Raw genomic sequence first — 144,179 nt, 5'->3', positions numbered from 1 at the left:
TAAAATTGAGCTGCAATCTTAAATGGATGCCATGGCAGCAAGGATGGATGAGGCAGAGCAGAGACTCAGCAATATGGAAGACAAACTTATGGAGAATAATAAAGCAGAAAATAAGAGGAAGACTAAGGCAAAAAAGTATGATTTAAGAATGAGAGAAATCAATGACTAATTAAAAAGGAACAACATCAGAATCATAGGGGTCCCAGAAGAGGAAGAGAGAGAAAAAGGGGTAGAAGTGTTCTGTGAGCAAATAGCAGAAAACTTTACTAGCCTGGGGAAAGACACAGACATCAAAATTCAGGAAGCACAGAGGACTTCCATTATATTCAACAAAAAATGACCATCAACAAGGCATATCATAGTTAATTTTAGAAAATACTCAGGTAAGGAAAGAATCATGAAAGCAACAAGGGAAAAAAAAGTCCTTAACCTACAAGGGAAGATAGATCAGGTTTGCAGCAGACCTATCCACAGAAACTTGGCAGGCCAGAAAGGAGTGGCAGGATATATTCAGTGTGATGATTCAGAAAAATATGCAGCCAAGAAATCTTTATCCAGCAAAACTGTCACTCAAAATAGAAGGAGAGATTAAAAATTTCCCAGACAAAAATTAAAGGAGTTTGTGACCACTGAACCAGCCCTGCTAGAAATTTAAAGGAGAACTCTCTGAGGGGAGAAAAGATTAAATAAATAAATAAATAAATAAGTAAGTAAATAAATAAATAAATATCAAAACAACAAAGACTAGAAAGGACCAGAGACAACCACCAGAATCTCGACCCTATAAGCAGCATAATGGCAATAAATTCATATCTTTCAGTACTCACTCTAAACATCAGTTCACTAAATGCTCCAATCAAAAGACATAGAGTAACAGAATGGATAGGAAAACAACATCCATCTGAAAGACTTAAATATAAGACAGGAAGCAATCAAAATCCTCGAGGAGAAAGCAGGCAAAAACCTTTGTGATCTTGGCGGCAGTAACTTCTTACTCAACATGTCTCCAGAGGCAAGGGAAACAAAAGCAAAAATGAACTACTGGGACCTCATCAAAATAAAAAGCTTCTGCACAGTGAAGGAAACAATCAGCAAAACTAAAAGACAACCGACAGAATGGGAGAAGATATTTGCAAATGACATATCAGATAAAGGGTTAGTATCCAAAATCTATCAAGAACTTATCAAACTCAACACCAAAAAACAAATAATTTAGTGAAGAAATGGGCAAAAGACATGAATAGACACTTCTCCAAAGAAGACATCCAGATGGCCAACTGAAACGTGAAAAAATGCTCAACATCACTCATCATCAGGGAAATACAAACCAAAACCACAATGAGATACCACCTTATACCTGTCAGAATGGTTAACATCAACAATTCAGGCAACAATAGATGTTAGCAAGGATGCAGAGAAAGAGGATCTCTTTTGCACTGCTGGTGGGAATGCAAGCTGATGCATCCACTCTGGAAAACAGTACAGAGGTTCCTCAAAAAACTAAAAATAGAACTACCCTATGACCCAGAAATTGCACTAGTAGGCATTTATCCCAGGGATACAGGTGTGCTGTTTCAAAGGGACACATGCACCCCCATGTTTACAGCAGCACTATCATCAATAGCCAAAGTATGGAAAGAGCCCACAAGTCCATCGATGGGTGAATGGATAAAGAAAATGTGGTATATATATACAATGGAGTATTACTCGGCAATCAAAGAGAATGAAATCCTTCCATTTGCAACTACGTGGATGAGACTGGAGGGTATTATGCTAAGTGAAATTAGTCAGAGAAAGACAAAAATCATATGACTTCACTCATATGAACATAAGGGAAGGGAAACAAAAATAATATAAAACCAGGAAAGGGGACAAAACATAAGAGACTCATAAATATGGAGAACAAACTGAGGGTTACAAGAGGGGTTGTGGGAGGGACGATGGGCTAAATGGGTAAGGGACATTAAGGAATCTACTCCTGAAATCATTGTTTCACTATATGCTAATTAATTTGGATGTAAATTAAAAAAAAATTAAAAATAAAATTAAAAAAAAGAAAAAAGAAAACTCTGATAATAGCTGGAGACTATCCTGTGGTCTGGAAAAAAAAAAACAAACAAGATCCATCTATATGCTGTTTACAAGAGACCCACTTTAGACCTAAAGACACCTTCAGATTGAAAGTAAGGGGATGGAAAACCTCTATCATGCTAATGGTTACCAAAAGAGTGCTGGACTAGCCATACTTATATCAGACAATCTAGACTTTACAATAAAGACTTTAACAAGAGATGAAGAAGGGTATTATATCATAATTAAGGGTCTATCCACCAAGAAGACCTAACAATTGTAAACATTTATGGTCCAAATGTGAAAGCACCCAAATATATAAATCCATTATTCACAAACATAAAGAAACTCATTGATAATAATACTATATTAGTAGGGGACTTCAACACCCCTTTTACAACAATGGGTAGATCATCTAATCAAAAAATCAACAAGGAAACAATGGCTTTGAATGACACTGGATCAGATGGACTTAACAGATACATTCAGAATATTTCATCCTAAAGCAGCAGAATATACATTATTCTCAAGTGCACATGGAACATTCTCCAGAGTAGACCACATACTGGGTCTACACAAATCAGCCCTCAATGAGTACAAAAAGACCGAGATCATACTATGCATATCTTCAGGCCACATTGCTATGAAACTCAAAATCAACCATGAGAAAAAATTTGGAAAGGTAACACACACTTGGAGACTAAAGAACATCCTACTAAAGAATGAATTGGCTAAGCAAGAAGTTAAAGAGGTAATTAAAAAGTACATGGGAGCCAATGAAAATGATAACACCACAACCCAAAACCTCTTGGATGCAGCAAAGGCGGTCATAAGGGGAAAGTATATAGCAATCCAGGCCTTCCTAAAGAGGGAAGAAAGTTCTCAGATACACAAACTAACTTTACAGTTTAAAGAGCTGGAAAAAGAACAGCAAATAAAACCACAAACCAGCAGAAGACAGGAAATAATAAAGCTTACAGTAGAACTAATGCTATCAAAGCAAAAACAAAAACAAAAACAAAAAACCAAAACAGTAGAACAGATCAATGAAACCAGAAGCTGGTTCTTTGAAAGTATTAACAAAATTGATAAACCCCTAGCTAGTTTGATCAAAAAGAAAAAGGAAAGGACCCAAATAAATAAAACAAAGAATGAAATAGGAGAGATCACAACCAACACAGCAGAAATAAAAACAATAAAAGAGAATATTATGACCAATTATATGCCAATATAATGGGCAACCTGGAAGAAATGGACAAATTCCTAGAAACATATATAGTACCAAAACTGAAACAGAAAGAAATAGAAAATCTGAACAGACCCTTAACCAGTAAAGAAATCGAATTGGTAATCAAAAATCTCTGACAAAACAAGATTCCAGGGTCTGGTGGCTTTCCAAGGAAATTCTACCAAACATTTAAGGAAGAGATAACCCTTATTCTCTTGAAGCATTTCCAAAAAATAGAAATGGAAGGAAAACTTCAAACTCTTTCTATGAAGCCAGCATTACCTTGATTCCAAAACCAGCTAAAGACCCACTAAAAAGAACTATAGACCAGTGCTCTCATGACCGTGGATGCAAAAATCCTCAACAAGCTATTAGCCAATGTATCCAACAATACATTAAAAAAATATTCACCATGACTAAGTGGGATTTATATCTGGGATAAAGGGCTGGTTCAATACACGGAACAATCAATGTGACTCATCACATCAATAAAAGAAAGAACAAGAACCACATGATCCTCCCAATAGATGCAGAGAAAGAATTTGACAAAATACAGCATCCTTTCTTGATAAAAACCCTCAAGAAAGTAGGGATAGAAGAATCATACAATGAAATCATAGAGCCATGTACAAAAGACCCAAAGTTAGTATCATCCACAATGGGGAAAAACTGAGAGCTTTCCCTCTAAGGTCAAGAACAAGACAGGGATGTCCACTCTCACCAATGTTATTCAACATAGCATTGGAAGTCTTAGCCTCAGCAATCAGACAACACAAAGAAATAAAAGACACCCTAATCGGCCAGGAGGAGGACAAACTTTCACTCTTCACAGATGACAAAGTACTCTATATGGAAAACCCTAAATATTCTGCCAAAAAACGCTAGAACTGATTCATGAATTCAGCAAAGTTGCAGGATATAAAATCAATGCACAGAAATCGTTTGTATTCCTATACATCAACAATGAAGCAACAGAAAGAGAAATCAAGGAATAGATCCCATTTACAGTTGCACCAAAAACCATAAAATACTAGGAATAAGTCTAACCAAAGAGGCAAAAAATCTACACTGAATATTATAGAAAGCTCATGAAAGAAATTGAGGAAGACACACACAAAGAAGGAAAAATATTCCATGCTCCTGGATAGGAAGAACAAATATTGTTAAAATGCCATTACTGCCCAAAGCAATCTACATATTCAATGCAATCCCTATCAAAATAACACCAGCATTCTTCACAGAGCCAGCACAAACAATCCTAATATTTGTATGGAACCACAAAAGACCCCAAATAGCCAAAGCAATCTTGAAAAAGGAAACCAAAGCAAGAGACATCACAATCCCAGACTTCAAGCTGTATTACAAAGCTGTAATAATCCAGACAGTATGGTACTTGTACAAAAACAGACACTCAGATCAATGGAACAAAATGGTGAACCCAGAAAAGGACCCACAAACGTATGGTCAACTAATTGTTGACAAGGCAGGAAAGACTATCCAATGGAATAAAGACAGTGTCTTCAGCAAGTGGTGCTGGGAAAACTGGACAGCGACAGGCAGATGAATGAACCTGGACCACGTTCTTACACCATAGACAAAAATAAACTCAAAATGGGTGAAAGGCCTAAATGTAAGACAAGAAGCCATCGAAATCCTCGAGGGGAAATCAGGCAAAAACCTCTTTGACCTTGGTTGCAGCGACTTCTTACTCAACACGTCTCCATGGGCAAGAGAAATGAAAACAAAAATGAACTATTTGGACCTCATCAAAATAAAAAGCTTCTGCACAGCAAAGGAAACAATCAGCAAAACTAAAAGACAACTGACAGAATGGGAGAAGATATTTGTAAATGACATGTCAGATAAAGGGTTAGTATCCAAAATATATAAAGAACCTATCAAACTGAACACCCCCAAAAAACAAATAATACAGTGAAGAAATGAGCAAAAGACATGAATAGACATTTCTCCAAAGAAGACATCCAGATGACCAACTGGGAAATACAAATCAAAACCACATCAGGGAGGGATGTGGTCCTCATCAGGGAAATACAAATCAAAACCACAATGAGATATCATCTCACACCTATCAAAATGGGTAACATTAACACTTCAGGCAATAAGAGATATTGGTGACGATGCGGAGAAAGAGGATCTCTTTTGAACTACTGGTGGGAATGCAAACTGGTGCAGCCACTCTGGAAAAGAATACGTTGGTTCTTCAAGAAATGAAAAATAGAACTACCCTATGACTCATAAATTGCACTACTAGGCATTTATCCATGGAATACAGGTATGCTGTTTCGAAGGCACACATACACCCCAATGTTTATAGAAGCACTATCAACAATAGCCAGTGTGGAAAGAGTCCAAATGTCCATCAATGGTTGAAAAGATTAAGAAGATATATATATATATATATCTTATATATATATATATATGATATATAAGATATATATATATAAGATATAAGATATATATATATGATATATATGATATATATAAGATACATATATATGATATATATGATATATATGAAGATATATATATATAAGATATATATATATATCTTCATATATATCATATATATCATATATACATATATATTACTCAGCAATCAAAAAGAATAAAATCTTTCCTTTTTCCTTTTGCAACTACATGGATTGAACTAGAGTGTATTATGCTAAGAGAAATTATTTAGTCAAAGGCAAATATCATATGACTTTACTCATATGAGGACTTTAAGACCCAGAACAAATGAACACAAGGGAAGGGAAACATAAATAATATAAAACATGGAGGGGGACAAAACATAAAAGACTCTTAAATATGGAGAACAAAGTGTTACTGGAGGGTGTTGGTAGGGGGAATGGGCTAAATGGGTAAGGGACTTTAAAGAATCTACTCCTGGAATCAGTTTTGCACTATATGCTAACTAACTTGTATGTAAATTAAAAAAAATGAATAAATGTTAAAAAAATTAAAAATAAAAAAATAAAAACACAATTTATAACTACCAGTGAACACAAGCTGTTTTTTTCTAATAAATACTCTAACATACACTGTTTCACACTGCTAACATATAGAGGGGACAAATATTAAAACTTTCTGTGTCTTATCAAAAATGTCTTGGAGGCTGTCTAGTAAATATATGTAGACACAGATTTTCTCTTCATTATAACAAAATGGAAATTTGAATATTGGAATGGTAGATGGTTTTATGTAGTTAGTCTCTAAATGTACCCTTTTCCTTTTGAAACAAAAGGAAATCTTTTTGCATCACAAATGCTTTTGCCTCAAGGTTGTCTCAAGGTTTAACACTGACTATGATTTCAGTTTGAGTACACACGATTTCCAATAGGATTTTAGTTAAGGCATATCATACTGTTAGTTCATGCAACTCCAATACTGTATATTGTTCCTTTTTCTTTTTAACATTTATTTATTTAATATACATATTCAGGTATAATTGGCATTAGTGTTATATTAGTTGCAAATATACAATATAGTGATATAACATTTCCATACAACACCCAGTGCTCATCGTGTGTTTTTTTTAATATGAAATTTATTGTCATATTGGTTTCCATACAACACCCAGTGCTCATCCCAACAGGTGCCCTCCTCAATGCCCATCATCTACTTTCCCCTCCCTACCACCCCTCCATCAACCCTCAGTTTATTATCAGTTTTTAAGAGTCTCTTATGGTTTGGCTCCTTCCCTCTCTAACTTTTTTTCCCCTTCCTTTTGCCCTTGCCTTTTGTTAAGTTTCTCAGTATCTACATAAGAGTAAAAACATATGGTATCTGTCTTTCTCTGTATAACTTATTTCACTTAGCATAACACTTTCCAGTTCCAACTACATTGCTACAAGAGGCCATATTTCATACTTTCTCATTGACAAGTAGTATTCCATTGTGTATATAAACCACGATTTCTTTATCCATTAATCAGTTGATGGACATTTAGGCTCTTTCCATAATTTGGCTACTGTTAAAAGTGCTGCTATAAACGTTGGGGTACAAGTGCCCTTATGGATCAGCACTCCTGTATCCCTTGGGTACATTCGTAACAATGCTATTGCTGGGTAATAGGGTAGATCTATTTTTAGTTTTTTGAGGAACCTCCACACTGTTTTCCAGAGTGGCTGTACCAGTTTGCATTCCCAACAGTGAAAGAGGGTTCCTGTTTCTCCACATCCTCTCCAGCATCTATAGTCTCCTGATTTGTTCATTTTATCCACTTTGACTAGTGTGAGGTGCAATCTCAGTGTGGTTTTGATTTCTATTTCCCTGATGATGAGTGATGTTGAGCATCTTTTCATGTGCCAGTTGGCCATCTGGATGTCTTCTTTAGAAAAGTGTCTATTCATGTTTTCTGCCCATTTCTTCACTGTATTATTTGTTTTTCAGGTGTGGAGTTTGCTGAGTTCTTCATAGATTTTGGATGCTAGCCCTTTGTCCGATATGTCATTTGCAAATATCTTTTCCCATTCCATCGGTTGTCTTTTAGTTTTGTTGATTGCTTCCTTTGCAGTGCAGAAGCTTTTTATCTTTATGAGGTCCCAATAGTTCATTTTTGCTTTTAATTCCCTTGCCTTTGAGGATGTGTCAAGTAAGAAATTGCTGCGGCTGAGGTCCGAGAGGTTTTTTCCTGCTTTCTCCTCTAGGGTTTTGATGGTTTCCTGTCTCACATTCAGGACCTTTATCCATTTTGAGTTTATTATTGTGAATGGTGTAAGAAAGTGGTGTAGTTTCATTCTTCTGCATGTTGCTGTCCAGTTCTCCCAGAACCATTTGTTAAAGAGACTGTCTTTTTTCCATTGGATATTCTTTCCTGCTTTGTCAAAGATTAGTTGGCCATACTTTTGTGCGTCCAATTCTGGAGTCTTTATAGTATTCCATTGGTTGATGTGTCTGTTTTTGTGTCAACACCATGCTGTCTTGATGATTAACAGCTTTGTAGTAGAGACTAAAGTCTGGGATTGTGATGCCTCCTGCTTTGGTCTTCTTCAAAATTACTTTGGCTATTCGGGGTCTTTTGTGGTTCCATATAAATTTTAGGATTTCTTGTTCTAGCTTCGAGAAGAGTGCTGGTGCAATTTTGATTGGGATTGCATTGAATGCGTAGATTGTTTTGGGTAGTATTGAATTCTCAACAGGATACTAGCAAATTGAATTCAACAGCATATAGAAAGAATAATGAACCATGATCAAGTCGGATTCATTCCTGGGCTGCAGGGCTGGCTCAATATTCGCAAATCAATCAATGTGATACATCACATTAATAAAAGATAAGAACCATATGATCCTGCCTTTTGATGCAGAAAAAGCATTTGACAAAATTCAACATCATTTCTTAATAAAAACGCTTGAGAAAGTCGGGATTGAAGGAACACACTTAAACATCATAAAAGCCACTTATGAAAGTCCACAGCTAATATCATCCTTAATGGGGAAAAACTGAGAATTTCCCCCCTGAAATCAGGAACACGACAGGGATGTCCACTCTCACTGCTGTTTTTAACTTAGTGTTGGAAGTTCTAGCATCAGCAATCAGACAACAAAAGGAAATCAAAGGCATCAAAATTTTGTAGATGAAATGATATTATACATGGAAAACCTGAGAGACTCCACCAAAAGTCTGCTAGAACTGATACATGAATTCAGCAAGTCGCAGGACGTAAGTTTGTTTTTAGTCCCCTTTATCTATTTCACTCATCTCCCCACCCATCTTTTCTCTAGTAACCATCACTTTGTTTTTTTGTATTTAAGAGTCTGTTTTTTTTTTTTTGGTTTGTCTCTTTTATCTTTGTTCATTGCTTTTGTTTCTTATTCCATATATGAATGAAATTGCATGGTATTTGTCTTTCTCTGACTGACTTATTTCATTTAGCTTCAAACTCTCTGACTCCATCCACATCATTGAAAATGGCAAGATTTCATTCTTTCTTATGGGTGAGTAATATTGCATTGTGTATATATATCACTTCTTTATCCAATTTTCCATTGATGTATGCTTGGGTTGCTTCCATGTCTTGGTTACTGTGATTAACAGTGCCATAAACATAGCGATACATATGTATTTTTTAAGTAAGTGTATATATGAATATATATATGTACATATATATGTATATATACATATACATATATATTTGTATATATATACATATACATATACATATATATTTGTGTGTGTGTATATATATATATATATATATGTATATATATATATATATACATATATATATATATATATTTCCACCCCCCGCCCCAGTCAGGTGGGATTTATGCCTGGGATACAAGGATTCGTTCAATATTCACAAGTTAATCAATGTTACATATCACATTAACAAACTAAAAAGATAAAAATCATATGATTATCTAAATAGATGGAGAAAAAACATTTGTCAACATACAACTTCCATTTATGAAAAAAAACTTCTCAGTAAATTGGTTATAGAGAAAATTTACCTCGACATAATAAAAGCCATGTGTGACAAGCCCATTTCTAATATCATACTGCAAAATGAAAACCTGAAATCATTTTTTCTAAATTTAGGAACAAGCCAAAGATGCCTATTATCACCATTGTTATTCAACATAGTATTTTTTGTCTTATTTTTTATTTATTTTTTCTCATATAATTTATTGTCAAATTGGCTTCTATACAACACCCACTGCTCATCCCAACAAGGGCCCTCCTCAATGTCGATCACCCACGTTCCCCTCTCCCCCACCCCCCACCAACCTTCAGTTTGTTCTCTGTATTTAAGAGTCTCTTTTGGTTTGACCCCCTCCCTCTCTGTTTGTTACTCTTTTCCCCCCCTTTCCTTCCCCCATGGTCTTCTGTTAAGTTTCTCAAGATCCACATATAATGAACATACAGAAGAATGAAACTAGACCACTTTCTTACACCATACACAAAAATAAACTCAAAATGGATGAAAGACCTGAATGTGAGATGGGAAACCATCAAAACCTTAGAGGAGAAAGCAGGCAACAACCTCTTTGACCTTAGCTGCAGCAATATCTTATTTGAGGAATGTTCATATTGTTTTCTACAGTGGCAGCACCAGTTTGCATTCCCACCAACTATGCATGAAAGTTCATTTTTCTCCACATTATAGCCAAAACTTGTTATTTATCATGTTTTTTATTTTGGCTATTCAACAGGTGTTATTTGGTATTTCACTGTAGCTTTGATTTGTATCTCCCTGATGATGAGTGATGTTTAGCATCTTTTCATGTATCCATTAGCCATCTGGATGTCTTCTGTGGAAAACGTCTATTCATGTCCTCTGTCCATTTTTTGACTAGATTTTTAGTGTTAACTTAAATTCTTAAGACTTTTTTATTATTTATTTTCTGAGAAAGAGAGAGTGCATGGAGAGAAGGGGCAGAGAGAGAGGGAGAATCTCAAGCAGGTTCTGCACTGTCAGTACAGAGCCTGTTGTGGGTCTCTAACTCACAAAACTGTGAGATCATGACCTGAGCCAAAATCAAGAGTTTGATGCTTAACTGACTGAGTCACCCTGGTACCACCAAATGTGTAAATTTTTTATATATTTTGGATTTTAGCCCCTTATCATATATGTCACTAGAAAATATCTTCTTCTGTAGGTTACCCTTTTGTTTTTTTTGATGGTTTCCTTTACTGTGCAGAAGCTTTTTATTTTTGTCTAGTCCTAATAGTTTAATTTTGCCTTTGTTTCTCTTGCCAGAGGAGACATATCTAGAAAAATGTTTCTATAGCTGGTGTCAGAGAAATTTTTGCCTATGTTTCCTTCTAAACTTTTTATGGTTTCATGTCTCATATTTAGGTCTTTAACCCATTTTGAATTCAATTTTGTGTATGGTATAAGAAAGTGATCCAGTTTCATTCTTTTGCATGTTACTGTCCAGTTTTCCCAGTACTATTTGTTGAAGAGACTGTCTTTTTTACATTGTATCTTCTTACTTCTGTTGTTGTAGAACAATTGACCATAAAAATGTGGACTTATTTCTGGACTGTCTATTCTATTCCATTGATCTATATGTCTATTTTTGTGCCTTTCCCATTTGTTTTGATCACTACAGATTTGTAGTATATCTTGAAATCTGGGGGTGTGATCTCTCCAGCTTTATTCTTTTTGGAAGATTGTTTTGGCTATTTGAGGTCTTTGGTGGTTCCACACAGTTTTGCTTTATTTGTTCTAATTATGGAGAAAATGCTTTGGTATTTTGAGAGGAATTTCCTTGATTCTGAACATTGCTTTGGGTAATATGGGCATTTTAACAATATTGGTTCTTTCAATTCATGAGCATAGAACATGTATCCATTTGTTTGTGTATCCTCAATTTCTTTCATCAGTGGTTTATAGTTTTCAGAGTATAGGTCTTTCAATTCTTTGGTTAAGTTTATTCTTAGACATTTTATTATTTTTCTGCAATTGTAAATAATATTGCTTTATTAACATCTATTTTTGATGCTTCATTGTTGGTGTATAGAAATGCAACAGATTTCTGTACAATGATTTTGTATCCAGAGACTTTATTGAAAATTTAGCACTTTTTTTGGTGGAGTCTTTAGGGTTTCTATATATAGTGTCTATCTATCTATCTATCTATCTATCTATCTATAGTATCATATGATCTGGAACTAGTGAAAGTTTTACTTCTTCCTTGCTTTTTAGGATGACTTCAATTTCTTTTTCTTATTTGATTGCTGTTGCTAGGACTTTCAGTAGTATGTTGAATAAAAGTAATGAGAGTGGCCATCTTTGCCTTGTCTTTTTCCTGGCCTTAGGGGAAAAGCTTTCATATTTTCACTATTAAGTATGATGCTAGCTGTGAGTTTTTCCTATATGTCCTTTAGTATGTGATGTATTTTTCCTCCAAACCCATTTTGCTGAGAGTTTTTATCATGAATGGATGTTGAATCTTGTCAAATGTTTTTTTCTGCATCTGTAATCCTGTGGGGGAAAAAGTGTAAAAGATATGATTGGAAATTTTTTGAGAGAAGATATCCAGATGACTAATAGACACATGAAAAGATGTTTAACATGACTCATCATCAAGGAAAGACAAATCCAAACGCCAATGAAATGCCACCTCACACTATCATAATGGCTAAAATTACAACTCAGGAAACAACAGATATTGGCAAAGATGCTGAGAAAGGGGAACACTTTTGCACAACTTGAGGGAATTCAAACTGATACAGCAATTCTGGAGAAGAGTACGGAGGTTTTCAAAAAAATAAAAATGTGTCATGAAGAGTAATAACAATATGTTATGAAGAAAAATATCCTAAAAACGCTAGAAAATATATCACAGGTAATATCAATTTCACAAATATCCATATATAACTTAGTCATGTACACAGTAAAAGCTGTAGTATTGTTTTCTTTTTTTAAATTTTATTTAAATCCAACATATATGGTAATAATGGCTTCAGGAATAGAATTTAGTGATTCTTCACTTACATCTAACACCAAGTGCTTATTCCAACAAGTGTCCTCCTTAATGTCCATCATCCATTTAGACCATCACCACACCCACCTCCCCTCCAGCAACCCTCGATTTGTTCTCTGTATTTAAGAGTCCTTTATGGTTGCCTTCCTTTCTGTTTTTATCTTATTTTTGCTTCCCCTTCCCTATGTTCATCTGTTTTGTTTCCTAAATTCAACATATGAGTGAAATCATAAGATATTTATTTTTTTCTGACTGATTTATTTCACTTAGCCTAATATACTCTAGTTCTAACCATCTTGTTGCAAAAGACAATATTTCATTCTTTTTGTTAACTGAGTAATATTCCATTGTGTATATATGCCACATCTTCTTTATCCATTTGTCAAAGGAAATTTTGGCCTTTTTAATAATTTGGCTACTGTTGATAGTGCTGGTACAAATATTGGGGTTCATGTGCCCCTTCAAATTAACATTTTTTACCCTTTGGATAAATACCTAGTAGTGCAATTGTTGGGTCATAGGGGAGCTCTATTTTTAATTTTTTGAAGAACCTCTGTACTGTTCTCCAGAGTTGCTGTATCAGTTTGAATTCCCTCAGGCTGTGCAAAAGCGTTCCCCTTTATCAGCATCTTCACCAACATGTGTTGTTTCATGAGATGTAAATTTTAGCCATTATGATAGTGTGAGGTGGTATCTCATTGGGGTTTGGAATTGTCTTTCCTGATGATAAGTAATGTTAAGCATCTTTTCTATTAGTCATCTGGATGTCGTCTGTCAAAAAGTTTCTGTTCATATCTTTTACCCTTTATCTTCACAGGATTTCTTGTTTTTTGGGTGTTGAGTTTGATAAGTTCTTTATAGATTTTGGATACTAACCCTAATCTGATGTGTCATTTGCAAATATCTTCTCCCATTCTTTTAGTGTCTGTTAGTTTTGTTGATTGTTTATTCACGGCAGAAGTTTTTTTTTTCTTGATGAGGTCCCAATAGTCCATTTTTGTTTTTGTTTCCCTTTGTCTCCAGTATGTCTCCAGAGACATATCTAGTAAGAAGTTTCTGTGGCCAGGGCAAATAGGTTGCTGCCTGCATTCTCATCTAGGATTTTGATGGTTTCCTGTCTTACATTTATATTTTTTTTTACCCATTTTGAGTTTATTTTTATGTGTGGTGTAAGAAAGTAGTTCAGATTTATTTTTCTGCTGTGGCTGTCTAGTTTTTCCAACACCATTTGCTAAGAGACTGTCTTTTTTTCCATAGGATACTCTTCCTTGCTTTGTCAAAGATTAGTTGGCCGTGTTTGTGGGTCCATTTCTGAGTTCTCTATTCTATTCTATTGAGGTATGTGTCTGTTTTTGTGCCAGTACCATACTGTCTTGATGACTATGGCTATGTAATACATCTTGAAGTCCAGAATTGTGATGCCTCCAGTTTGGTTGTCTTTTTCAACATTACTTAGTCTATTCAGGGTCCATACAAATTTTAGCATTGGTTGTTCTAGCTCTGTGAATAATGCTGGCATTATTTTGATAGGGATTACATTTAATATGTAGATTGCTTTGGGTAGTATTGACATTTTAACAATATTTGTTCTTCTGATCCATGAGCATGGAATGTTTTTCCATTTGTTTGTGTTTTCTTCAATTTCTTTCAAGCTTTCTATAGTTTTCAATGTAGATATTTTTACCTTTTTGGTTAGGCTTATTCTTTTTTTTTTTTTTTTTTTTTTTTTTTTTAATTTTTTTTTTTTTAATATATGAAATTTACTGTCAAATTGGTTTCCATACAACACCCAGTGCTCATCCCAAAAGGTGCCCTCCTCAATACCCATCACCCACCCTGCCCTCCCTCCCACCCCCCATCAACCCTCAGTTTGTTCTCAGTTTTTTTTTTTTTTTTTTTTTTTTTTTTAATATATGAAATTTACTGTCAAATTGGTTTCCATACAACACCCAGTGCTCATCCCAAAAGGTGCCCTCCTCAATACCCATCACCCACCCTGTCCTCCCTCCCACCCTGCCCTCCCTCCCACCCCCCATCAACCCTCAGTTTCTTCTCAGTTTTTTAACAGTCTCTAATGCTTTGGCTCTCTCCCACTCTAACCTCTTTTTTTTTTTTTTTTTCCTTCCCCTCCCCCATGGGTTTCTGTTATGTTTCTCAGGATCCACATAAGAGTGAAACCATATGGTATCTGTCTTTCTCTGTATGGCTTATTTCACTTAGCATCACACTCTCCAGTTCCATCCATGTTGCTACAAAAGGCCATATTTCATTTTTTCTCATTGCCACGTAGTATTCCATTGTGTATATAAACCACAATTTCTTTATCCATTCATCAGTTGATGGACATTTAGGCTCTTTCCATAATTTGGCTATTGTTGAGAGTGCCGCTATAAACATTGGGGTACAGGTGCCCCTATGCATCAGTACTCCTGTATCCCTTGGATAAATTCCTAGCAGTGCTATTGCTGGGTCATAGGGTAGGTCTATTTTTAATTTTCTGAGGAACCTCCACACTGCTTTCCAGAGCGGCTGCACCAATTTGCATTCCCACCAACAGTGCAAGAGGGTTCCTGTTTCTCCACATCCTCTCCAGCATCTATAGTCTCCTGATTTCTTCATTTTGGCCACTCTGACTGGCGTGAGGTGGTATCTGAGTGTGGTTTTGATTTGTATTTCCCTGATAAGGAGCGACGTTGAACATCTTTTCATGTGCCTGTTGGCCATCCGGATGTCTTCTTTAGAGAAGTGTCTATTCATGTTTTCTGCCCATTTCTTCACTGGGTTATTTGTTTTTCGGGTGTGGAGTTTGATGAGCTCTTTATAGATTTTGGATACTAGCCCTTTGTCCGATGTGTCATTTGCAAATATCTTTTCCCATTCCGTTGGTTGCCTTTTAGTTTTGTTGGTTGTTTCCTTTGCTGTGCAGAAGCTTTTTATCTTCATAAGGTCCCAGTAATTCACTTTTGCTTTTAATTCCCTTGCCTTTGGGGATGTGCCGAGTAAGAGATTGCTACGGCTGAGGTCAGAGAGGTCTTTTCCTGCTTTCTCCTCTAAGGTTTTGATGGTTTCCTGTCTCACATTCAGGTCCTTTATCCATTTTGAGTTTATTTTTGTGAATGGTGTGAGAAAGTGGTCTAGTTTCAACCTTCTGCATGTTGCTGTCCAGTTCTCCCAGCACCATTTGTTAAAGAGACTGTCTTTTTTCCATTGGATGTTCTTTCCTGCTTTGTCAAAGATGAGTTGGCCATACGTTTGTGGGTCTAGTTCTGGGGTTTCTATTCTATTCCATTGGTCTATGTGTCTGTTTTTATGCCAATACCATGCTGTCTTGATGATGACAGCTTTGTAGTAGAGGCTAAAGTCTGGGATTGTGATGCCTCCTGCTTTGGTCTTCTTCTTCAAAATTACTTTGGCTATTCGGGGCCTTTTGTGGTTCCATATGAATTTTAGGATTGCTTGTTCTAGTTTCGAGAAGAATGCTGGTGCAATTTTGATTGGGATTGCATTGAATGTGTAGATAGCTTTGGGTAGTATTGACATTTTGACAATATTTATTCTTCCAATCCATGAGCAGGGAATGTCTTTCCATTTCTTTATATCTTCTTCAATTACCTGCATAAGCTTTCTATAGTTTTCAGCATACAGATCTTTTACATCTTTGGTTAGATTTATTCCTAGGTATTTTATGCTTCTTGGTGCAATTGTGAATGGGATCAGTTTCTTCATTTGTCTTTCTGTTGCTTCATTGTTAGTGTATAAGAATGCAACTGATTTCTGCACATTGATTTTGTATCCTGCAACTTTGCTGAATTCATGTATTAGTTCTAGCAGACTTTTGGTGGAGTCTATCGGATTTTCCATGTATAATATCATGTCATCTGCAAAAAGCGAAAGCTTGACTTCATCTTTGCCAATTTTGATGCCTTTGATTTCCTTTTGTTGTCTGATTGCTGATGCTAGAACTTCCAGCACTATATTAAATAGCAGCGGTGACAGTGGGCATCCCTGTCGTGTTCCTGATCTCAGGGAAAAAGCTCTCAGTTTTTCCCCGTTGAGGATGATGTTAGCTGTGGGCTTTTCATAAATGGCCTTTATGATCTTTAAGTATGTTCCTTCTATCCCGACTTTCTCAAGGGTTTTTATTAAGAAAGGGTGCTGGATTTTGTCAAAGGCCTTTTCTGCATCGATTGACAGGATCATATGGTTCTTCTCTTTTTTTTTGTTAATGTGATGTATCACGTTGATCGATTTGCGAATGTTGAACCAGCCCTGCATCCCAGGAATGAATCCCACTTGATCATGGTGAATAATTCTTTTTATATGCTGTTGAATTCGATTTGCTAGTATCTTATTAAGAATTTTTGCATCCATATTCATCAGGGATATTGGCCTGTAGTTCTCTTTTTTTACTGGGTCTCTGTCTGGTTTAGGAATCAAAGTAATACTGGCTTCATAGAATGAGTCTGGAAGTTTTCCTTCCCTTTCTATTTCTTGGAATAGCTTGAGAAGGATAGGTATTATCTCTGCTTTAAATGTCTGGTAGAACTCCCCTGGGAAGCCATCTGGTCCTGGACTCTTATTTGTTGGGAGATTTTTGATAACCGATTCAATTTCTTCGCTGGTTATGGGTCTGTTCAAGCTTTCTATTTCCTCCTGATTGAGTTTTGGAAGAGTGTGGGTGTTTAGAAATTTGTCCATTTCTTCCAGGTTGTCCAATTTGCTGGCATATAATTTTTCATAGTATTCCCTGATAATTGTTTGTATCTCTGAGGGATTGGTTGTAATCCTTCCATTTTCATTCATGATTTTATCTATTTGGGTCATCTCCCTTTTCTTTTTGAGAAGCCTGGCTAGAGGTTTGTCAATTTTGTTTATTTTTTCAAAAAACCAACACTTGGTTTCGTTGATCTGCTCTACAGTTTTTTTAGATTCTATATTGTTTATTTCTGCCCTGATCTTTATTATTTCTCTTCTTCTGCTGGGTTTAGGCTGCCTTTGCTGTTCTGCTTCTATTTCCTTTAGGTGTGCTGTTAGATTTTGTATTTGGGATTTTTCTTGTTTCTTGAGATAGGCCTGGATTGCAATGTATTTTCCTCTCAGGACTGCCTTCGCTGCATCCCAAAGCGTTTGGATTGTTGTATTTTCATTTTCGTTTGTTTCCATATATGTTTTAATTTCTTCTCTAATTGCCTGGTTGACCCACTCATTCGTTAGTAGGGTGTTCTTTAACCTCCATGCTTTTGGAGGTTTTCCAGACTTTTTCCTGTGGTTGATTTCAAGCTTCATAGCATTGTGGTCTGAAAGTATGCATGGTATAATTTCAATTCTTGTAAACTTATGAAGGGCTGTTTTGTGACCCAGTATATGATCTATCTTGGAGAATGTTCCATGTGCACTCGAGAAGAAAGTATATTCTGTTGCTTTGGGATGCAGAGTTCTAAATATATCTGTCAAGTCCATCTGATCCAATGTATCATTCAGGGCCCTTGTTTCTTTATTGACTGTGTGTCTAGATGATCTATCCATTTCTGTAAGTGGGGTGTTAAAGTCCCCTGCAATGACCACATTCTTATCAATAAGGTTGCTTATGTTTATGAGTAATTGTTTTATATATCTGGGGGCTCGGGTATTTGGCACATAGACATTTATAATAGTTAGCTCTTCCTGGTGGATAGACCCTGTGATTATTCTATAATGCCCTTCTTCATCTCTTGTTACAGCCTTTAATTTAAAGTCTAGTTTGTCTGATATAAGTATGGCTACTCCAGCTTTCTTTTGGCTTCCAGGAGCATGATAAATAGTTCTCCATCCCCTCACTCTCAATCTAAAGGTGTCCTCAGATCTAAAATGAGTCTCTTGTAGACAGCAAATAGATGGGTCTTGTTTTTTTATCCATTCTGATACCCTATGTCTTTTAGTTGGCGCATTTAATCCATTTACATTCAGTGTTATTATAGAAAGATACGGGTTTAGAGTCATTGTGATGTCTGTATGTTTTATGCTTGTAGTGATGTCTCTGGTACTTTGTCTCACAGGATCCCCCTTAGGATCTCTTGTAGGGCTGGTTTAGTGGTGACAAATTCCTTCAGTTTTTGTTTGTTTGGGAAGACCTTTATCTCTCCTTCTATTCTAAATGACAGACTTGCTGGATAAAGGATTCTCGGCTGCATATTTTTCCTGTTTAGCACACTGTAGATATCGTGCCAAGCCTTTCTGGCCTGCCAAGTTTCAAAGGAGAGATCAGTCACGAGTCTTATAGGTCTCCCTTTATATGTGAGGGCACGTTTATCCCTTGCTGCTTTCAGAATTTTCTCTTTATCCTTGTATTTTGCCAGTTTCACTATGATATGTCGTGCAGAAGATCGATTCAAGTTACGTCTGAAGGGAGTTCTCTGTGCCTCTTGGATTTCAATGCCTTTTTCCTTCCCCAGTTCAGGGAAGTTCTCAGCTATAATTTGTTCAAGTACCCCTTCAGCACCCTTCCCTCTCTCTTCCTCCTCTGGGATACCAATTATGCGTATATTATTTTTTTTTAGTGTATCACTTAGTTCTCTAATTTTCCCCTCATACTCCTGGATTTTTTTATCTCTCTTTCTTTCAGCTTCCTCTTTCTCCATAACTTTATCTTCTAGTTCACCTATTCTCTCCTCTGCCTCTTCAAGCCGAGCCATCGTGGTTTCCATTTTGTTTTGCAATTCGTTTAAAGCGTTTTTCAACTCCTCGTGACTGTTCCTTAGTCCCTCGATCTTTGTGGCAAGAGATTCTCTGCTGTCCTGTATACTGTTTTCAAGCCCAGCGATTAATTTTATGACTATTATTCTAAATTCACTTTCTGTTATATTATTTAAATCCTTTTTGATCAGTTCATTAGCTGTTGTTATTTCCTGGAGATTCTTCTGAGGGGAATTCTTACGTTTGGTCATTTTGGAGAGTCCCTGGCGTGGTGAGGACCTGCAGGGCACTTCCCCTGTGCTGTGGTGTGTAACTGGAGTTAGTGGGCGGGGCCGCAGTCCGACCCGATGTCTGCCCCCAGCCCACTGCTGGGGCCACAGTCAGACTGGTGTGTGCCTTCTCTTCCCCTCTCCTAGGGGCGGGATTCACTGTGGGGTGGCGTGTCCCGTCTGGGCTACTCGCACACTGCCAGGCTTGTGTTGCTGGGGATCTGGCGTATTAGCTGGGGTGGGTAGGCAAGGTGCACGGGGGCTGGAGGGGCAGGCTTAGCTCGCTTCTCCTTAGGTGATCCACTTCAGGAGGAGCCCTGTGGCAGCGGGAGGGAGTCAGATCCGCTGCCGGAGGTTTGGCTCCGCAGAAGCACAGAGTTGGGTGTTTGCGCGGAGCGAGCAAGTTCCCTGGCAGGAACTGGTTCCCTTTGGGATTTTGGCTGGGGGATGGGCGGGGGAGATGGCGCTGGCGCCTTTGTTCCCCGCCAAGCTGAGCTCTGCCGTCCGGGGGCTCAGCAGCTCTCCCTCCCTTTGTCCTCCAGCCTTCCCGCTTTCCGAGCAGAGCTGTTAACTTCTGACCTCCCAGACGCTAAGTCGCGCTTGCTGTCGGAACACAGTCCGTCCGGCCCCTCTGCTTTTGCCAGCCAGACTCGGGGGCTCTGCTTGGCCGGCGAGCCGCCCCTCCGCCCCGGCTCCCTCCCGCCAGTCCGTGGAGCGCGCACCGCCTCGCCGCCCTTCCTACCCTCTTCCGTGGGCCTCTGGTCTGCGCTTGACTCCGGAGACTCCCTTCTGCTAATCCTCTGGCGGTTTTCTGTGTTCTTTAGGCAGGTGTAGGTGGAATCTAAGTGATCGGCAGGACGCGCTGTGAGCCCCGCGTCCTCCTACGCCGCCATCTTCCGGAACCCTAGGCTTATTCTTATATATGGTTTTTGGTGCAATTATAAATGAAATCAATTCCCTGATTTCTCTTTCTGCTGCTTCATTATTGGTGTATAGAAATGCAATCTATTTTAAGTTGATTTTATATCCTGCGTCTTTGCTGAATTCATGTATCAGTTCTAGCACTTTTTTTGTGGAGCCTTTTGGGTTTTCCAAGTAGAGTATCATGTCATCTATGAACAGTGAAAGTGTGACTTCTTCCTTGCCAATTTGGATGCCTTTATTTCTTTTTGTTGTCTGATTGATGAGACTAGGACTTACAATATTATATTCAACAACAGTGGTGAGAGTGGACATCCCTGTTGTGTTTATGAACGTAGGGGGAATGCTCTCAGTTTTTCCCCATTGAGGATGATATTAGCTGTGGGCCTTCTGTACATGGCCTTTATGATCTTGAGATATGTTCCTTCTATCCGGACATTCTTGAGGGTTTTTTATCAAGAAATGACGCTGTATTGTCAAATGTTTTCTATGCATCTATTGAGAGGATCATATTTTTTATATGTTTTTTAAAAATTAATTGGATGTGTCACATTCATTGATTTGTGGATATGGAACCAGCCCTGTATCCCAGAAATACATCCCACTGGGTCATGGTCAATAATTCTTTTAATGTATTGTTAGATTTGGCTGACTAGTATCTTGTTGAGAATTTTGCATCCATGTTCATCAGGGAAATTGGTCTGTAGTTCTCCTTTTAGTGTGGTCTCTGGTTTTGGAATCAAGGTAATATTGGCCTTGTAGAATGTGTTGGAAGTTTTCCTTACACTTCTTCTTCAATATATATATATATATATATATATATATATATATATATATATGATAAACTTTAAAACAATAGGTGTTAACTATACTTTAAATGTTTGACAGAATTCCCCTGGAAAGACATCCACCTTGGACTCTTGTTGGGAGATTTTTGATTATGGATACAATTTCTTTACTGGTTATGGATCTGTTCAAATTTTCTATTTCTTCCTGTTTCAGTTTTGGTAGTTTATATGTTTCTAGGAATTTGTCCATTTCTTCCAGATTGCCTAACTTGTTGGCATATGATTTCTCCTAAAATCTCTTATTATTGTTTATTTCTGTGGTGTCGGTTGTGATCTCTCCTCTTTCATTTGTTTTCTTTCTCACTTTTTTTTAAATTTTCTTTTTTCTTTTTTAAAATTTACATCCAAATTAGTTAGCATATAGTGAAACATGATTTCAGGAGTAGATTCCTTAATGCCCTTACCCATTTAGCCCATCCCCCCACCCACAACCCCTTCTGTAACCCTCAGTTTGTTCTCCATATTTATGAGTCTCTTCTGTTTTGTCCCTCTCCCTGTTTTTATATTATTTTTGTTTCCCTTCCCTTATGTTCATCTGTTTTGTCTCTTAAAGTCCTCGTATGAGTGAAGTCATATGATCTTTGTCTTTCTCTGACTAATTTCACTTAGCATAATACCCTCCAGTTTCATCCATGTAGTTGCAAATGGAATTATTTCATTCTTTTTGATTGCCGAGTAATACTCCATTGTGTATATATATATATATATATATATATATATATATATATACATATATATATATCCATATTTTATATGGATAAAGAAGATGTACACTACATCTTCTTTATCCATTCATCCATCAATGGACTTGTGGGCTCTTTCCATACTTTGGCTATTGATGATAGTGCTGCTATAAACATGGGAGTACATGTATCCCTTTGAGACAGCACACTTGTATCCCGTGGATAAATGCCTAGTAGTGCAATTGCTGCCTCATAAGGTAGTTCTATTTTTAGTTTTTTGAGAAACCTCCATACTGTTTTCCAGAGTGGATGCACCAGCTTCATTCCCACCAATGATGCAAAAAAGATCCTCTGTCTCTGCATCCTCGCCAACATCTATTGTTGCCTGAGTTGTTAATGTTAGCCATTCTGACAGGTGTAAGGTGGTATCTCATTGTGGTTTTGATTTGCATGTCCCTGATGATGAGTGATGTGGAGTATTTTTTCACGTTTCAGTTGGCCATCTGGATGTCTTCTTTGGAGAAGTGTCTATTCATGTCTTTTGCCCATTTCTTCACTGGATTATTTGTTTTTTGGTGTTGAGTTTGATAAATTCTTTATAGATTTTGGATACTAAGCCTTTATCTGATATGTCATTTGCAAATATCTTCTCCCATTCTGTCGGTTGCCTTTTAGTTTTGCTGATTGTTTCCTTCACTGTGCAGAAGCTTTTTATTTTGATGAGGTTCCAGTAGTTTCTCCTCTTTCATTTGTGATTTTATTTATTTGAGTCCTTTCCTTTTTCTTTTTGATCAATCTAGTTTTGGATTCATCAGTTTTGTTAGTTCTTTTTTTATATATGAAATTTATTGTCAAATTGGTTTCCATACAACACCCAGTGCTCATTCCAACAGGTGCCCTCCTCAATACCCATCACCCACCCTCCCCTCTCTCCTACCCCCTGTCAACCCTCAGTTTGTTCTCAGTTGTTAAGAATCTTTGTTAGTTATTTCAACTAAAGAACCAGCTCCTGGTTTCATTGATCTGTTTTTTTTTAATATTTGATTTCATTGATTTCTATTCTAATCTCTATAATTTCCATACTGCTTGGTTTGGGCTTTATTTGCTGTTATTTTTCCAACTGCTTTAGGTTTAAGTTCAGGTTATCTTTTTGAGACCTTTCTTCCTTCTTTAGGATGGCCTGTATTGTTATATATTTCCCTCTTATGACCACCTTTGCTGAATCCCAGAGGGTTAGGACTGTTGTTATTTCATTTTCATGGCTTCCATGTACTTTTTATATTCCCCTTTAATTTGCTGGTTAACCCGTTCATTAAATTTTTTTAATGTTTATTTAATTTTGAGAGAGAGAGGAGAGAGAACAAGTGGGGGAGGGGCAGAGAGAGATGAAGACAAAGAAGCTGAAGCAGGTTCCAGGTTCTGAATGTGGAGCTCGAACCCATGGACTGTGGGATCATAATCTTAGCCAAAGTCAGATGCTTAACTGACTAAGTTGCCCACATGCCCCATCCCATTCATCTTTTATTAGGATGTTCTTTCATCTCCAAGTATTCATGGTCTTTCCATATTTTTTTTTCTTTTGGCTGATTTCAAGTTTCATAGTGTTGTGGTCTGAAAATGTGCACAGTATGATATCGATCTTTATTTACTTGTTAAGGGCTTATTTATGACACAGTGTGGATCTATTCTGGAGAATCTTCCATGTGCACTTGAGAGAATGTGTATTCTGCTGCTTTTTAGGGTGATATGTTCTGAATATATCTATTAAGTCCATCCAGTCCAGTATGTTATTGAAAGTCATTGTTTCCTTGTTGATTCTGCTTACGTGATCTGTCCATTGTTGTAAGTGGGGTGTTGAAGTCCCCATACTATTATGGTATTATTTTCAATGAGTTTCTTTCTGTTTGTGATTTATTAAATTATATATTCAGGTGCTCCATATTAGAGGCATAAATTTTTATAATTGTTAGATATTCTTTGTGGATAGACCCCTTAATTATGATATAATTATATCATGCCCTTCTTCATCTCTTGTTACAGTCTTTATTTTAAAATCTAGTTTGTGTGATATAAGTATGGCTACTTCGGCTTTCTTTTGACTACCATTGGCATGATAGATGATTCTTCATCCCCTTACTTTCAATTTGCAGGTGTCTTTTGGTCTAAAATGAGTCTCTTGTAGGCAGCATATATATGGGTCTTATTGCTAATCCATTATGATACCTATGGCTTTTGATTGGAGCATTTAGTCCGTTTACATTTAGAGTGATTATTGAAAGATATGAATTTAGTGCCATTGTGTTGCCTGTGTAGTTAGTGTTTCTAGTGATGTTCTCTTATCTTTTCTGGTCTTTGTGGCTTTTGTACTTTTTTGTTTTGTTTTGTCTTTTCTCCACTGAAAAAGTCCCCTTTAAAATTTTTTTTTTTTTTTAATTTATTCATTTTTGAGAGACAGAGTGTAAGCTGGGGTGGGACAGAGACAGAGGGAAACACAGAAAAAAGATGAAGCAGGCTTCAAGCTCTGAGCTGTCAGCACAGAGCCCAATGTGGGGCTCAGACCCACAAACTGTGACCATGACCTGAGCCAAAGTTGGATGCCTAACCTACTGAGCCACCCAGGTGCCCCTCCTCTTCAAAATTTCTTGAAGCACAGGTTTACTGGTCACAAACTCCTTTAGGTTTTGTCTGTGAAACTCTTTTTCTCTACTATTTTGTATGACAACATTTCTGGATAAAGAATTATTGGCTGCATTTTTTTTTTCTGATTCAGCACATTGAATATATCCTGCCACTTCTTTATGGCCAGCCAAGTTTCTGTGGATAGATTTGCTATGAACCTGATCTGTCTTCCCTTGTAGTTTAAGGACTCCCCCCCACCCCGCCTTGCTGCTTTCATAATACTTTCCTTGTCTGTGTATTTTGTGTGTTTGACTATGATATGCCTTGGTGATGGTAGGTTTTTCTTGAATCCAATGGGAGTTCTCTGTGCTTATTGGATTTTGATGCCTGCATCGTTCCCCAGATTAGGAAAGTTTTCCAGTATAATTTGCTCACAGAAACCTGATCCTTTTTGTCTCCCTTCATCTTCTGACTCTCCTATCATTTGGATGTTATTCCTTTTTAGTGAGTCACTGAGTTTTCTAACTCTTGCACTGCGATCTTTTGCCTTTGTTTCCATCTTTTATTCTGCTCATTATTTACAATTTTATCTTCAATATTACTGATTCAGTGCTCTGCTTCACTTATCCTTGCTGTTATGGCATCCATTCAAAATTGTATCTCAGTTAAAGCATTTTTAGTTTTGGCATGATTAGATTTTAGTTATCTCTGGATCAGTGGATTCTCTGGTATCTTCTAGATACCAGAGTTTTTCAAACCCAGCTAGTATTCTTATAATCATGGTTTTAACTTCTAGTTCAGACATCTTACTTATATCTGTGTGGATTAAACTCTGACTGTCATTTCTTTTCTGTCCTTTCTTTTGGGATGGAGTCCATCATCTTGTCATTTTGGATGAAGAGAAAAAATTAAGAAAATAAAAATTAAAAATTAAAAAATGAAAAAAAATCTCAAAAAATAAAATAAAGGAAGAAAGACCCTAGGTTTGTTTTGGTCTGCCTTTTAAAAGAACTTGACTAAATAGTAAAAAAAAAAAATAGGAATGAAATAAAAAAAATAATTAAGAAAAATTTATAAAATAAATAATAAAATAAAGTAAAACAAAGACAAAATAGAATTAAAAATTTAAAAAAATAAAGACAAAAAGAATTTGCTCTTTTTGTATCCAAGAAAGGGAAATAAAAGAAAGAAAGAAAAAAGAAAAGAATTTAAGTGAAACCAGAAGCAAAGAAAACAAATAAATGAACCAGCAAACAGAATGCAACCCAAATTAAGTTACATCCATTTTCTCCTAGAAATGAAACTATAGTCTGTACACCAAGCAGGTGGACAAATTTGTGCTGGGGGATGTTCTTGAATGGTGCAGTTGGCGGGGCTTGGTGTACTGGATTCATTTTCCACTAAGTGGTGCTACTTAGCTTACTGGGGGGCATCTGTGTGTGTGTGCAAATGCGTGTGTGCACTAATGGTGTAAATGGCTTTACCCAGCTCCCTAGTCTCTGGCACAGAAACTTTGCACACTTACTTACCTGTGATCGAACACCCCTCCTTTGTCTCAGACCTCTGTCACTCCCTGCATTTACCTTGTCCATTTCCAGCCTGTCTGGCTACCAGGCGGCACCTCCCTCCCAGAGTTTTATCTCAGGTGGGGTTGTGTTTCAAAACCCCACACTTCAGAGACTCCCATGGCTTGGGCCCACACTGATTCTCTGGGAGAGGGTCTCACTGAGCAATGGCCAGATACTGGCTTGCCTCAGAAAACGTTCATGCCAGCCTGCAGCAGCAGAGTTCAGAGATTGTGGAAAATCCCAACACACAGCTGGTGCCAGGTTTCACTGCATTTTGGCACTTTGTCCCAATACCAGCAAACGTAGTTTCTCTCTAAGGTCCACTGGGACCTTGGCCTGTGGGAACGTCATATGGCCTCTACCAAATGCACTCCAAGGAGGGGAACTTCTTCTCTCCATGCGGCACCTGGAGCCCTCAGAACCCACTCCTTCCTGTGGGGATTTGCCCTGCTTCTTCACCAGATCACCACCAGGCACTTAGCTGTGAACTTTGAGACTCTGTTCACTACTGTTTATAGAATCCTGGTGGTATTGAAACCTTCTCCTTTCTTCCCATCAATGATTTTGGGGAACAGATTTCTTGTTCAGTCCCCTCAAGTGTTTTCACTCTTTCTCTCTCTCTCTCTCTTTCTCTCCAGCTATGTTTGGGGTAAGTGTTTTCCTTGCATGACCCTATGTGCTTCACTCTCCCCCTTTCTTTTTCTCTCTGTTCTCTCTCCATGAAAATGGCTTCCTACCCACCGTGGCTTTACTCTCCCCCAGTTCACTTCTCCACACCATGTACCTACTAGGTTCTCAAGTTATGCAGATTATTGTGTTACTCCTCAGATCAATTTCCTAGGTCAAATGGTTTGGTGTGATCTATCTGCATTTCAGGGATGAGGCAATCTCAGAGTCCTCATACTGCTCTGCCATCTTACCCTTCTCCATGCTCTGTGAATTTTATATACATATAGAGTTATGTAACTGCCATCAAGATAAGAATATAAAATAGTTTTATCACTATCCCCAAACTCTCTTGTTTTTATGCCTTCACTAACACAGTCTCCCCCAAACCTAAACTTTGGCAACCACTCACCTGTTTCCATCACCATATTTTTGTCTTTTTGAGTTCTGAGAACTGTACAAATAAAATAAAGTACTTTGGTTTATTTTAAGATTTGCTTTTTTAATAAGCAGAATGCCTTTGAGATTCATACAAATTGTTGTGTCAGTAGTACATTCTATGTTTTTGCTGAGTAGACTCGCATTGTTGGGGTGGCATCTGTTTGCTTAGCCATTCACTGGTTGAAGGATATTTGGGTTGTTTCCAGTGTTGGGTAATTAGAAACATAGGTTTTGAATACAAGTTTCCAAAGGAACATAGTATTTTATTTCCCTGGGTTAAATACTCAGGAAGGTAAGATCCAGCAATTGCACTACTAAGTATCTACCCAAAAGATACAATAATACTGATTTGAAGGGGCACATGCACCCTGATGTTTATAGTAGCACTATCAACAATAACAAAATTATAGAAAGAACACAAATGACCATTGACTGATTGAATGGGTAAAGAAGATGTAGTACACACACACGCGCACACACACACACACACATTATATATATGTGTACATAAGCATATATATATGTATATATATATATATATATATATGCTACATATTATATATATATGTGTATATATATGCTACATATTATATATATATATATATATATATATATATATATATATCTATATATGGAATAATACTCAGCAATCAAAATGAATGAAATCTTGCCATTTGTAACAATGTGGATGGAACTAGAATGTATTATGCCAAGTACAATAAGTCACTCAAGGAAAGCCAAATACCATATGATTTCACTCATGTGTGGAATTTAAGAAACAAAATAGAAGGGGATAAAAAAAAGAAAGGGAACAAACCCTAAGAGACTCTTAACAATAGACAATAAACTGAAAGTTGATGGAAAGAGGTGAGTGGGAGGATGGGCCAGATGGGTAATGGGCAATTAGGAGGGCAATTACTGTGATGAGCACTGGGTGATATATGTAAGGGATGAATCACTGAATTCTACTCCTGAAGCCAATATTACACTGTATGTTAACTAACTAGAATTTAAATAAAAACTTGAAAAATTAATAAATAAGAGTGGGAGTACAAGTTCAGAAGGTAAGTATATATTTATTTTAAAAAGTGCAAAACCACTTTACAGAAAGGTGCACCATTTTGCATTTTTACAATCAATGTATAAGATTTCCAGTTGCCAATTTGAACAGCAATTGCTAGTGTCACTATCTAATTTTAGTTATACTATAGTTGTGCAATGACATTTTATCACAACTTTAATTTTCCTCATGTCTAATTGATGAGGGATCATGGCAAGCTGAGGGCAAAGCACAAGCTATCTGCCACCCCCACTACCCAGGTGGGATATGTGTAACATCCCTCAGTCGCATCTGGCTGCCAAGAACAAAGGAGAGGGAAAAACAAATGGTTAACTGATAGAGATCACAGTCATGCAAGACATGAGTCTTCATCAGTTTATAAATGTCTTAGTAAATTATAAGAAAAAGGTCATCTTATCAATAGTCTAATCACCAGAAACCTATAATCTCAGTTTCTTGGAGCCCCAACATCAACCTCACTTCCATAGTGATGTGGGGGACAAAGGAAAGAAGGAAATGACAGGTAAAATTAAATTTCTTTATAATCTGCAGCCCAGTGACAAATACTTGAGACAAATACAAAGTATATATAACATTTCTCTGGGATGCCCCTAATGTAGTAATGTTAATGACTTACTAGAGTAAAAACAACCTTAGCCTGACAATAGCAAGGCTCCTGGCATCTTATGAGTCCTTTTTTGCATATGGAAGCCCTTCTGGTGGCCTCCATTTTGTCTTTAATTTTCATAACTCCACAGTATATAACCAGTCACTCCTCACAACTCTTTGCAGCTCTTCCTGCCCATGGGTCCTTTACCCATGCTTTAATAAAATCTCCATTTTGCTCCAAAAACATCTCAAGAATTCATTCTTCACTGTCAGTTCTGGACCCCCACCACTCCAAAAACCCCTCATAATGAGGTTGAACATCTCCCATGTGCTTTTTACCAATATATCCTTTCATTAAATTAATATCTTGTTTTGCTCATTTTAAGAATTGGGTTAATTGTTTTTTGCCTTTCTGAAAAGTTTTGAATGTTATTTAACAATTATGGGAGGAAGTCACTTGATGGATGTAAAATTTGCAAATATTTGATCCCAGCCTCTAACTTGGCCTTTTATCTTCCTAACAGTGTCTGAAAGCAGAAAATTTCATTGGGATTAAATCCAATGTGTCAATTTTTCTAATATATTTGACTTCTGGTGTCAAGTTAAAATTTTTTTGTTATCTAACTCCAGGCCAAAAATATTTTTCTCTATTGTTTTCTACTGAAAGTTTTATGATTTTTCATTTCACATTTGGATCTATAATCCATTTGAATTAATTTTGTAGAAGGTGTGGAGTTTAGTTAGACAACCATATTTTTTTGTGTATGGATGTCGACTTCCAATGATTTGTTCAAAATGTTGTATGAATTGCTTCCATTTATTTGCTAAAAATCAGTTGGCTACATTTCTGTGCATTAATTTCTGGGCTTCTGTTGATCTATGTGTTTACCCCCTAACTAATTTCATATTGTCTTGATCATTTCAGCTTGACAGTAAGTCTTAAGAGCAGGTTCCATGATTTCTTCAACTTCAATCTTACTTTGACAATGTGATCTAAATTTTCCTTTTATTTTCCATATAAATCAGAAATAACTGCCTGTATCACCAGAAATAGCACTAAGATTTTGATCGAAATTGCATTAAATAAATAGATCAAATTGAAGTGAATTGGCATTTTCACCATGTTGAATCATCTTATCCAGGAACTTGGCATGTTTCTATATGAATTTGTCTCTTTTTTTTTTGTTTCAGCTCCTTGATATTTAGCATCCAGATCCTTTTTTACCATATTCTAGACTCTGTGATAGAAAATTTTCTTTTGTGTTGTTTGGACATTTTCCCTTATTTGGTAACTTAAAAACTTTATTAATTCAATCTTTTTAAGCAAGAACAAATTAAGGTCTAAATAAAGGATTTAATATTCTGTAAAAGAATTTGTAAATGAGGAGAGCTGGAAAGAGAGGCCCTATCTGATTCTGAGGCATGATGAAATTTTGAAGTCCAAAAGAATGTGAGAACAGATATTGAAGGATGGGAGCTTTTCTTAGAAAACCTAAACTGTCCACAGTCAAAGAGATTGTAAGTGGTAGAGTCTAGAAATGAATCCAAATCTACCACACATACTGCATTGTTTTCTTGTGAAAGTAAAAAAATTAAGTTTGTTTACACTGCTTGCTAATTAGTATTTTATTTAGATACACAACTCTGTCTCTCCTATTTAGTGACCCTCTCATCAATTTCAATAACCTTCTTCAAGATCCAACTAAAAAATTACCTCTTCTCTCCATTGTTCTATTGAGATGATGATTGATGAGGTTTTGGGGTGATGATGGGCGTTCAGAACTGACAGCCAAGAAAGAATTCTTGAGGATGTATTTGGTACAACAAAGGTGATTTTACTAAAGCATGAGGATAGGACCCATGGGCTGAAAGAGCTGCACCTGGGGTTGTGAAGAGTGACTGATTATATACCTCCAGGTTGGGAGGGTGTTAGGGACAGCATAAATCTCTAAGGAATATTCGAAGCATGGTTTCCTTGAGGGTCCAGCTGTTGTTAGGAAGCTGTTGTCATTTATTACTTCTTAGTAAAACCTCAGTCATTGGACCCTTCAGAAGTTTATCAGGGTGCATATGCTTGCAATGTTATCACCAACATATACTTGGGAGTTAAAGATAAAGGAGGTTTGAAAAGGAATTTTTATGTGTTTAGGGAGATTACGTTGATCCTGGGGGTATTCGGGATAACGTTAAGCCATGATTCCCTGTTACCTCTAGAAAAGTGACATCATAGGGCAGCTGAGCCCCTAGAGGAAGGTCACTCTGCTTGTTTCAAGGATTGCCAATGGGCTGTAGGCAGTAAGGCAATTTAATTTTTCATTTGCCTTTGTTTCACACATCATCATGGCAATCACTTAAATTCCCTTACATCTTGATAAAGTGATATTATGGCTCCAGGAAATGGAGTCTATAGGTCTCTGGAGATCAAGCTATGGATAAGATTGCCTTTTTCTTATACTTTACTAAGTTATCCATAAACTGAAGGAGTCTCCTGTCCTGCAGGACTGTGATCTATATCAGTCAACCATTCGTTTTCTTTCCTTTCCTTTTTTCTTGGGCAGCCAGGAATGTCAGAGGAATTTCACACATATCCCACCTAGGGATGGGGGTGATGGTACTGTTAGCCTGTACTTTTCCCTCAGCTTGCCTTAAGTGCCCTCATCAATGATTACATTCTCTTTCTTTTTTCAGCAATATGAACCAAGTTTGTAAAACTTAACTTGTCAATTATGGCAATCTTCTTTTTAATTTATGCTAATGTAGTGATGCACATGAATATACAAGATAACAATTCTGCCCCATGAATTTTTGCATCTCAAGATTTTTTTTATTTTTTTAATGTTTATTTATTTTTGAGACAGAGAGAGACAAAGCATGAACGGGGGAGGGTCAGAGACAGAGGGAGACACAGAATCTGAAACAGGCTCCAGGCTCTGAGCTGTCAGCACAGAGCCCAAGGCAGGGCTCGAACTCACGGACTGTGAGATCATGACCTGAGCTGAAGTTGGACACTTAACCGACTGAGCCACCCAGGCGCCCCAACATCTCAAACTTTAAGCAAGGTGTTGAGCAGTGGGTCAGAAGTAAAACTTGTTCATATAAAGAGTTTGTGTTTTTAATATTTTCACCTTAAATGCAATGTACCATTTTTAAATACAGTAGAAATGTTAGTTTAGTCACTTTTGTGACTCCAGGTAAAGAAGTACTCAATTTGTCTTTTGCAATTTACCAATTAATGTTTAGGAGGACTTATTTCTTTTTTCTCTCATCTCTAAAGTTGAGTCATCTTAGTGATTGGTCTGAAGTAAAATTGTTTACATGATTTGCCTTCCTCTACATCCTCCACAAAAATCACTTGAGTTATCTCCCTTTAGGGTCTTATCTCTCTAGAGGATGGAAGAAGACATAAGAACTCAGGCATTTCAATCGCATAAACAACTTGAGCTCATTCAAAGAAATCTACAGGGGTTTAATTTTCTAACAAGTTGAAAAGCTTTAAAATTCCCTCCAGTTTAATGTGTGAAAGGAAAATTAGGATGGGTTTGGGGATTAGTGTTGGCTCCTCTTTGTAGGCAGCAAGGGGAGGGATTATTTTTTTCTGGGGTGGCAGAATTTCATCACCCCATTTCAGTGACTATGGAGTGCTCTTACCCCCTTGTAACTGAGCCTGTCTTAACCTGAATTATTACTTCCTCCTCTGGGTCAATATTTCAGATAGAGTTAATGTTCCTTGCTCTCTTCATTTCCATGTTGTATGTAAAAAGTTACATTAAATCTAATGCTAACATTGGTTTGGTCAAATAATTGAATCTTGCAATGAGTTTGACCATGTTCATCTTTGTTCCCTAGATATTTGCTTTTTTAACTAAAAAGAAGTTTCCCATTTAACATGTGATCAATTTTTCAGAAAACCTTCTTACCTGTTTTGCTCCCCAAATTACCCACCCATGCTTCCCCAAACACTCATATTTATTTAGAGAAGAACTAATGGGTACATCCTCTCAGGTTACACAAGATGGTGCTAGAAATGATCTGTATATGTGCTTATGCTACTAGCAATAAAGAGAATCTATTAATTTTATTTATACAGCAATATTCAAAGAACTATAATTTGTGCAACATACAAAGTATTTTAAAATCTTGTCTTAAGTGGTTTTGCAGTTTGATTTTCCCAAGAGAACTATAGATCATACTATTTTCTTGATCAGAGAGAGGGCTTCTATTTCTGTTGGCCATCTCCAAGTAGAGAATAATTTAATGTAAAGGTTTGGGTGTTTCTTTTCACCTGTTTTTCTTTGTATCTTTGGACCAGCATCATCTGTCTTCAACCATCTCCATTTTCCACTCATTATACCACCAGATTTCCCCTTCTAAAACCGGAATATAGGTATTGTTAACATGCAGACCTCTGAGTCCGGAGCAGGTTGTTGGTCTGTCATAGCAGGATGAGCAAGAGATCAGTTGATGGATTTTTGTAGCTTGTGAACTTAGCTGAACCTCTTCTTCAAAATCTTGGTGAGGACAAGGGCAAGATGTCGGCCATGGGCCCTGAGCATGCCCCATCCTTGAGAATTTTTTTCCTCTTGGAGAAATGCCCTTGCTGCCCTTTTTCTGCCACCTACACCTTTAACAGGAGAGGGTGAATTTGGGAAGGTGCTTCATCAACCCAGGGACAACCTCTTATCCCAGACCTATTCATCGTTTCTTCTGAGAACTTGATACAGGTTAGTAAACATGGAAAACAGTGCTGCAGTGAGAGGAAATGTTACCTAAAAAGACTTTCTGGCAGATGTATTTCATGTGAGATCATGGGCTCCCAAAACAATGTTCTAGAATACAGATGTTTTTGTATGTTTAGCATGAGTCTTATATTTTTGGGATTATTTTGCTATTTTTTCCTAACAAATATTCTGATTTTCATTGAAAGAAAACACTTGAGTGCCTTTAAATTCAAGTATTTTAAGGAATGCTCTGAACACTCTGTGATATAGTCATTAATATAAATATACATAACATATAACATTAATAATTATATATAACAAATATATATTATTAGTAATAATAATATATAAAATATATATGTATAAATTTTAAAAATCTGGAAAAGAAGAGCAAACAAGCATGTACATAAGTTCATTAATTATTATTTTCTGATTAAATTGTATTATGAAAGTTTTTTCTCTGCTTTCTAATTTTTTGGTAGCAAACATGTATTGGTCTTAAGATGAGTTGTTTTAGAGTAACTAGGTAACAAGCCTTTGTCTTCAGCCAAAAGTAGGAAAGAAAAAAATAAAAGTGTTGTCCCTTTATGTGTGGGGATTACAAATCAAAAGTTACATCTCATTACAAAGTGGTTTTTAAATTTAATTTAACTCTTTATTTCAAACTTTTTTTTCATATAAATATTCTTCTACAAAAAAAAAATCCCGTGTGTCCATGTTATAATTTCCAAACGTGCAATTCATGCTAACTACTTTAGTTCTTGGAAGATCTGCAGATATGCTATATTCATAATATACTCCCATAATATTTCTTAGGCCATCCCTTAAACTAGTTTGTCTACAATTTTCAAGCTGATTTTTTTTGAAAACTCTGGCTCTAACTGGTCTTTCTGTATGGCCTCACCTCAGACCATAACTTCTTCCTGAGTGTAGGGTCTACAACCCTTTTGATTGGACAGCAAGTGGACACTCCTCACACACAAGTAGACAACAGAACCATGGAATCCATGGGCTTGCATTAACAGACTCTCCACTTACATCGTATTCTAACTTCTTCAGCAACTTGTTAACCCCAAACAAGTTAATGGCAGGAAACTGCCCATATAGCTAGCATTTAATTATTGATATGAAAGACATACACCTTTTTCTGTTAATTTCTGAATCTTATTCAAGTCAAATATTTGATTGGCATCTATTAAATAATGTAAATATTTAGTCTACTCTTACTGAAGCAATGCAGGTTAAAAAGAAATCCAACACCCACTACCCCCAAATCTCCCAAACCTGCTGCAAAAATGACCCTGCACAATGATTCTTATTATTTCCTTTTATTGGCCTCTGGGCCTAGTGTTATGTTGAGCTGGAAGTGCAAAAGAACATCCTTCATTTTCTGCTTACTTTGTGAATGCCTTCACCATTGCACAATCAAATCTACTTTTGGTTTCTTGCCTGATGTTACCTTAATCACTGGGTGAAGAGATTGGACCAAATCATTAACCATTCAGAATCAAGTAAATTCAGGGCTCTTATTTCAAGTGTCCCCACGCTGTTACTTTCCTGACTACATATAGGTAATTTAAATAATTTTTAAATAGGTACTATGTTTCATTCCTATCTATACTTATAGTTCATAGTGCAGGGTCTAGCATAAAGTAAGTTTCCAATAACTTTTTTTCAGTTGAATTTATCATCATGAAAACATGTGAGTTGATCATATTAATTGAATCTATTGTTCCACAAGTTTTAAGGGGTAGTTTGTCAGTTACCAGAGAAATAGCCTCGAAGTCAGTGGATTCTGACAAAAGCACTTTCTTTTTTCCCCCCCAAGTTACTTTATTGCTGATTATGTCAATAAAAGCTTAGTTTTTTTCTCTTTCTCTTTCTTTCTTTCGCTTTGTCTTTCTTCTTTCTTCTTTCTTTTCTTTCTTTCTTTCTTTCTTTCTTTCTTCTTTCAAGCATATTTGACTTCTTTTTATTATTTTTTAAAATTTAAATCCAAATTAGTTAACATATAGTGTCACAATGATTTCAGGAGTAGAACCCAGTGATTCATTACTTAGATATAGCATCCAGTGCTTATCCCAATAAGTGCCCTCTGTAATGCCCATCACACATTTAGCCCATCTGCCCCACCCAACACCCTGCCAACAACCCTCAGTTTGTTCTGTGTATTTAAGAGTCTCTTTTGGTTTGTCTCCCTCTCTTTTTTTATCTTATTTTTTCTTCCCTTCCCCTATGTTCCTCTCTTTTGTTTAAGTTCCACATATGATTAATATCATATGATATTTGTCTTTCTTTGACTTATTTCACTTTGTATAATAGTCTCTAACTCCATCCATGTTGTTGCAAATGGCAAGATTTTATTTTTGTGTGTATTTTTTTTGTTTTTTTTTTAAATGTTTATCATTTTTAAAAATTTATTTTATTTTATTTTATTTTATTTTGTTTTATTTTATTTTTTTTAATTTATTTTTGACAAAGAGAGAGAGCATGAGCAGGGGAGGGGCAGAGAGAGAGAGAGAGAGAGAGAGAGAGAGAGAGAAATAGAGTCTGAAGCAGGCTCCAGGCTCTGAGTTGTCAGCAAAGAGCCTGATGCAGGGCCCAAACTTGTGAACCATGAGATGATGACATGAGCCAAAGTTGGACGCTCAACCAACTGAGCTACCCAGGTACCGCTTTATTTATTTTAATCTAAATCCAAGTGAGTTAACATACAGTGTAACAATAATTTCAGGAATAAGATTTAGTGATTCATCACTTACATATAACACCCAGTGCTCAACCTCAAAATGTCCACCTTAATGACCCTTACTCCTTTAGTTCTTCCCCCACCCAACACCCCACCAGCAACCCTCAGTTTGGTCTCTGTATTTAAGAGTCTCTTATGGTTTTGTCTCCCTCTCTGTTTTTATATTATTTTTGCTTTCCTTCCCTTATGTTCATCTGTTTTTTCTTAAATTACACATGTGACTGAAATCATATATTTGTCTTTCTCTGACTGACTTATTTCACTTAGCATAAAGCACTCTAGTTCTATCCATGTTGTTGCAAATGGCAAAATTTCATTCTTTTTGATCACCAAGTAATATTCCATTGTGTATATATACAACATCTTTTTTATCCGTTCATCAGTCAATGGATATCTGGGCTCTTTCCATACTTTGGCTATTTTCAATAGTGCTGCTATAAACATTGGGGAACATGTGTCCCTTCAAATCATCACTCCTGTATCTTTTGGATAAATACCTAGTAGTATAATCGCTGGGTCATGGGCAGTTCTATTTCCAATTTTTTGAGGAACCTCCATACTATTTTCCAGAGTGTCTCCACCAGTATGCAGTCACACCAATAGTGCAAAACCATTCCTCTTTCTCTGCATCCTCGCCAACATCTGTTGTTGCCTGAGTTGTTAATTTTAGACACTCTGACAGGTGTGAGATGGTGTCTCATTGTGGCTTTGATTTGTGTTTCCCTGGTGATAAGTGATGTTGAGCATCTTTTCATGTGTCTGTCATCTGGATGTCTTCTTTGGAAAAGTGTGTATTTGTGTCTTTTGCCCATTTCTTCACTACAGTATTTGTTTTTTGGGAGTTGAGTTTGATAAGGTGTGTATAGATTTTGGACACTAACCCTTTATCTAATATGTCATTTGCAAATATCTTCTCCCATTCTGTCGGTTGCCTTTTAGTTTTGCTGATTGTTTCCTTCACTGTGCAGAACCTTTTTCTCTTGAGGTCCCAATAGTTCATTTTTGCTTGTACTTCCTTTGCCTCTGGAGACATATCAGGTATTACGTTGCTGTGCCAAAGTCAAAGAGGTTGTTGCCTGGTTTCCCCTCTAGGATTTTGATGGCTTCCTGTCTTATGTTTAGGTATTTCATCCATTTTGAGTTCATTTTTTGTGTATGGTGTAAGAAAGTGGTTCTGGTTCATTCTTCTGCATGTTGCTCTCCAGTTGTCCTAACACCACTTGCTGAAGAAACTGCCTTTTTTCCATTGGATATTCTTTCCTACTTTGTCCAAGAGCAGTTGGCCACACATTTGTGGTTCCATTTCTGCATTCTCTATTCTGTTCCATTGATTTCTATTTCTGTTTTTGTTCCAATATCATACTGCCTTGATGATTATAGCTTTGTAATACAGCTTGGAGTCAGAAAATGTGATGCCTCCAGGTTTGGTTTTCTTTTTCAACATTACTTTGACTATTAGGGGTCTTTGTGATTCCATACATTTTTAGAATTGTTTGTTTTAGGTCTGTGAAGAATGCTGGCATTATTTTGATAGAGAATTCATTGAATATGTAGATTGCTTTGGGTTGTGTCGACATTTCAACAATATTTGTTTTTCAATCCATGAGCATGGAATGTTCTTCCATTTCTTTGTGTTTTCCTCAATTTTTTTTTTTCATCAGCTTTCTATAGTTTTCAGTGTATAGATCTTGCACCTCTTTGGTTAGGTTTTTTCCTAGGTATTTTATGGGTTTTGGTGCAATTGTAAATAGGATCGATTCCTTGATTTCCCTTTCTGCAGCTTCATTATTGGTGTATAGAAATGCAAATGATTTAGGAGCACCTGGGTGGCTCAGTCTGTTAAGCATCTGACTTCAACTCAGGTCATGATCTCATGGATTGTGAGGCTAGGACTTCTAATACTATGTTGAATAACAGTGGTGAGAGTCCACATCCTTGTCATGTTCCTGATCTTAGGGGGAACATATATGTCTTTCATATATGGCCATTATGATGGTGAGGTACTTTCTTTCTATCCCTATTTTCTTGATGATTTATCAAGAAAGGATGCTGCATTTTGTCAACTGCTTTTCCTGCATCTATTGAGAAGCTCATGTGGTTCTTATCCTTTCTTTTATTAATGTGATGTATCATATTGATTGATTTGCAGATATTGAACCAGCCCTGCATCCCAGGAATAATCCCACTTGATCATGGTGAATAACTCTTTTAAGGTATTGTTGGATTCAGTTTACAAGTATCTTGTTGAGAATTTTTGCATTCATGTTCATCAGGAAATTGGTCTGACAAAATAAGGTAAGAGAAAATTTAAATTGAAACAATTTATATAACAAAATAGAATAAAATTAAACAAAGAATAAAATAGAATAAGGATTTTAAAAATAATAAAAAGTAAAGTAGAAAATAATAAAATTAAATTTTTCTCTTTCTGTATCCAAGAAAGAGAAAGGAAAGAAAGAATAAAGAAAATGTAAGCAAAAACAGAAGCAAACAAAACAAATAAATGAACCAGCAAACAGAATGAAACACGAATGAAGTTACATCCAGTTTCCATGTAGAACTGAAACTATGAAGCACTCTAGAGTCCCTACACTAAGCAGGTGGAGTGACTTGTGCTGGCTGGTCTCCAGGGGGATGTGCTTGGAGGGTACAGTTGGGCATGGCTTGGTGTAATAGCTCCATTGTCCACTAGGTGGTGTTGCGTAGCTTACTGGGGTGTTTTAGTGTGGTGCATATGTGCCCTGTGCTTATGCATGTGCAGGAGATGTGGAAATGGCTTCATCCACCTTCCTAGTCTCTGGGGTAGGAACTTTGTGCTTTCAACAGTCCACAATCAAGCACCGCTCCTTTGTCTCAGGCCTCCTTCCACTCCCTGCCTCTACCTTGTCTGTGTCCAAGTCATCTGCCAGCCAGGTGGCAACTTCCTCCAGTTTTATCTCAGATATGGGTATGTTTCAAAACCTCACACTTCAGAGGTACACTGAAGCTTGTACCTGCACAGACTCTCTGCGGGGAGGATCTCACTGAGCAATGGCCGGGGTGTTGGCTTGCCACAGAAAACATTCATGCAATTGCACAGTGGCAGAAGTTCAGAGATTATGGCAAATCAGAATACACAGCTGGCACCAGGTTTCCCTGCACTCTTGGTGTCTTTGTCCTAATACCAACAAACGTGTGCTTTCTGTGGTCTGCTGGGACCTTTGCTGGTGGGGAGGCTGTTTGGCCTCTATCAAAAGCGCTTCAAACACGTGAACCAATTTTCCCTGTGTGACACACAGACCCCTCAGACCCTGCCATTCCTGAAGATTCACCCTGCTTCCTTGCCAGAGCACCACGAGGCACTGAGCTCTGGGCACTTCAGATTCTGTACCTCATTGTTTATAGAATCCTGGTGGTTTTGAAACCGTCTCCTTTCTCACCATCAATTGTTTTGGGGAACTGATTTCTTGTTCCCTCCCCAGTGAGTGTTTTCACTCTTTCTTTTTCTCTCCAGCAACTTTCAGGGCGGATTGCTTTTCTTACTCAATCCCAATGCACCACACTCTCCCCTTTTCTCCTTCTCTGTCCTGTCTCTGCAAAAACAATACCTTACCCTCTGTGACTTTTCCCTCCTTTAGTTCACCTCCTCACACACATAACTGTCAAATTCTGTGACTCAAATTATGCAGATTATTGCATTAAACCTCAGATCGATTTACTAGATATTCAAAATGGTTTGGTAGTGATATACCTATGTGTCACAGACCAGGCAACTCAGGGTCTCCATGCTGATCCACCATTTTAACTCTTCTTTCCAAAGAAGACTTTTTTTTTTAAAGATGTATCCACTTATCTCACTTAACCAGATTAGAAGATATAGAGGCAAAAGTTACAGCTTCCATCACTTTACAGACAAATATTTTTAGCCCCTCACCCTATAATTCCAGCAATGCACAAGCAAGTGTCCCAGTTAAATAGGTGGAACAAAACTATTTTCTTGGGAAAAAAATGTGGTGCCTCATTTTCTGTATGAGTAATAACACATGTTAGCCTCCCTAAACAAGTTTATCAAGCCAAGTGTGATGGAAAGAAATGAAAGCTCTAGAAACTTCATTCTGCTTGGATTCTCTGACCGGCCAAAGCTGGAGATGGTCTTGTTTTTCACTAACATGGTGTTTTACTTTCTGGCTGTCATGGGCAACTCAACTATCATCTTCCTGTCCCTGGTGGACCCTCGACTGCACAGGCCAATGTACTTCTTCCTCTGTAACCTGTCCCTCCTGGATCTCTGCTACACCTCTAGCAGCATTCCTCAGATGCTGGTCAACCTCTGGGGCCCACAAAAGACCATTACCTATATGGGCTGTGTCATACAACTCTTTGCGTTCCTGTCTGTGGGTGGCATTGAATGCATTCTTCTTTCTGTCATGGCCTATGACCGCTTTGTGGCTGTTTGCAAGCCTCTTCACTACATGACCATCATGCACCCACAGCTGTGCCTGCGACTGGCAGCCTGTGCCTGGCTCACTGGGATTGCCAATTCCATCCTCATGTCCCCACTGACAATGTCCTTGAAGCGGTGTGGTCACCATCACATCAACCACTTTGTGTGTGAGATGCCAGCCATCATCCGCATCTCCTGTGTGGACACTAGGCGTGTTGAAGGCCTGGTTTTCTTCTTGGCCATCCCCATTGTCCTGGTGCCCCTCGCCATGATATTGGTTTCCTATGGCTATATTATAGCCACAGTTTTGCGGATCCAGTCTGCAGCTGGGAGGCACAAGGCCTTCAACACCTGCTCTTCCCACATGATTGTAGTGTCTCTTTTCTATAGCACTATAATCTACATGTACATGCAGCCTGGGAATGTGGCAAGCCAGGACCAGGGCAAGTTCCTAACCCTCTTCTACTGTCTGGTGACTCCCACTCTGAATCCTTTCATCTACACACTGAGAAACAAAGATGTGAAGGGAGCCATGTGGAAGGTTCTTGGGAAAGACCACAGCCTGTTGGATGCAATAGGGCACTGATGCGGCAGGTATCACTCATCCTGAGATACTTATTGTCCATGAAAACTCTTTGTTCCAGGGCAATAACAATGCACAATGTCATATCAGATGCTAGAATGTGAACAGAGCAAGGTCTTCTCTCTTTCAGGGATCCTAAACTAAATAACTTGTATCTTTGCTTGCCGGTAGATGGAGAGAACCCTGTGTCCTTCCAAGTGACAGACTCAAAAGATAATGTGCTGGTGGAAAAAAAAATGCTACTTCCTCTTTGCTTAGTGGGGTTTATAGGGTGATAATTATTTCTTTGCAGATAACTTTAGACTATGATTCCAGAAAACTATAATGTGACTATTAAGTCAGATCTACTTATTTATTTAGTTATTTTAAATTTTGAATGTTTATTAATTTTTGAGAGAGAGAGAGCAGGGGAGGGGCATAGAGAGAGGGAGACACAGAATTTGAAGCAAGCTCCAGGCTCTGAGCTGTCAGCACAGAGCCTGATTTGAACCACAAGATCTTGACCTGAGCCGAAGTCAGACATTTAACCTACTGATCCCCCCAAGTGCTCTACTATTGATTCAGATCTAAGGAGAAGGAGCCTTCAGGCAGAAAAATGTGTGCATGTATGTGTGAGGGAGTGAATGGTATTTTGAGGTTCATTTGTTCCATTCCATATACTCTTTTGTTCCAAAAATTCTAGATCCCTGTGGAAAGTATACCATTACTAATTCAGGCTGTTGTCTGCCTCCTCCTTCCCCGTGCAAATAATTTATAACTGCTTCTCTAGGAACAGTATTTCTTTAAAATTCCAGGTCATATGCCACTTATTGGTCATTAAATCAATTTGACAAGCATTTAAGGCAACAGGCGTTTAACAGTGAGTTAAGTTAGCATAAAATGGAATAGAAAATTTCAGAGAGGATTGCACAAGGTAGGGTAAGTCAGTTGTGTGAGTGTCTATGTGTGTATGTGTATCAAATATTTTACCTACATGAATCATTGACACAAAAGTTTGAAAGTCACTGACTTGAAAAGTCTTTATTGAAACAAGTTTCAAAGAAGGCAGTACACCTGCAGTGGGAAAAAATTAGGGATACAATTATTTTATTTTATTTTTTAAAGATTTTATTTACATTCCAGTTAGTGAACATACAGTGTAATATTAATTTAAGATGTACAATGTAGTGATTCAATACTTTCATACAACACCCAGTGCTCATCTCAACAAGTCCAGTCCTTAATCCCCATTACACATTTAGCCCATCCCCCCACCCACCTCTCCTCTGGTGACCATCACGTTGTTCTCTATTGTCAAGAGTCTGTTTCTTGGATTGCCTCTCTCTCTTTTCTTTTAGGGATACAATTCTTAACAATTCAAGAGCAGAGGGTCATAGAAGGAAATAGTGTCATGTTAACATGTGGATGGGAACAGTGTGGAAAGTAACCAGGCCACAGCTGCTTAGTATGAGAACATTTGCCAGGATAAATGATGCTAATGATGATGATGATTATAATGATAATGATGATATTAAATTATGATGAATATGGAAGTATAGTTCATTCATTAACCCATGTATTTTCACCTTCTGACTGTTCTGAAGTAGAAACGATTCAAGATTTAATGGCAAGCCATGGTTTACTTTGCAATATTTTTTTCTTAGACTTTGTTGTACAAGGTGAAAATGAGAATCTTTAAGTTGTAAAAATTAATGAAATTAATAAACTTTCAACTATTTCTGGGAACTAATTAGTCTCTGTAATTCTGAACTTTATGTGTCTACTTGACTAGGCCATAATATCTGGGTATTTCAAACCCCAGTCAGGATTTTCTGTGAAGGTATTTTTAGATGAGATTAAAACTTAAATCAGTAGACTTTGAATAATCAATTGCTCTCCATTATGTGGAGAACTCTGCAATTAGTGGAAGGTCTTATGATAAAACAATCTGAGTTCCCCTTAGAAAGACTGAATTCTGCCTTCAGACCATGGTTGGGCTTTGGCTGCAACATCAACTCTTTCTTGGGTCTTCAGCTTGTCCTGCAGATTTTCAACTTGTGTCTCCCTCTGTCTAACTGTCTACCTCTCTATCTATATACCTGTCTACCAATGTGTGTCTGTATCATTATCTATTTATCTATCTATCATCTATCTATCTATCTATCATCTATCTATCTATCTATCTATCATCTTTCTATCTCTCATTTATCTATTATCTGTATCTGTGCATTCTATTGATTCTGTTTCTTTGGAGAACTCTGATATTTTAGAAATACTTTAAAAATAAGTATGTCTAGATTTAATTTTGCATAAGTTTTACTTATTTTTTTAAAATCCCAGCTTCTTTATGTTCATGCTCAGTTTTAATACTTCTTTTCTTATGTTCAACAACCATTTCCTTGAACAAGAGAAGCTTTGTTTTTATTTATTAATTTTTAAATGTTTATTTATTTTTGAGAGAGTGAGAGGGAGAGCATGAACAGGAAAGGGGCAGAAAAAAGGGGGACAGAGGATCCAAAGCAGACACTGCACTAACTGCAGTAAGCAAGACATGGGGCCCAAACTCATGAACTATGAGATCACAACCTGAGCCAAATTTGCACCCTCAACCGACTGAACAACAAGATGCCCCGTTATTTTTTATTTTCAGCCAACACTTCTTTACTGGATTAATAGAAATTAGAAAAACATGTGAATATTGCAGAGAATTAGGAGGGCAAGTTAGTTTAGGTGTGTACACTTTATTTTCCGATTTCTCTAAATAGAAGAAAGTTTGTTGTAATTTTTCTTCTTTTGTGTCTTTAGGAAATCTCTGAATCCTTTTTAATGTTTTTGCCTTTTGGTGGTTTTGATACATTTATACTTGAATGCACTAGGCATTGCAAGTTGTAAGTATAGGTCACGTGTCCTCTCTGGGTAGCTTCTGGTGCAATGTCACATGCATTTAGTGTGGGCCTGTATAAACAACAGTGTTAAAACAATGTTTTAGCCTATGTTGAAATAAGTCATTTAGAATTACCAATTTACTTTTTTCTTTTCTTTTCTTTTTTTCTTTTTTCCAGGAAATAATCCTATAGCTTCTTTCTATTTAGAGAATCCACCCAATTTTATATACGTACCGTATTAATTCTAACATGATTGGTAAAGGTCAATTAAGATAAGATTGTTAGCATGTTTCAACTGTTTATGAAAAACACAATTCATAACTACCAGTAAATGTAAACATGCTTTTCTTTTTCTTTTCTTTAGTTAAAAATTTTTTTAACATTTATTTATTGCTGAGAGACACAGAGACAGAGCATGAGCACAGGAGGGGCAGAGAAGGAAGGAGACACAGAATCTGAAGCAGGCTCCAGGCTCTGAGCTGTCAGCACAGAGCCTGACGTAGGACTGAAACTTATGAACTGCAAGATCATGACCTGAGCCTAAGTCAGATGCTTAAGTGACTGAGCCACACAGGTGCCCCCATAAACATTTTTTTTCTAATAAATACTTTAACATACACAATTTCACACTGCTAACATATAGAAGAGATAAATATTAAAAAGTCTTACCAAAAAGTACCTGGAAGGTTTTTAGTAAATATATGTAGACACAGATTTTTCTTCATTTTGACAAAATGCAGATTTGAATAATTGAATTGTTGGATAGTTTTATGTACTTAGTCTCTAAATGTACCCTTTTCTAAACAAAAGGAAATCTTTTTGCATCACAAATGCTGTTGTGTCAAGGTTTTTTCAAGGTTTAACATTGGATATGATTCCAGTTTGTATACATGGTTCCCAGTAGGATTTTTGTTGAGGAATATCCTATTGTTAGTCCATGCAACTTCATCACTGTATCTTGTCCCTTTTTATTTTTAAATTTATTTATTTAATATACACATTCATGTATAATTAGCATTAGTGTTATATTAGTTTCATACGTACAATATAGTGATACAACATTTCCATACAATACCCAGTGCTCATCATAAGTATGCTTTTAATCCCCTTTATCTATTTTCTCATCCCTCCTCCCACCTTTCCTCAGGCAACCACCACTTTGTTCTATGATTTTTATTTATTTGTTTGTCTCTTTTAACCTTGTTCATTACTTTTATTATTCCACATACAAGTGAAATTGCATGGTATTTTTTCTCGGACTGACTTATTTTATTTAGCTTTATACCCTCTAACTCCATCCATGTCGTTGAAAATGGCAAGATTTTATTCTTTCTTGTGGTTAATATTGCATTGTGTATATATACCACTTATTCTTTATCCAATTTTCAGTTGATGTGCACTTGGGTTGTTTCCATGTCTTGGCTATTAACATTGCAAAAACACAGGGGTGCACATGTTTTTTTGAATTAGTGTTTTTATTTTCTTTGGGCAAACACAAAGCATTGAAAATACTCAAATATATATAAATATAAATATAAATATATATATACATATATATATATATATATATATGTATATATATATACACACACACACACACACACACGCATACATACATACATACATACATATAAATTTTGAGGAATGTCCATACTGTTTTCTACAGTGGCAGCACTAGTTTGCATTCCCACTAGCAGTGCAAAAGAGATCTTCTTTCTCTGCATCCTCACCAACATCTGTTGCTGCCTGAGTTGTTAATATTAGCAATTCTGACAGGTGTGAGGTGGTATCTCATTGTGATTTTGATTTGTATTTCCCTGATGATGAGTGAAGTTGAGCATTTTTTCATGTGTCGGTTGGTCATCTGGATGTCTTCTTTGGAGAAGTATCTATTCATGTCTTTTGCCCATTTCTTCACTGGATTATGTGTTTTATGGGGGTGTTCAGTTTGATAGGTTCCTTATAGATTTTGGATACTAACCCTTTATCTGATATGTCGTTTGAAAATCTCTTCTCCCACTCTATCAGTTGTGTTTTAGTTTTGCTGATTGCTTCCTTCGCTGTGCAAAAGGTTTTTGTTTTGATGAGGTCCCAGTAGTTCATTTTTGCTTTTGTTTCCCTTGCTTCCAGAGATGTGTTGATTACTAATTCGACGTGTTAGTAGCACGTCGTGTTTTGTTTCCCTTGCCTCCAGAGACGTGTTGCTCGACGTGTTACTAATTCGATTTCCTTATTGGTTATGGGTCTGTTCAAATTTTCTATTTCTTTCTGTTTCAGTTTTGGTAGTGTATATGTTTCTAGGAATTTGTTTGTTACTTCCAGATTGCTCATTTTATTGGCATATAATTGCTCATATTATTCTCTTATTATTGTTTTTATCTTTGAAGTGTTGGTTGTGATCGATCCTCTTTCATTCTTGATTTTATTTACTTGGGTCCTTTCCTTTTTCTTTTTGATCAAACTGGCTAGTGGTTTATCAGTTTTGTTAATTCTTTCAAAGAACCAGCTTTTGGCTTCATTGATCTGTTCTACCATTTTGTTTTTGGTTTTGGTTTTGGTTTCAAAAGCATTAATTTCTGCCCTAATCTTTATTATTTCCTGTCTTCTGCTGGTTTTGGGTTTTATTTGCCATTCTTTTTCCAGCTCCTTAAGGCGTAAGGTTAGGTTCTGTATCTGAGATCTTTCTTCCTTCTTTAGGAAGGCCTGGATTGCTATATACGTCCCTCTTATGAGCGCCTTTGCTGTGTCCCAGAGGTTTTGGGTTGTGGTGTTATCATTTTCACTGACTTCAATATACTTTTTTTTTTTAAAGATGAAATTTATTGTCAAATTGGTTTCCATACAACACCCAGTGCTCATCCCAAAAGTGCCCTCCTCAATACCCACCACTCACCCTCCCCTCTCTCTCAGCCCCCAATCAACCATCAGTTTGTTCTCAGTTTTTAAGAATCTCTTATGCTTTGGCTCTCTCCCTCTCTAACCTCTTTTTTTTTCTTCCCCTCCTCCATGGACTTCTGTTAAGTATCTCAGGATCCACATAAGAGTGAAAACACATGGTATCTGTCTTTACGTGTATGACTTATTTCACTTAGCCTAACACTCTCCAGTTCCATCCACCTTGCTACAAAAGGCCATATTTCATTCTTTCTGATTGCCACGTAGTATTCCATTGTGTATATTAACCATAATTTCTTTATCCATTAGTCAGTTGATGGACATTTAGGCTCTTTCCATAATTTGGCTACCTTTGAAAGTGCTGCTATAAACATTGGGGTACGAGTGCCCCTCTGCATCAGCACTCCTGTATCCCTTGGGTAAATTCCTAGCAGTGCTATTGCTGGGTCATAGGGTAGATATATTTTTAATATATTTTTTGAGGAACCTCCACACTGTTTTCCAGAGTGGCTGCACCAATTTGCATTCCCAACAGTGCAAGAGGGTTCCCGTTTCTCCACATCCTCTCCAGCATCTATAGTCTCCTGATTTGTTCATTTTAGCCACTCTGACTGGCTTGAGGTAGTATCTCAGTGTGGTTTTGATTTGTATTTCCATGATGAGGAGTGATGTTGAGCATCTTTTCATGTGCCTGTTGGCCATCCGGATGTCTTCTTTAGAGAAGTATCCATGTTTTCTGCCAATTTCTTCACTGGATTATTTGGTTTTGGGGTGTGGAGTTTGGTGAGCTCTTTATAGATTTTGGATACTAGCCCTTTGTCCGATATGTCATTTGCAAATATCTCTTCCCATCCCTTTGGTTGCCTTTTAGTTTTGTTGATTGTTTCCTCTGCAATGCAGAAGTTTTTATCTTCATGAGGTCCCAATAGTTCCTTTTTGCTTTTAATTCCCTTTGGGGATGTGTCAAGTAAGAAATTGCTGCGGCTGAGATCAGAGAGGTTTTTTCCTGCTTTCTCCTCTAGGGTTTTGATACTTTTCTGTCTCACATTCAGGTCCTTCATCCATTTTGAGTTTATTTTTGTGAATGATGTAAGAAAGTGGTCTAGTGTCATTCTTCTGCATGTTGCTGTCCAGTTCTCCCAGCACCATTTGTTAAAGAGACTGTCTTTTTTCCATTGTGTATTTTTCCTTCTTTGTCAAAGATTAGTTGGCCATACTTGTGTGGGTCTAGTTCTGGGGTTTCTATTCTATACCATTGGTCTATGTGTCTGTTTTTGTGCCAATACCATGCTGTCTTGATGATGACAGCTTGGTAGTAGAAGCTAAAGTCTGGGATTGTGATGCCTCCTGCTTTGGTCTTCTTCTTCAAAAGTACTTTGGCTATTCGGGGCCTTTTGTGGTTCCATATGAATTTTAGGATTGCTTGTTCTAGTTTCGAGAAGAATGCTGGTGCAATTTTCATTGGGATTGCATTGAATGTGTAGATAGCTTTGGGTAGTATTGACATTTTCACAATATTTATTCTTCCAATGCATGAGCACGGAATGTTTTTCCATTTCTTTATATCTTCTTCAATTTCCTTCATAAGCTTTGTATAGTTTTCAGCATACAGATCTTTTACATCTTTGGTTAGGTTTATTCCTAGGTATTTTATGCTTCTTGGTGCAATTGTGAATGGGATCAGTTTCTTCATTTGTCTTTCTGTTGCTTCATTATTAGTGTATAAGAATGCAACTGATTTCTGTATATTGATTTCATATCCTGCAACTTTGCTGAATTCATGTATCAGTTCTAGCAGACTTTTGGTGGAGTCTATCGGATTTTCCATGTATAATATCATGTCATCTGCAAAAAGTGAAAGCTTAACTTCATCTTTGCCAATTTTGGTGCCTGATTGCTGATGCTAGAACTTCCAACACTATGTTAAACAACACTGGTGAGAGTGGACATACCTGTCATGTTTCTGATCTCAGGGAGAAACGTCTCAGTTTTTCCCCATGGAGGATGATATTAGATGTGGGCTTTTCATAAATGGCTTTATGATGTTTAAGTATGTTACTTGTATCCCATTGGAAGTTACTTCTATTCCATTGGAAAATGGAAAATCATTCCATTTGCTTGAGGGTTTTCATTAAGACAGGATGCTGAATTTTGTCAAATGCCTTTTCTGCATCGATTGACAGGATCATATGGTTCTCATCTTTTCTTTTATTAATGTGATATATCATATTGATTGATTTGTGAATGTTGAACCAGCTCTGCATCCCAGGAATGAATCCCACTTGATCTTGGTGAATAATTCTTTTTATATGCTGTTGAATTCAATTTGCTAGTATCTTATGGAGAATTTTTTGCATCCATATTCATCAGGGATATTGGCCTGTAGTTCTCTTTTATTGTTGGGTTTCTATCTGGTTTAGGAATCAAAGTAATGCTGGCCTCATAGAATGAGTCTGCAAGTTTTCCTTCCCTTTCTATGTTTTGGAACAGCTTGAGAATGATAGGTATTATTTCTGCTTTAAATGTTTGGTAGAATTCCCCAGGGAAGCCATCTGGTCCTGGAATCTTATTTATTGGGATATTCTTGATAACTGATTCAATTTCTTCGCTGGTTATGGGTCTGTTCATGTTTTCTATTTCTTCCTGTTTGACTTTAGGAAATGTGTGCGTGCTTAGGAATTGGTCCATTTCTTCCAGGTTGTCCAGTTTGTTGTCGTATAAGTTTTCATAGTATTCCATGATAATTGCTTGTATTTCTGAGGGATTGGTTGTGATCATTCCATTTTCATTCATGTTTTTATCTATTTGGGTCCTCTCCCTTTTCTTTTTGAGAAGCCTGGCTAGAGGTTTATCAATTTTGTTTATTTTTTCAAAAAACCAACTCTTGGTTTCGTTGATCTGCTTTACAGTTTTTTAAAAAATTCTATATTGTTTATTTCTGCTCTGATCTTTATTATTTCTCTTCTGCTGGGTTTGAGGTATCTTTGCTTTTCTGCTTGTATTTCCTTTAGGTGTGCTGTTAGATTTTGTATCTGGGATTTTTCTTGTTTATGGAGATAGGCCTGGATTGCAATGTATTTTCCTCTCAGGACTGCCTTCGCTGCATCCCAAAGCATTTAAATTGTTGTATTTTCATTTTCATTTGTTTACATAAATATTTAATTCCTTCTCTAATTGTCTGGTTGTCCCTTTCATTCTTTCATAGGGTGTCCTTTAACCCCCATGCTTTTGGAGGTTTTCCAGACTTTTTTCTGTGGTTGATTTCAAGCTTCATAGCATTGTGTTCTGAAAGTGTGCATGGTATGATCTCAATTCTTGTATACTTATGAAGGGCTTTTTTTGTGACCCAGTATGTGATCTATCCTGCAGAATTTTTCATGTGCACTGGAGAAGAAAGTGCATTCTGTTGCTTTGGCATGCAGAGTTCTAAATATATCTGTCAAGTCCATCTAATCCAATTTATCATTCATGGGCCTCGTTTCTTTATTGATCCTGTGTCTAGATGATCTATCCATTGTTGTAAGTGGAGTATTAAAGTCCCCTGCAATTACCACATTCTTATAAATAAGGTTGGTTTGTTTGTGATTAATTGTTTTATGTATTTTGGGGCTCCTGTATTCAGCGCATAGACATTTATAATTGTTCACTCTTCCTGATGGATAGAGCCTGTAATTACTATATAATCCCCTTCTTCACTTCTTGTTACAGCTTTTAATTTAAAGTCTAGTTTTTCTGATATAAGTATGTCTACTACTCCAGCTTTCTTTTGACTTCCAGTAGCATGATAGGTAGTTCTCTATCCCCTCACTTTGAATCTGAAGGTGTCCTCAGGTCTAAAATGAGTCTCTTATAGACAGCAAATAGATGGGTCTTGTTGTTGTTGTTGTTGTTGTTGTTGTTGTTGTTTTATCCATTCTGATAACTATGTCTTGTGGTTGGAGCATTTAGTGCATTTATATTTGGTGTTATTACAGAAAGATATGGGTTTAGAGTCCTTGTGATTTCTGTAGGTTTCATGCTTGTAGTGTTTTCTCTGGTACTTTGTGGTCCTTGCAACATTTCACTCACGGAATCCCCTTAGGATCTCTTGTAGGGCCGGTTTAGTGGTGATGAATTCCTTCAGTTTTTGTTTGTTTGAGAAGTCCTTTTTTCTCTTCTATTCTGGATGACAGACTTGGTAGATGAAGGATTCTTGGCTGCATATTTTTTCTGTTCATCACATTGAAGATTTCCTGCCATTCCTTTCTGGCCTGCCAAGTTTTAGAAGATAGGTCTGCCACAAGTCTTATGGGTCTCCTTTTATAACTTAGATCATGTTTATCCCTAGCTGCTTCAGAATTTTCTCTTTATCCTTGTATTTTGCCAGTTTCATTATGATATGTCATGCAGAAGATCAATTCAAGTTAAGTCTGAAGGGAGTTCTCTGTTCCTCTTGGATTTCACTGCCTTTTTACTTCCCCAGATCAGGGAAGTTCTCAGCTATGATTTGTTCAAGTACACTTTCAGCCCCTTTCTCTCTCTTCTTCTTCTTCTTCTGGAATTACTATGATAAGAATATCATTCCATTTGATTGTGTCACTTAGTTCTCTAATTCTTCCCTCATACTACTGGATTTTTTTATCTCTCTTTTTCTCAGCTTCCTCCTTTTCCATAATTTTACCTTCTAATTCACCTATTCTCTCCTCTACCTCTTCAATCCGAGCTGTGATGGCCTCCATTTTATTTTACACCTCATTTATAGCATTTTTAACTCCTCATGACTTTTTCTTTGTCTCTTGATCTCTGTAGCATTAGATTCTCTGCTGTCCTCTATGCTTTTTTCAAGCCCAGCGATTAATTTTATGACTATTTTTCTAAATTCTTGTTACATTATATTGCTTAAATCATTTTTGATAAATTCGTTAGCTGTCGCTACTTTCTGGAGTTTCTTTTGAAGATAATTCTTCCGTTTCATCATTTTGCATAGTGCCTGCAGTGGCACCAAACTGCAGGGAACTTTCCCAAACTGCAGTGGCGCCAAACTGCAAACTACTCCACTTTCTGGAGTAACTTGTCTTGGTGGGCTGGGCCATAGTCAGATCTGATGTCTGTCCCCAGCCCACCACTGGGACCACAGTCAGACTGGTGTTTACCTTATCGTCCCCTCTCCCAGGGGCAGGATTCACTGTGGAGTGGTGTGGCCCCTGTCCAGGCTACTTGCACACTGCCAGGCTTGTGGTGCTGTTTGATGTGATGTGGCATTTTAGCTGGGATGGATTTGCAAGGTGCACAGGTGCACGAGGGGCAAGCTCAGCTTGCTTTGCTGTGGGTGGTCCCTTGCAGGAGGGTCCCTGCATTATCAGGAGGGAGGCAGACCCATCCGAGGGATGGATCCACAGGTGTAAGCAAGTTCGTTGATGGGAACTTGTTCCCTTTGGAATTTTGGCTGTGGGATGAGAGAGGGAGATGGTCCTTGCTTTGTTCCCCCGCCGAGCTGAGCTCTGTCTTCTGGGTCTCAACAACTCTCTTTCCTGGTGTCCTTTCACCTTCCCTGCTCTCCAAGAGCAGACCTGTTGACTTATAACATTCCAGATGTTAAGTCCCCCTGGCTGTAAGAACTTAGGGAGTCTGATCCTTCCGCCTTTGTTAGCCAGACTTCGTGGACTGCCCCTCTTCCCCTCTGGCTCCCTCCCACCAGTCCGTGTAGCAGGCACTGCCTCTCACCCCTTCCTACCCTCTTCTGTGGGCCTCTTGTCTATGCTTGGCTCCAGAGAGTCCATTCCGCTGGGTGTTTTTCTGGGTTATTTAGTCAGATGTGGGTGGAATCTAAGCAATCAGCAGGAAGAGGTGAGCCCAGCATCCTTGTACACAGCCATCTTCCCCTCTGAATATTTAGTCCTTTATTAAAGTCTATTTTGTTTAGGAGAGAATGCAGTGTTGGGCATGCACAAGAAAAGAAAAAAAAAATAGTTCAGAGCATGGATTGGGGAGCTAGAGGTACTGAGATCAAGGTTTTTTTCTAACAGAATGTGGAGCTCAAACTAAGGTTTTAGAAATGTACAACTTTCTCTGGAGTGGAGCTGTGACAGGCGCTCCTGGGAAGAAGGAGGACACTGGACCTGGAGTGCATAGGATGATGTAGGCTTTTTCTGGGTCGCACTAAGAGAGAACTTTCCTCTTGGAGTACATTTAGAAGAAGGTATATTATCTCTCCAAGGACAAAAATCCCTACAGACACCACCAATAGGACTTTCATCAACAGGGGACAGAGGCATATACAGAGGGCAGATAACTTGGTTGCTGATTTTCATGGTGCTACACCATAGATTCCACACACTGCATAGGCTTGGGACTGTTTGTCCCCAGAGATAGCATGGAGAGGCTCTAATCCAGAGGAAGGGGGAGAGTCTGTGTAGTGCTGAGTCCTTTAAGGTTTTGTGTTTTTGTATCCCAGATTCATCCTAAAGATAAAAGGCAGGAGAGCTGTGGTGCAGGGAACATTGACACCTCTCACTATTCTGTGAGGGCTTCCTGAAAAACAGGGATGTGAGATCCCTTGTCTTGTGATCAGAGTGTGGGATGGCTCCATTTTTCCCAACAACAATAGGGTTGGACTTCAGAGAGCAACACCTTGAGCCCCATGGGAGACAGAACCCACTTACATCAAACCCCATCCCCAGTGACTGGCAATTGCTTATATACCAGGTCAAAACTGACTCTGAGCCAGTGCAGTGAGCCTTTATTCCAGAAGGCAAGAACAGGCAGCACCCTGCATGCACCAAGTGTATTGAAAATAGATTGCTTTAAAGCTTCACTTGAAGATCTAGTGGAAATAAGACCAGAATTTTTTTTTCCTTTTTAATCTTCTTTTTTTTTCCTTTGCTATCAGGTTTATAGTTTTTTGTTCTTTTTTTTTTCATTTTCTTTTTTCTCTTCTTGTTTTTGAATCAGGCTTCTTTTTCTCTCCTTTTTTTCCCCTTTCTTTTCTCTTCTTTTTCTTTCTCTCTGTTTGGAATAAAGCTTTTAGTGTTTGATTGTCTGTTTGTTTTTTCTCATTCATTTCCTTTCCTCTTTTTTAAAGCAGGTATACCCCCCCTTTTCTTCTTTTCTTTTCTTTTTTTTTTTTTTGAGGCTTATTTTTTTTTTTTAAATTTTTTTTTCAACGTTTTTTATTTATTTTTGGGACAGAGAGAGAGACAGAGCATGAACGGGGGAGGGGCAGAGAGAGAGGGAGACACAGAATCGGAAACAGGCTCCAGGCTCCGAGCCATCAGCCCAGAGCCTGACGCGGGGCTCGAACTCACGGACCGCGAGATCGTGACCTGGCTGAAGTCGGACGCTTAACCGACTGCGCCACCCAGGCGCCCCGAGGCTTATTTTAACAAAGAAATAAAAGCATATCTACTTCCAGGTCCAATTTCTCCTCACTGCAAGCCAGAAGGAGCTTAGCAAGGACTGAGCAGTGGGAAAGAGCAACTAAAAAACAACAGCACAGTGCACACAGCATACTCTAGAAGCACTTCATGAAGTGCCAGGTTCTGTACAGGGAATGACCTTTTTAAAGATAGTATTGCCCTCAGGTTCAGGATACAGAAATAGCTTTCAAATATGCAAAAGACAGAAACTTGGCCAAAATGACAAGATGGAAAAATTCTTCCCAAAAGAAATATCAAAAAGAAATCATAGCCAAGGACTTGCTCAAGACAAAAATAAACAATATTTCTAAACAGACATTTTGAACAGGAGTCATAAATCTACTAAGTAGTTTAGATAAAAGCATAGAAGGCACCAGAGAAACCATTGTTGCAGACATCAAAGATCTAAAAGCTATTCAGGTTGAAATAAAAACGACTATAATTGAGATGGAAAACTGACTGGATTTAGTCATAATAGGTTGAGGGAGAAGAGAAAATAGGTGATATAGAAGATAAAAGTATAGAAACAATGAATCTGAAAAGAAGAGGGAAAGAAAACTTAGATCACAAAGGCAGACTTATAGAACTCAGCAACTCATAAAGTGAAATAATATAAATGTCTTAAGAGTTCCAGAAGAAAAGTGGAAAAAGAAGGTAGGCAATTTGAGCAAATTGCAGCCAAGAGTTTCCTAATCTGGGGAAGGAAACAACCATTCAAGTCCAAGAGGCACAAAGAACTCCCAACAAAATCAATCAAATCATGTCAACATCACACATATTATAGTGAAACTTGCAAAATACAAAGATAAAGAGAGAATTCTGAAATCTGTTAGGAATAAAAGATCCTTAACCTACAAGGGTTAACACATAAGGTTAGCAGCAGACCTGTCCACTGAAACTTGGGAAACCATAAGGTAATGGCAGGACATATTCAACATACTGGATGTGAAAAATATGCAGCCATGTCATTCATAATAGAAGGACAGATAAAATGTTTCCCAGAGAAATAAAAAATAAAGGAGTTCGTGACCAACACACCATCCCCACAAGAAATTTTAAGGTCGTGACCAACAAACCATCCCCACTACTCTTGTAGTGGAGGGGGAATAAAAGACCAAAGTAACAAAGACTAGAAAGGAGCAGAGAACATCACCAGAAACACCAACTCTACAGGTAAATTTAGGCACTAAAGTCATATCTTTCAGTAGTCACTGTGAATGTAAATGGACTAAAGCTCCAAACAAAAGATGAAGGGTATCAGAATGGATAAGAAAAAAGACCCCATCATGTGATACCTGCAAGAGACTCATTTTAGACCTAACGACATCTCCAGATGCTAATCATCTATCTTGCTAATTGTCATCAAAAGAAAGCTGGGGTATCCATGCTTATACCAGACAAACTAGATTTTAAAACAAAGAGTATAACAAGAGATGGAGAAATGTATTATATCATAATTAAGGGGTCTACCCATCAAGAAGATCTAACAATTGTAAATATTTATATCCCTCAACTTGAAATAACCCAAATATATAAATCAATTAATCACAAACATAAACTCATTTATAATAGTACCATAGTAGTAGGGCACTGTAACACCCCACTTATAGCAATAGACAGATTACCTAAACAGAAAATCAACAAGGAAACAATAATTTTGAATGACACATCAGACACATGGACTTAACAGATATATTCAGAACATTTATGCCTAAAGCATCAGAATACACATTCTTCTCAAATGCACATGGAACGTTCTCCAGAATAGATCAAATAGTGGGTCACAAATCAGCCCTCAACAATTACAAAAAGATAAAAATCATACCATGCATGTTGTTGGATCACAACACTATGAAACTTGAAGTTAACCCCAAGAAAAAAATCTGCAAATCCCTCAATAACATACATGGAGGTTAAAGAGCATCCTACTAAATAATGAGGGGCTACCAGCATGGAAGCAAATGAAAACTGAAATCACCACAGTCCAGAACCTTTGGGAGGCAACAAAGGCAGTCCTATGAGGAAATTATATTGCAATTTAGGCCTATCTAGAGAAGCAAGAAAATTCACAAATACACAACCCAACCTTACATCAAAAGGAGCTAGAAAAGTAGCAGCAAATGAAACCACAACCCAGCTGAAGAAGGGAAATAATAAGATTAGAATAGAAATAAATGATAAATAAACCAGCAAACAAAAATTCTGGTAGAACATACCAACAAAACTAGGCGTTGCTTCTTTGAAAGAATGAACAAAATTGATAAAGTCCTAGTATTATCAAAAAGAAAAGGGAAAGGACCATGATAGATAAAATCACGAATGAAAGAGGAGAGATCACAGCCAAAAGTAGAAAAGCAAAGAAGTGTAAGAGAATACTATAAAAAAAATTATACATTCTGGAAAAAAACTGGGCAATCTGAGAGAAATGGACAAATTTTGAGAAACTCACAAACTACCAAAACTGAAACAGGAAGAAGTAGAAAATTTGCACAGACTCATAACCAGCAAGGACATTGAATCAGTCATCAAAAATCTCCCAACAAACAAGAGTTGTCAGATGGCTTCCCAGGGGAATTCTACCAGACATTTAAAGAAGAGTTAATACCTGTTCTTCTCAAACTCTTCCAAAAAATAGGAATAGAAGAAAAAGATTCAAAGCCCTTCTATGAAGCCATCATTACCTTGATTTCAAAACCAGAGACCTCACTAAAAAAGAGAATTACAGGCCAGTAATCCTAATGAACATGGATGCAAAATTCTCAGCAAGATACTAGCAGAGCGAATTCAGCAATACATCAAAAAATTATTCACCATGAGTAAGTGAGATTTACTCCTGGGCTGTAGGGTTGGTTCAATATTCACAAATCAGTCAACATGAGACACCACGTTAATAAAAGAAAGGATAAAAACTGTATGATTCTGTGAATAGATGCAGAAAGCATTTGACAAAATACAGCATCCATTCTTGATAAAACCCTCAAAGTAGTGGTGTAAGGAATGCATGTCAATATCATAAAGACCATATATGATAGACCCACAGATAATATCATCTTCAGTGGGGAGAAACTGAGAGATCATTCCCTATAGTAAGGAGAAAGACAAGGATGTCCACTTTTATCATTACTATTTAACATAGTACTAGAACTCCTAGTCTCAGTAATCAGAGAACCAAAAGAAATAAAGGGCATACAAATCTGCAAGAAAGAATTCAGACTTTTACTATTTGCAAATGACATGATAATCTATGTAGAAAACCTTAAATACTACACCAAAAATCGCTAGAACCAATACACGTATTCAACAAAGTTGCAGGATATAAAATCAACGCGCTGAAATCTGTTGCATTTCCATACACCAATAAAAAAGCAGCAATAAAAGAAAGCAAGGGAGAAAATATGGCATTGTAGGAGCATGCTGGGCTCACCACGTCCTGCTGGTCACTTACATTCCACCTACACCTTCCTAAATAACCCAAAAACGGCCAGAAGACTAGCAGAATGGAGTCTCCAGAGCCAAGCACAGATGAGAGGCACACGGAAGAGGGTAGGAAGGGCAGCGAGGCTGTGTGCACTACAGAGACTGGCGCGAGGGAGCCGGGGTGGAGGGGCGGCCCGCCGGCCAAGCAGAGACCCCAAGTCTGGCTGGCAAAAGCAGAGGGGCTGGGCGGAGTATGTTCAGACAGCGAGCGGGACTTAACATCTGGAAGGTTATAAGTTAACAGCTCTGCTGGGAGAGCGGGAAGGCTGGAGGACAACGGGAGGGAGAGTTGCTGAGCCCTGGGATGACAGAGCTCAGTTTGGCGGGGAACAAAGGCACTCACCAGCTCCATCTCCCTCGCCTATCCCCCAGCCAAAATCCCAAAGAGAACCAGTTCCTGCCAGGGAACTTGCTTGCACCACACAAACACTCAACACTGTGCTTCTGTGGATCCATCCCTCCGGCGGGTCTGAACCTCCAGCTGCCACAAGGCCTCTCCTGAAGCTGATCACCGAAGGAGAAGTGATTTAAGCCTGCTCCTCCCGCCCCCTTGCACCTTGCCTATCCACCCCAGCTAATACACCAGATCCCCAGCACCACAAGCCTGGCAGTGTGCAAGTAGCCCAGATGGGCCACACCACCCCACAGTGAATCCGGCCCCTAGGAGAGGGGAAGAGAAAGTACACACCAGTCTGACTGTGGCCCCAGCGGTGGGTTGGGGGCAAACATCAGGTCTGACTGCGGTCCCACCCACCAACGCAATTTATTCAAGACAGCACAGGGAAAGTGCTGTGCAAGTCCGCACCACTCCAGGGACTATTCAAAATAACCAAATGGAAGAAATCCTCTCAAAAGAATGTCCAGGAAATAACAACAGCTAATGAACTGATCAAAAATGATTTAAACAATATAACAGAAAGTGAATTTAGAATAATAGTCATAAAATTAATCACTGGGCTTGAAAACAGTATAGAGGACAGCAGAGAATCTATTGCTACAGAGATCGAGGGACTAAGGAACAGTCAGGAGGAGCTAAAAAATGCTATCAATGAGCTGCAAAATAACATGGAAACGACCATGGCTCAGATTGAAGAGGCAGAGGAGAGAATAGGTGAACTAGAAGATAAAATTATGGAAAAAGAGGAAGCTGAGAAAAAGAGAGATAAAAAAATCCAGGAGTATGAGGGGAAAATCAGAGAACTAAGTGATGCACTAAAGAGAAATAATCCATGCATAATTGGTATTCCAGAGCAGAAAGAGAGAGGGAAAGGTGCTGAAGGTGAAGAAATAATAGCTGAGAACTTCCCTGATCTGGGGACGGAAAAAGGCATTGAAATCCAAGAGGCACAGAGGACTCCCTTCAGACGTAAATTGAATCGATCTTCTGCACGACATATCATAGTGACACTGGCAAAATACAAGGATAAAGAGAAAATTCTGAAAGCAGCTAGAGATAAACATGCCTTAACATATAAAGGGAGACCGATAAGACACGTGACGGCTCTCTCTACTGAAACTTGGCAGGCCAGAAAGGAATGGCATGAGATCTTCAATGTGATGAACAGAAAAAATATGCAGTCGAGAATCCTTTATCCAGCAAGTCTGTCATTTGGAATAGAAGGAGAGATAAAGGTCTTCCCACACAAACAAAAACTGAAGGAATTCGTCACCACGAAACCAGCCCTACAAGAGATCCTAAGGGGGATCCTGTGAGACAAAGTACCAGAGACCTCGCTACAAGCATGAAACCTATGGACATCACAATGACTCTAAACCCTTATCTTTCTATGATAACACTGAATGTAAATGGACTCAATGCACCAACCAAGAGACATAGGGTATCAGAATGGATTAAAAAACAAGACCCATCTATTTGCTGTCTACATGAGACTCATTTTAGACCTGAGGACACCTTCAGATTGAGAGTGAGGGGATGGAGAACTATTTATTATGTCACTGGAAGTCAAAAGAAAGCTGGAGTAGCCATACTTATATCAAACTAGACTTTAAATTAAAAGCTGTAACAAGAGATGAAGAAGGGCGTTATAGAATAATTACAGGTCTGTCCATCAGGAAAAGCGAACAATTATAAATGTCTATGCACCGAATACAGAAGCCTCCAAATATATAAAACAATACTCACAAACATAAGCAACCTTATTGATAAGAATGTGGTAATTGCAGGGGACTTTAACACTCCACTTACAGAAATGGATAGATCACCTAGACACACGGTCAATAAAGAAACAAGGGTCCTGAATGATACATTGGATCAGATGGACTTGACAGATATATTTAGAACTCTGCTTCCCAAAGCAACAGAATATACTTTCTTCTCGAGTGCACATGGAACATTCTCCAAGATAGATTACATACTGGGTCACAAAACAGCCCTTCATAAATATGCAAGAATTGAAATCATACCATGCATACTTTCAGACCACAATGCTATGAAACTTGAAATCAACCACAGGAAAAAGTCTGGAAAACCTCCAAAAGCATGGAGGTTAAAGAACACCCTACTAACGAATGAGTGGGTCAACCAGGCAATTAGAGAAGAAATTAAAAAATATATGGAAACAAACGAAAATGAAACTACAACAATCCAAACGCTTTGGGATGCAACGAAGGCAGTCCTGAGAGGAAATACATTGCAATCCAGGCCTATCTCAAGAAACAAGAAAAATCCCAAATAAAAAATCTAACAGCACACCTAAAGGAAATAGAAGCAGAACGGCAAAGACAGCCTAAACCCAGCAGAAGAGGAGAAATAATAAAGATCAGAGCAGAAATAAACAATATGGAATATAAAAAAAAAACTTTAGAGCAGATCAACGAAACCAAGAGTTGGTTTTTTGAAAAAATAAACAAAATGGATAACCCTCTAGCCAGGCTTCTCAAAAAGAAAAGGGAGATGACCCAAATAGATAAAATCATGAATGAAAATGGAATTATTACAACCAATTCCTCAGAGATACAAGCAATTATCAGGGAATACTATGAAAAATTATATGCCAACAAACTGGACAACCTGGAAGAAATGGACAAATTCCTAAACACCGACACCCTTCCAAAACTCAATCAGGAGGAAATAGAAAGCTTGAACAGACCCATAACCATCGAAGAAATTGAATCAGTTATCAAAAATCTCCCAACAAATAAGGGTCCAGGACCAGATGTCTTCCCAGGGAAGTTCCACTAGACGTCTAAAGCAGAGATAATACCTATCCTTCTCAAGCTATTCCAAAAAATAGAAAGGGAAGGAAAACTTCCAGATTCATTCTGTGAAGCCAGTATTACTTGGATTCCTAAACCAGACAGAGACCCAGTAACAAAAGAGAACTACAGGCCAATATCCTTGATGAATATGGATGCAGAAGTTCTCAATAAGATACTAGCAAATCGAATTCAACAGTATATAAAAAAATTATTCACCATGATCAAGTGGGATTCATTCCTGAGATGCAGGACTGGTTCAACATTCGCAAATCAATCAACGTGATACATCACATTAATAAAAGAAAAGATAAGAACCATATGATCCTGTCAATCGATGCAGAAAAGGCATTTGACAAAATTCAGCACCCTTTCCTAATAAAAACCCTCAAGAAAGTCGGGATAGAAGGAACATACTTAAACATCATAAAGCCATTTATGAAAAGCCCACAGCTAACATCATCCTCAATGGGGTAAAACTGAGAGCTTTTTCCCTGAGATCAGGAACACGACAGGGATGTCCACTCTCACCGCTGTTGTTTAACATAGTGTTGGAAGTTCTAGCATCAGCAATCAGACAACAAGAGGAAATAAAAGGCATCAAAATTGGCAAAGATGAAGTCAAGCTTTCACTTTTTGCAGATGACATAATATTATACACGGAAAACCCGACAGACTCCACCAAAAGTCTGCTAGAACTGATACATGAATTCAGCAAAGTTGCAGGATACAAAATCAATGTACAGAAATCAGTTGCATTCATAGACACTAATAATGAAGCAACAGAAAGACAAATAAAGAAACTGATCCCATTCACAATTGCACCAAGAAGCATAAAATACCTAGGAATAAATCTAACCAAAGACGTAAAAGATCTGTATGCTGAAAACTATAGAAAGCTTATGAAAGAAATTGAAGAACATATTAAAGAAATGGAAAAATATTCCATGCTCATGGATTGGAAGAATAAATGTTGTCAAAATGTCAATACTATCCAAATATCTACACATTCAATGCAATCCCAATGAAAATTGCACCAGCATTCTTCTCGAAACTTGAACAAGAAATCCTAAAATTCATATGGAACCACAAAAGGCCCTGAATAGCCAAAGTAATTTGAAGAAGAAGACCAAAGCGGGAGGCATCACAATCCCAGACTTCAGCCTCTAGTACAAAGCTGTCATCATCAAGAAAGCATGGTATTGGGACAAAACAGACACATAGACCAATGGAATAGAATAGAAACCCCAGTACTAGACACACAAATGTATGGCCAAGTAATTTTGACAAAGCAGGAAAGAACATCCAATGGAAAAAAGAGAGTCTCTTTAACAAATGGTGCTGGGAGAACTGGACAGCAACATGCAGAAGGTTGAAACTAGACCACTTTCTCACACCATTCACAAAAATAAACTCAAAATGGATAAAGGGCCTGAGTGGGAGACAGGAAACCATCAAAACCCTAGAGGAGAAAGCAGGAAAAGACCTTTCTGACCTCAGCCATAGCAATTTCATACTTGACACATCCCCAAAGGCAAGGGAATTAAAAGCAAAAATGAACTACTGGGACCTTATGAAGATAAAAAGCTTATGCACAGCAAAGGAAACAACCAGCAAAACTAAAAGGCAACCAACGGAATGGGAAAAGATATTTGCAAATGACATATCGGACAAAGGGCTAGTATCCAAAATCTATAAAGAGCTCACCAAACTCCACACCCAAAAAACAAACAATCCAGTGAAGAAATGGGCAGAAAACATGAATAGACACTTCTCTAAAGAAGACATCCGGATGGCCAACAGACACATGAAAAGATGCTTAATGTCGCTCCTCATCAGGGAAATACAAATCAAAACCACACTCAGATATCACCTCACGCCAGTCAGAGTCCCCAAATGAACAAATCAGGAGACTGTAGATGCTGAAGAGGATGTGGAGAAATGGGAACCCTCTTGCACTGTTGGTGGGAATGCAAATTAGTGCAGCCACTCTGGAAAACAGTGTGGAGGTTCCTCAGAAAATTAAAAATATATCTACCCTAGGACCCAGCATTAGCACTGCTAGGAATTTACCCAAGGATTACAGGAGTACTGATGTATAGGGGCACTTGTACCCCAATGTTTATAGCAGCACTCTCAACAATAGCCAATTATGGAGAGCCTTCATGTCCATCAACTGATGAATGGATAAAGAAATTGTGGTTTATATACACAATGGAGTATTACATGGCAATGAGAAAGAACGAAATATGGCCCTTTGTAGCAACGTGGATGGAACTGGAGAGTGTGATGCTAAGTGAAATAAGCCATACAGAGAAAGACAGATACCATATGTTTTCACTCTTATGTGGATTCTGAGAAACTTAAGAGAAACCCATGGGGGAGGGGAAGGAAAAAAAAAAGAGGTTAGAGTGGGAGAGAGCCAAAGCATAAGAGACTCTTAAAAACTGAGAACAAACTGAGGGTTGATGGGGGGTGGGAGGGTGGGGAGGGTGGGTGATGGGTATTGAGGAGGGCACCTTTTGGGATGAGCACTGGGTGTTGTATGGAAACCAATTTGACAATAAATTTCATATATTGAAAAAAAAAAGAATTCAAGGACTCAATCCTTTTTGTAATTGCACCAGAAACAGTAAGATAACTAGGAATAAATCTAACTAAGAGGTAAAAGATCTGTACTCTGAAAACTGTAGAACACTTATGAAAGAAATTGAAGAGAACACAAAGAAATAGAAAAGCATTACATGGTCTTGGATTGGAAGATTGAATGTTGCTAAAATATCTATACTACCCAAATAATACACACATTTAATGTAATCCCTATCAAAATAACACCAGCATTTCTCACAGAGCTAGAACAAACAATCCTAAAATTTGTATAAAACTACAAAAGTCCCTGAATAACCAAAGCAGTCCTGAAAAACAAAAACAAAAACAAAAAACTAGAGGCATCATGATTCCGGATTTCAAGCTATATTACAAAACTGTAGTCATCAAGATAGTGTGGTACTGGCACAAAACAGATACATAGATCAATGAAACAGAATTGAAAACCCAAAACTTGACCCACAACTATATGATAAACTCAGCTTTGACAAAACAGGCAAGAATATTCAATGAGACAAGACAGTCTCTTCAACAAATAGTGTTGGGAAAACTGGATGGCATTATGCTGAAGAATGAAACTGGACCGCTTTCTTACACCATATATAAAAATAAATTAAAAAAATAATGGAAGATCTAAATGTAAGACAGGAAACTATCAAAATCCTAGAGGAGAACAAAGGCAGCAACCTAATTAATGTCAGTTGGTTTAAGTTCTTCCTAGACATGTTGCTGAAAGCAAGGGAAACAAAAGCAAACATGAACTATTTGGACTTCATCAAAATAAAAAGCATATACATATTGAAGGAAACCATCTACTAAATTAAAAATCAGCCTACAGAATGGGAGAAGACATTTGCAAATGACACATCAGATAAAGGGATCATATCAAAAATCTATAAAGAACTTATCAAACTCAAACCCCAAATCCAAATAATTCAGTTAAGAAATGGGCAGAAGACATGAACAAACACTTTTCCAAAGAAGACACCCAGATGGCAAACAGACACATGAAAAATTTGCTCAACATTACTCATCACCAAGTTAATACAAATAAAAACCACGATGAGATACCACCTAACACATTTTGGAATTGCTAAAATAAACAACACCAGAAACAACAGATGTTGAGAAGGATATGGAGAAACAGGGACACTTTGCACTATTGGTGGAAATGCAAACTGGTGCAGTCAATCTGGAGAATAGTATAGAGGTTCCTCAAGAAACTAAATATAGAAATACCCTACAATCCAGCAATTGCACCATAAGGTATTTACCCAAATGATACAAAATACAGATTCAATGGGGTTCATGCACACCAATGTTTATAGCAGCATTATGAACAATATTCAAAGTACGGAGAGAGCCGAAATGTCCCTTGACTGATGAATGGGTAAAGAAGATGTGGTATGTATGTATATGGTGAAGAGAACAGTGCTCAAAATGTGGGTTTTTAACTGAGAACACACAGTCAATAAAAAGCTAGGTTCCACAGCAAGTATGACCTCACCTCATGCCATTTTCCCAAATTCTGTACTCCATGACTATTTTCATTATGCACACAGTGGTCTTAGTTCTCAAAAAAAAGTGAATTCTCCTGAAATTAATTTATAATGTACCACAATACCAATCAAAGTGGCAATAAGATATTCTTGGGATCAGTAGGAAGGGAACTTGTGGCATTTAATCTGCTAAAGCAAACATTATAACAGCCGTGAAAATTCTAAACTGGAAGAAACAAATATTATCCATGCCTTTATCAACTAGATGATAAAATGTCCTATAAAGCCGCAGTTACTAAAAGTGGGTTACTCATACAGAAATTATTAAATATTACATGCACAGAATTTTTATTCTCCAAATAAATGTATATACATAGGACATTTAGTATATGGAAAGGTATAATTTCAGGACAATGGTTAAAATGTAACTAATGAAATGAATTGTTTGGGGACTATTGACTAAACATTTGGAAATATTAAATTTCATCCTTTCTTTCTTTCTGTCTCACATACCCAGTCATTGCAGATGGAATGGATTTAAAAGCTAAACATAGAATAGAAAATCATAAAACAACAAGGTAAACAAAATCTCTAAGTATAATTTCAAGAACCAAGCTATAAAATCATGTCCTTTCCCAAAGTCTGAAAACACAAGACGACATTCATTTTGAGTCTCTAGGGCCCTTAGTTACCTGGAACTCTAGGATGTGTCAGAAATACCTTCCCACCACTCTTTCCACACCAGACCTTTCCACATAAAGCTCTTCCTCTGCTAAACCCTTTGCTCTCCTTCCTCTTGTGATTTATTCTACACCCATGTTGTGTGTCTCACTCCCTTATTTCATCAGGGAGAGCTCATATGGCAGCTCCCAGATCTCCTGTTACCTCCTCTGAGTTCATCCCACTGGATCATTGGTCCTTTTCTTCACCTACATTTGCTATTGGCTTTCTTATTTGGTGACTGTGTAGATCTCTTATAAGCAGTGACATCATTTCTTTGGTCTTGCAGCTCCAGACAGGCCACATACATAAAATATGTTCAAATAATAATAATTCATTTAATTTAATGAAATAATGAACACAAGATGGCACCCATGCATAATTGACAGAGTTTAATACATAAAAATTAAAAGTTTTGTACTACAAAACAAAACAAAAATAGCAAAAGGATAAATACTTCACTGGGAAAAAATATTCACTGCTTATGTGGTGACATAGGGGAATAAATTCATACAACAAAAGTAAAAAGAAGAAGAAGAAGAAGAAGAAGAAGAAGAAGAAGAAGAAGAAAAAGAAAAAGAAAGAAAGAAAGAAAGAAAGAAAGAAAGAAAAAGAAAGGAAGGAAAGGAAGAAGAAAGAAAGAAAGAAAGGAGAGAACAGAAGAGAAAAGAAGTTAATGAAGAAATACAAATAGTCCTAAAACATTTTAGAAGGTGTTAAAACTCACTCTTGATTAGGGTGCCTGGGTGGCTCAGCCGCATAGGCGTCCAACTTCAGCTCAGGTCATGATTTCATGGTTTGTGGTTTGAGCCCTGCATTGGGTTCTGTGGTGGTAGTGCAGAGCCTGCTTCCGATTTTCTGTCTCTCTTTCTGTCTCTCTCTACCTCTCCCCCCACCCTGTCTCTCTTCCTCTCTATCAAAAATAAATAGACATTAAAAACCTCACTCTTTATCAAATGATAATAGTAAGACAGACAAGCAAAGACTGAAATGGTCTACAGAATCCAGTATTAGTAAAATTGTGAGATTACATGCCTTTCTTAAATTGGTAAAAGTATAAATTTATCGTTTCTGAAGGATAATTTAAAGATGTCCATAAAATATAAACATATGAACATCATTTGCTTCAGTATTCTAAGATCCATCATCTAGAACTAGTAGTCAAATTTTCAGGGATTTTGATACATATGGATTGAATGTAGTCTCATTTGTAATGGTGGAGATGGGAAAATGCCCTTGGTAATGATGTTTTCAGTATGCACGTGCACAACATATATTGATATGAAAATATATCTGTGATATTGTCAGTGACCAAAATTGCCAGGAAGCCCTGAGCCTGCTCTTCTCTGGTTAAGTTTCTCAACTTTTGGTTTCTTCTCTTGGAACGAGGAGCTTGCCATATTGAGTGTTCTCATAGTTTTTAACCTTCAAATTTTTGATACCATATGGCTTCTGACACTTCATCCATTGCTCTGTCCCAAGCTGGAAGAAAAATTGGTGTGTACTGAAATTTAGGAAATAGCCTTAGTCTGGATGCCCCCAAGGCAGAGGCTATGCCCAGTGCAATTGGGCTATGATCTCTAAGAACAGAGATGCAGGGCAAGGGCAAAGATGGATTTGGCCATGACCAAGCGTGACTAGTGCTCAGTCCTGTGGGGGCCAGAGAGCTGTATGAAATTGTGGTATTGTGATGTTGAAATGTATACATTAGTCTTGGTCTATGGTCCACGTTTCCTGGCATGTAATTCCCCAACCCCCTGTAATTTCCTCAGTGATTAGAGCAATAATCTTTCATTATAATATTGTTTTTTCCCCCTCGATTCCTGAAGTAGCTTTACAGAAATAAAGGTTAAATGGCTGTCATTTGTTATTTATTAAAAAAAAATCCTTTCAACCACACTTGAGCTCATGATAATGAAGTGACTTTTGGAAAATCTCTTGATAAACACCAGATCAAGGTTGTTTCCAGGGGATTCACTCATGTGATTAGAAAATTGGAACTTTCAGCCCTCACAACTTCCCCAACATCTGGGGTGGAGAGAGTGGGTAGAAGTTGAATCAATCACTAATGGTCAATAGTTTCATCAGTAAAGCCTAGGTAAAGAAGACTCCATAAGCACTCAAAAGTAAGGGGCTTGGGGAGCTTTTGGGTTGGTGAACAAGAACCATCCGTGTGCTGTTAGGGTGATGCACTCCAACTTCCATGTGTACAAAAACTGTGCTTGGGACCCTTCCAGACCTCCCCCCATGTATCACTTAATCTGGCTCTTTATTTGTATCCCTTAATATCCTTTGAAATATATCAGTAATCTATTAAGAAACTGTTCTGAGTTCTCTCAGCCACTCTAGTAAAGTAATCAAACCTTAGAAGGGAGATGTGGGAGCCTCTGATTTATAGCCGGTTGCTCAGAAGCACAGGTGACCAATTGAATTTGCATTTGGCCTCTAAAGTGAGGGTAGTCTTGTGGGACTGAGTCCTTCACCTGGGGGTCTGATGCTATCTCTAGGTAGATATTATACAAATTGAATTAAATTGTAACACCCAGCTGGTGTTAGAGAATTGGCTGGTGTGAGAAAAACACCCACACAAAATACATCTCCGATCAATTCCCTGAGGGATGAAGGGGAATCACATCTCAATCACCTCTTGTTCTTGTGGTCAGTGTATCTTCATTTCAAGGCTGTGCAAGCTTAACTTCAGCATGATCTTCACAGCAAACAGTATGGAAGGAGACCCAGACAGGAAGTGGGGTGATCCTGGACCTCTCGGCTTCTTTGAGAAGCTATCAAAGATTGTGCAAATGGTTGCAGCAAGAGCGGCAGGAGCGACAAGAGTTACGATGGAATCTAGAAGGTCTGATGTATTGGGCAGAAAAGGGGTTCAATACGCAAAAGTAGGCGGTTGGCTTTCCAATATAGCATGTAAACATCTTTTCTACTGTTACTGTGACTATAGGACATATACTCAAATAGGATAGGCATTCACTCTTCCTAAATAGGGAGACCTTTCCTCACTTCTCCTCAGGCAGGCTGCACTGCCTCAGAATAGCTCTGTTGGAGGCTTCCCCAAGTTCTACGGACATGGGGCCAGAAAGTGTGTGAAATATTTGGTGCTAATTTCAGTTATTTTGGACATCAATCTGAGGCGCAATCACACTTTGAGTATATCTTCTTGAATTCCAGACAGGATGTCTTAATTTCATGTTAAGCATTTAGGTAACATTTGGGATAGTAAATGACCCATCAGCCATGGCACTTAAGGAAAGTAGAGGAAAATATGAGTAATGTTTATTATTATCCTCTGTACAAGACAGGGCTTGAGAGAAGAGCAGAACAGAGCCCAGTGCTGTGCTTCATGGTTTTGGGATGACCTCTGTGCTCGGCTTTCTCTGAATAAATTGATGAGAATATGCACTGCTGTCCTAAGTTAGACCTAGACTTGAGGTCAGGAAGATACTGCATGTTTGGGGAAATGGGGAGACCAGAGAGTCCTCCTGCCCCTTCCTTGCTGTTATATTATGAATCTGTAAAACGTTATCTACTGAGCTTGATCACAACCACAAGCAGGCAAAGGAAAATAACTGCCTTTAAACTTTGGAGGATTTTCATTCATCTTTCCTTGTAGTCAGGGAAAGTTAATATTCAGATTAAAGTTTTTTTCTTCAGATACTGAAAATTTTTATATAATACTTTAAAAATTATTTTCCTTCATTTTTTCTTTTTCATTTTTTGGTACTAAATAAAATTTAAAAATGTTAATGCACTCCATTGCTCCCTTCGCGACTCATGGACTAACATTATCATGTGTCTCTGCCCTTTCTTGCTTCTCTTCCCCTACCTAAAAGCCCATAAAAGTTGTACAATATTTAGCCATTCACAAAGAAAGAAAAAGCATGTACCATTTTTACAGCTGTAACAACATCTTATACCAGCAGCAGAGTGAAAAGGACAGTCCCTGTGAATGTCCTAAAATATGATAGTAAAAGGAAGTTTTCCCAATGGTCAGACTAAAGGTAGTTCGACTAAATGGATAGAGAAAATGTGTGAAATGGACTCATTATGAATAACAAAAGACGTACCTCTCATCCAAATCACTCAAGAAATTCCAATGGTCCCAGAAGCTTTGTACCACCAGGCACAAAGACCAAATTCCTATATATTTCTTATTGTGTGGTTAGGGGTTATAGACAAAATGGTAAGCATGTCTATGGATAGATAGATCTAGAGTTAAATCTCAGCATAAAATCTTAGTAGTGTTGTAATTGCCTAACCTTTATGAAATTCATAATATTTAACTTGTGGATTTGTTACAAATATTAGGAAAAAATGTAAAACAGTTCACACAGATTAGTCATCTCCAAAGGCAATTACTAAAAGCAATTAAAAAAATAACAATGAATATATATAACTATAGAAGCAATTAACAATATGACAATTAGCATATATATTACATATATATAACAACATAAACAACTAACAAAACAATAGGATTATTAACAAAAAATTAAAACAGAAAATACTTTCTCTTAGCCTGAAAATGATGTATGAACACATTCATATCAGATTGTCACCTACCTTGAACTCAAGAAATATTGGAATAGAAGCTACATCCCAAATATCCTGTGTCCCCAATCAATTTTGTTATCTTTAATTTTTTTCTTACTTCTCACAAGTTACTCACATCTCTAATATGCCCCAATGATCCTGCAAAGCCACAGCAATTCTCTGATGCAATGTGCCTGAGAGCCTTCTTCACATCTTTGTTTCTGAGTGTGTAAATCAGGGGGTTCAGCATCGGGGTGACAACAGTATAGAAGAGGGCTATGAACTTACCCTGTTCATGAGAGTTACTCTTGGCTGGCTGGAGATACATAAAGATGATGCTCCCATAAAATAGAATCACAACTGCCACATGGGAAGAGCAGGTGTTGAAGGCCTTTCTCCGTCCTTCTGCTGACCTGATCTTCATTACAGCCCAGGCAATGTGGCCATATGAAACCAGGATGAGACCCAGAGGCAAGACAACAAAGATAAAGCTGGCCACATACATCTCCACCTCATTGAGGCTGGTATCCACACAAGCCAGTTGCATAATGAGGGGCATCTCACAGAAGAAGTGGTCAATGCGATTGTTTCCACACAGTGGCAGAAGCATAGTGAGTGTGGAGCCCACTATGCTTGTAGTCAGACCCCCAAGCCAGGAAGCAAAGGCCAAGCTGAGACAAAGCTGTGGATGCATGATGACAGTATAATGTAGTGGCCTACAAATGGCGACATAGCGATCATAGGACATGACTGCCAGGAGGACACATTCAGTGGCCCCCAGCCAGTGAGAGATGTAGAACTGGACCATACACCCTACAGAGCTTATGGTTTTCTGTGGTCCCCAGAGGTTGACCAGGAGTTGTGGGACAATGCTTGTGGTAAAGCTAATGTCCAGGAAGGAGAGATTGGCAAGGAAGAAATACATAGGAGTGTGGAGGTGCACATCTATGCAGGAAACCAGAATGATGATGCCATTGTCCAAGATAGACACCACATAAAACCCTAAGGCAATGATGAAGAGGATAGGTTCCAGTGAGGGTCGTGCAGAGAAGCCCAGGAGTACAAAGACTTCTGGAGAACTTGCATTGGCTATTCCCATCATCACATGCAACCAGAAGTAAGACTAAAAGACCACCTGCAGTGAGTGGGGGGCACAGGATATGAGGTATAAAATGATTCTGTCAGCTAGCAAACTTTAGGCATAATTTTATATCCATTGTTCTTGAAACCATCTACTCAACTGCTCTGTGGATGATGTTACATCATCTTCCTGAAGGCTAGTTTGGAAAGACATGAAAATATGCATAACCTAGGGGAAAATGGACATTGATACAAAAATCTTTACCCTGGTTATTTTATTGAAATATTGCTTACAGTAACAACATCTGGAGTCAACCTGTGTTTAGTGATCAGGTTTTTCTTGAGTACCAGATGGTATTTCATGTGATGAAACACCGCAGAGGCATTAAAATTGTTCCCTTGCCATTCCCTCTCTCAGTTAATGGCCAAATAAAATCCATCGTGACATTTCTTTTTCCTAAATCCCACAATTAACAAATTTTTGCTTTATCGTAAAATTCAGGTTCTCATCATTTCTTGTAGCCTTACTGCTACACCCCTGGACTATGCTGCCATCATTTATCACCTGAATTATTGATCTAGTATCTAAACTTGCCTCCCTGCTTTTCTCATTAGTTCCCTTCAGGGCATTCTGAACACAGAGGCCAGAAGATTATGTTAAGATACAATGTGATCATATGTCTCCACTGCTTAACACCCTCATTTTCTTTGAGTAAGGCTTGCAGTGTCTTTCTCCCAAGACATCCATCCACAGACTTGCTTTATCACCCTCTTCAGGTTGTTTTTCAAAAGTCATCTTCCATTGAGGTAAATGTCTTATATTTTTTTAAGTTTTTATTTAAATTCCAATCAGTTAACCTATAGTGTAATATTAGTTTCAAGTGTACAAGATAGTGATTCAGCCCTTCCATACAATGAAGCAAAGGTGTAATTTAATACTGAAAACCCTCCCAGCTCCCTTCTATTCCTTTATTGCTTTATTTTTATTTGTATTACTTATCACCATAGAACAAATATGCTATTCTAATTTATTATGTTTGTACTTGTCTAACTCAGCTAGAGTATAAATTCCATGGACTCATGACTCTGTTTATTTTGCTTCTGGGTCCCCAGTGCCTAGCTCAGTGTGTGGCTTATGAAAATCCCTTAATCAATAGTAATTGAATGAAAAATTGTGAAACAGGTCATTAGAATATGTTTATGGTCATGATGGAGGAAGTACCAGAATGATATAAAGGCATAATTAAGGAATCTTCAGTGTAATCTCACAGCAGTGTTTTCAGGAAAGAACTATTGACCCAGATTAGTCCCTCTTCTTACACAGGTGGAAGAGAATAAACCATGACTTAGCAGGGAGAATGTGGGAAGTCAGAAATCCACATAGAGAAAAATGGACAATTCCAGTCTGCTTCAGATGTCCATGAAAAGTTCTGAGGTCCTTCTTTAAAAAAAAGCATTAATATTTTTCTTCCTTGTCTGTTACAAGGAAGAATAAATTCATTATAACTACAATCCATCCAGGTGTGAAGAACAGAACAGCTATAAACTCAATTGTCATCTCTTTTAAAATCCCAAGGGGTTTTAAAACTCTAAACTCATCTCTAAAACTGGAGGTTAACCAAGGAAAATAAACTTAAACACATATGTTCATTCACATATTTAAAAAAATACATACACAGTTTCCATCATGAATATATAAAAATGGGGCTCAGAGAGCTTCAGCCATTTGCAAAAATGTATGAGCAGAAGCTGTACCAATGTGGAGGACACTCAGCCAACATTAGGAGACAATTATCTGATTGTTATATAGTAGATCAGTATAGAACTGATGCTCTGTAAAAGCATCTGGAAGATGGATTTGGACCCCCTTCAAACTGGGGAAACATTGAGAGTTGTGAGAACATAGATGGCTTCATAATATGGATATGAAAGAGAAGTGAATGAGGACAGATGTGTGCAACTGAACCATGATACAATAGAGTGATTACCCCTTACAGAAGTCATCTTGGGTGAGCATGGGGACATGCAAAAGTAAGGGGCAAAACAGAAAACTACATTGTTGCCTGTGGATATTAGCTTACCCTCTGTGGGGATGGGGAAAGCACATGGACTCACATATGAAGAAAATGTATGAACATCACCAGAGATGGTGGCCATAAGGTCAGTCACGACATAACAGTTCAGTAGAATTTTTGAGGAAGTAGAGACCTTTATGGTGACCTGATCTATTTCTAGAACTTTTCAATGATCTACCCAAAGTTCCATAGCTGCTCAGTGCTAGTACTGCAGCTACACCAGAGACTTTCAGATTCTTAGTACAAAAATAGCATTCCAAGTAGAGGAGAAGGTTTGTTCATTCACAGAGATTCACCAAAACTGTCACAATAAATAATAATTCTTGAAAATGTGATCCCTGCCCAAAGTCTTTGACATTATGACAAAGAAAGGTAGCATAGAGACAGTTATGAAAATGTTTTGAGTTCAAGTTTTGAGTCAATTATGCAGTCACAAACTCTACTCCTGGATGTAGATAACCTGCTAAAATACCAAAGACCTCAAGAAGAGCAAGTCAGATTATTGAAATAGATCAGTGTTCATCAATCTTAACTGGAATTGACAGAAACTCTGTGACACCGGTTCACCTTAAATACCATAAACAAACAAACAAACAAACAAACAAATAAACAAAGCCAAGAATGTCACTTACTGATGGTGATCTAACAGCAGCATCTCCCTGTATGTAGATTGGAAATGTTGTATAATGGGGAGTATTTTACTTCAAAGATGGATAAAGTCCATAAATTCAGTGGATGTGGCATTAAAAAGTAGGAAAATAGCCATGGGATTTGAGAAGCCCTAAAATATTGTAAATCTCCAACTCATTGATGGCAGACATGTTAGATTCTATTTAAATGCATGTCTAAAAACACATTCTTGAGTTTTAAAATCAGCATAGGTTGAAATTAGAAGCACTTTTTTTTTCCCTACGAAAACTGTTAGCAAAGAAATGAGTGTTTCCAGAATGGGATATACATGCCGACCCTCAAAGGACCAAGTGTGTCATAAAACCTGTATAATCATGAGACATTCATTTTATCCTCTGGAGCATTGAGGAGGGAGACAGAGGGTGATGTATATGTCAGGGGAGTGAAACTGGAAGGAAAGAAACTTTGGGGATTTTTTTTTCCCTACTGAATAATTACAATTTCATTGTAATCAAAATAATTGATTACTTTTATGAATAAAACATTATTTTGTTTTTATACTGCCAAACATTGTTTATAAGAACATAAGAATGAACTCTCTCTACACAAAGATTTATCATGCAGTGGAGGAGAGAGTCTGAATATTTTCTTATTACAGTAATTTTAGTACATGCTGCTATAGATTTTTTTTAATTTAATTGTATAATCATTTGTGTATACCACAGCAATGAGCTAACATCTTTTCTTTAAAAATGAGATTATTTTTTATTGTATTAAAATGCATACAACATATAAATTTACTGTCGTAACAATTTTTGAAATATACAAATCAGAGAAATTGAGTGCATTCACAAAATAGTGCAACTATCACCAACATATAGTTCCAGAACTTTTTTGTCACCCCAGATGTTACTGTTCATTTGCTTTCTCTCTCTAGGCTCTGGCAACCACTAAACTGATTTCTGTCTTTAAGAATCTGCCTATATTGAATATTCCACATAAATGAAATCAGGTATTTTATGGCTTTTTGTGTTTGGATTCTTTCACTTAGCATAATGTTTTCAAGGTTTATCCACATTGTAGCATATATCAGTATTTCATTTGTTCTGATAGCTGAATGAATATGATCATTGTGTGACTTCACCATATTATATTTACCTATTCATCTACTGATGAACATTGGATATATTTGTTGATGGATATTTTGGCTGTTTCTACTTTTGGCTATTGTGAATAGAGCTTTTGTGAACATTTCTCTGCAAATTTTGTTTGAATGTCTTTTTTCAGTTATTTCAGGTGTGCAGCTAGGAGTGGAACCCCTGGGTCATATGATCATTCTGTGTTTAACTTATTGGAGAACTGCCAAACTTTTTACAGTGACTGCACCATTTACATTCCTACAAGCACTGCACTGTATGTTCCAATTTCTCCACATTTTTGCAAATACTTTTTATTTTCCACTTAAACATTGTTTTTGTAATAATCCTGTGGGTGTGAAATCAGATTCCATTGTGTTTTTTATTTCCATACCCTAAAGATTGATGATATTGTGCATCTATTTATGTACTTTTGGTGACTTTATCTTTTTTAGAACAGTTTTATTCAGATCCTTTGTCCACTTTTAACTGCATTACTTGTGTCTTTTTGTTGTTAAGAGTTATTTATATATTGTGCTTATGTCAGATACATGATATGCACATATTTTCTTCTGTGTTGCCGCTTTTTTTCCCCACTCTTTTTGTAGTGTGTTTTGATAATTTTTTTTCCTTATGAAGTCCAATTGTCTATTTTTGCTTTTGCTTCTTATGTTTAGGGTGTCATATTTAGGAAACCATTGCCAAATCAAGTCATGAAGTGGTTCTTCTGTATTTTCTTCCAAGAATTTTATAATTTTAGCTCTTATAATTAGGTCATTTATCCTTATTTATTTACTTACTTACTTATTTATTATTCATGTTTAAATATGGCATACGATAGGGATTCAACTTCATTATTTAAACAGATATTTATCCAGTTGTTCCAGCACTATTTGTTGAAGGAACCGTTCTTTTCCCATTGAGTGGTCTTGGCACCATTATCTAAAATCAGTTGCCATAGATCTATGAGTTTATTTCTGTACCACTGGTCTACATGTATATAGTTATGTAAATACCACACTTTTGATTACTATAGCTCTGTAGTGAGTTTTGAAATTGGAAAATGTGAGGTCTCCAAATTTGTTATTTTTTTTCCAATGTTGTTTTGGCTATTCTGGGTCCTTTGTAATTCAATATGAATTTGATAATTGGCTTTTCTATTTTTGCAGCAATGACAAGAGAAAACATTGGTATTTTGATAGGCATTGCATTAAACCCATAGATCACTTTGGGAGATATTGCCATCTTAGTGATATTAGGTCTTTCCATTCATAGACATGGATGCCTTTCTATTTGTTTAGGTCTTCAATTCTTTTCATTAATAGTTTGTTGTTTTCAGTCTTAAATATCCTTAAATTTATTCCTAAGTATCTTTTTTCTCCCATGATGTTGTAGATAGAATTATTCTGTTAAGTTCCTTTTGGAATTGTTTATTGATAGTGTACAAAAATACAACTGCATTTTGTGTTTGATCAAGTATCTTGCAACTTTAATGAATTCCTTTATTAACTTTAATAATTTTGTGGATTCTTCAGCATTGTACACATTAAAAATCATGCCATTTGTGAGTAGAGATCATTTTACTTCTCAATTTTCATTTTGGAAGTCTTTTATCTCTCTTGTTTGCCTAAATACTGAGGCTAGAACTTCAACACAATGTTGAATAGAGATGATAAAGTGGACACCATTGACTTGTTCCTGAATTTAGGAGTAATCTTGGGTTTTCACAATTGAGTATGATGTTAGCTGTGGGTTTTTATTTTTACTTTACTTTACTTTATTTAAATATTTATTTATTTTTGAGAGAGAGAGAGGGTGAGCAGGAGAGGGGCAGATGGGGGGACAGAGGATCTGAAGCAGGCTCTGTGCTGACAGTAGCAAGCCTGATGTGGGGCTTGAACTCATGAACTGTGAGATCATGACCTGAGCTGACGTTCTATGCTCAACCAACTAAGCCACCCAGGTGCCCTATAGCTGTGAGTCTTTAAAAACATATTACCTTATTATGTTGAAGCAGTTTCCTTCTTACATTACATGAATTGATTTTTGTATGTTGAATCATCTTTGCATTCCTGTAATAAATCTGACTTGGCATATAGTGTTTTCAGTTGCTCTGCAAGATTTAATTTGCTATTTTCTTTGAAGATTTTTGTATCTATATTCATAAAGTACATTGTTCTGCAATTCTCCTGTCTTCAATGTCTTTAGCTGATAGCAATACACTTTTACATATATTATGGAATAATTTCACTGGATAGTATTTCTTATTTCTCTAGCACTGGTCCCCAACTGAACCATGATTAATTTACTCTTCAGTTTGTGTAAACATTTGGGTAAGCATAATTACTAAGAATTTGGCCTTTGAAATTTGTCAAGACTGGATTTGCACATTGCACTTCAACTAACCAGTTCTGGCTATTAGTCTAGCCTCTTAAATTACTTGCCTTCCATTTTTTGATATGTATATTAAAAGATTTGCAGAATATAATTCTAAATTTTTAAATTCTGTGAAGGTAAGGGCTATATTTACCCTAGTTACTATTACATTGTGCCTTATCCTAATATATGCTTTGATATGACAGCATCCAATACATATACATTATTATTATTATTATTATTAATCAATGAATGAATGATTCTGGGTCTATTCTGTTTAGAAGTATATAATGCTTTTGATATAACACAGGAATATAGTCATTGGAATATGCAATTGACATGATTTACTCCAATATGAGTCATTTTACATCCAAAATAAATTTATCTGATTTTTGAATTATCCCTGAATTATCCAGATTACTCCTAATTTAACTCTGTAAAGGGCTATTATGAATGCCACCTTAGAAATGGGGCCCCTGGGGCTTTGAATGGGCTTGCTAAAGGTCAAATGGCTATTAAAGGGTAGAGCAAGGACTGCACATAAGCTTGCACTTCTAAGTGATGTTTCTTTTATATTTCATGCACTTCCTTAGGGACCTAGTGTAATCCCTTCAAATACTAACTAAATCCTGAAGACTTTCCAAATTATATCTGTGACCAGCACTTCTACGCCAAACTTCAGATTTATGTAGCTAACTGCCTCTACTGAATCTTTGTTTGGGTGGTGTTATGGACTGAATTGTGTCCCCCCGCCCCCGATCTCCAGTGTAACTCCCATCTACAGTGAAAGAAATGCACTTTTAATTTTTCTTTCCTTGTGTTTGTGTTAGTGAGTTAATATGTGTGTGGCAAACTGTGATGGGAACATATGCATTAATTTGCTAATGTTGATAGAACAAAATATGAAAAAAATGAGTATTTAAAGCAACAGGAATTTATTTCTCACTGTTCTGGAGGATACGGTTCTATAAAGATCAAGGTTCCATCAGGGTTGGTTTCTCCTGAGACATCTCTCCTTGGCTTGTAGATGGTAACACCTTTTTGTGTCTTGACATGCTTTTTTTTTTCCTTCTATGTGTGCATTTCTGGTGTCTGCGTGTCCAAATCTCTTTATAACACCAGTCATTTTGGATTACTACCCACCCTATTGGCCTTATTTCAAGTTAATTACTGCTTTCAGGATTCTATATTCCAATATGCATTCTAAGGTACTGGAATCAAGCCTTCAAAATATGAATGGGAGGGGGACATAATTCAGTCCATAGCACTGTGATTTTTCAATTCTGAAAGTTCAGAACAATGGTCAATGCCTTAAGAGGAAAAAGTTCACTTTTTTTCTGTTTTATTGAGACATGATTGAAAAATGTATATATTTAAGGTGTGCATAGCAATATTTTTACATATGTATGCATTGCAAAATGATTCCCTTAATTAAGATAATTAACCTATCCATCACCACACATTTTTGCCTTTTTTCCCCCTTGTGTGTGGTGAGAACATAGACTTATTCTTTTAGCACATTCCTTTTTTTTTCTTTTCCGGAAAGAGAGAGAGAGTGAGAGTGGGAGTGGGAGAGAGGAACAGAGGAAGAGAGAGAGAATATTAAGCAGGTTCCACACTCAGGACAGTGCCCAACATGGGGCTTGTTCTCATGACTATGAGATCATGACCTGAGCTGAAATCAAGAGTCAGATGCTCAACTGACTGAGCTACCCAGGTGCCCATTTTAGCACATTGCAAGTATATAACAGGATTTTTAGCTACAATCACTGTGTTGTATATTACACCACCAGAACTTATGAATCCTATAGCTGAAAGCTTATACCCTCATGTTAGTTAGCTCTGACAAATTCTAAAACTCTCATTTAAGCAAGCAATACAGAAACAATGTCACAAAGGGCACCTCTCAGGCTAGCATGTGAGTTCTTACATCCCTTCCAGACAATTTGAGAAGACAAATTTTACTTAGGCAAAGACTCATGATACCTGTGTGCGTGGCTGTACACATTCACATACACATACACCCACAAATACACATCCTATTATTGTCCACCATCTTTGCTGAAACACAGGTTAGCATCTGAGTATCATTCAGTCTACTTACAGAAATAGAAAAGAAACTTTTCTAATACCACAGATACATTAGAGCAGCTTGCTGGTTTGGGAAAAACAAAAGCAGGATGCTATTTGACTTGGTTATTATTATTTTTTTTACTGTTGCTTTGCTTAACTGATCATGATCTATGGAATTAATTGAGATTTAAACTGTGGATGCTGAGGATTCCATACTGTTTTCCACAGTATCTGTATCAATTTAGAGTCCTACTAACAATGCACATAAGTTCCTTTTTTCCACATTCTCACTTATTTTTGTTATCTCTTATCTTTTTGAAAATAAAGATTCCAGCAGGTGTGAAGTGCTATCTTATTATGGTTTTTATTTGCAATTCCTAATGACGAATGGTGTTAAGCCCCCTTTTTATGTACCTGGTTTTCCATGTTCATTGTAACATTATTCACAGTAGCCAAAATATGGAAATAACCTGTGTCTATTGGAGGGTGAATAGATAAAGAAAATGTGGATATAGAAATATATAATGGAATATTATTCAGCCATAAAAATGAAATCCTGCCATTTGAAACAACATTGGTGAAACCGGAGGGTGTTATGCTAAGTGAAATAAGTCATACAGAGAGAAAAAATACTGTATAATGTCATCTACATGTGGAAATGAAAAAGGGAAGAGGAAAGAAAGAAAAAAAGAAAAAGAAAGAAAGAAAGAAAATGAGAGGTAAAGGAAGGAAGGAAGGAATTCAAACTCATAGAACCAGATAATAAAATGAAGGTTGTTAGGGGCTAGGGAGTGGGAAAAATGGGGAGATATTACTCAAAGTGTACAAACTTTTAGTTATTAGATTATTAAGTTCTGAGGATCTAATGAACAGCGTGGTGAATATTGTTTTATTGTTTTTGTTGTTGCTGTTGTTGTTTTTGGTTTCAGGAGTAGAATTCAGTGATTCATCATTTACATATAACACCCAGTGGTCATCACCACAAGTGCCCTCTTTAATGACCATCACGCATTTAGCTCATCTCCCATCTGCTTGTCCTCCAGCAACCCTCGGTTTGTTCTTTATAGTTAAAAGTCTCTTTTATGATTTATCTTGCTTTCTCCTTTTTCTTCTTTCTGCCATATTCATCTGTTTTCTTTCTTAAATTCCACATATAATTGAAATCATATAGTATTTGTCTTTCTCTAACTGACTTATTTTTCTTAGCATAATAAGTCTAGCACCATACAAGTCATTCATTGCAAATGGCAAGATTTCGTTCTTCCTAATGGCTGAGTAATATTTCTATTTGTGCGTGTATGTATATATATTATATATCTGTGTGTATATACAGCTTGAAGTCCAGAATCTTGATGCCTCCATCTTTGCTTTTCTTTTTCAAGTTTGCTTTGACTATTCAGGGTCTTTTGTGGTACCATAGGTCTGTCCTAGCTCTGTGAAAAATTCTATTGGTATTTTGTAGGGATTGCATTAAATGTGTAGATTGCTTTGGGTAGTATGAACTTAAAAAAATATATTTGTACATCCATTCAAGATATATTACAAAGCTGTAATCATGAAAAAAAATATGGTAGAGGCACAAAAACAGACACTCAGATCCGTGGAACAGAATAGAGAGCCCAGAAATGCACCCACAAATGTATGGCCAACTAATCTTTGACAAATCAGGAAAGAATATCTAATGGAATAAAGACAGTCTCTTCAGCAAATGGTGCTGGGAGAACTGAACAGCAACATGCAGAAAAATGAACCTAGACCCTTTTCTTATACCATACACAAAAATAAACTCAAAAATGGATGAAAGACCTAAATGTAAGACAGGAAGCCATCAAAATCCTAGAAGAGAAAGCAGGCAAAAACCTCTTTGACCTCAGCCCAGCATTCTTACTCAACACGTCTCTGGAGGCAAGGAAAACAAAAGCAAAACTGAGCTATTGGGACCTCATCAAAAAAAAAAAAAAAAGATTTTGCACAGTGAAGGAAATAATCAACAAAACTAAAAGGCAACCTATGGAATGGGAGAAGATATTTGCAAACGACATGTCAGATAAAGTGTTAGTATCCAAAATCTATAAAGAACTTATCAAACTCAACACCCAAGAAACAAATAATCCAGTGAAGAAATGGGCAAAAGACATGAATAGGCACTTCCAAAGAAGATATCCAGATGGCCAACATGAAAAAATGCTCAACATCACTCATCATCAGGGAAATACAAATTAAAACCACAATGAGATAACACTTACTCCAGTCAGAATGGCTAAAGTTAACAACTCAGGCAATGACAGATGTTGGCAAGGATGTGGAGAAAGAGGATTTCCTTTGCACTGCTGGTGGGAATGCAAACTGGGGGCAGCCACTCTGGAAAAACAGTATGGAGTTTCCAAAAAAAAAAAAAAACAAAAAACAAAAACCACCAACAACAATACAAAACTACCCTATGACCCAGCAATTGCACTACTAGGTATTTATCCAAGGGATACAGGTGTGCTGTTTCGAAGGGGCACATGTACCCCAATGTTTATAGCAGCGCTATCGACAATAGCCAAAGTATGGAAAGAGCCCAAATGTTCACTGATGGATGAATGGATAAAGAAGATGTGGTGTATATATACAATGGAGTATTACTCAGCAATAAAAAAGAATGAAATCATGCCATTTGCAACTACGTGGATGGAACTAGAGGGCATATGTTAAGCAAAATTAGTCAGAGAAAGACAAATATCATATGACTTCACTCATATGAGGACTTTAAGATACAAAACAGATGAACATAAAGGAAGGGAAGCAAAAATAATTTAAAAACAGGGAGAGGGTAAAACATAAAATACTTACATATGGAGAACAGAGGATTGATGGAAGGATTGTGGGAGGGGGGATGGTCTAAATGGGTAAGGGGCATTAAGGAATCTACTGAAATCATTGTTGCACTATATGCTAATGAACTTGTATGTAAATTACAAAAAACACCCTTATTTACTATGAATATGTAAATCATAATGTAATTACCTATAATTAAAAAAATAAAAGTATATAAAAAATGTTTGTACTTCCAGTCCATGAGCATGAAATGTTTTCCATTTCTTTATTTCTTTTAACTCAAATTTATTTTATAAGTGTTTTATAGATTTTAGAATACAGATCTTTTACTTCTCTGGTTAAGGTTTATTCCTAGGTATCTTACGGTTTTTGGTTGTGTGTGTGTTTCTTTGTGTTGAGAAATTCAACTGTGTCTTGTGCTCTTGACAGTAGTGACTTTATGAAGAGGAGGTCCTGTCATGCCCTGCAGTGCATTATCACCTGTTCACCAGAACCTGGCTCTTCAGGAGAGTGTCCTATCTGTGCTGCTTACACTCTGATGTTGTGTCTGAGTCACCTTTCTTTTGAGTGTGGTTTTCTGCACCGACTCTCTGCCTGTTGTGGGTCTTGCTAGCTCTTTGTTGTATTATAAAACCCTGCCAGATGAGTTCTAAGGAACCATGTCTGCCAGGGAACTTGGGAGTAGTGTGTGGTATTAGCAGAATTTGTGTTTAGCCACTAGTCTTATGTTGGATCCCCTGAAGCACTGTAGCAGCTGGGGGATTTCACGGGGGGCAGTGGGTGTGTGTGAGGCTGAGCACAGTGCGCCATGGCATGGCTGGGCATGGCTGGGCCTGGTTTGTGATGGTGGGTAGGCCCATTCGGAGATTTAACAAAATGTGACATGAGACCTGGATTTAGGCTACAAATGTCTGTGCAACCTGACTTCCCTCAGGTGGCTCTGTGTTTATGCTGGTGGGCAGGGGAGGAAAATGGCATCTGCCATCTCCCTACTTTTTAAATAAGTCCCCCAACATGCTCTGGAAACAGTATGAACAGATCTGTCTCTCATTAGTGCCCAGCATTGAGTAACCTGCCAGTTTTTATACTGCCTCTCTGCACAGGTTGCTGTATCTTAGATTTGTGACTCAGGTATCACTTGCTTTCCTGACTTGTCTAGTGCTGAGTCAGTTGACTTTTAATGTTCCAGGCTCCATGTCCCACTGGTTAAAAAAAAAAAAAAACTCATGAAATTCAGCCCCTTTGGATGCTAAAGACAAATATTGTGAAGATTAGTCTTCCTGATTGGGCTCCCTGGTGAAGGCCTATTTCTGTGCCCTCTCTGAAGGCAGAGCTCCTGCTCTCTCTCCTACAAGCAACCTCCCTTTGGCTATCTGACTTTCCTAACCTTTCAATAATTATTTTTTTAAGATTTTATTTTTTTAAAGTTTATTTATTTTGAGGGAGAGAGAGAGCACAAGGTGGGAAGGGCAGAGAGAGAGAGAAGAAAAGAGATTCCCAAGCAGGCTCTGCACTATGCAGAGCCCTACATGGGACTTGATCTCAGGAACCATGAGAATACTTACCAACTAACTCACCCAGGAGCCCCCCTTTCTTAATCTTTCAGATTCAATGTCTCTGTATTTAGTTGTGGAGTTTGTTCTGTCAGTCTTGGGATCCCTCTCTGGCTTATTAACTTGAATGTGGATGATATCTAGTTGAAAATATAGGATATGCTGAGGTCAGGGTCCTCCTACTCTGCCATCTTCCTGAGATCTCCCCCATCATGTTGTATACTTTAAATAAATACAGTTTTTTTTTAAAAAAGCAATTCTAACTAACTAAATTTTTTTAGAAAGTAAGAATGCTGATCTCTGGTCCAGGAAGATGGGGTATGGGGTATTCCACATCCTAAAGCCAGCTCTGTGTCATTCTTACTGAGAACCTTTTCACCAACATATATTCTAACAAAGCGCAGCTCATGAGCTGTGCACCATGAGCACCACAGACATGATATGCTTCAAGAATGCAGACCCTTTACTGTCAGGGATTCTGGATCCACTATCCAGAGTAAAAGTTTGAATCAGTAGCTTTTATAACTCTCTATGGGCTTGTTTCATTTCCAGGATAAGGCAGGGCTCAGCTCCCCATCTGGATGAGCTCCATTTTCTGTGGCTTATTATAATGTATCTAGGGACCCATAGAGAGGGCAATTTTGATAATAATCTATTCAATTAGGTATTTTCATATTGTTTCTTTTCTTTTTCTTTTTTTAATTGAAGTATAATTGACATACAATATCCAATCAATTTTAGCTATACATCATAGTTATTAGATATTTTTATGTTATGAAACAATCCCCACGAGTCCAGGTACCATCTGTCACCATACAAAGTTATTAAATTATTATTGACTTTATTCCCTATGATGTACTTTACATCCTTAAGATTTATTAGTTTTATAGCTGAAAATTTATACTTCTTAACCCCTTCACGTATTTTACCCATTCCCAACACCTCCCATCTCTGATAACCAACAGATATTTTTCCCTGTTTCTAGGAGTCTGTTTCTGTTTTGTTTGCTTATTTATTTTTCAGATTACACATATAACTTAAATCATATTTGTCTTTTTCTGACTTATTCCATTTAGCATAAAACCCTCAAGGTCCATCCAAGTTATATATATATATATATATATATATATATATATATGTGTGTGTGTGTGTGTGTATCACATCTTTACCCATTCATCTGTCAATGGGCACTTAGTTGCTTCCATATATTGGATATTATAAATAATAATGCAATGAACATATGAGTTCAAATAGGTGTTTTCACTTTATTTGGGTAAAAACCTAGAACTGGAATTGTTGGATCATATGGTAGTTCTGTTTTTAATTTTTTGAGAAACCTCTATACTACACCAATTTATACTTTTACCAACAGTGTGTGAATGTTCCCTTTTCTCCACATCCTCACCAATTCTTTTTATTTTTGTCTTATAATAATAGTCAAACTGACAGATGTGAGGTGATATCTCATTGTGGTTTTGATTTGGTTTTCCTGATACTAGTGATGTTGAGTATAGTCTCATGAGCCTGCTGGCCATTGGTATATCTGCTTAGAAGAATGTCTATTCAAGTCTGCTCATTTTTAAAAATTGGGTTTTTTGTTTTTTGACATTAAATTATGTAAGTTCTTAATATGTTTTGGATTTAGCCCCTTATCAAGTGTATGATTTGCAAATAGCTTCTCCCATCCAATAGGTTGCCTTTTCATTTTATTTAATGATTTTCTTCACTGTGCAAAAGCTTTTTATTTTAATGTAGTCCCAATGGTTTAATTTTGCTTTTGTTTCCCTTGCCTCAGGAGACATATCTAGAAAAATGTTGCATTTGCCTATTTCAAAGAAATTACTGCCTGTGCCTTCTCCTAGGATTTTTATAGTTTCAGGTATCACATTTAGATCTTTAATCCATTCTAAGTTTGTTTTTGTGTATGCTGTCAAAAAGTGATCCAGTTTTATTCTTTTTGCATGTAGCTGTTGTTTTCCTACCACCATTTGTTGAAAAGACTGTCTTTTATTCATCGTATATTCTTTCCTCCTTTGTCATAAATTAATTGACCATCTTTTATTCATCATATATTCTTTCCTCCTTTGTCATAAATTAATTGACCATATAATTGTAGGTTTATTTCTGGGCCCTCTATTCTTTCACATTGATTTTTGTGTCTAGTTTAAGTGGAATATTAGTCATACAGAGGAAGAGATTGTGCCATTTAAGACAACATGGATAGACCTAGTGGGTATTCTGCTAAGTGAAAAAAATCAAACTGATAAAGACAAATACCATATGATTTCACTCATATGTGGCATCTTAAAAACCCCAGTGAACAAAATATAAAATTAGAATCAGACCTACAAGTACAAAGAAAAAACTGATTGTTCCCAGGGGGAATAGAGTGGGGGGTGTTGGGTAAAATGGGCTAAGGGGAGTGGAAGGTACAGGCTTCCAGTTATGTAATGAAGAAGTCATGGGTATAAAAGGGACAGCATAAGGAATGTAGTAAATTATACTATAATAGTTTGTAATGGGGAAGATGGTAGCTACAGTTGTGGTGAGTATAGTGTAATGTACAAAATTGTTGAATCACTATGTTGTACACCTGAATGTAATTTAACTTTTCATGTCAACTATATCAATTAAAAATGGTTTTGAAGTGAAAAAAATCATAGTGATAGGATAGAGCTGGTAGCTAATTGACAATGCAGGTGGTAATCATTTTGTGCCATATGAATGTATCAAATCAACACATTATCTTATACGTCTTATACTTCTACAATATTATATGTCAAGTATATCTTAGTAAAAAATTAAAGGTGTTGGAATACTTAAATTTTTTAACGTATATTTAATATTGAAAGACAGAGAGAGACACAGCATAAGCATGGGAGGGGAAGAGAGAGGAGTAACACAGAATCCAAAGGAGGCTCCAGGCTCTGAGCTGTCATCACAGAGCCCTACGTGGGGCTGTAACTCACAAACCACGAGATCATGACCTGAGCCGAAGTCGGAGGCTTAACCAACTGAGCCACCCAGGCTCATACTTTAAAAAAAGAAAGAAATGGACATAATTTAAAAAAGAAAGAAAATAGGAGAAGGAAATGCCCATGCATATGTAATTTAACCATAAAACCTGATTAATTGTCCTCAGTATGATGTGTCTTTCTACCGGAAAAGAAAACGGAATGTTAAAATTTTATTTTGAGGAATATGTGAAAATATTTTTATTGACTTCCTCCTTCTCCTCCTCCTCCTCCTCTTCTTCTTGTTCTTCTTCTTCTCCTATTAATTATTGAGGACATAGCAGAATGACAAAAGAGCTTGTTCTAAGAACATTTTGAATAATAGAGATTTTTATACAAAATTAAGATTACTAAATTATATATAATTTTAACTTTATACTTACAACAAATCTAAAACCACCTGCTTTTCTATCAGTGATAAGTGTATAATAACATCAGTTTCTACAGCTTTACCTCTAATATTGTTAGAACATAAGCACTAGAAACCTTAAAATTTGCTAATTCCTAGTGTCAAAGAAAACAACAGAGTATCAGAGCACTAAAGGCAGCTGAGGTAGTCCAGACAAGAGACAATATGCCTGGGGAAAAGTGCACCATGAAATCTGCTGAGAGGAAAGTTCCCAGGAAGTTACAGGAAGAATGTTCATAACAGGTGTGCTAATGAAAGGTTAAATACTTGCATTCCGGACACATGCAGTAAGGCCACAAATCTGTGCAATTTGTCAAACCAAACTGAAACATTCATCATTCAGGCAAATGTTTTCAACTAGGTTCTGATCCTAAAAAGGATGGTGGATAGGACCTCCTCAAATCCTCCAACACTTTGACTTTTGTAGCCTTCAAATTTCTGGTCATTTTTGGGCAACAACACTGGAGGAAACACAACACTTCATTGTGACATATTCAGGCAAGTGGCATCATAATAGGGAATTTTTCTTCTACATTTGCAAATATTTTGTGACCACCAAGGTAGGTACATTCCCAACAAATTCCTGATGAGTACCAATTAGGCCGATTATATAATTCTTAAGCACAAAGCAATCATGATCATGATAGAGATCATCAGCCAAGAAATTATAAGGGAAGAAAACTTTAGATAAAACTTAGTAAAAGCTTCAGTAAAAACATGGTTCCTGGGGTCTTGTGAATTAAACTAACAACAGACAGATTAACTGAGACAAAGCTTACAAATTTATTAATTTTTAGTTTTACATTCATGGAGTTTCACAGCAAGGAAGTGAATTTCTAATGGAGCAATAAAATATGAGAGCTTATATACCACCTTATCAAGGTAAAGTAAAGGGACAAAAGCACACTTAAAAACTTAAAAATTTGTTAGAAGAATATAACTCATGTTAAGTATTTTTAACACACACACACAGCCCAAAAGGACATAAGGAAACTACTTTTGGAGGTGATATATACCCTTATAACTTTGATTGTGATGATGGTATTATCATGACTGTGTATATACAGCCAAATGCACCAGAGTGTAACTATATTCAATAACAACACTCGGAGGATTGGTGGCCTAGTGTCTAGCTACTCAAAGGAACTGCTGGAGTGGCATGACCAGCAGCTTGTTAGAATGGCAGAATGTTGAGCTGAGTTTGACAGAATCAGAATTTGCATTTAACAGAGTCCTCTGATGATTGGTAAGATGTGAAAGTCCGGGAAACAGGGTTTGGTGCATAAGTTCTCAAATATGAATTTGGTAAAGCATAACCCCAGCATGCAGTGTGTGACAGTCCTGCTTCAAATACAGTTTTCCCATGCTCTGATTGAAACAAAAAAGAGTAATACAATATTTAGAAATGATTGCAAAGCATTTGAAACCCTTGAGCTCTGCTGATGGGGAGCAGTAACAAACTTCCTCAGTCTTGGTGTCATCGTACAGTTGAAAAAAACACTTTGGGATAGATGAGCATGTAATTCTGAAGTTAGCAAATCAATTCCTTGTTGGATAAAAACTGAAGTTTTTATCTGTTCTGTTGGGTGAGAGACATTGTGAATAAGCTACCTCATTCCCCCAACAGCAACAACTCAGGGTCAGCAGTCAGCTAATCGCCTGTCTGGAAATTATCACTGAGGCCAGCTTGTACTCTGTGGCTCTGCTGGGTGGTGTAGGGGAGGAAGTGGGAGACCAGATGGTAGAGATGGGTCTGCCAGGCTCTTCTCTTTCCCCATTGCAACACTAGCCTTGGAACAACAGGAAGAAGCACATTTGCTTCTTTACCTAGCTTGAATAACATCAGTACTCTTCTATTTTCATACTTTTTCTTTCTTTTTTACATCTTATTTTTTTGAAGTATTAGACCTCTTAGGAAAAACATTTATGTTTGATTTAATTTTTACAACCCCAGGGACAAGCAAATTTCACTTTTTTTTACACATTCCCTACAAGAAGCTTTCTTTTTGTGTGTTTGGAAGAGGACAAAATATTGGTATTTTGGAGATCTCAGATTTCTGAAGAATAGTTAAGCCCCTACCCCTTCTGAGTCTCCAATCTGGAATTTCCTTGAAAGCAAAGTGAACACAGAACGTTAGGTTTAATCTCTGATGTTTCAGCTTGATATTTCTTTACACACAAGCACACATGCATGTCTTCCTTTCCCCCTCCCCTTCAGAGCAGTTCCTGCCTTCTCTACCATGCCCAGCCCTTAGCAGCTCATGGTTGTGACCACACAAGCCAGTGGTCAGATGCAACGTCCTGCTCATAACTGTGCCCATTGTTGCCGAAAGTGGAGTGAAACTCAGGAGCTGAAAAACAGGGTCACAGTGAGAGAATGGGGAATTCTCTACTGAGAGAACTCAAGTAAGTCTGGCTCTGGGCAAGGCTGTTTCTTGGAAGAAGAGGGAAAAGGAGACTGGGTGTATGCATTTTGAATGATGAGACAGTTTGCTTTAAGAGGTGTGTACCTGAAGACAGCATTCTTTAAGAACTCACAGTGACCTCTCGCTGCCTCAGTTTACTCCTTCTTTTGCCTTACTTTGGAAAGGTTGTAAGGTTACCATATTTAGAAAATAAAAACACAGGATGCCAATTCAAGTTTGAATTCAGATAAACGATTTTTTTTAGTGTATATATGCCTTATGTAATATTTGGAGCATTATTGCTTGGTCATACTTATACTAAACAAATTATTTGTTCTTTATCTGAAATTCAAATTTAACTGTGCATTTTGCATTTTATTCAGGAAACTTGGTCTGTAGTCACTTGAATCTTTCTGCATCTTTCTATTCTCATCTGGGTATGGGATTTATCTTCCCACTCTTCAACTTCATGGGGTCTCTCTGTATGAGAATAAACAGTCAGGTTCTTGAAAGTCATGGATACAAAATAATGTACACCAATCCTTTTGATCTAAGTAGTGCCTTTTTGTGGTGACTTTATCCTTCCTTATCTTCTTTGAGTGCTTTTGAAGTTGTAGAATATATATGGATAATAGGCATCGCTCTGCTTAATCTTAGAGGATTGTTTTTCAGCACCTCACTCTCCCATCCACTTACCCTAACTCCTTCCACACAATCTTATTATCTTGTGTTATATAGCATGAGTAGATCTTTAAAATTAAGATATAGGGACGCCTAGGTGGCTCAGTCGGTTGAGCGACCGACTTTGGCTCAGGTCATGATCTCACGGTTTGTGAGTTCAAGCCCTGCGTTGGGCTCTGTGCTGACAGCTCAGAGCCTGGAGCCTGCTTCTGATTCTGTGTCTCCTTCTCTCTCTCTGCCCCTCCCCCACTCATGCTCTGTCTCTCTCTGTCTCAGAAATAAAGAAACATTAAAAAAATTTAAAAAAGTAAAAATAAAATTAAGATATAATTTACATGTAACATTGTACACATTTAAAGTGCACCACTTGCTACTTTGATACATATATATGTTGTACTGTGTTACTGCCATAGTGTTAACAAACACCTCTATCACAACACATAAATTATCATTTCTTTTTTTTTTTGTGATTGGAACAATTAAGATCTAGTCCCTTAGCAAGTTTGAAATTTACGATATAATCTTATTGATTATAATCACTATACTATTAGTTACATCTCCAGGACATATTTATGTATTCATTGCAAGTTTGGGCCCTTAAATAATATCTCCCTAATTCCCCACCCCCGGCCCTGGTAACCACCATTCTACTCTTGGTTTCTACTAATTTAGCTTTTTAAAATTGCACATATACGGGATATTTGTCTTTCTCTGTCTGGCTTATTTCACTTAGCATAATGCCCTCAAGGTCATGCCTTATATTATATAATACATAACATATATTATCTATCTATCTATCTATCCATCCATCCATCATCTGTCACATCTTCTCTATATACTTGTCTATTGATAGTCACTTAGATTGTTTCAACATCCTGAGTAGTGTAAATCATTTTGCAATAAACATTGCAGTGCAGATATCTCTTTGATACCCTGTTTTCATTTCCTTTGGCTGTATATACAGAAGCGGGATTGTTGAATTATATGGTAGTTCAATTTTTAATTCAAAAATTGCTTTCCATAGTGGCTAGGTCAACTTACATTTCTACCAACAGTGTAAAAGGGTTCCGTTTTCTCTACATCCTTGCCAACACTTGATTTCTTCTTCTTGATGGTAGCTATTCTAACAGGTGTGAGGTGATATCTCATTGTGGTTTTGATTTGCATTCCCCCACTAATTAGTGACATGGAACATATTTTCATGGACCTATTGGCCATTTGTATGTCTTATTTGGAACAATGTCTATTTAGATCCTCTGCCCACTTTTTTTTGTTTATTTATTTTGAGGGAGAAATATTGGTTTTGAGAAAGTGGTTTTGATATGTGTTTCCCTAGTGATTAGTAATGTTGAGCACTATTTAATGTAACTTGGCCACTTGGTTGTGTTCTTTGACACAACTGCGTTAATCTGCCCATGGCAAAACTCTAATCACCTTACTCCTGTGTTTCAGTGGGCACATCCATTTCCCACTACCTAACATGTAAATTATATACCACTTGTTTTGCAATTTGAGGTCTTATATATTCTGTTTTACTAAGTCCCTCCTTCTTGTTCTCTTATCACTTTGGGCATTGCCTCCATCACTTGACTTAGCAACCAAACTCTAATCAACTTTTTTCTATTTACTAGGGAATCTCTCAAGGGTAATTGTTGCCTTGTCTATGTGTCTCTCTAGAACTTAGCACAAAGCAAGGATTTAAAGAAAGTATAATTAATTTTGTTAAATATACTTTTCTGCCCTTTCTACCATAAATATGTTTTATGGACCTTATATCCTTATCAATCTGACCACTGGTTACTCTTTTAATTTTAAGCTTGTGTGCACTGGCTATCAGAACTCTTAGTCAAAAGCACATTTTCAACCATCTTTCCTTATCAAAATATTCATTCTTCAATGCCCTGGCCAAATGCTACATCTTACTTATCTCTGCCAGAAATTATCCTTTCACTTTTTTGTGACTTGTAAATGGTTTATGTGCATTTATGACGCTAACCACATTCTACCTAGTGTCATGATTATACATATACAAGTCTTTTAGATTATGGATCCTCTGATTACAATGACAGTGTCTTTAAAACCTGAAAAATCCCTGAAACTTGTGCTTATGCTCTATGGAAAGTAGGCTTTCTATATTTTTTTTTTCTTTTGGCTGTTATGAAGAAGCATGTATAATTCTCATTCCAGAAAGATGATCTGCTTCAGAATACTGAGATTAAAAGGAGTTTTCCATTTTTAGTCGTGTCCCTTTTTGCATTGATTTTTAAATTTTATTTTTTAATGTTTATTTATTTTGAGAGAAAGAGTGGGGGAGGGAGATAAAGAGCAGTGGGGAGCAGAGAAAAAGGGAGAGAGTATTCCAAGCAGGCTCCATGCTGTCAGAACAGAGCCCAGTGTGGGGCTCAGTGTCACAAACCATGAGATCATGACCTGAACCAAAATCAAGAGTTGGAAACTTAATTGACTGAGCCATGAAGGCACTCTGATAATAACACCGTTTGAAACACGGGCACTTAACTCCACACCAGCTGTCTGGTCATAATGCAACTAAATTTGAAACTAAAGGGAAAATAATTCTAAAGAAGTTCTAAACTTGGGGAAGAAAACACTCATGCAGATATTTGGCTCTTAGAGAGTTTGTGACTGCATAGATAAAATAATCTGCAGTCAGTGATTACTTCCAGGAGTCAGAGGATAAATGTTCATTGAATGATGTTCCTTGTGAACTACATAATTCCTGTGAGTGATTCACTGAGACAAAATATACACTATATAGCACAAGAACCTGAAAACAAGTAGTTAAAAAACAGCTATCACTGATTAATCACCTACCATGTTCTTTCTAGCTTATATGAATTGTTTCATTTTATCTTCACTACTAAATCTAGGATCTGGCAATATTCATACCCCTACTTTGAATACGGGGATATGGAATCAAAGAAACCAAGGAATGTATCCAGTACTATAGGAAAAGCAAGAAGGGATTTCCAAGGTGAAATTTATTGGGAACTATCTATTCCCTTTTTATCTAATTGTATGACCTCCAAGCAATGATGCTAATGTGCTTTCCAAATCTCACCAATAATTTACTCAAATAATACAGGAACACTAATTCAAAGGGATACATGCACCCCTTTGTTTATAGCAACATTGTTTACAATAGCCAAGATATAGAGGCAACCCCAGTATCCATGGATTGATGAATGGATAAAGATGTGGTATGTACATACAATGGAATATTATTTAGCCACAAAAGAGAATGAAATCTTGCCATTTACAATGACATGGATGGAGCTAGAGAGTATTATGTTAAGCAAAATAAGTCAGAGAAAGACAAATACTATATGATTTCACTCATATATGGAATTTAAGAAACAAAACAAATGAGCCAATGGAAAAAAATAAGAGAGAGACAAATCAAGAAATGACCTCTTAATTATAGAGAGAAAAACTAATGGCTACCAGAGGGGAGGCAGGTGGGGGGATGGGTTACATCATTGTTGGGGATTAAGGAGTACACTTGTTTTGATGAGCACCAGGTAATATATGGAAGCATTGAATTAGTATATTGAAAATTTGAAATTAATATAATACTGTATATTAGGTAACTGAAATTAAAATAAAAACTTAAAAAAATCCAAATACTACTCATATATTCCACTTAAGTAATAGCTGTCTAAAGTTCCTTTGAACTGTTAGGGTTTTTTCCACTCTTGTTTATCCCTCTTGGAATTTATCTGTTGAAGAAATGATCTGGATTTTATTGGTTACATTTGTATGTTGTTGTTTCAAATATGTCTCTTATAAGTTGTAATTATAAACTGATGTTTATATCTAGCTTCTTGATCAAATCCAAGGTTGAAGTTGGCAGAGAGGGATACTCCATAGGCAGTTTGTAGACTTTCCTTAGGAGGTACATATTTTTTCCCTAACTTTACTAAGATATAATTGACAAAATTGTTTTGTAATGTAAAAAAAAATATTCTGGATAAATAAAAAAAATCACCAGTGAAAGGGGTGCTCTAGACAGAAATTACCTTATTTTACTTACTGGAATAAAATATCTCCCATTACCAATTAATCAATATGTCCAACCGTGCAACCCACATTTATTTGCCTGTTTATTTATTTCATGATCATAGTATATAAGGGTAATAATAACAACCACATCATACAGTAATTATAGAAAATAATGAGATAATCTTGTGAAATTCTTAAAGACTTAAAAAAATGTTTATTTTTGAGAGAGAGAGAGAGAGAGAGAGAGAGAGAGAGAGAGAGACTATGAACCAGGGAGGGGCAGACAGAGAGGGAGACAGAGCATCCCAAGCAGGCTCTGTGCTGTCAGAGCAGAGCCTGACTCAGGGCTTGAACTCACAAGTTCTGAGATCATGACCTGAGCCAAAATCAAGAGTTGGACGCTCAACCAACTGAGCCACCCAGGTGTCCCTTGCACTTTGTTTTTCTGAGATATCTATTTTAAGTCATCATGTTTATTATGTGATAGTTCATACTATTTGTTTTTATCTCTGTAGCACTTATTCTATTTACTTATTTATTTATTTGTTTATTTATTTAAAGTGCAAGAGAGCAAGCAGAGGAGGGGCAGAGAGAGAGGGGAAGAGAGAGAATCCCAAGCAGGTTCCATGTTGTCAGCACAGAATGTGGGGCCCAATCTCACGACCCTGTGATCATGACCTGAACTGAAAGCGAGTCGGATACTTAACTGACTGAGCCACTCAAGCAACTCTCTGAAATGTGTTTTCATGTTTGTTTAATTCCCCTTTTCTTTTTACTTAATCGACTTTGCCAGATTTTTGCTCATCCTGCCAATTTTATCCTTTTCTAATATTTAGTTCTCTACCACATTTCTTTCCATAACTTTCCTTATTTCTTCTTTCTTTTTTCCAACTTCTTGAGATATCTGCTTACGTTGTCATTTTCAATCATTTGTTTCCTCTTATGAATGTATTTTAACAGCTCATTTTCTTCACATTTCCCTTTATTTATATCCTGAAAATTGTCTTCTATGGCTTTCATATCATTTTAAGAGTATTTCAGGAAATTTTCTTTATTGTTTCCTTCTTTAAAATAAGGATTAGTTATTACATTACAGTGCCTGACATATGTACATTTTTAGATATTTAATTTTTGATTTTCGATTTACTTCATAAAGAAATCAGGTGAAGGGGCACCTGGGTGGCTCAGTCGGTTAAGCATCTGACTTCAGCTCAGGTCACGATCTTGCAGTCTGTGAGTTCGAGCCCTGCGTCGGGCTCTGGGCTGATGGCTCAGAGCCTGGATCCTGCTTCGGATTCTGTGTCTCCCTCTCTCTCTGCCCCTCCCCTGTTCATGCTCTGTCTCTCTCTGTCTCAAAAATAAATAAACGTTAAAAAAATTAAAAAAAAAGAAATCAAGTGAAAATTGTTGATTTTTTGGTATTTAGATTTCCTTTATGAAGTTACAATGTTTGAAACTTATGCCAAATATTTGGGAAGTAAAAAAAAAAATTAATTGTCAAAAAACACAGAAAGTATGGAAAAATCACGTTTGATCTCAACACTTTGACCAAGATACATTTTAAGGTTAATTTAATGTCTATTGTTTTAATTATTAGTTTTAATGATTCCTTAATTCAGCCAACAAATGTTTATGGCCTGACATTATCTAAATTTTGCTTGATTAAAGAAATACTTAGTGTACAGCAGAATTTAGTGTTCATTTATGTTCAGTAATAATGACATGGAATTTCAATTAGGTTCCTGCTAATGTTAAGGATTTTATGTTTTTTTTTTTTTAACTTTAAAATGCAAACATGTCTTAGAAGGACAAGTCAGTGAACTATTAATAATCTCAAGGAGAATTGTTTTATAAGATTCTTCATTGGCCCATTTAGAAAAATGGAATTATGAGAAAACCAGGCTCTAGGGAAAAAGAAGAGAGCACATAGGACACTAAAATTAAATGTTGTCTGATTTGCAGTCTATGCTATTTGGTAATCATTACATCCAAATTTAACCGTTAGTGAATATTATCCAGAAATCTGTATGTCAGAACTTATCTCCACAAAGGACTCTTCTTCCAAAAATCTGATTTACTTTGTATTTAACAAATACATATGTATTCTATTCTTTGCTTACTGGTCAAATATGCCCATATATGATGATGATATTGAGCTTTTAAACATGAACACTGAGGAAAAGTCTTCTGTAAATATTGATGGCAAGCAAGAGTGGGGATCTTGCTATCATAGTCTGGGATATTTTGCATACAATCTTCTATATAGAAGCAGGAGAACAGACACATGTTTGGGATGTGATAATATAGGAAAAGAAAACATTCAAAGAAATACGATTTGGACAACTGGTGTAGAAGAAAATTTGATTCACTGAATCACAAGCTTGGGTCTGTATCTCACTTTTATATAAGCAAGAAAGCCACTGATTTCTCTCACCTCAATTCCATCACTGAGTGCTTGCTTGATTCTTATAAGGATGATGATAGTTGGTGGGAAAACATCAAGAGTAATATGCACAACAAACTTCTCTGAAGGTGGGTGAGGATCATAACGTTCTGTATGTATATGTATGGCCAAACAGCAAGGCTTGAAGAATCTTGCTCTGGATCACATGGCCAAGGTTGATAGTGCTAGTATTCCACAGGGATGGATGCACCTGAGAAGCTGGTCTCCTCTGGTCATCCTAGAGAAGTCAAGCCTTTCTGTGGTTAGGATCTTTCTCTATTCTTGGCCCCTCCCACCACCTTCTGACAGGTCAGACTGTAGCCATTTCATCCTATTGTAGGCTTGGCCTCTTGTGGTTAATTTCTGAACTGCATTCTATATCTGTGACTGCCTGCCCTTTCTAAAGGACAAAGAAGTTTGTCAAAAAGAAAAGGCAGACTTTGTTTTAACGGTAAGGAAAGCAAGAAAAGGGGGTGAAGACATTTGAAGGGAGATAAGAATCTCTTCTTTTCTATGTGTTTCCATCTAGTTGCCTGAGAAACAATCAAAAGAAGCACAAGAAAGTAAACCAACATGTGGAAAGAAAATGGTAAGAACACAGCATATCAGAGTATTTTTCTCTGAGATTTATCTCTGTCTCACAAGAGACTGAGAATCTCTGTCTCACAAAAGTTAACATCTTATTTGAGACCTCTTAGAGCTGGACAGAATGATAGAATTCTTTGGTCTTTGTCTCTAAGACTTGGCAGAAGTTTATTTGGAGACCCTAAAAATAATGGGCTATTGGTGCACATGTTTCATTTCTTCATGGTTATACAAAGTACATGCACAAACAAAACTGAAATAAAGGATGGTTATTTCAGGTTGGCTATTTACAATGGACACACTTCCAACTTATTCTTCACACTTAGGATAATTTTTGGGAAATATAAGTCTCATCATGCTTTTTCCTCGAGACCCTTCAATTGTTCTACACTGTATTCAGAATAAAATACAAACTCTTCACCAGGGACTACAATCCTATAAGGATTGACCCCTGCATGCCTCTCTACTCTCATTCCCCACTCTCCATCCTCAGCCATTATCTTCCAGGAATTCTGCTGTCATTTAATGTTCTTTAAGCCACCAAGCTCAGCCTGAAGTCAATGCCCTACTGTGCACTAGTACTGCTCTTTTAGCACTCATGGTTTTTATTTTCTGTCCTTATGCCTGAAAGTATCTCTTCCTGGAAATTTTGACTCTCACACTGTTCTCCCAAAAATGTCCTTAAGTACATGATGTGAGAACGTTGTGTCCACACCCCATGGATTTCCTGTACTGCATTAAACCTTTCTATCAACTGGTAATCTTATATTTGTTAGTTTAGCTTTTTATAGTCCATGTGCTCTTTGAATCTCTGACCACTGCTTGACTTGCCATTGTCTCTCTGTTGCCCAACCTTTACAAGATACTCAAAGTAAAAAAAAAAAAAAAAAAAAAAAAAAGTGGAAAAACAACAGCTATCTCACACTGATAACTTGCCCCAGCTTATATAGAAAGAAACACCCTCCCTTCTTTGCTGACCATGGGATTTTCATATCTTTGTATTCAACCTCTTTCCTAATCATTGCGTCTCATCATCTGGGTTTTTATCTATGAGATGGTTTCTTTTTCTCTAAGTGTGAAAGAATGAGGGATTGAGGGGAAGGCCCATATTTGTTGGTGATATGAAATGATGTTTGGAGTAATTAGCCATTCCCTAAGTATTTAATTTACACTTTCTTTTCACAGAGGAAAAGGTAGAGACAGTAGGGTGGCTATGCCGCCATTGTAATGAACTCCCCTTTATAGTGTGTGGCTGAAGAGGTGATGTTATTGAACCAAGATCCTTTTCTCAGGCTGCCACAAATACATTCTATACAACGCAAAGTCATTTAAATTCGGCTTTTGCTTTATCATGTCTGAAATGAGATCTATGCTACTGTTCTTTTCTAATTTTCCCTTTTAAAGGAATTGAAGTGTTGACATTTTCAAATACATGCAAGTTTTTATTATAAACAGACAATAACTAAATGAAGAAAAATGAAATGTTCTACGGTGTTCCCATCCAAATGATTTTTTTGAAGTTTTATTTTAATTCCAGTTAGTTAACATAGAGTGTTATATTAGTTTCAGGCATACAATATATTGATTCAATATTCTATAGATTACTCAGTGCTTATCATGCTAAGGGGGGACTTAATCCCCTTCATCTATTTCATTCATCCCCCACCCACCTCCCCTCTGGTAGCCATCAGTTTGCTGTCTATAGTTAATAGTCTGCTTCTTGGTTTGCCTTTCTTTCTCTCTCTCTTTACCCTTTACTCATCTATTTTGTTTCTTAAATTCCACATATGAGTGAGATCATGTGACATTTGTCTGATCAACTTATTTCACTTAGCATAATACTCTCTAGCTCCATCCATGTCATTGCAGATGAAAAGATTTCATTCTTTTTTTATGCCTGAGTAATATTCCATGGATATTTGGGCTTCCATATCTTGGCTATTGTAGATAATGCTGCTATAAACATCAGGGTGCATATATCCATTTGAATTTGTGTTTTTGTATCCTTTGGGTAAATACCTAGTAGTGTGATTGCTGGATCATCAGTGTAGTTCTATTTTGAACTTTTAGAGGAACCTCCAAACCATTTTCCAGAGTGACTGCAAATTTTATGAATAGGATTCAGAATTTTAACCAGTCAGCTTGGTGAGGAAGATTTCAATTGTTTTGACTACCCAAGTCAATTGTAATCATATATATAACATAAGACTTAAGTGGGCTAGAATTAAATTCAGTTTCATTTTTGGCTAGTTTGATAGGATGATGTTCTTTGAATGATGTTATGTTCTGTGCATCTTCCTGAGTCAGTTTTGGTTATCTTATTTTCACTAGAATATTATCATTTAATTCATTATTTTAAACATATGTTTAAGGATAGTATGAGCTCTTTCAAGTCACTTAGTTTTTTAAAATATAGTTTTATAGAGCTATAGTACCATAAAGTTCACACTGTTAGGTAAATTGTGTGATAAGTTTAGAAAAACATACATTCATGTCATCTCAGTTAAGATATGGAATATTTTTATCACTTTTCCCCTCACCAGCAACCCCTGGCAACCACTGATCTGATTTCTGTTTTGCTTTTTTTCTCAAGATGTCACAGTATCATTGCTTTTATCATTATGAGGTTTTTATTTTTGCTTTCCTTATTTTTTCACTGTTGCTCTTCTAATTGCTTAGAATTCAAAACTTAAATTTTGTGTTTTCTATTTTTTTTTCTTATTTAAAAATTGGACATGCATGAATATAAATTTTTCTCTAAATAATATTTTATCTATATGTATCCCATGTGTTGCTAAAGGAAATATTATTTTCCAACATTTTGTTACTTTGCTTTTTATGTTTTCTTGAATATGAGTTGTTTTTAATTCCAAATTTGTTTTCTATTTTTGATAATAAGTTCTGATTTTATTGCATTGTAATGTTATTTCTGCTTGTGGATTTTATCAAAGTTCTTTACCATCTATTGTGCCTCAACATTGAAACAAGTTACTTATATTCTTTAAATTGTGGTTTCTTCATATGGAAAATAATTTTAAAATTAAAAATACTGTAACTTTATATTGTAAAGGTAACATTTTAAAAATTAACATTCATACATTAGTACAATGCCTGAGTGGAACCAGCATTTGATAAATATTAGTTAGCATTTTGTTTATTATGCCCCATAGACTTTGAAAATTACAATGACGGGTTTTTTAAGGGTCATACTTTTTGAAATTTATCTATTAGGAAAACTTGATGTTTAATTTTTTTTTTAATGTTTATTCATTTGAGAGAGAGAGAGAGAGAGCAAGCAGGAGAGGGACAGAGAGAGAAAGGGACACAGAACCTGAAGAAGGCTCTAGGCTCTGAGCTGTCAGCCCCAGAACCCGATGCGGGGCTTGAACTCACAGACTACGAGATCTTGACCTAAGCTGAAGGTAGCACTTAACCAACTGAGCGATCCAGGTGCCCCAGGAAACTTGATTAATTATGTATTTCAGATATTCTCTGTTTTTATTTTTCTTGATTTTTTCTTGCTGTCTGAGAGAAATTAATCTACTACTACTTTGTTTCAGTTCGTGTTCATTTTTTTTTCTTTGCTTCATATTGATTCTATTTTGGTAAGTAATAGTTCATCACATTTGTAGGTATTTGTGGTTTTGTCTTTATCTATGTCATATCCTGTCCATCTTTGTTCTGAAATGAGAGCAGTTTATTGTCTTTATCTTGTAATGTGTGTGTAGACCCATGTGGTGGAAGGGTCAAGGTAGGTTGGGGAATAACAGGCAACTCCCTTGCAGGAAACAAAGAGGATAAAAGTGAGTATGTATTAACACTTAATATTGTCTGAACTAATTTCCACATATTAGGCTGCATTCGTTTTGCTTGGGCTACCATGATGAAGTTCCACAAACTGGGAAATTCAACAGAAATAAATTTTGTCACAATTCTTGATGCCTCAAATCCAAGATCAAAGTGCTAGGGAGTGAGTCTCTTCTCAGGCCTCTCACTTTGGCTTATATCCCTATCTTTTCCCTGTGTCTTCATATCATCTTTGCTCTATGACTATCTGTGTCCAAATTGCCTCTTCTTATAAGGACAAAACTCAAGTTAGATGAATTATGGCCAGACCTTCAACCACAGAGCTGGCTGCACAGGTTAGATTCATCATTCAACAACTTCTTTATAACATGACTTTGCATTTTATAAAATTGAAATGTGGTTTTACAGTTATCTTCTGATTTGTTCTTTTTTCCTAAAGAATTCATAGGTTTTATATCCCCTCAATACTAATATATTTGACAATACCCATTTTCATTTATTGGAGAGTCATAGGATTCTTGTAATCCTATTTTCCTCATCATTTTGTGGGCTTGCCTTCAGATGGAAGTTTGGGCTACCTTAAACTCACCTCACTGATGAAGTAGTTTCACAATGTTTTCCTCATGGATGTTTTAGAATTTATCATTATTCTTGAAGTGCAGAATCTATTGTATATCTCAATATTCCATGTGATTTGTGTTTGTTCTCCATAAAATCAATTTTCAGGCTGAAGTCTTTATTTCAGGTATCTTATTGTATCTTTGAATGGTTTTGTTGAACTATTCTGTATGTATGACATCATCTCTTTATGTTTTATTTTCCTTTCTCTAACCATACTACATTCTCATTTTCTACAAGTTAATGTTTATTTCAAGCATATGCTGCTGGCTTGTTTTAGAAATAATTGATTTTACATATTGATGCTTTTAGTGCTGTTTTAATCTCTCTAAATATTTTATCGTTTCTTTCAATTGTTTTCCTGCTTTATGCTAGCCACTTACTTTATCCATTTATTATTTTTAATAATAATTAATGTATTACATCTATCTGCCTTTAATATATTTTCTGCTTTCTTTTTATTATTATTATTATTATTATTATTTTATCTAATTCATGTTTGCAACTTTGTGCTTAGTGTTTTGAATGGAAGTAGGTGAGATAACATGGTGTGTGTGTACCTTTGTGTATTTCTTTAGGGAAGATACAAAGGAGAAATAAGCTAAGATTCAGGCTTTGCTTTTGGTATGTTGTCTCGGACTGCCTCCTCACCAAAAATTCTTCCTCTGCAGTGGGCACATCTCTGTTCTGTGTATATTGCCCTCTTTGAGGTGGGCAGGTCATTACAAAATTCTTTGTTTACATTTTCCCTCAAGTTTATGAGACTGGGAGACAGAGAAATAGTAGACCATGTGTTGGTACTCAATCTCCTTTTAGCCACTCACTCCCTGTTCTGGTGTGGAATCGTGTCACTGTAGAGATAATCTCTATTTCTCTCATCACCAGTCTGCATTTATTAATTTAGGTCATTGTAAATTTGTGTTCTGAATTTTTTGGACCTGCTTATTTACCTTCCCTTTTTTTTTTTTTTTTTACCTTATTTACCTCCCTCATCAAGAACAACAGAGAAATAAATTGCCTTTCAATATTCTCCCTCACATTGTTCCAACTTTCACTATATTGCACATATGTTCCACATACATATGATAATATACCTAGTATGATGGTCTAGTAATTCTTTAAGTTTCATAAAATATGGAGTTTTATTCTCTGCTTCTTATTTTTTTGCTAGACTTTGGGTTTTTCTTTCCTGCTTCATTGAGTTAAAATTGACAAAATTTTAAAATACTTAAAGCAAATGTGATTTATGTATACCTTGTGAAAAGAACCCCCCTCATCAACTTAATTAACATAACCATCAACTCTCACAGTGCTATCAGCTCTATTTCATGGTTTTTCAGAAACAAAGTAAGCAGGATTTAATTTCAATTAACACTTGAATTCTAAATCTACCAATGACTTTATGTTAAGAGCAGTGAAACATTTCCTTCAAGTGTGTTTTCAGCTTCAGATAACTGGAGTGTATCATGTTATTATCTCTTTCCTTTGTAGGCAGGAAATGGCTACATTTGAGAGAGAAAATCCAGTTCAAGATAAGAAAAGTAAGTCATTGCTTCATGATATTTTTCATACAAGGGAAGTTGTAAGTTTAAACACCTAAAGTGGTTCTGATACTATGTTAGACAGGATTGAAGGAAGCGCTGCTTGGTGTCACTATTATTATTATTATTATTATTATTATTATTATTATTTTGCCTAATAAAACTGATCTTATTACTTTTTGTATGACAGTAATGCTTTATTTATGATTTATTTTGTTTTATTTATATTGTTTTCCTTAGATTTTTACATTTTTTACACTTTTGTAGTCATTTTTTAATTAAAGATATAATTTATTTACCTTGTTAAAAATCTAATAATCCAAAGACTGTTGACCAAATGACATGTAACATACAGGAAAAAAAAAAAAAAAACAGATTCTTAGCTATATGCCCTATTAGAAATATTTAAGTTTTTCTCGGGTAGCCTGAATTTCTTTTTTTTTCTTGTGAATTGTACATTTTTTTTTATTTATTAGATTTTTTTGAAAATTCTAGTATATTTAACATACAGTGGTATATTAGTTTCAGGTGTACAATATAGTGATTCAACAATTCTATACATTACCCAGTGCTCATCATGACAAGTTACTTTTTTAAAACAAAATATGAAACTTATTGCCAAATTGGCTTCCATACAAAACCCAGTGCTCATTCCAACAGGTGCCTTCTTCAATGTCCATCACCCACTTACCCCTCCCTCCCACCGCCCCGCCAACCTTCAGTTTATTCTCAGTTTTTAAGAGTCTCTTATTGTTTGCCTCCTTCCCTGTCTGTAAATTTTTTTTTCCACTACCCTTCCCCAATGGTCTTCTGTTAAGTTTCTCAGGATCCACATAAGAGTGAAAACATATGGTATCTGTCTTTCAGTGTATGGCTTATTTCACTTAGCATCACAATCTCCAGTTCCATCCACGTTGCTACAAAGGGCCGTATTTCATTCTTTCTCATTGCCACGTAGTACTCCATTGTTATATAAACCACAATTTCTTTATCCATTCATCAGTTGATGGACATTTAGGCTCTTTCCATAATTTGGCTATTGTTGAGAGTGCTGCTATAAACATTGGGTACAAGTGCCCCTATGCATCAGTACTCCTGTATCCCTTGGGTAAATTCCTAGCAGTGCTACTGCTGGGTCATAGGGTAGGTCTATTTTTAATTTTCTGAGGAACCTCCACACTGTTTTCCAGAGTGGCTGCACCAGTTTGCATTCCCACCAACAGTGCAAGAGGGTTCCTGTTTCTCCACATCCTCTCCAGCATCTATAGTCTCCTGATTTGTTCATTTTGGCCACTCTGACTGGCGTGAGGTGATATCTGAGTGTGGTTTTGATTTATATTTCCCTGATGAGGAGCGACGTTCAGCATCTTTTCATTTGCCTGTTGGCCATCCGGATGTCTTCTTTAGAGAAGTGTCTATTCATGTTTTCTGCCCATTTCTTCACTGGGTTATTTGTTTTTCGGGTGTGGAGTTTGGTGAGCTCTTTATAGATTTTGGATACTAGCCCTTTGTCTGATATGTCATTTGCAAATATCTTTTCCCATTTCGTTGGTTGCCTTTTAGTTTTGTTGGTTGTTTCCTTTGCTGTGCATAAGCTTTTTATCTTCATAAGGTCCCAGTAGTTCATTTTTGCTTTTAATTCCCTTGTCTTTGGGGATGTGTCTAGTAAGAGATTGCTACGGCTGAGGTCAGAGAGGTCTTTTCCTGCTTTCTCCTCTAGGGTTTTGATGGTTTCCTGTCTCACATTCAGGTCCTTCATCCATTTTGAGTTTGTTTTTGTGAATGGTGTGAGAAAGTGGTCTAGTTTCAACCTTCTGCATGTTGCTGTCCAGTTCTCCCAGCACCATTTGTTAAAGAGACTGTCTTTTTTAAACTGGATGCTCTTTCCTGCTTTGTCAAACATTAGTTGGCCATAGGTTTGTGGGTCTAGTTCTGGGGTTTCTATTCTATTCCATTGGTCTATGTGTCTGTTTTTGTGCCAATACCATGCTGTCTTGATGATGACAGCTTTGTAGTAGAGGCTAAAATCTGGGATTGTGATGCCTCCTGCTTTGGTCTTCTTCTTCAAAATTACTTTGGCTATTCGGGGCCTTTTGTGGTTCCATATGATTTTTAGGATTGCTTGTTCAAGTTTTGAGAAGAATGCTGGTGCAATTTTCATTGGGATTGCATTGAATGTGTAGATAGCTTTGGGTAGTATTGACATTTTGACAATATTTATTCTTCCAATCCATGAGCATGGAATGTCTTTCCATTTCTTTATATCTTCTTCAATTACCTTCATAAACTTTCTATAGTTTTCAGCACACAGATCTTTTACATCTTTGGTTAGATTTATTCCTAGGTATTTTATGCTTCTTGGTGCAATTGTGAACGGGATCAGTTTCTTTATTTGTCTTTCTGTTGCTTCATTGTTACTGTATAAGGATGAAACTGATTTCTGTACATTGATTTTGTATCCTGCAACTTTGCTGAATTCATGTATCAGTTCTAGCAGACTTTTGGTGGAGTCTATTGGATTTTCCACGTATAATATCTCATCTGCAAAAAGTGAAAGCTTGACTTCATCCTTGCCAATTTGGATGCCTTTGATTTCCTTTTGTTGTCTGATTGCTGATGCTAGAACTTCCAACACTATGTTAAACAACGGCGGTGAGAGTGGGCATCTCTGTCGTGTTCCTGATCTCAGGGAAAAAACTCTCAGTTTCTCCCCATTGAGGGTGATATTAGCTGTGGGCTTTTCATAAATGGCTTTTATGATGTTTAAGTATGTCCTTCTATCCCGACTTTCTGAAAGGCTTTTATTAGGAAAGGGTGCTGAATTTTGTCAAAGGCCTTTTCTGCATCGATTGACAGGATCATATGGTTCTTATCTTTTCTTTTCTTAATGTGATGTATCACCTTGATTGATTTGTGAATGTTGAACCAGCCCTGCATCCCAGGAATGAATCCCACTTGATCATGGTGAATAATTCTTTTTATATGCTGTTCAATTCGATTTGCTAGCATCTTATTGAGAATTTTTGCATCCATATTCATCAGGGATATTGGCCTGTAGTTCCCTTTTTTGGCTGGGTCGCTAGTTTGGGAATCAAAGTAATTCTAGCTTCATAGAATAAGTCTGGAAGGTTTCCTTCCCTTTCTATGTTTTGGAACAGCTTGAGAAAGATAGGCAATATATCTACTTTAAATGTCTGGTACAATTCCCCAGGGAAGCCGTCTAGTCCTGGAGTCTTATTGGGAGATTTTTGATAACTGATTCAATTTGTTCGCTGGTTATGGCTCTAGTCAAGTTTTTTATTTCTTCCTGTTTGAGTTTTGGAAGTGTGTGGGTGCTTAGGAATTTGTTCATTTCTTTCAGGTTGTCCAGTTTGTTGCCATGTAATTTTTCATAGTATTCCCTGATAATTGCTTTTATTTCTGAGGGATTGGTTGTAATAATTCCATTTTCATTCATGATTTTATCTATTTGTGTCATCTCCCTTTTCTTTTTGAGAAACCTGGCTAGAGGTTTATCTTTTTTTTATTTATTTTTTTCAAAAAAACACCTTTTGGTTTCATTGATCTGTTCTACAGGTTTTTTTTAGATTCTATATTGTTTACTTCTGCTCTGATCTTCATTATTTCTCTTCTTCTGCTGGGTTTGGTGTATCTTTGCTGTTCTGCTTGTATTTCCTTTAGGTGTGCTGTTAGATTTTTTATTTGGGATTTTTCTTGTTTCTGGAGATAGGCCTGGATTGCAGTGTATTCTCCTCTCAGGACTGCCTTCGCTGCATCCCAAAGCATTTAAATTGCTATATTTTGATTTTCATTTGTTTCCATATATTGTTTAATTTCTTCCCTTATTGCCTGGTTGACCCATTTATTCTTTAGTAGGGTGTTCTTTAACCTCCATGCTTTTGGAGGTTTTCCAGACTTTTTCCTGTGGTTGATTTCAAGTTTTATAGCATTGTTGTCTGAAAGTGTGCATGGTACGATCTCAATTCTTATATACTTATGAAGGGCTGTTTTGTGACCCAGTATGAATATATCTTGCAGAATGTTTCATGTGCACTGGAGAAGAAAGTGCATTCTGTTGCTTTGGAGTGCAGAGTTCTACATATATCTGTCATGTCCATATGATCCAATGTATCATTTATGGGCCTTGTTTCTTTATTGATCCCGTGTCAAGATGATGTATCCATTACTGTAAGTGGAGTATTAAAGTCCCCTGCAATTGCCACATTCTTATCAATAAGGTTGGTTTGTTTGTGATTATTTGTTTATATATTTGCAGGCTCCGGTATTCAGCGCATAGACATTTATAATTGTTCGCTATTCCTGATGGATAGACCCTGTAATTATTACATAGTGCCCTTCTTCATCTCTTGTTACAGCCTTTAATTTAAAGTCTAGTTTGTCTGATATAAGTATGGCTACTGCAGCTTTCTTTGGACTTCCAGTGGCATGGTAGACAGTTCTCCATCCCCTCACTTTCAATCTGAAGGTGTCCTCAGGTCTAAAATGAGTCTCTTGTAGACAGCAATTAAATGAGTCTTGTTTTTTTATCCATTCTGATACCCTATGTCTTTTGGTTGGAGCATTTAGTGCATTTACATTTGGTGTTATTATTGAAAGATATGGATAGAGTCATTGTGATGTCTGTAGGTTTCATGCTTGTAGTGATGTCTCTGGTACTTTGTGGTCCTTGCAACATTTCACTCACAGAATCCCCCTTAGGATCTCTTGTAGGGCTGGTTTAGTGGTGATGAATTCCTTCAGTTATTGTTTGTTTGGGAAGACCTTTATCTGTCCTTCTATTCTAAATGACAGACTTGCTGGATAAAGGATTCTTGGCTGCATATTTTTTCTGTTCATCACGTTGAAGATTTCCTGCCATTCCTTTCTGGCCTGCCAAGTTTCATTAGATAGGTCTGCCACTACTCTTATGGGTCTCCCTTTATAAGTTAGATCATGTTTATCCCTAGGTGCTTTCAGAATTCTCTCTTTATCCTTGTATTTTGCCAGTTTCACTATGATATGTCGTGCAGAAGATCAATTCAAGTCTGAAGGGAGTTCTCTGTTCCTCTTGGATTTCACTGCCTTTTTACTTCCCCAGATCAGGGAAGTTCACAGCTATGATTTTTTTAAAATATGCCTTCAGCCCCTTTGTCTCTCTCTTCTCCTGGAATTCCTATGACATGAATATTGTTCCCTTTTATTGCATCACTTAGTTCTCTAATGCTCCCCTCATACTCCTGGATTTTTTAATCTCTTTTTCTCAGCTTCTTCTTTTTCCATAGTTTTATCTTCTAATTCACCTATTCTGTCCTCTGCATCTTCAATCCCGCTGTGGCTGCCTCCATTTTATTTTGCACCTAATTTATAGCATTTTTTAATTCATCATGACTATTTTTTAGTCCTTGATCTCTGTAGCAATAGATTCTCTGCTGTCTTCTATGCTTTTTTCAAGCCCAGCAATTAATTTTATGACTATTATTCCAAATTCTTATTCCATTATATTGCTTAAATCGTTTTTTATGTATTCGTTAGCTGTCACTACTTCCAGGAGTTTCTTTTGAGGAGGATTCTTCCATTTCATCATTTTGGCTATTTTTCTTTCCCTTATGCATTTTAAAAGCTTGTGTCCTCTACACCTGCAAGCACTTTCATATTAAAAGAGGGCCATAGACTGTCCATGGCCTGGCCCTTCAAGAGGTGTTTTTTGGGGATTGTTACTTGCTCTCTGTTGTTGTGACTTTGGTTATTTTATTACCCTATTCTTAGTAATATTTTGTACCCCCCCCAGGTGTGCTTTGATTTGTTCCTTGGAATAGCCCTAGTGTTAATCCAGGTAATGCTGCATCACTTGTAGGTAGTAACTGTCTGTAGGGTCTGTGCCACTCTGGTGGATATGCAGTTACTCAGTACAAGGGGGCATGGTTTGATGTTTTCTGGACCCACCTCCACTATGGGCCCAGGGAGTGACCCCTGAGGCCCTGCCTTGACGGTGGTGGTGGTGGGGTGGGGGGAATGGTGATTTCCCAGTCTCTTTTCCATGGAGCCAGACCCAGTAGACACTGAATCATTCTCACTGTGCCAGTGGGTACAGACGGGGGAGGCCTTCTCACTCCACCAATTCCCCTGACCCTGTGCTTGGCTAGGATTCAACATCCCACTCTGTGCTCTGGCACTGGGGAAGTGCCTCTCTGTGTGGCGATATGTGGTCTCAGCTGGCTTTGTCTGTGCAGCCGCATGTCAGGGAGGACTGCCTCCCTGTGGACTGAGCCACAGCCCTCACCGCCACCAGCCCCCAGGGTGGCAGACACAGGTAGGCTTTGTCTTTTCCCACAACACTGCAGAGAAATGGCGGCCTTATCCTCCTGCAGACTGAGCCCTCTGCCCAACCACTGCACCTAGGGGTGGCAGATGCAGGCAGGTTCTGTGCTATCATGCAGCCCTCAGGGAGCGAACCACTTTCTTCAGCTGTGGACTGAGTTTCTGACCTACAACCTCATCCAGGCCTGGCTCCCCACTTCCCCAGGGTGCGTGAACACGGAGCTGGCCCCAGTCCGAAGAAAATCCCCGCAGTTAGAGATCAGATCCCTCTCAGTCTCAGTCCAAGGTCTTTCTCCTGTCTAGATATGGTTCGACAATTCCCTATCCGCTCTTTCTCTTCCCTTTGTTTCTCTGCAGAAGGGGGTCCCTCCCCTCTACGCCCATGCAGCCTTTTTTATCTCCTCCAGTTCACAATCACCCACCTATCTTTTCTCTAGTTTTCCCATTTTCTTCCTAGTAGATTCAATCTCTTTTCCTCCCAGGCTCTGGTGTTCAAAGTCCTTTGGCTTCTACACTTCTTTGTTTGAGGGACACGGGACAGATGGATCCCCCTGTCTCTGCCATTTGGGGCAAGCATATCCCCTCACAAGTATATTTCTTAATAACCATCACCTGCTTCATTCATCCTTTCATCCACCACCCCTCTGGTAACCATCAGTTTATTCTTTATAGTTAACAATGTTTCTTGGTTTGCCTCTCTCTCTCCTCTCTCTCCTTTTTTGTTCCTTAGTTCACTAGTTTTGTTAAATTCCATGTATGAGTGAAGTCATATGACATTTGCCTTTCTCTGACTGACTTATTTTTTAGCATAATACTCTCTAGTTTCATTCATGTCGTTGCAAATGGCAAAATTTCATTCTTGTTTTACTACTGAATAATATTCTATTGCATATATATACATATATATGAATAATATTCTATAGAATAAAATAAAATAGAATAATATTCTATTGCACATATATACATATTATATGTATATATGTTGCTTGGGTGCTTCCATAACTTAGCTATAGTAAATAATGCTGCTATAAACATAGGAATACATGTATCCCTTTGAAATTGTTTTTGTATTTTTGGGTAAATGACCAGTAGTGTGATTACTGGGTTATAAGGTAGTTCTATTTTTAACTTTTTGAGGAACATCCATACTATTTTCCAGAGTCACTGTGCCAGTTTGCATTCCCACCAATAGTGTAAAAGTGTTCCTTTTTCCCCACATTGTCATCAACACCTGTTGTTTCCCGTGCTTTTAATTTTGACCATTCTGACTGGTGTGAAGTGATACCTCATTTAGTTTTGGTTTGTATTCTCCTATGATGAGTGATGTTGAGCATCTTCTCATGTGTCTATTGGTTATCTGTATGTGCTTTCTGCACAAATATCTATTCAGTTCCCTTGTCCATTTTTGTAATTGATTGTTTTTGGTGTTGATTTGTGTAAGTTCTTTACACATTTTGGATATTAAATCTTTATATATAAGGTACATCATTTGCAAATGTCTTGTCCTATTGAATTGGTTTCCTTTTTGTTTTGCTGATGGCTACCTTTGCAAAAACTTTTGTTTTTTTTTGCAAAAAGTTTTGGTGTAGTTACTCCTAACTCTTTGATTCAACATAGTACTGGAAGTACTAGCCACAATAATCAAACAAGAGAAAGAAATAAAAGACATCCAAATTGACGAGGAATACGTAAAACTTTCATTTGCAGATAATGTGACACTATATATAGAAAACCCTGAAGACTCCATCAAAAACTAGTAGAACTGATAAATGAATTCTGTAAATTTGCAAAATTCAAAATTAGTATACAGAAATCTGCTGCATTTCTATGCACTAATAATGAAGTAGAAGAAAGAGAAATTAAAGAAAAAGAACAATACCATTTACATTTGCACTAAAGAGAATAATATATCTTAGAATAAACTGAACCAAGGAGGTTAAAAACCTGGACTCTGAAAACCATAAAACATTGAGGGAATAAATTGAAGATAACAAATAAATGGAAAGGATATTCCATGTTTATGGATTGTGAGAACCAGTATTGTTAAAAGGTACACATTACCCAAAACAATCTACAGATTTAAGGAAATCCTCATCAAAATGCCAAAGTTTCCACAAAACTAGAACAAATAACAAAATTTGTATGAACCAGGAAAGACCCTGAATAGCCAAAGCAATTTTGAAAAAGAACAAAACCAGAAATATTACAATGTCAGATTCTAAGTTATACTACAAAGCTGTAGTAATCAAAACTGTATAGTACTGGCATAAAAATAGACACATAGATCAATGGAACAGAATAAAGACCCCAGTAATAAATCCACACTTACACAGTCAATTAATCTATGATAAAGCAGCAAGAATATGTAATTGGAAAAAGTCTTTTTAACAAATGACGTTGGGAAAACTGGACAGCAACATGTGAGAGAATGAAATTGGACCACTTCTTTACACCATACACACACACACACACACACACACACACACAGCTCAAATGAATGAAAGACCGAAATGTGAGACCTGGAACCATAAAACACAGAAACAAGAAAACACAGGCAGTCACTCCTTTGACATTGGTCATATACACATTTTTTTTTAAAAGATATGTTTTATCTGACAAGGGAAACAAAAGCAAAATTAAACTATTTTATATGATTTATTTATACTTTATAAATAAATATATATGTATATATATTTATTTATAAATATAGTTATATACTTTATAAACTTCTAGGAAGTAATTAACCTAAATCCTGCTGATTTTAATTTATGTATAGGTGTTTTAAATAGGACCATTTTGAATATGAGCTTGTGTTATGTGTTTCTTTTTTATTTTCCTTTTCTTTTTTGTTTTGGGCTAGTCTTCACTTTTTTGATATAGTATCCAGGTGCAGTAATCATGTTAACTTCTCAGAATAAACAGTTATGAACAACAATATGTTTGTGGGACAGACATAGCTGAAACAAACTCACTTCTTATAGCTATTCTTCAACTGTCTTCTCATTTTACAACCAAGTGTGTTAAAAAAATTGTGTAGCCTCATCATTTGAAACTTTGCATTTCTTAATCACCTCTCAGCTCATGGTGACATGCTTGTGGTACTACTGTTTCATTGAGCACATTTTATGGGCTATGAAATAAATGTATTTCATTAAACCTCATCACAGCCATAAATAGAATAACATATTTTGAAAAGCATCATGGTGCATTACACATAAAATTGTCTTATATGACAATTATATTGATTGTATGTCTATGTAAATGATTGTACTAAAGTATGGTATAAAATATATGTCTAACTGTGTGTTTTGTTTAAAAAAATATGAATGCCTCTGCCAAAATGTAACTACAGAGTCTAAAGGACAATTGTCAATGTTAGTTTCAATTATCTTATCTCGAGCACTTACAAACATTGCTCAGCATCTCCCTCTTAACATCATTCCTTCCTCCATTTCTCTGACCTCTACACTCTCTTAGGTCACAGTAACCTTTATGCTACCTGACACTGCCCTTTCTTGGGGACACCTAAAATTCTGGTGTCCTTCAGTAATCCAGCCTTGGATTTTTTTCTACTTTCATGAAGATTTGTGTCTGATTAATCTTTCTTCTTGTAGTCTTTGGTAGAATTTTCTGGTGAAGCTATCTAGGGCGATGACATTTATTTAAAAACTTCTTTGCGTACAGATAAAAATGCTTCTGTGATTACAGACTATTCTTATTTTTTGTTTCATCTTGTCAGCCTTACAAGTTCCATTTCTCATTAAATTGGTCTCTTTCAATTAAAATTTTAAAGTCTTAAATCTTACAATTGTTATTATATCTCTGTATGTATTTAATGTTTACAGGGTCTATAGTGGTGCTTCTTGCTCATTTCTAATGTTTCTGTGTGTGGATGCATGCGTGTGTGCTTTCCATCTGTTTTTTAATTAATCAGTTTTGCTAGTGCTCATTCATTTCATTAATAGTTTTATGAAATCAAATTTTGTATTAGTCCTCTACCACAGGAGAATCTCTTTCTGGATCCAATTTAAAGTGGTATATGGCTTACTCAAAATCAAAGAGACTCACAAAATACTGTGCTGTTTTGACAGCAAACAGATGCAAAATGATTTGGATGGGTTTACCCTGAAATAATTCAGAAAATTCACTGAGATGCTGGCTCTTTCATTTTCCTTAGACATGCATTTAAAGTAACCTAGGGTACCTGACCCTTCTTGTTCACCTACACTTAGCTTTATGTTCTCCATGTAGTAGACCAATATTATGTCCTGTGGATATATGAAATGATCAATATTTCTGCAAAGCATATTTTCACCAAAAGACAGAAATTGATAGAGCCCGGAAGTACACTAATGTAGCTGTGCTGATGTCCCTCCATGTAAAATAAAATGCATGTTAGATGTCTGTCATTTTATTACTTTACTCAAGTAAACAGACCTCAATTGAAGTAGTAAATGTGATTGAACTTGCCATTTCATTGAATTTGTGAAAATGTCCAAAAAGGGAGATTAAATGGGGAAGTTGGGGATTTATGAGTGTACTTTTGATGAGCACCTCTTGCATGGAATTGTTGATTCACTGTATTGTACACCTGCAACTAATATTACACTGTATGTTAACTACCTGGAAATTAAATAAAAACTTTAAAAAAATCACCACCTTTATATCTTTTCCTGATTTCCTTAAGGAAGATACACTGCTGTTGATTAGTTTGTTTACATTCCATTTGGACCAGGTCACCGGAGAACAGGAGAAACAATGTGATGCTGCTGCCCATTGTTAACATAACTATTTTACCTATGTTTTCATGGTGTGGCAAAATTCACAGGATGTGTTTATGAATCCTTTCCACTCATTCTGAAACAAGTACAGGGAAGAAAATATTTTCTCCTTTACTCTGACTAGTGGGCTAAGGTACGAAGGAGATCCTTTCAAAGCAATTTCATTCGGCCTTTTGACCAAATTTATTTGGTCTTGAATTACAAATGATTGTCTCATGATCTCTGTCTATGTGCTTCAGAAGCAATAAGTTTATAGCTCAATCTTTATACTCCTCATTCTTTCCATAATGGCCTGTTGAAGTGTTTATGCTGGCCTTTTCCACTTGGGGAACTGCAAGTTAACTTTAACAAACTCTTTGCTGTGCGTGCTGTGGACCACTTGTGTCTCATATTTCAATACCATTGTTATCCTCTCTACTTCCAAACAAAACCAGGTGATAAAACTAAAACCAGGTTTTCATATTTTGGAGAGTTTGTTACCTTCAATCATTCATGGAACCAACTTTTGCGGTTCGGTCATAAATATTGGGTTGAACTGCAGAAAAGACATTGCAGTTCACTAACATCTCACAAATAATAGGACTACCAGACTTCCTAAAAAGGAAACAAATAGCGAGTTAATTTTGTGTTTCAGAAAGCAATATAATGCTCATGGTATAAGGGACTTGGGAAAAAGATTTTTTTTGTGCTATTTTATGAAATGTGGGGGATGGATGAGCAGGTTACATTAATATATTTTCTTTAAGGGGCTCCCGGGTGGCTCAGTCAGTTAAACATCCGACTTCGGCACAGGTCATGATCTCACAGCTTGTGAGTTGGAGCCCCATGTCGGGCTCTGTGTTGACAGCTCAGAAACTGGAGCCTGCTTTGGATTCTGTGTCTCCCCCTCTCTCTGCCCCTCCCCTGCTCGTGTTCTGTCTGTCTGTCTGTCTCTCTCTCTAAAAAATAAATAAACATTAAATATATATGTATATATTTACTTAATGTTCATATAGTCCCAAATCTTGAGATATTTTTGTTTTTTTCAATACTAAGGAATACATGTGTGGTAGGCAGAATTAAGGCCCCAAAGATATCCAATTTAAATCTGAATTATTTTTTCTTTAATATGAAAAAAATGGATTTTTGAGGATATAATTAAGAATCTTAAAATGGGGAGAGTATCCTGGATTTTTTTCTTTTTAGTTTTTTATTTTAATTCCAGTTAGTTAACATACAATGTAATATTAGTTTCAGGTGTAAAATTTAGTGATTCATCACTTACGTATAACACCCAGTTCTCATTTCAAGTGCCCTCCTTAATAACCATCACCCATAGAACCCATCCTGCTACCCACTTCCCCTCCAGCGACTCTCAATTTGTCCTCTATAGTTAAGAGTCTGTTTGCTGATTTGAATCTTTTTTCCAAAACCCCTACATTCATCATTTTTTTTTTAATTCCATGTATGAGTGAAATCATATATATACCACATGTTCTTTATCCATTCATCAGTTGATGGACACTTGACTGCTTCCATGTTTTGGCTATTGTAGGTAATATTGCTATAAACATTGGGATGCATGTATTCATTTGAACTGGTGTTTTTGCAATCTTTGGGTAAATACCCAGTAGTGGGATTGCTGGATCATAGGGTAGTTCTACTTTTAACTTTTTCAGAAACCACCATACAGTTTTCCAGAGTGGCTGTGCCAGTTTGCATTCCCACCAACACTGTAAGAGGGTTCCCCTTTCTCCACAACCTCCCCAACACCTGTTGTTTCTTGTGTTGTTAATTTTAGCTATTCTGACAATGGCAAGGTGATATCTAATTGGAGTTTTTATTTGCATTTCCCTAATGATAAGTCATGATGAGCATCTTTTCATGTGTCTTTTGGCCATCTGGATGTCTTCTTTGGAGAAATGTCTGTTCATGCCTTCTGCTCATTTTTAATTGGATTATTTGTTTTTTGGGTGCTGAATTTTATAAGTTCATTATATATTTTGGATACTAATCCTTTATTGGTTAAGTCATTTGCAAATATTTTCTCCTATTCCCTAGGATTTTTATGGCTTTGGGTCTCACATTTAGGTCTTTCATCCCCATTTTGAATTTATTTTTGTGTACGGTATAAGAAAGCAGTACAGTTTCTTTCTTTTTTTTTTTTAATGTTACTGTCCAGTTTCCCAACACCATTTGTTGAAGATACTGTCTTTTTCTCATTGGATATTATTTCCTGATTTTGTGAAAATAATTGACCACATAATTGTGGACTTATTTCTGGGTTTTCTATTTTGTTCCATTGATCTATGTGTCTATTTTTGTGCCAGTACCATATTGTTTGCATTACTATAGCTCTGTGATATAACTTGAAGTCCAGATTGTGTTGCCTCCAGCTTTGCTTTTCTTTTTCAAAATTGCTGTGGATATTCAGGTTCTTTTATGGCTTCATACAAATTTTAAAATTGTTCATTACAGTTCTGTGAAAAATGTTAGTATTTTGATAAGGATTACCTTGATAGATTGCTTTGGGTAGTATAGACATTTGAACGATATTTGTTCTTCCAGTCCACTAGCATAGAATGTCTTTCCATTTCTTTGTGTTCTTTTCAATTTCTTTCACTAGTGTTTTATAGTTTAAGAGTACAGGTCTTTTACCTCTTTGGTTAGGTCTATTCCTAAGTATCTTATTATTTTCAGTGCAATTCTAAATGGGATTGATTCCTTAATTTCTTTTTCTGCAGCTTCATTATTGATTATAGAAATGCAACAGATTTCTGTACAGGGGTTTTGCATCCTGTGACATTACTGAATTTGTTCATCAGTCCTAGCAGTTTTTTGGATGAGCCTTTCAAGTTTTCTATATAGGGCATCATGTCATCTGAAGATAGTGAAAGTTTTTACTTCTTCCTTACTGATCACATGCCATGTATGTATGTATGTATGTATGTCTGATTGTGGTGGCTAGGGCCTCCATTACTATATTGAATAAAAGAGGTGAGAGTGGATATCCTTGTCTTATTCTTGGCCTTAAGGGAAAAGCTCTCGGTTTTCATTCATTACAAATGATGATAGCTGTTGGTTTTTTATATAAGGCTTTTATTGTGTTGAAGTGTGTTCTTTCTAAAGCTACTTTGTTAATTTTTTTTTTTCATGAATGGATGTTGTAGTTTGTCAAATGCTTTCTCTGGATGTATTGAAATTATCATATGGCTGTTATCCTTTCTCTTACCTTTTTCATGTTTTGTTGAAATTGCTTGATACTATGTTGTCAAGGATTTTTGCATCTGTGTTCATCATCAGAGATATTGGCCTGTAGTTTTCTTTTTTTAGTGGAGTCTATCTGGTTTTGCAAGTAGTGTAATTCTAGGTTCATAGAAATTTAGAAGTTTTCATTCCTTTTCTATTTTAGTTTGAGAAGAATAGATACTAACTCTCTTTAAATGTTTGGTAGAAATTGCCTATGAAATCACCTGGCCCTGGACTTTTGTTTGTTGGGAGGTTTTTGATTACTGTTTGAATTACTTTGCTGGTAATTCATCTTTTCAGGTTTACTCTTTCTTTCTGTTTCAATTTTGGTAATTTATATGTTTCTAGGAATTTTTTCCATTTCTACTAGGTTGTCCAGTTTGCTGGCTGATAGTTTTTTATAATATTCTCTTATAATTGTTATTCTGTGATTTTTCTTATTTTTGCTCTCTCATTTGTGATTTTATTTATTTGAGTCCTTTATCTTTTCTTCTGAGTAGTCTGACCACAGGCTTATCAATTTTACTATTTTTTTCTAAGAACAGCTTCTAGTTTCATTGACCTGTTCTGCTTTTTTCATTGTTTCTATATCATTTATTTCTGCTCTAATCTTTATTATTTCCTCCTCTTCTGGCTTTAGGTTTCACTTCTTGTTCTTTTTCTAGCTCCTTTGGGTGTAAGATTAGGCTGTTGATTTGAAAATTTTCTTGCTTCTTGAGGTAGATCTGCATTGCTCTAAATTCTCTCTAATGACCACTTTTGCTGTATCCAAAAGGTTTTTGACAGTTGTGCTTTCATTTTCACCCTTTTCCATGTACTTTTTTAAAATTTCTTCTTTGATTTCTTGGTTAATCCACTCATTATTTAGTAGCATATCATTTAACTTCCATATATATGTGTTCTGTCCAGATTTTTTCTTTTGGTTGACTTCTAGTTTCATAGTGTTGTGGTCAGAAAAGTTGCATCGTATGATTTCAATCTTTTTCAATTTGTTGAGGTTTGTTTTTTGGCCTAATATGTGATATATTCTGGAGAATGTCATCTGCACTTGAAAAAAATGTGTATTCTGTTGTTTTAGGATGGAATGTTCTGAATATAACTGTCAAGTCCATCTGTCCAGCGTGCTGTTCAAAACCATTGTTTCTTTGTTGATTTTCATTTAGACAACATGTTCATTGATGCAGTGGGGTGTGAAAGTCCCCTGTTGCTATTGTATTATTATCAATTTATTGTTTTATGTTTCTTATTAACTGTTTTATGGATTTGGGAGCACCTATGCTATGTGCATAAATATTTACAATTGTTAGTTCTTCATGCTAGATTGTCCCTGTTATTATTATATAGTGTCCTTTTTTTCTCTTATTACTTATTTTAAAGCTTATTTTGTATGATATAAGTATCATACTCTAACTTTCCTTTGACATCCATTTGCATAATAGATGTTTCTCCCACTCCCTTTCAATTAGCAAGTATCTTTATTTCATTTTTTTTTAATTTTTAAAGAGTTTTATTTATTTTTGAGAGACAAAGAGAGACAGAGCACCAGTAGGGGAGGGGTAGAAAGAGAAGGAGACACAGCATCTGAAGCAGGCTCCAGGCTCTGAGCTGTCAGCACAGAGCCCTATGTGGGGCTCAAACCCATGAACCGTGAGATCATGACCTGAGCTAAAGTCCGCTGCTTAACTGACTGAGCCACCCAGGTGCCCCGAATATCTTTAGTTCTCAAATGAGTCTCTTGTAGGCAGTATATAGATGAGTATTGTCTTTTTTTAAAATCCTTTTGGTCTTTTGATTGGACCATTTAGTTCATTTACATTCAATGTGGTTATTGGTAGATACATATTTATTGCCATTTTATTACTTGTTTTGTGGTTGTTTCTGAATATTTTCTTTGTTACATTCTTGTTCTCCTATAGTTTGCTGATTTTCTTTAGTGTTACATTTAAATTTCTTTTTCCTTATTCTTTGTATTTTTTACTAGTTTTTGATTTGTGGTTAATATTAGGTTTGTATATAACAGCTTCTGCATGTAGCAGTCTTATTAAGTTGATGGTTATTTAACTTTGGATCCATTCTTCACTCCTCTCCTCTCCACATTTTGGGTATGTGGTGTCATATTTTCATCTGAGACTATCCTGGTTTATCCAGGTGAGGCCAGTGTAAACACAAAGGTCTTTAAATGGTGTAAGGAACAGCAGAAACAGTGTCAGAATAATGCAGTAGGAGTAAAATTCAAACAGCCAATGCTGGTTTTATATCACAGGCATTGAAAAAAGGGGGCCTATTATCCAAGGACTGAGGCCACCTTCTAGAAGTTAGAAAAGACAAAGAATGTAACTCCCCTAGAGTCTGCACGAATGAGTTCAGCCATATCAATTCCTTGATGTGAGACTCATTTTGTAATTCTGATCTCTAGTATTTTAAGATAATTAACATGTATTGTTTTAACCATCAGGTTTGTGGTAATTGGTTATAGCAGCAAAAGGAGACTAATACAACATGAAACACTGGAGCTAATTTTGCTAATTTTGCCATTGCTGAGATCAATTTCTAGGCATCCATTTTAATTAATGATTAGAAGTACTTTTAAATCTCTGAGTTGCAGTATTAAGTCCAGACCCTCTGGTAAGTGCACTGATATGAAGACATTCATTTAGTCATATAAAATACATATGCTTTCCTCAAAATCTAGGAATTCATTCAATAACAAAACCATGATGCTGAATTAACACTTTTGTTTTCTTGATTTGGTGTTTTCTTAGCATAATACCTTGCTATTACAATCTACCCCATTTCAAAGACATGTTGGGTCTGATTTTCATTTTGAGGATAAATACATTGAAGTGCTTTTGGTAAGGCATAATCTTTGACTTTTTCTCACAAGATGATGTCTTCAAGGTTTTCAGTATGAAGAACCTCATTATCCAGTAACAGAAGGAGTGCCTCATCTGACAAAAGCCTTGGAGGTTGGGATTCAGGGTAATTGTAGTCATCAGAAATTCTCCCAGATATTATCATTCTGACTTTAAGAGTCATATTCTTTTCTAATCAATACCCTAACTTTAAATAAGAAATCTACTCTGAATCTTAATTCAACTGGCCTTTAGAGCAGTCATGGCATGTTCCATGTTTTTAACCTGAGACTAAATATGCTTGTTCCTGGAAATTTTAACATCTTCAGCACCAATAATGACAACTACTTCACCCAGTAGTCTGATTTTCTCATCCCCTTTATATGGATAGTTGGTTCTTCAAATTTTTGTTAATGGTATAATTGAATTGTATTAAGGCCGTGTAATTCCCTCAGTTCATGATAATAAAACAGTATTAAGGTTGATATTTTGTCTAATTAAATAATTGTATATGAATACATTTATAAAGTTTTATATATATATATATACACACATATATATGTATATGTACGTATATACATACATATATGTTATTCCATACATGAAATCAGTGCATTGAACATGACTTTCTATTTATGAAAAATAGTGAGCTATGAGAAATTATTAACATATTGTTGTTTTGCAGAAACTGTTAAATTTATTTAATACATACAAAGATTTTATGGGTCACCATCAAGTCAATTAAGTTGTAAATTTAAGAATTACTCAATATTCCTCTTATAAATTGGGATTTTTTCCATATTTAGTACTCTGTGACTTTCCTCATTCTATATTGCTAATTTAAAAAATACTAGTTGTGGGGAGCAGGAAAATGGCAGTGGGGGAATCTAGTAGGAGGAATCTAGTCTTCCCTCATTCCACAAACATGACTAGATAAGCAAATTATCCTAAATATCCCACAAATGGATGGCAAGAGTGACAGAACAAACTCAACAATGAAAGGGAGAGAAGAAACCACAATGAAGAAGGGAGGAAGTGCAGAAATGTAGTTTAGGGGAGAAAAAGATCACGGGTGCTGTAGAAGGGAGGTAGCCATGGTTGCAGAGAAGGATGGGAGAGAGATTAGCAAACAGAGGAATGCACAAGGAGAACATTTCCCCAAAACCATTGGCTTAGAAAATGAGAGCACCTGAATTTTGTGAGTTCTTGCAACCAGTAGGGCCTAAAAGTTGGAATTTTAAATGGCAGCAGGCTGGGCTGACAACCTGGGAGTAGGCAGCATGGAAACAATGATCTGAAGGAGTTGGGGCACACGGGTGGGAGATTATTTGGTCTTCTCAGAATGCATCCCTGAGAGGCAGCTTTCATGGAGACACTTCTCTGGGAACAAAGGATCTGGCCAGTGCCATTTCCATCACCTGCACACCTCAGCATAAGCACAGATCACCTGCAAAAAACAGCATAGTGTAGACACTGGATAATTTGCTTACACCAAGACCAACATAACTGTGATCTGGTGACCTGCTCTTTTCAGTCACATTTGCCTCACTCCCAGCATGGGACTTCCCCAGAAGACCAGCTAAAACCCCTTCCCACACCATGTTTCCCAAGAAAACAAGAGAGTTCTGCAGGGCCTCACTTCCAGTGGTACTGGTGTCAAGTTTCATTACACAAGCAGATCAAAGCACACCTAGTTAAAACTCACCACATTCTGACTAGGGACAAAATACTGATGATTGCAGGCAAGGAGAGCCTCTACAGATGACTGTCATGAAGGATGGAGCAGCCAGAAGACAAGAGCAGAGCACACACAGCACACACAACACACTCCCTGAGGTGCTAGCCACTACCTAACTTCTTTTTCACAAGGCCATTACTTTCAGGAATAGGAGACATAAGTGGCTTTTCTAACACACAAAAGAAGTCAGAGTCTTAGACAAAATGTGAAGACAGAGGAATTTATCCCATTGAAAGAACAACATAAAGCCTTGGCCAGAGATCTAAGTGAAACGTATATAAGTAACATGCCTGATATAGAATTCAAGGCAATGATCATATAGATACTCACTGGGCTTGAGAAAAGAATAGAAGACAACAGTGAGACCCTTACCACAGGGACAAAACAAAAAACAATAATCAGATATGAAGGATGAAATAAACAAGATTAAAAACGCAGTTGATGCAAGGAGCAGCAGGGTAGAAGAGTCAGAGGAATGAATTAATGGTCTGTGAGACAAAGTAATGGAATGCGATGAAGCTGAACAAAGACAGAAGGAAGAATTATGCAAAAGGAGAATATATTTAGGGAACCCAGTGACTCCATCAAATATAATAACATTCATATCATAGTAGTTCTAAAAGAAGAAAAGAGAGAAAGGGGCATAAAAAATTTACTTGAAGAAATAATGGCTGAAACCTTCCCTCATCTGGGGAAGGAAACAGACATCCAGAGCCAGGAGACACAGAGAACTCCCTTCAAAATCAATAAATGCCAACCAACACCAAGACATTGTAAATACATTTGCAAAATAGAGCAATAAAGAGAAAATCATAAAAGCAGCAAGACAAAAGAAGTTCTTAACTTACATGGAGGGCCATAACACTAGGTGGAGATTTCTTAACAGAAACTTGGTAGGCCAGAGGGAGTGGCATGCTATATAAAACATGATAAATGGAAAAATCTGCATCCAAGAATACTTTGTCCACCAGGACTGTCTTTCAGAATAGAAGGAGTGATAATGAGTTTACCAGACACAAAAGCATGAGAGGAGTTTGTGACCATTGAACCAGCCTTGCAAGAAATATTAAAGAGGACTCTTTTTTTTTTGTTTTTAAACTGAAATTTTGTTTTTTTTCAATACATGCAGTTTATTGTCAAATTGGTTTCCATACAACACCCAGTGCTCATCCCAAAAGGTGCCCTCCTCAATACCCATCACCCACCCTCCCCTCCCTCCCACCCCCCCTCAACCCTCAGTTTGTTCTCAGTTTTTAAGAGTCTCTTATGCTTTGGCTCTCTCCCACTCTAGCCTCCTTTTTTTCCCTTTCCCTCCCCCATGGGTTTCTGTTAAGTTTCTCAGAATCCACATAAGAGTGAAAACATATGGTATCTGTCTTTCTCTGTATGGCTTATTTCACTTAGCATCACACTCTCCAGTTCCATCCACGTTGCTACAAAGGGCCATATTTCATTCTTTCTCATTGCCACATAGTACTCCATTGTGTATATAAATCACAATTTCTTTATCCATTCATCAGTTGATGGACATTTAGGCTCTTTCCATAATTTGGCTATTGTTGAGAGTGCTGCTATAAACATTGGGATACAAGTGCCCCTATGCATCAGTACTCCTGTATCCCTTGGGTAAATTCCTAGCAGTGCTACTGCTGGGTCATAGGGTAGGTCTATTTTTAATTTTCTGAAGAACCTCCACACTGTTTTCCAGAGTGGCTGCACCAATTTGCATTCCCACCAACAGTGCAAGAGGGTTCCCGTTTCTCCACATCCTCTCCAGCATCTATAGTCTCCTGATTTGTTCATTTTGGCCACTCTGACTGGCGTGAGGTGATATCTGAGTGTGGTTTTGATTTATATTTCCCTGATGAGGAGCGACGTTCAGCATCTTTTCATTTGCCTGTTGGCCATCCGGATGTCTTCTTTCGAGAAGTGTCTATTCATGATTTCTGCCCATTTCTTCACTGGGTTATTTGTTTCTCAGGTGTGGAGTTTGGTGAGCTCTTTATAGATTTTGGATACAAGCCCTTTGTCCAATATGTCATTTGCAAACATCTTTTCCCATTCTGTTGGTTGTCTTTTAGTTTTGTTGGTTGTTTCCTTTGCTGTGCATAAGCTTTTTATCTTCATAAGGTCCAAGTAGTTCATTTTTGTTTTTAATTCCCTTGCCTTTGGGGATGTGTCAAGTAAGAAATTGCTATGGCTGAGGTCAGAGAGGTCTTTTCCTGCTTTCTCCTCTAGGGTTTTGAAGGTTTCCTGTCTCACATTCAGGATCTTTATCCATTTTGAGTTTATTTTTGTGAATGGTGTGAGAAAGTGGTCTAGTTTCAACCTTCTGCATGTTGCTGTCCAGTTCTCCCAGCACCATTTGTTAAAGAGACTGTCTTTTTTCCATTGGATGTTCTCACCTGCTTTGTCAAAGATTAGTTGGCCATACGTTTGTGGGTCTAGTTCTGGGGTTTCTATTCTATTCCATTGGTCTATGTGTCTGTTTTTGTGCCAATACCATGCTGTCTTGATGATGACAGCTTTGTAGTAGAGGCTCAAGTCTGGGATTGTAATGCCTCCTGCTTTGGTCTTCTACTTCAAAATTACTTTGGCTATTCGGGGCCTTTTGTGGTTCCATATGAATTTTAGGATTTCTTGTTCTAGTTTCGAGAAGAATGCTGGTGCAATTTTCATTGGGATTGCATTGAATGTGTAGATAGCTTTGGGTAGTATTGATATTTTCACAATATTTATTCTTCCAATCCATGAGCATGGAATGTTTTTCCATTTCTTTATATCTTCTTCAATTTCTTTCATAAGCTTTCTATAGTTTTCAGCATACAGATCTTTTACATCTTTGGTTAGATTGCTCCTAGGTATTTTATGCTTCTTGGTGCAATTGTGAACGGGATCAGTTTCTTTATTTGTCTTTCTGTTGCTTCATTATTAGTGTATAAGAATGCCACTGATTTCTGTACAAAAATTTTGTATCCTGCGACTTTGCTGAATTCATGTATCAGTTCTAGCAGACTTTTGGTGGAGTCTATCGGATTTTCCATGTATAATATCATGTCATCTGCAAAAAGTGAAAGCTTGACTTCATCCTTGCCAACTTGGATGCCTTTGATTTCCTTTTGTTGTCTGATTGCTGATGCTAGAACTTCCAACACTATGTTAAACAACAGCGGTGAGAGTGAGCATTCCTGTCGTGTTCCTGATCTCAGGGAAAAAGCTCTCAGTTTTTCCCCATTGAGGATGATGTTAGCTGTGGGCTTTTCATAAATGGCTTTTATGATCTCTAAGTATGTTCCTTCTATCCCGAGTATCTCGAGGGTTTTTATTAAGAAAGGGTGCTGAATTTTGTCAAATGCCTTTTCTGCATCGATTGACAGGATCATATGGTTCTTATCTTTTCTTTTATTAATGTGATGTATCACGTTGATTGATTTGTGAATGTTGAACCAGCCCTGCATCCCAGGAATGAATCCCACTTGATCATGGTGAATAATTCTTTGTATATGCTGTTGAATTCGATTTGCTAGTATCTTATGGAGATTTTCTGCATCCATCTTCATCAAGGATATTGGTCAGTAGTTCTCTTTTGTTACTGGGTCTCTGTCTGGTTTAGGAATCAAAGTAATACTAGCTTCATAGAATGAGTCTGGAAGTTTTCCTTCCCTTTCTATTTTTTGGAATAGCTTGAGAAGGATAGGTATTATCTCTGCTTTAAATGTCTGGTAGAACTCCCCTGGGAAGCCATCTGGCCCTGGACTCTTATTTGTTGGGAGATTTTTGATGATTGATTCAATTTCTTCGCTGGTTATGGGTCTGTTCAAGCTTTCTATTTCCTCCTGATTGAGTTTTGGAAGAGTGTGGGTGTTTAGGAATTTGTCCATTTCTTCCAGGTTGTCCAGTTTGTTGGCATATAATTTTTCATAGTATTCCCTGATAATTGCTTGTATCTCTGAGGGATTGGTTGTAATAATTCTATTTTCATTCACGATTTTATCTATTTGGGTCATCTCCCTTTTCTTTTTGAGAAGCCTGGCTAGAGGGTTATCAATTTTGTTTATGTTTAAAAAAAAAATAACTCCAGGTTTCGTTGATCTGCTCTACAGTTTTTTTAAGATTCTATATTGTTTATTTCTGCTCTGATCTTTCTTATTTCTCTTCTTCTGCTGGGTTTAGGCTGTCTTTGCTCTTCTGCTTCTATTTCCTTTAGGTGTGCTGTTAGATTTTTATTTGGGATTTTTCTTGTTTCTGGAGATAGGCCTGGATTGCAATGTATTTTCCTCTCAGGACTGCCTTCGCTGCATCCCAAAGCGTTTGGATTGTTGTATTTTCATTTTCGTTTGTTTCCATACATTTTTAAATTTCTTGTCTAATTGCCTGGTTGACCCACTCATTCTTTAGTAGGGTGTTCTTTAACCTCCATGCTTTTGGAGGTTTTCAAGACTTTTTCCTGTGGTTGATTTCAAGCTTCATAGCATTGTGGTCTGAAAGTATGCATGGTATGATTTCAATTCTTGTATACTTATGAAGGGCTGTTTTGTGACCCAGTATATGATCTATCTTGGAGAATATTCCATGTGCACTCAAGAAGAAAGTATATTCTGTTGTTTGGGATGCAGATTTCTAAATATATCTGTCAAGTCCATCTGATCCAATGTATCATTCAGGGCCCTTGTTTCTTTATTGACCATGTGTCTTGATGATCTATCCATTTCTGTAAATGGGGTATTCAAGTCCCCTGCAATTACTACATTCTTATCAGTAAGGTTGGTTATGTTCACGAGTAATGTTTTATATATTTGGGGGCTCCTGTATTCGGTGCATAGACATTTATAATTGTTAGCTCTTCCTGATGGATAGACCCTGTGATTATTCCATAATGTCCTTCTTCATCTCTTGTTACAGCCTTTAATTTAAAGTCTAGTTTGTCTGATATAAGTATGGGTACTCCAGCTTTCTTTTGACTTCCAGTAGCATGACGAATAGTTCTCCATCCCCTCACTCTCGATCTGAAGGTGTCCTCAGGTCTAAAATGAGTCTCTTGTAGACAGCAAATAGATGGGTTTTGTTTTTTTTATCCATTCTGATACCCTATGTCTTTTGGTTGGCACATTTATCCATTTACATTCAGTGTTATTATAGAAAGATATGGGTTTAGGGTCATTGTGATGTCCATAGTTTTCATGCTTGTAGCGATGTCTCTGCTACTTTGTCTCACAGGATCCCCCTTAGGATCTCTTGTAGGGCTGGTTTTGTGGTGACGAATTCCTTCAGTTTTTGTTTGTGTGGGAAGACCTTTATCTCTCCTTCTATTCTAAATGACAGACTTGCTGGATAAAGGATTCTCCGCTGCATATTTTTCTGTTCATTACATTGAAGATCTCCTGCCATTCCTTTCTGGCCTGCCAAGTTTCAGTAGAGAGATCAGTCACGTGTCTTATAGGTCTCCCTTTATATGTTAGAGCACGTTTATCTCTACCTGCTTTCAGAATTGTCTCTTTATCCTTGTATTTTGCCAGTTTCACTACGATATGTTGTGCAGAAGATCGATTCAAGTTACGTCTGAAGGGAGTCCTCTGTGCCTCTTGGATTTCAATGCCTTTTTCCTTCCCCAGATCAGGGAAGTTCTCAGCTATGATTTCTTCAAGTACACCTTCAGCACCTTTCCCTCTCTCTTCCTCCTCTGGAATACCAATTATGCGCAGATTATTTCTCTTTAGTGCATCACTTAGTTATCTAATTTTACCCTCATACTCCTGGATTTTATCTCTCTTTTTCTCAGCTTCTTCTTTTTCCATAATTTTATCTTCTAGTTCACCTATTCTCTCCTCTGCCTCTTCAATCCGAGCCTTGGTTGTCTCCATTTTATTTTGCAGCTCATAAATAGCATTTTTTAGCTCCTCCTGGCTGTTCCTTATTCCCTGGATCTCTGTAGCAATAGATTCTCTGCTGTCCTTTATACTGTTTTCAAGCCCAGTGATTAATTTTATGGCTATATTCTAAATTCACTTTCTGTTATATTGTTTAAATCATTTTTGATCAGTTTGTTACCTGTTGTTTTTTCCTGGACGTTTTTTGAGGGGAATTCTTCCGTTTGGTCATTTTGGATTGTCCCTGGAGTGGTGTGGAACTGAGGGGCACTTCCCCTGTTCTGTCTTGAATAACCTGCATTGGTGGGCGGGGCCACAGTCAGGCCTGATGTCTGCCCCCAGCCCACTGCTGGGGCCACAGTCAGACTGGTGTGTGCCTTCTCTTCCCCTCTCCTAGGGGCGGGATTCACTGTGGGGTTGTGTGGCCCATCTGGGCTACTTGCACACTGCCAGGCTTGTGGTGCTGGGGATCTGGCTTATTACCTGGGGTGGATCAGCTAGGTGCACAAGCGGGAGGGGCAGGCTCAGCTCGCTTTTCCTTCGGAGATCCGCTTCGGGAGGGGCCCTCTTCTGTGGGCCTCTCATCTGCGCTTGGCTCTGTGGACTCTGTTCTGCTAGTCTTCTGGCGGTTTTCTGGGTTATTTACGCTGGTGTAAGTGGAATCTAAGTGATCAGCAGGATGCGTGGTGGGCCCAGCGCCCTCCTACGCTGCCATCTTCCCAGCTGCCTCTGAAATTTTGTCCCGCTGAGTCTACAGAGGACTCTTTAAGTGGAAAGGAGAGATCTCAAGTGACAGTGTAAACACATGAAACAGAAAAGTAGTAAAAATGAATATTTGTATAAAATTTGGTCAAGGAACTCACACTAAAAAAAAAGGTTATAAAATATGATAACATAAAACAGGGGAAGGAAGGGGAAAAATGGGTTGAAACTTGAATGACTATCAACTTAATATAGATTTCAATTTGAAGAAGAGTTTGTATACAAATGTAATAGTAACCATATAGTAAGAACCAGTAGTAAACATGCAAACAATAAAGAGAAAAAATCCAAATATACCATTAAAGGAAATCAGGAAAGCATAGAAAGACAAGCAAGGATCAGAGAAAATCTCCAGAAACAAGCACAAAATAAGTAATAAAATGGCAATAAATACATATCTATCAATAATTATTTTGAATGTAAATGGACTAAATACTTCACTCCAAACACATGAAGTGTCAGAATGGATTAAAAAAATAAAGACCCATCCCTTTCCATGCTACCCAGGGAGAGATTCATATGATATTGCATTCTAGTCATAACTTAAAGGGAAAAATCCAGAGACTTGATGTCCTGCAAATGAATGAGGAGGATGTCCTCAAATTCCTTGTGGCAGGAACCCATATAGGTGGCACCAACCTTGACTTCTAAATGGAACAGTACATCTACAAAAGAAAAATTAATGGCATCTACGTCAAAGATCTGAAGAGAACCTGAGAGAAGCTTCTGCTGGCAGCTTGTGCCTGTGTTGCCATTGAAAACCTGGCTGATGTCAGTGTTATCCCATCCAGGAGTACTGGCCAGCGAGCTGGGCTGCAGTGTGTTGATGCTACTGGAGCCACACTTATTGCTGGCCATTTCATTTTTGGAAACTTCACTAACTAGATCCAGGAAGTCTTCTGGGAACCAAGACCTCTGATGGCTACTGATCCCAGGGCTGACAACCAGATCTCACAGAGGCATCTTATGTTAACCTGCCTACCATCGCTCTGTGTAACACAGACTCTCCTCTGCACTATGTGGACATTGCCATCTTGTGCAACAATAGGGAGCTCACTAAATGGGTCTGATCTGGTGGATGCTTGCCCAGGAAGTTGTTTGAATGAATGATATCATAGCCTGTGAACACTTATGGCATATCATACCTGATCTCTACTTCTACAGAGATCCTGAAAAGAAAGAGCACACCTCTGCTGAAAAGACTGTGATCAAGGAGCAATTTCCAGGTGAATGTACTTTTTCACCTCCTGAGTTCACTCATCCTGAAGTCGCAGACTGCCCTGAAGGCATGCAGGTGCCCTCTGCGCCTATTCAGCAGTTCCCTACTGAAGATTGGAGTACTCAGCTTGCCACTGAAAACTAGTCTGCAGATCCCACTGTTCAGGCTGCTGAATGGGTAGGAACAGCCATTGAGTGATTTTAAGTTGCTCTTCCAAAAGACTGAAAGTGAAGGGCTAGAGAAACATTTATCATGCAAACGTATGTCAAAAGAAAGCCAGAGTAGCAATACTTATATTGGACAATTTATACTTTAAAACAAACACTATAACTTTTTGGAGAACCTCCGTACTGTTTTCTACAGTTGCTGCACCAGTTTGCATCCCCACCAACAGTGCAAGAAGGTTCCCCTTTTTCCACATCCTCACCAACACCTGTTGTTTTGTGTGTTGTTAATTTTAGCTATTCTGACAGGTATGAGGTGGTATCAACATGGTTTTAATTTGTATTAACCTGATAATGAGTGATGTTAAGCATATTTTCATGTGTCTGTTGTTCATCTGGATGTCTTCTTTGGAAAAATGTCTATTCAAGTCTTCTGCCCATTTTGTAATTGGATTATGTTTTTTGGGTATTGAGTTTTATAAGTTCTTAATATGTTTTAGGTATAAAACCTTATCAAATATGTCATTTGTAAATATCTTCTATCATTTTGTAGGTTACCTTTTTAGTTTTGTAACCTCTCTGGCATTGTCTGTAGCAAGTTCTTTCTAGATATGTCTCCTGAGGCAAGGAAATGAAAAACCAAAATAAACTCTTAAAAATTGACATGAACAAGTGAATATATAAGTATCTAAAAAATGGTACTTGTGAATCTAATCTTAACAACAAAAATACAAACTACTTCATCATTGACAGATATAATTAGCTTGAATATATTTGTATTTAATTTGAAATAGTTAATCTTGTTATTTGAGTATCTATCTCTATGATTGCTTATCTTTAAAAATTATATGGGGTGTCTGGGTGGCTCAGTCGGTTAAGCATCCGACTGTGGCTCAGGTAATTATCTCGCAGTTTGCAAATTCAAGCCCTACATCAGACTCGGTGCTGACAGCTCAGAGTCTGGAGTCTGCTTCAGATTCTTTGTCTCCTGCTCTCTCTTTGCTCCTTCCCTGCTTGCACTCTGTCTCTCCCTTTCTCAAAAGTTAGTAAACTTTACAAAATTAAAAAAATACATATGATTTCCCTATGATACTTTAATCAAATTTATATCCTAAATTTCATATATAATTGGTTTTTTTTTTTTTTGAACTTTCCATACTTTATTTTTATGGCATGTTTGTGGAGAAAATTTTATTACCCAATTCCAAAATCCACATTTATTCAGCAAATATGGTGCATGTCACTTACACAAAAACATAGTATTAATGCTTCCTGAACATATATTCTTTCTTGATCTTGTCATTCAGGTCTGAGAACCTCCATAACAACATGAGATAATGTCACATGCTTAGATGATGGGCTTCTTTGCAGTTAGATCACTGTATTGAAAACCTTTTCCCCCTAACTTGTGATAGTCCAAAAATGTCAATTTTTGTTTTTATCCTTTAGGCAAAGAAGTTTTATCTGCCTCTAATCAGGTAATAAAAATATTAACTTGTGTGATAAATGTCAAAATACAGATGACTTTATTTAAGGGTAGCTATAGGTCCTTCTGATAATTTCTGAATGAGCTTGTAAAGCACTTTATGTTTTAAATAATTTTCCTTATATTTTTAATGCAAAAATTGTAAAATTAAAAAAAATATATATATTTTAACTGATTTAAATGATTGGTAAGTTTGTTGTTGTCCTTATTGTTGTCCTAATTCTACTGAAGCTTATCATTTTAATTTTCAAAACTACTGTAACAAAAATAAAATTAAGTCAATTTACACTTATAATTTGACCACCAAAAACATTAATTCTTTTCAGCTTTTCATATTGCCTTCTAATGTTTAAACCCAGGAATTAGCATTTATATTTACAAACATGGTGGACCACATGGTGGTTAATAGACACATAAAGAATGTTTATTCCTTTTAATACTATATCACAAGCATTTTATTGATTTAATTATAATGCAGTATTTTAATGTTTTCCATTTTTTTTCATGGTCTATGCAACAAAAATGTATTTAAGGTCAAAATTTTAATCGTATTTTATCTTATGACACTTTATTTTTTATGTAGTTTGACTACTTATTGACATATAATTATTGCATATATTATGTCTGAATATCTGTGACTTAATGTATATCATTACTTTTTTAAAATAATATTCAGAAGGATAATAGTATCCTTCTTTTCCCTTTTAATATTTGAAGTGAAATGAAAGCATAATGAGTAGTAGTTTGGATACCTAATGTAAGATCACCATCAGACAAGAAGAAACAAAGGGCAGATGTTGAGCGCAAATTTGATAGATGATCCTGGATCCTTTATTTATTATTATTTTTATTTTTCTGTGCTTGGCAGGAACATGAGAATGGCAGTGGTTCTGAGGAAGTGTGCTACACTGTCATTAGTCACAGTTCCTGTCGGAGGCCCTCCCTGAGCTCCAACGATGATGGTTATGAGAATATCGACTCCACCACAAAGACAGTGAAGCCATTTAGAAATGGGCCCGAAACAGAATATGCCCTTCTCAGGATGACTTGTGCTACTAGGCCTTCTTCCTGTACCGCTGACCATGATTATGAACTTGTGCTTCCCCACTAGAAATCTCATGCTTCCACTAAAAAAGATGATACAAACTAGTAGCCTCCAAAGGAGTGTTTCTGCATCTCTGAAACATGACATCTTTGTGGTTTTGGTTAAGCCATATAAATTGACATAAGGTTATAGAGTATTCTACATTTCTTTGTAAGGTTTGAGGACATGGAAATGGTGGAATCTTCCTAGGGCATTGAACATCCCTCAATATATGACCTAACATCCAATTCCAACACTGCTCTACAAATTTCAAATGACAAAATTTCCACTCATAATCTATTTCATTTTTGAGGTATAATCTACTCAATAAACTTTTACAATATAAGACCAGACCATTTGTTAACCTGATTTTTACTTAAATTTTGACTTTTTTCACATATTGGAAGTTTTTGCTTCCAACTGTGACTGAGGTCACAGTTCAAAAATCCATAGGTTTTGATATTGACCTTTCTGAGAGGAGAAGCTGGGAGTCATTATAAAAGAATAAATGTATCAAATTTAGTTGCTTATTGTATTTTCCTCCAATGGTAAATCAAGATTCAAAGATTAGTAAAAAACAAATATAAGGTTTGTGCATATAGCTTTGCTCACAACATACTAATTAATTTAATCTATGACTAGCTACTTCTGCTGAAGGAAGGTGAAGAGTTTTGTCTTAAAATTCAGTATATTGGATTTCTGGGAAGATGGCAGGCACAGGAAGATCCTGAGATCACTTCGCCCCACAGAGACATTGAGATAACAGACACATCAATGCAACCAACTCTGAAAAGGTCCTGAAGACTGGGAGAACAGATCTTCCATAGTTAATCATAAAGAGGAGGCCATATTGAAAAAGGTAGAAAAGGAAGATACATAGTTGGGAAACAAATACTTGTTGCCTTTGGAAACAAGTGGGTTTCTATAGTCAGTGGGCCTTAACTCCAGGTACTTTAAAAATCAGTGGGTTTAGCTCTAGGACAGCTGGAGGGCAATAGGAAACTGAGTGCCCACCCTTAAGGAGACAACATAAAGGCGAACCCTGCTGAGATGCAGCATAGAAGCAGCAGTTTGAAAAGTGCCTAGAGTGTACAAGAGATTTATTTACTAATCTCAGAACATGTATTGGAGGGGCAGGTATCATTAAAAGGCTTCACCAAGAATAAAAATACTGGTGGTCACCATTTTCTAAATAACCAGACAATATTTGCAGGAATGTCTTCCACATTGCTAATTCCATGCACTTCACCCACACATTTCCCTGCAGATCTACACCCTCTAACCCACCCCACTCTGTAGGCCTCCCTCCAAAGTGCCTCAAGCCCCAACACACCCTGGAAGCAACCCCAACAGGGACTAGTACCACTTGGAAGTGACTCCTGCCCTGGGGAGAAGAGAAGATAATAAGACCAGTGTACCAGCAGTCCCAGCAACTGAATCCTATAGCTGGCAGCACAGAGAGAGTGCTTGACTGATCAGTGCAATTTCAACCCAAGTGGATGAACCGGGGGCAGGCATCTAGTCTAACTGATCTTGCCCACCAATGAAAGCTTTTCAGGGGACAATACAGGGAGAGCACCTTTCAAGTTGGTGTGACTGAAGTCTCAATAGATGGATTTAGAGTAGTCATCTGGTCTGATGGCCAGATCATCCCAACAACAAAAGTCTCTCAGGAGGCAGCATAGTGAAAGTGCCCTGCATTCACTGTGACAGCAGTCCCAGCAAATAGGCTGAGGGAAGCATCAGCTCTGACTACTGACACTGCCAACTACAAGCCCATGGCAACTGGAGACAAGCCCATTAACAGAACTAGAACCAAACCCAGCTTAGTGTGCATATAACAGGCAAAATGGGTCACTGCAGACAACTGGACTGAAAACATACATGGCTCAGCTGCAAGAGTTGGGAACATACAACTGACGTGGAAGATGCACCTGAAGTGCTTGGTTCTGGTGACTAAGAGATATTGTGCTACGAGGCACCATAGGACTCTTCTTCATAAAGCACTACTTTCAAGATCAGGAACATAGATGACTTTCTTAATACATAGAAACAAATACAGACAGTCAGACACAATGAGGAGACAGAGGGATATGTCTCAAATAAAAGAATAGCACAATGCCACAGCAAAAGAGCAAAATAAAACAAATAGGCAATATGCCTGTTAGAAAATTCAAAGTAATGGTCATAAAGATACTCACTGGACTTGAGGAAAGAAGAGAAAATCTCAGTGAGACCTTCAACAAAGAGAGAGAAAATATAAAAAAGAACCAGAGATGAAGATCTCAGTAACTGAAATAAAACATACAGTAAAGGGAATCAATAGCATATTAGAGGGAGCAGAAGAGCAGATCAATGATCTGGAAGACAGGGTAATGGAAAGTAATGAAGCTAAACAGCAAAGAGAAAAAAAATATCAAAAATATAAGAATAGGTTAAGGGAATTAGGTGACATTATCAAACCTAATACCATTTGCATTATAAAGATATCAGAAAGAGAAGACAGAGAGATGGGGGCAAAACATTTGTTTAAAGAAATAATAGCTGAAAATTTCCCTAATCTGGGGAAGAAAACAGATAGCCACATCCAGGAGGCACAGAGAACCCCCGAAAAATCAACCCCAGGAGATGTACACCAAGACACATAACAAATAAAATGGTAAAAAGTAGTGATAAAAGAACTTTAAAAGCAGTAGAGAAGAGAAAAGTTATATACAAGGGAAATCCCATAAAGCTATCAGCTGATCTTTTAAAAAATTTTCTTTTAGTTTAATTAATTAATTAATTAATTTATTTATTTATTCTGAGATAGAGAGAGACAGAAAGTAAGCAAGGGAGGAGCAGAGAGAGAAGGAGAGAGAGAATGTAAAACAGGCTCCACACTGTCAGCACAGAGTCCAATGCAGGGGCTTGACTTCACAAATCATGACATCATGACCTGAGTCAAAACCAAGACTTGGACAGTTAACCAACTCAGCCACCAGGTGACCTATATCAACTGATCTTTTAACAAAAACTTTACAAGCCAAAAGAAGGAAGCATGATATATTCAAAGCCCTCAAAAGATTAAAAAAAAATCCTGAAGCCAAGATAATCCAGCAAAATCACTATTCAGAATAGAAGGGGTTATAAAATTTCCCAGATAAACAAGAGTTAAAGGAGTTTATTATCATTTAACCAGCCTTACAAAAAATATGACAGGGAATTATTTGAGTGGAAAGAAAAGACCATAATCAGGAGAAAGAACATTGTAAAAGGAAAACCTTTAAAAGGTAATGCAAACATATAAAAAGGTAGTAGATTAATCATTATAAAATCAGCATGGTGGTTAAAACACAAAAGCAGTAAAATAAATTATAAATTCAAAAATCAGCCAAGGGATGCACAAAATAAAGAATGTAAACTATGACATAATATACATAAAATGTGCAGAGTGGAGTAAAAATCTAGTGCTTTTAAAATGTGTTCAAACTTTAGTGATAATGTAGACTACTATATTAATAAGATGTTATATGTGAAGCTAATGGTAAACACAATTAAAAAACCTATAACAGATAGACAAAAATTTTAAAGGATTTTAAAGCATTCCACTAAAGAAATAGTGAAAATAGTAAGACAAAATGAAAGGAACACACAAGAATTACAAAAACAACCACAAAGTGAGAAATAAAATTACAATAAGTACATACCAATCAATAATTACTTTAAATCTAAAGAAACTAAATGCTCCAATCAAAAGACATAGGGTGTTTGGCAGAGACATGAACAAACATTTCTCCTGAGAAGACATCCAGATTTCCAACAGACACATAAAAAGATGCTCAACATCATTCATCTCTGGGAAATTGAAATTGAAACCATGATAAGATATTTCCTCACACCTGTCGAAATGGCTAAAAGAAACATACACACACACACACACACACACACACGCACACACACATGCACAAGAAACACATATTGGCAAGGATGTGGAGAAAAAGGAACTCTTGTGCATTGTTGGTGGGAATGCAAATTGGTGCAGCCACTGAAAAACAGTATAGATATTCTTCAGATAATTAAAAATAGAAATACCATATAATCCAGTAACTCCACTACTGGATATTTACCTAAAGAATACAAAGACTCTAATTTGAATAGATATAGATATAGATATAGATATAGATATAGAAATAGTAATACTATAGATATAGTAATATATATAGAAACACTATATATATAGTGTATTATATATGTATAATATATAGGGTAATACTATATATAGTAACATATATAGTGATACTAGATATATGGTGTATTATGTATATATATGTTATATATAATATATATATAAAACTAATACAAGAAAAGAATGAAATCTTGCAATTTGCAACAACATTGATAGATCTAGAAAGTGTAATGCTTAGTGAATAGGTCAATCAGAGAAAGACAAATACCATATGATTTCATTCATATGTGAAATTTAAGAAACAAAATAAAGAAAAAAAGAGACAAACCAAAAAACAGTCTCCTACGTAGAGAGAACAAACTGATGGCTACTAGAGGGGAAGTGGATGGGGGATGGGTGAAATAAGTGAAGGGGATTAAGATATACTTATCATGATGAGCACTGAATAATGTATAGAATTACTGAATCTCTATATTATACACCTGAAACTAATATAACACTGTATGGCAGAGAGAGAGGCTGAATGGTTAAAAAAGCAAGACTCATCTATATGCTGCCTACAAGAGAGACTCACTTCAGACCCAAAGATACCTGCAGATTGAAAGTGAGGGGATAGAGAAATATTTACTAATGTAAATGGAAGCAAAAGGAAACCTGGGGTAGCAATACTTATATTGGACAAAATATACTTTAAAACAGAATGGAATAAGAGACTAAGAATAACTCTATATAATGATAAAGGAAGTAACCTAAGGATATAAAAATTATAAATATATACGCACCAAACATGGAAAACACCTAAATATGTAAAACAGAAATAAAGGACAAAATGACAGAAATACAATAATAGCAAAGGACTTTTTAAAAACACACTTACATCAATGGATAGATTATCCAGAGAGAAAAACAATGAAACTGGCTTTGAATGACACATTGGACCAGATGGATCTAACATATATTCAAAACACTGCATTTAAAACAGTGGGTTACACATTACTTTCAAGTACACATAGAACATTCTTCAGAATAGATCACATTTTAGGCCACAAAACAAGTCTTAATACATTAAAAAAGATAGAAATCATATCACACACCTTTTCTGACTAGAATGGTATGGAACTAGAAATCAATCCCAGATATATATCTGGGAAAATTACAAAATACCTTTAGGCTAAATTACATGCTACTAAACAATAAATGAGTCAACCAAGAAATCAAAAGGGAATGAAAAAAAATGCCATGGAGACAAATGAAATTGAAAATACAATGGTTCAAAATCTTTAGGATGTAACAACAGCTGTTCTAAAAGGGATATTTTTTAGCAATATAGACCTACCTCAAGAAGCAAGAAAAACATGAAGTAAACAACTTAATCTGACACATAAGGGACCTAGAAAAAGAAGAACAAAATCCAAAGCCAGCAGAAACAAAAATTAAATAATAAAAATTAAATCTGAAATGTATAAAATAGAGAAAAAAAATAGAACACAAGAATGAAACCAGGAGCTGGTTCTTTGAAAAGATCAACAACAAAAAACCAAAATTGATAAACTTTTAATCACATTCATCAACAAAAAAAGAGAAGTGAGTCAAATAAATAAAATCAGAAATAAAAGAGCAGAAATAAAAACCAACACAAACTGAAACTAATATCACACTGTATGTTAACTAACTGAAATTTGAATAAACATTATAAAAACAAAAAAACCCAACAGAAATACAAAGGATTATAAGAGAATATTATGAAAAAGTGTTTGCCAACAAGTTGGACAACCTAAAGAAATAGATAAATTCCAATAAATATGTCACCTTTCAAAACTGATTCAGGAATAAATAGAATATTTGAACAGACTGGTTACTAGAAATAAAGTTGAGTCAGTAATAATAATAATAAAAACTCCCCAAAAACAGGGATCCCTGGGTGGCTCAGTCGGTTAAGTGTCTGACTTCGGCTTAGGTCATGATCTTGTGGTTCATGAGTTCAAGCCTAGTGTCGGGTTCTGTGCTAACAGAAACACAGAGCCTGGAGCCTGTTTCAGATTCTGTGTCTCCTTCTCTCTCTGCCCTCCCCCCCTCACATTCTGTCTCTGTCTCTGTCTCTCTCACTGAAAAACAAATAAACATTAAAAAAAAAACTCCCAACAAAGAGAAGTTCAAGAATAGTTGACTTCACAAGTTAATTCTACCAAACATTTAAAGAAGAATGAATAAATATGCTTCTCAAACTATTTAAAAAAATAGGAGAGATTCCAAATTCATTCTATGAAGCTAGCATCACCCTGATATCAAAACCAGATGAAGACACTGCAAACAAAGAAAACATCAGGCCAAATTTCAGGCCAAAATCCCTGATGAACATAGATGCAAAACTGCCCAAAATATTACCAAAAAGAATCCAACAATGCATTAAAAAATCATTCACCATGATCAAGTGGGATTTTTTTAGGGATGAAACTGGTTCAATATTTGGTGGTTCAATATTTGCAAATCAATCAATGTGACACGTAACATTAACAAGAGAAAAGATAAAACCAATATGATCATTTCAATAGACACAAAAAAGCATTTGACAAAATTGAGCCTCCATTCATGATTTAAAAAACTCTCAAAAGGGTAGGTTTAGAGGGAACATAACTCAATGTGATAAAGGCCATATGTGAAAAACCCATAGCTAACATTATATTCAGTGGTGGAAAACTGAGAGCTAAGATACTTTAGGATCAGAGACAAGAAAAGAATGTCCACTCTCCCCATTTTTATTCAACATATTATTGGAAGTCCTAGCCCCAGTTATCAGACAAGACAAAAAAATAAAACCCATCTAAATTGATAAGGAATAAGTAAAACTGTCACTTTTTTGTAGATGACATGCTATTATACATAGAAAATCCTAAAGACTCCACCAAAAAATATTAGAACTGATAAATGAATTCAGCAAATCCACAAGATAAAAATTAACATAAAGAAATAGGTTGCATTTCTATATACTAATAGTGAAATAGCAGAGAAATTAAGAAAACACTCTCATTTACAATTGCACCAAAAAGAATAAAACACCTAGGAATAAACTTACCTAGCAGGTGAAAGACTTGAACTCTCAAAACTATAAAACACTGCTGAAAGAAACTGAAGACAACACAAGCAAATGGAAAGATACACCATGCTTATGGATTGGAAGAACCAATATTGTTAGAATGTGTATACTACCCAAAGTAGTCTACAGATGTAAGGGAATCTCTATCCAAATACCAATAGCATTTTTCACAGAGCTAGGACAAATATCTAAAATTTGTATGGGACCACAAAAGAACCTGAATAGCCAAAGCATTCTTGAGAAAGAAGAATAGAGCTGGAGGTACTGCAATCCCAGATTTCAAAATATACTTCAAAGCAGTAGTAATAAAAACAGTAAAGTACTGGCACAAAAACAGACACATGGATCCATGGTGCAGAATACAGAGTCCAGACATAAACCCACATATATATGGTCAATTAATCTAGGGCAAAGGAGGCAACAATTTGTAATGCAGATAATATAGTCTCTTCAATAAGTGGTGTGGGAAAACTTAAAAGCTACATTCTTATACCATACATAAAAAATAAACCTCAGATGGATTAAAGACCTACATACATATATTCAGAGACCTGAAAACCATAAGAATCCTAGAAGAAATTGTTGGCAGTAATTTCTTTGACATAAGCTGTAGAACTATTTATCTAGATATGCCTCTTTAGACAAGGGAAATAAAAGCCGAGTTAAACTTTGGGACTCTATCAAAATAAATATCTTATGTACAGTAAAGGAAACCATCAACAAAACAAAAAGGCAGCATACAGAATAAGAGAAACATTTTTGCAAATGATATTTTCAATAAGGGGTTAATATCACAAATATATAAAGAACTTATACAACTTAACACCTAAAAACCCCAAATAATCCAATTAAAATAGGCAGATGACCTGAAAAGATATTTTTCCAAAGAAGACATAAATATGGTCAACAGATACATAAAAAGATGCCTGACATCCCTAATCATCCAGGGAATGAAAATCAAAATCACAATGAGATACTACCTCACACTTGTAAAAATGACTAAATCAAAAAGACAATAAGTAGTGCTGGCAAGAATATGGAGAAAGAAGAACTTTCATGGACTGTTGATTTAAGTGCAAACTGCTGCAGCCACCTTGGAAAAACACTATGGAGTTTCCTGAAAACATTCAAAATAAGATTATGATATGATCCAGTGATTCCATGACTGGGTATTTATCCAAAGGATAAAAAAAGACTAATTCACAGAGATATATACATCTGTATATTTACTGTAGCATATATATGATATATGATCAAGATATGGAAGCAACCTAACTGTCCACGCATAGATACTGGAGAGTAGATAATAGATAGAAAAGTCATGTTAAATATAAACAATGGGAGATTACTCAGCCATAATAATGAATGAGATCTTGCCATTTTCAACAACAGAAAAGAGGATATAATGCTAAGTGAAATAAGTTAGAGAGGGAAAGACAAGTACCATGTAGTCTCACTCATTCAGAATTTAAGAAATAAATCAAATGAGCAAACCAAGAAAAAAGAAGCAAAGGAAAATGGACTCTTAAATGCAGAGAACAAACTGGTGGTTACTAGAGAAGAGGTGGGTGGGGTGGATGGGTGAAAAAGATAAAGGGAGTTATGAGTACACTTACCTTGATGAATACTGAGAAATATATAGAATTGTTGAATCATTATACTGTGCACCTTAAACTAATAAAACACTGTATATTAATTTACTTCAGTAATAAAAATAAAATTCATGCAAATTGGTAAATAATCCCTCTATTTTTACCTTTATTACTATGGCTACTTTTGTATGTAAGTAATGAATCATGGGAATTTACTCCCAATGCCAAGATTACACTGTATACACTGAATGTTAGGTAATGTGACAATAAATTATTAAAAATAAATAAATAAATAAATAAATATAAACAAATAAAATGTCAACTTTTTAAAACTGACAAAACATTTAGGATTCGTTTTTCTATACAATTATGACATATTGACCTTTTGGTCATTGACAAACATCAGTTGATAGACATCACTTTTGGTCATTGACAAACATCAATTGATAGACATAACTAACTTAGATGTTTTATACAAATTTTTACTCTTTGAGACTGTATCCAAATAAATATATTATGCACAGAAAAGGAAACCATCAATAAAACAAAAAGGTGTGGTATTACAGAAGGGTCAGGTAATCGATTAATGAATAGTCTTGTTTAGTAGAAAGAACATTAAAATTGAAATGCTTAAATATGACCTGTTCTTTAACCATAATTCATGGATAAACCAATTGATCTTTCTGAGATTCAGTTTCTCATCAAAGCAGAATTAAAAAAAAAATTCCTATTTTATGCAGCTGCAAAAGCAAAGAACTATTGTTGTAAAAGTGTTTCTTAATCCATAAGCTGTTTTCTCATCGTTAATTTTTTATGCATCTAAATATTTGGAACTTTATAATTTATATTTTAAGTAAAATTTCCTGAACTATAATTGTATACAACAAAATGTAACCACCTTAAGGACAGAGTTATAAGAATTTTTCCAAAGGTATTCACCCAGTAATCACTTTCCTATCAGGAGATAGAGCATTTGTACTCTATCGTGCTCTTTTTTCAGTCAATATTTCCAGTCCTGGCAACCTATGATCTGCATAGTATAACTATACATTATGTTTGTTTGTGCTGGAGATTCATAGAAATTGTCTCTTTCAGTATTTTTTTAATGCGTAAGGCATCTTGCATTCATCATGCTTTTGAGATTCATCCATTTTTTTAATCTTACATTAGTAGTCAATATATTTTTTCAGTAGTATATTACTCGATGATTATACCATGATTTATTAATATAATCATTTGCTGATGGATATTTGACAGTATGAATAAAGCTATTATAAATATACTTGGATAATCAGGTGTATTTGTTTGCTAGTTCCACAGACTAGATGACCTAAACAACAGAAATTAATTTTCTCACAATTCTAAAGACTGGAAAGTCTGAGATTAAAGTGTGAGATCAAAGTGTCAGAGGGTTGGATTTTTCTTGGGCTGATAAGGCGAAGTCTGTTTCATGCCTCTCCTCTGGGTTCTGATGATTTTACAGACTTATTGTTATTTTTAGACTTATTGTTAAGTCATTTATGTGCTGAGCAGTAGGGTGAGAATAAATCCAACTAAAATTCAGAGATCATTTAGCCCAGTGAAATTTCTAAGGGTCCAGTAGTGTGGGGCATGTTGAGATATCCCTTGTAAGGTAAAGGATAAATAACTGCATGTGACCCTCTTTTAAGCAAAAAAATGATTCACAACACTTGGGGGCCTTTTGGGATTTTTCAGACAACATATTATTTATTTGCGTGTGATGCTCTGACCCATATAAA

The 144,179-nt window shown here is 36.7% G+C and overlaps 3 protein-coding genes and 1 pseudogene across 5 annotated transcripts; 3 read left to right on the top strand and 1 right to left on the bottom strand.

The window, feature by feature from the left end:
- The first annotated feature begins 40,638 nt into the window (after positions 1–40,638).
- Positions 40,639–41,586, top strand: LOC122229802 (putative olfactory receptor 2W6). The gene has a single exon (XM_042955298.1). It carries the CDS (start codon positions 40,639–40,641, stop codon positions 41,584–41,586), a length of 948 nt encoding a protein of 315 aa, XP_042811232.1.
- A 27,328-nt stretch (positions 41,587–68,914) lies between these two features.
- LOC122229796 (olfactory receptor 2C3) lies at positions 68,915–71,961 on the bottom strand. Its single transcript, XM_042955284.1, has 2 exons — positions 71,089–71,961; positions 68,915–69,111 (listed from the first exon to the last, which is right to left on the bottom strand). The coding sequence occupies exons 1-2, from the start codon at positions 71,900–71,902 to the stop codon at positions 68,915–68,917; spliced, it is 1,011 nt and encodes a 336-aa protein (XP_042811218.1). The 5' UTR covers positions 71,903–71,961.
- On the top strand, positions 71,891–133,912 carry GCSAML (germinal center associated signaling and motility like). Of its 3 annotated transcripts, none has more exons than XM_042905286.1 (5): positions 71,891–71,965; positions 98,045–98,104; positions 104,017–104,066; positions 132,445–132,473; positions 133,350–133,912. In XM_042905286.1, exons 1-5 carry the CDS (start codon positions 71,961–71,963, stop codon positions 133,590–133,592), a joined length of 387 nt encoding a protein of 128 aa, XP_042761220.1. In that variant the 5' UTR covers positions 71,891–71,960; the 3' UTR covers positions 133,593–133,912. The 3 variants fall into 3 exon arrangements, with proteins under 3 accessions (XP_042761220.1, XP_042761212.1, XP_042761226.1); XM_042905278.1 differs by lacking the exon at positions 71,891–71,965 and adding an exon at positions 90,192–90,372; XM_042905292.1 differs by lacking the exons at positions 71,891–71,965; positions 98,045–98,104 and adding an exon at positions 90,192–90,372.
- Positions 130,132–131,029, top strand: LOC122224480 (annotated as a pseudogene).
- Positions 133,913–144,179: the final 10,267 nt, after the last annotated feature.

Source organism: Panthera leo, chromosome A1 (genome assembly GCF_018350215.1).
Source record: "Panthera leo isolate Ple1 chromosome A1, P.leo_Ple1_pat1.1, whole genome shotgun sequence".
In the NCBI taxonomy this organism is placed as follows: Eukaryota; Metazoa; Chordata; class Mammalia; order Carnivora; family Felidae; genus Panthera; species Panthera leo.
The sequence above is the reverse complement of the archived record's forward strand: the minus strand, read 5'-3'. Positions and strand labels throughout refer to the sequence as shown.

Excerpts from the sequence above, each read along its gene's own strand:
- GCSAML (XM_042905278.1), top strand. The coding sequence starts at position 90,344 with ATGGGGAATTCTCTACTGAGAGAACTCAA. Across the intron at positions 98,105-104,016 it reads CAACATGTGGAAAGAAAATG|GCAGGAAATGGCTACATTTG; the intron begins GTAAGAACACAG and ends TTTCCTTTGTAG. Across the intron at positions 104,067-132,444 it reads TCCAGTTCAAGATAAGAAAA|GCAAAGAAGTTTTATCTGCC; the intron begins GTAAGTCATTGC and ends TTTATCCTTTAG.
- LOC122229802 (XM_042955298.1), top strand. The coding sequence starts at position 40,639 with ATGGAAAGAAATGAAAGCTCTAGAAACTTCATTCTGCTTGGATTCTCT.
- LOC122229796 (XM_042955284.1), bottom strand. The coding sequence starts at position 71,902 with ATGATGGGAATAGCCAATGCAAGTTCTCCAGAAGTCTTTGTACTCCTG. Across the intron at positions 69,112-71,088 it reads GAGTAACTCTCATGAACAGG|ACCTTCTAGATTCCATCGTA; the intron begins GTAAGTTCATAG and ends CCAATACATCAG.